General features: G+C 33.2%; 4 protein-coding genes and 6 long non-coding RNA genes across 14 annotated transcripts; 7 read left to right on the forward strand and 3 right to left on the reverse strand.

Moving 5' to 3' along the window:
* Positions 1-14,360: 14,360 nt before the first annotated feature.
* LOC114931345 (neurotactin-like) lies at positions 14,361-17,340 on the reverse strand. Its single transcript, XM_029303327.2, has one exon. It carries the CDS (start codon positions 15,663-15,665, stop codon positions 14,838-14,840), a length of 828 nt encoding a protein of 275 aa, XP_029159160.1. The 5' UTR covers positions 15,666-17,340; the 3' UTR covers positions 14,361-14,837.
* Positions 15,899-17,893, forward strand: LOC114931338 (uncharacterized). The gene is given in 3 exon segments (XM_085481379.1): positions 15,899-16,425; positions 16,427-17,698; positions 17,850-17,893. Coding segments are annotated over 2 exon segments (1,560 nt in total). The 3' UTR covers positions 17,460-17,698; positions 17,850-17,893.
* LOC146723652 (uncharacterized) lies at positions 17,893-18,377 on the forward strand. The gene is made up of 3 exons (XR_014924449.1): positions 17,893-18,104; positions 18,193-18,264; positions 18,333-18,377. It is a non-coding gene; the product is annotated as an uncharacterized LOC146723652 (long non-coding RNA).
* Positions 18,378-18,386: 9 nt separating this feature from the next.
* LOC146723653 (uncharacterized) lies at positions 18,387-34,990 on the forward strand. Its single transcript, XM_085481380.1, has 6 exons — positions 18,387-18,420; positions 18,829-18,963; positions 19,820-20,094; positions 20,605-20,764; positions 32,893-33,015; positions 34,809-34,990. The coding sequence occupies exons 1-6, from the start codon at positions 18,387-18,389 to the stop codon at positions 34,988-34,990; spliced, it is 909 nt and encodes a 302-aa protein (XP_085337506.1).
* A 36,177-nt stretch (positions 34,991-71,167) lies between these two features.
* Positions 71,168-82,224, forward strand: LOC146723654 (uncharacterized). The gene is made up of 7 exons (XR_014924452.1): positions 71,168-71,228; positions 71,650-71,791; positions 72,397-72,535; positions 76,714-76,867; positions 77,118-77,227; positions 77,325-81,758; positions 81,832-82,224. It is a non-coding gene; the product is annotated as an uncharacterized LOC146723654 (long non-coding RNA).
* A 12,752-nt stretch (positions 82,225-94,976) lies between these two features.
* On the reverse strand, positions 94,977-97,942 carry LOC114936022 (uncharacterized). 3 transcript variants are annotated; one of them, XR_014924451.1, is made up of 4 exons: positions 96,298-97,942; positions 95,906-96,128; positions 95,670-95,835; positions 94,977-95,574 (listed from the first exon to the last, which is right to left on the reverse strand). It is a non-coding gene; the product is annotated as an uncharacterized LOC114936022 (long non-coding RNA). The 3 variants fall into 3 exon arrangements; XR_014924450.1 differs by having other exon boundaries at positions 94,977-95,835; positions 96,402-97,941; XR_003820632.2 differs by having other exon boundaries at positions 94,977-95,835; positions 96,298-97,941.
* A 7,315-nt stretch (positions 97,943-105,257) lies between these two features.
* On the reverse strand, positions 105,258-114,815 carry LOC114936020 (uncharacterized). Of its 3 annotated transcripts, none has more exons than XR_014924454.1 (4): positions 114,145-114,815; positions 105,738-105,988; positions 105,483-105,671; positions 105,258-105,353 (listed from the first exon to the last, which is right to left on the reverse strand). It is a non-coding gene; the product is annotated as an uncharacterized LOC114936020 (long non-coding RNA). The 3 variants fall into 3 exon arrangements; XR_003820628.2 differs by having other exon boundaries at positions 105,483-105,668; positions 105,738-106,009; XR_003820627.2 differs by having other exon boundaries at positions 105,738-106,009.
* Positions 105,728-109,183, forward strand: LOC114936021 (uncharacterized). The gene is made up of 4 exons (XR_003820631.2): positions 105,728-106,066; positions 106,451-106,654; positions 106,744-106,906; positions 106,986-109,183. It is a non-coding gene; the product is annotated as an uncharacterized LOC114936021 (long non-coding RNA).
* On the forward strand, positions 109,565-111,184 carry LOC146723655 (uncharacterized). The gene is made up of 2 exons (XR_014924453.1): positions 109,565-109,872; positions 110,384-111,184. It is a non-coding gene; the product is annotated as an uncharacterized LOC146723655 (long non-coding RNA).
* An 11,450-nt stretch (positions 114,816-126,265) lies between the features above and the next one.
* LOC146723656 (uncharacterized) lies at positions 126,266-127,277 on the forward strand. The gene has a single exon (XM_085481381.1). It carries the CDS (start codon positions 126,266-126,268, stop codon positions 127,190-127,192), a length of 927 nt encoding a protein of 308 aa, XP_085337507.1. The 3' UTR covers positions 127,193-127,277.
* The last annotated feature ends 4,259 nt before the right edge of the window (positions 127,278-131,536 follow it).

Here is a 131,536-nt window from a genome sequence, read left to right on the forward strand (position 1 = left end):
CCGTGGAACCCGGTGACCATAACCTTCGGACCACGCTGCATGCCACCACTCAACATCCCAGAGAACGACTTTCGTCGCACGCGTTATCTTCAAATACGAGCCGACTCCATCAGGAAGATACTGCTAAAGGTAAGTGAAATTCATGTTGACTTGAAAAATCGCGCGTGTTAAATAAAATAAGAGACGCCATCGCCACGTGGAAAAATATTCGAGAAAAATCCACGACGCATTTTTCCTTTTTCCGAGCGTTCACCGCGGAAGCCATAAAAAAAAGGGTCGGGCAATAAAAGTAGGGTTGACCAGCACGTGCGCTGCAGCCTAAGAAATTCTAACTTAGAAAACGCGAAAGGTATAATATTTTAAATCTTTTTCCTCTTAAAGGAGACAACGTCGCGCATTTATGCAACATATAATTATTTAACAAACAATAATTGAGTCAAGAATACTCTCGTTCGTTACCAACGGTTACCGACAACTTACCGACGGTCTTTACCGACAACTTACCGACGGTCTTTACCGACGTCTTACCGACATTCGTTACCAACGGTTACCGACACTTTACCGACAACTTACCGACGGTCTTTACCGACGTCTTACCGACGTTCGTTACCAACGGTTACCGACATTTTACCGACGTTTGTTACCAACGGTTACCGACACTTTACCGACGGCTTACCAACGTTCGTTACCAACGATTACCGACAACTTACCGACGGACTCTACCGACGTTCGTTACCGACAGTTGCCGACGTTGTATCGACGCCACATCGACTCATTTTACCGACATTTACCGACTTTTCGACAACGCCCGGTCTCATCAACCATCTACGAGCGAACGACGCATGATCTTTTGAAATACAACTAACGTGGCAGGTATAGATGTGCCCAACTCTTTTTAGAGGTATAATCCCTCTTTCAGGGGTTAATCTCTTAAAACCTCTCGAACCTCCGTATTACTGTCAAGTCGGTATCGGGTACATTCATTTTGAAACTAAAGCCGCTCTTTGTCTTTCATGCTTTGCTGCGTTACCTCGAACTTCTAAATTGTTCTGGACACGGATCCGGAAACATAGCTTAACCATAGGTGGATTACTAGTTGGGATAGTTTGCGGAACTTGTAGCAACCGCCTCACCCTCTCACGAGCGGGTGACCTATGCGAACTTTGCGAGTCTATATACGAAGACTCCTCGCGTAACCCAGATAGCATCCCGGCGAGGATAGAAGACGGGACCACAATTATAACTGTAGAATTACAGATAGGCTCCATGTTGTAATTGCTATCTTAAGGGTAATACATTCTCCCCCTCCCTCCGCATCGTGCAACCTTTGTCGGAAAACCCTTCGTCGTGGGTATCCCCGGAAAAATTTCCGTAATACGACGTTGTCTCGTGCAATAGTTCGAGTACGTGCAACGCGAACCATACACTCGCGAATAACACGCCGCGACTGCGAACGGGACGTAACAACACTAAATTTCAAGGCATTTCGCAGCAATTAATAGCTGTCGTTTCTGAAGAAGAATATGATCTGAGAGACGCAACGGAAAAAACAGAATTTGAAGAGAGATACGTCGCATTGAAAACATCATTGTTGCGCGTTCTAGAGAAAACGAGACCATTACAAGCCGCATGTACCAGCGGAAATCAGGGTGACAACAACGTGCTAGCGCAAATCTTGGAGCAGCAAACGATTCTCATTCAGCGGCTGTCGGAGCGATTAAGTGAGAATAGTGGCAGTAATATCATCGCAAGAATATTAGAACAACAAGGTCAGATGTTGGAGCGTATGAGTACATATTCGGGCGCGCCGCGAGAATCACAGGTGAAGCTGCCGACGATCAAGCTGCCGACGTTCGGTGGAAACATCGAGGATTGAAAAAGGTATGCTGACACATTTAAAACATTAATACATGATAGCGATTTATCCGGTGTGCAGAAGCATCTCGTGGGATCTTTGAGCGGTCCGGCGGCAAGGATAATCGAATCGATAGAAATTTCGGAGCAAAATTATATTATCGCTTGGGAGCTGTTGAGAAAGCGATACGAGGACGACAGAGCCACCCGTAAGCGACACATTCAATGTCTTTTCGAGCTGCCGCGGGTGCATCGGGAATCCGTCGAAACAATTCGAGAACTCTTAGATCACGTGCAGAAACATCTACGAGTTTTGCATTCCATGGAGCTGCCTACGGAATCGTGGGGAGAGCTGATTGTGTATCTGATCGAGAAGAATTTGGACAGCACCACAAAAAAGCGTTGGGAGGAACACGCCGAGACATTGGAGACAATAACGACCAATGCTGCGGTGGATTTTTTGCAACGCCGATGTCAAGTATTGGAGCGAGCAGCTCTGAGCGAAAAATCGGCGGACGTTACCAGCAAATCAAATTCCAGTAATTATGAAAAGAACAACGGTAATAAAAAGCATTCTTTTCATTCGAAATCTCGTGGTCAAACATTAGTAACGACAACCGTTCAAGGACAATATTATTTGTGTCACGGACTTCATCTTATTTAGAATTGTAATCAATTTTTGAATCTTTCTGTTGAAAATAGAATCCAAGCAGTAAAAAGATTGAAGCTTTGCATCAATTGTTTTCGCAATAATCATTTCGTTGCGAAATGCAAGTCGGGTTTGTGTCGAGAATGCGGAGAGCGGCACAACACATTGTGCCACAAAAAGGAAAACGAAATGAGTTCCACTGGCAATGTAAAGGAGCAGTCATACGGCGCAGGATTGCCGGCGACTTCCGAGCGGGAGGCAACAGTCACCTCTGGAAGAGCGGCAACCGGTCCGTCGGTGCATCATGCACGAGGAAGCGCGGAGCGTAAGCGTGTACTGATGTCAACGGCAATTGTAAACGCAAAGAGAGGTAATAATTACAATTGTCAATTGCGAGTCTTATTGGATAGCGCGAGCGAAACTAATTTTATAACCTTAGCAGCGAGTAGAAAACTAGGTTTGAAATTGGACAAAGTCTGCGAGTCGATCAATGGCTTAAGCAATATGAATTGCATGATAAAACACGGTTGTCAAGTGCAATTAAAATTGCGAACATCAGATTTCAATTTAAATTTGTATTGTTTAGTTGTTCCAACAATAACAAAGAAATTACCATCCTTCTCAATTCGCGTTTCTCAATTGTCGATTCCGGAAAATCTCAAATTAGCGGATCCATTATTTCACAGTCCGAGCAATATCGATGCGCTTATAGGCGGAGAATTTTTCTTTCAATTGTTGGAGAATGAAAGAGTCGAACTTCGCGGTGATCTGCCGATATTACAAAACAGCAAATTCAACTGGATATTGGCAGGCTCGATACCGGAAGATTTAGTTGCTATTCAATCGATCGACAGTTTGTCGTCAAGTGTTTACACATGCTTGTCAATACAGCAAGAATCGATAGACGACGCGATATCAAAATTTTGGGAATTGGAAGATTATTCAACCGATAAACATGTAACAATGTCAATCGAGGAACAAGAGTGCGAGAAATGTTTTGTAAACACAATGACTAGAGATTCGGCGGGTCGGTTTATTGTTAGACTGCCTTTTAGAGAAAATAAGGTGAAACTCGGAGAATCAAAACAAATAGCAATCAGGCGATTAAAACAGCTAAAGCGCAAGTTTCGTTGTAATCAAGAATTTTATAATCAATATTCGAGATTTATGCAGAAATATATTCAATTAAATCATATATCTAAAATAGTCGGAGAAATGAATGCAATCTCACCGATATATCTGCCGCATCACGGCGTTATACGCGAATCAAGTACTACGACGAAGCTGCGCGTCGTATTTGACGGCTCTGCGAAAATGACATCAGGCGTTTCATTGAACGACACATTGATGACCGGAGCAATTTTACAGGATAACATAATTGATATTATTCTGCGGTTTAGAATTCATGCGATTGCGGTTACCGGCGATTTGAGAAAAATGTATCGGCAAATTCTAATACACGAGCAGGATCGAGATTATCAAAGAATTTTGTGGCGATTTTCTATTGACCAGCCGATTCAAGAATTCAGATTGAATACGGTTACGTACGGATTGGCGTGCGCTCCATTTTTGGCGATACGTTGCGTTAAACAATTAGCGAGCAATGCAGATAAAAAATTTAATCTAGCATCAAAGGCTTTATTAAATGATTTGTACGTCGACGACATTTTAACTGGAGTTGGTTGTGAGAGCGATGCAGTGGAATTAATCTCTCAATTAAAGGCGTTATTAAAGAGTGGTGGCTTCGAGCTGCACAAGTGGCGTTCGAATTGCAGGGGGATCTTGGGTTCGGTTGAGCGAATCCAAGAACCTTCGGCTGTCGCCATCGATGAAGGCGATACAAACAATGTAAAAACGTTAGGTTTAAATTGGCTGTCGGAGCAAGATTTACTCAAATTCTCAATTCAATTAATAACAAGTTCAAGTAAGACAAAACGAGAAGTTTTATCAGTTATCTCACGGCTGTTTGATCCATTGAGTTTAATAAGTCCTATCTTAATTCGAGCTAAATTAATTATGCAGGGGACATGGATAGCCAATTTAGACTGGGACGAAGTATTGACAGCGGAGCTTCAACAAGCATGGAGCGCGTACGCAGAAGATTTGCAAAATATAACTGAAATTCAAATTCCACGCAGAGTCATTTCGAGTAGGAACATCAATCGAATAGAACTACATGCATTTTGCGATGCATCCTTGAGAGCGTATGGAGCATGCATTTATTTGCGGACGATAGATCAGAATGATAATAGTCATTCAGCGTTGCTTTGTTCAAAATCGCGCGTTGCTCCAACTAAGAGTAAAACAATTACGTTACCGAGGCTAGAATTATGCGGCGCACTGACTTTAATTAGATTAGTAAAAAATGTTGTCGAAGCGCTAAAAATCGAGTTTGACGAAATAACGGCGTGGAGCGATTCCGCGATTGTGTTAGCGTGGATATCCGGCGATCCGTCGCGTCAAAAAACATTTGTATCAAATCGAACAGCAGAAATACAGACGAGCTTTCTTTCAAAACATTGGCGTCACGTTAGGAGCAAAGACAATCCTGCGGATTTGATTTTGCGAGGCACGAGTCTCAAGAATTTGCAGGCCTGTAGACTTTGGTGGGAAGGCCCTGAGTGGCTGTCAGAGATTGATTATCGCACGCAAAATGAAACGAGAACATTGAGTTTGTCGCAACCGGAATTAGAGATTATTGAATCTGAACAAAGGTTAGAATCGCAAGTATTTTTAAATATTAATAAACACACGATATTATCTTATTTAGACAACCATTCTTCATTAACCAAATTCGAGCGCATTTTTGCATGGATCTTTCGATTTCTATCAAACTGCAAAACAGAGCAAGTCAAACGTAAACGCGACAATATTTCAATCGAAGAGATTCACAATGTAAGACGACTAATAATTATAGAAACTCAAAAATTTCATTTTGCAAACGAATGATCAGAATTAAAAGCAGGAAGGCAAATTGCGTCGAACAGTAAATTATTACCGCTTAGTCCATTTATAGACGAAGAAGAACTCGTCAGGGTGGGCGGCAGAATTAAAAATTCATTAGCATCATTTGACACAAGGCATCCAATATTACTGCCGTCCAGCAACAGATTTACAAAACTATTATTCGAGCGAGAGCACCGTAGATTGTTACACGCGGGTCCACAGGCATTGTTATACGCAATTCGAGAGAAATACTGGCCTATTAACGGAAAAAAGTATAGCACGAAAAACTATACACGAATGCGTAAACTGCTTCCGAAATAATCCGAGAACAATGTCTCAGATAATGGGACAGCTGCCGACAGACAGAGTTGTATTAAAGCGTCTATTTTTTGTAACGGGTATAGACTTCGCGAGGCCCATTGTGACATTAGTTAATCGAGGTCGCGGTAGGAAAACGAACAAATCGTATATATCATTATTTGTTTGTTTTGCAACAAAAGCAATACATCTCGAGGCGGTCAGCGATCTCAGCGCAAGCGCATTTATAGCTGCGCTTAAACGTTTCGTAGGGCGTAGAGATTGTCCACAGCCTGTATATTTTGCGATAATGCGACTAATTTCGTAGGAGCACGAAATGAGCTTCATGATATACAACAAATGATCAAAGAAAATAGTAAGGATACAATCGACGAATTTTGTACTCCGAATAATATCGAGTGGAAATTTATTCCACCGTCGGCGCCTCACATGGGCGGCCTGTGGGAGGCAGGAGTAAAATCTTGCAAGTTTCATTTAAAACGAGTTATCGGTCAAAATCTGTTAACTTTTGAAGAGTTAACGACGGTTCTAATACAGATTGAAGCATGTTTAAATTCACGGCCAATCTGCCAATTATCATCTACTCCCACAGACTTGCTACCATTGACACCAGGTCATTTCATTGTTGGCGAAACACTAACGAGCACTCCAGAATTAGATGTAACCGACGTACCGATTAACAGACTCGATCGTTGGTAATTAACTCAAAGAATCGCGCAGGAGTTTTGGCATTGTTGGCATAGGGAATACCTTACGTCCTTGCAAGAAAAGGCTAAGTGGAAATCCGAAAAAACAAATTTAACTATCGACGACATCGTTTTGATACAAGATAATAACACGCCGCCGTTAAAATGAAAGGTAGGCCGAGTAATTGAGACTCACGCAGGCACCGACGGAAAGATACGCGTTGTTACGTTTAAAACGGCAAGCGGAAATTGTAAAAGAGCGATAAATAAACTTCGTAAACTTCCGTCGACTGACTCACAATAACAGATTGTATAATATAAAAATTAATTGACATTAATTGGTGGGCGAGATGTACAGTATTAAAACGATAAAGGATCGATTATTGATATTTTGAAAATCAATGTAAAGCGGGAGCGTTGACGCGCGTCTGTTGTAATAAGTGGAAGAAACCCTTAGCGGGAAGAGAGGAATAAAAGCGAAGGACCGACGTGGTAATGCTCTCTCTACTCTGTTCCGTTTATCAGTATTAGTAATTCGTTCGAACCACATTATATATTTAACTCGATTAGTTTTGACAAAGGGAACCAAAAGGGTTTCCAATATTGTAAATCCGCATCCGGCTCCGACAAATTGTATTTCAAATATATTTAGTTAATAGTTAATACAGTGCTTTATTCACATTTGATAATCCAGCTGCATTATCCCATACACAACAGATTCCTATGATGAATCAGAAGCTTATTTAGCATCCGACAATGTTAATATAAAAAATGAAAATTTAAAAACTGATCTTGCTATTTGGGCTGTACAACAGGGCTGCCAGATTGGGCTATTTACCGCAAATTGGGATATCTAGAGGGATCTGCGTGCGGTAAAAAATTTTCAAATGCGGAAATCCGCATTTGGGCTATTCCGTTAACGAAAGTCCTCAATTTCGTTTTACGAGTCTGAAACTATGAAAACTCTTTATGCCGAATGCCGATTCTGACAATAAGTCATACATCACAAATTATAAGCGAATTGACCAATTACAAGACAATTATGAATTTTAGGCCACGTTTTCACTGAGTTTGTCATACGTCGCGTCATGCCACGCGCTATAAGTTAAACCAATAAAAACATCTCATTTTTTAATTGTATTATGATGCAATATAATAGAACATTTTGATTGGTTAACTTGTGACGCATCGGTCGTGTTGCGCAGACGCAGACCGCAGAGCGCTTTATATCCTTGAGGCTTTGTGCTTATATATATTGTGTCTTGTCCGACCGTTGTAACTCGTCGCAAATTCGTTTCTGAGCGAACAGTTTTGAATTTTTTTGTGGTGTGCAATAAAAATATGGGTAAATGGGGCAAATACAAAAAACGTTTTCAAAGCAAGTGGTTAATGGAGCCAGAACTAATGAGTAAGTATCAAATCTATGGTGTCTTAACCTTACTTTTTTCTGTTTTTCTATTGTACTTTTCGAGATTAACTTTATATATGCATAGATTGGCTTAAAGAAACCAGTGAGGATGATATATTGAATGGCAAATCGGAAGCATATTGTAAGTTATGCAAATGCCATTTGTGTGCACATCATAACGATCTTATCGTTCATAAAAAATCTGACAAACATCGCGGTAAAGAACAAGCCTTAGACAGAAGAGCACAGTCTTCGATGCAGCAGCATGGTGCGTATAATCTATTGTATAGGTATAATTCGTCACTTATTTACTCTGCTTAGTTTAACGTTCTCGCCGGCTATTTCTATTGCATACAGGATATACAGATGCAAAAATAACCAACGATAATAAAATTATAGATTTGCGGCTTGCTATATACATAGCTATGCATACGCCAATTAAAGCTGTGGATTATCTCGGAGAACTTTTAAAGATGGGGAAAGGGAGTAAATTAGAACAAATCCGTCTACATAGAACAAAGTGCTTCAAGCTCATTTTAACTGTAGTATCTCCAGCATTATTGAATGAACTAGTTCAGCACGTTGGGGATTCTCCGTTCTCCCTATAGTGGATGAATCGACGGATGTATCTGTTTCGAAGTTTGTGGGTCTTTGCATCCGTTTTTACAATCAGAAAAAAGAATCAATAGTAACGGATTTTTTGGGAATAATTGAAGTCACAAAATGCACTGGTGAATTTTAGCAGAGACACTTTTGGAATATCTTCATAATATTGGCCTTCTCTCAAAAAATATCTTTGCAATTGGCACAGACGGCGCTTCAAACATGTGCGGATTAAAAAATTCCTTTTATACTCATGTGAAGAAGAAAGTGCCAGGCTTGCAATTGATAAAATGTATATGCCATTCTTTGGACAAATGTGCCTAATATGCTTTTTGCAACATGCCTGATCACCTGGACTATTTATTGAGAGAGGCATATAATTGGTTTGCTCATAGTGCTCTCAGACAAAGTGAATACAAGCATTATTACAAGACTATGCTTTCATCAACTTCATCCTGTCCACCGAATCAAACGCTGCTCTCAGGTCCACAAAGAATAGCACTATTTGTCTTCCTTTCCTGCTTATTTGCCTGTTTATCAAGTAATTCAGAATATAGATTCATAAATCTATATTCTGAATTACTTGATAAACAGGCAAATAAGCAGGAAAGGAAGACAAATAGTGCTATTCTTTGTGGACCTGAGAGCAGCGTTTGATTCGGTGGACAGGATGAAGTTGATGAAAGCGTTAAGAGGGAGGGGAGTGAAGGAAAAGACGGTGAGGAGATGTGAGGAAGTGTTAGGAGAAATAGGATTCAGAGTTAGAATAGGGGAAGAGGTGGAGGAGAAGTTTTGGACGGGGAGGGGGGTGAGACAAGGGTGTCCTCTGAGTCCTCTTCTCTTTAATATGTTAATGGCGGACATGGAGGAGGAGATGAGGAAAGGGAGATGGGGAGGAGTGAGGCTAGGAGAGGGCAAGGAATGGGAGGCAAGAAGGACAGGTAAAGGACAGGATAAAGAGAGTAGCTATGGGACAAGTATGGGGGATAGGTAAAAGGAGATTTGGTAGTAATTGGGGGAGGAGGATATGGCTATTTGATGCATTAGTATGGACGGTTTTAGGATATGGGGTGGAGATATGGGGATGGGAAGAGAGAGAGGGGATGGAGAGGTTACAAGAAAGGTATTTGAGATGGATATTAGGAGTAGATTGGGGAACGCCTGGTTATATGGTAAGGGAGGAGATGCAGAGGGAAAAGATAAGAACAAGGATGGGAAGAAGGGCGTGGGGATATGAGAAGAGACTAGAGGAGGGTAAGGGAGGGTGGCTGGCGAAAGTATGTTTGGGGGAGATCAAAGAAAGGGCAAAAAAAGGAGGGGTATTGTCAGATTGGGAGAGGGGAAGGAGGGATTTCTTTGAGGGTAAGGGGATGGAGATAAGGGAGATAGAGGAAAGAAGAGAAAAAGGGGAGTTCAGATGGGCAGAAGTTGAGGACTGGGAAAGGAAGGAGCAGAGGGAAGAGAGGATAGAAAAAATAGAAAAGTCGGAATACAATAAATGGTACAAGCAGGTCAAAGGGGAGGGAATACCGGGCTATCTAAAGAAAGGGTGGACGGAAGACAGGTGGAGGAGAATAGCAAGGTATAGATTGGGGAATGGGATGAGGGGAAATAGATACTGGGAAAAAGAGGAGGAGAGGAAGTGCAGAATGTGTGGGAGAGGGTTGGAAACATGGGAGCATGTGTGGGAGGATTGCATGGAATGGGGAAGGGAAGAGAGTTGGCAGGAAATGGTGAAGGAGGTGTTAGGAGAGGAGGGAGAAGGGGAAACGTGGCTAAAAATGTTAGAGAAAGCAAGAGGGGAGGGGAAAGGGGAGGATGGGAAGGATGGAAAAGGAGGAGAGGGGATGAGAGAGGGTAAGAGATGAGGGAAGAGAGAGAGGGAGAGGGTGTGTGTGAGAGAAGGGAGAGAAAGGGAGAGGGAGAGAGGGAGAGAGAGAGAGAGATGGAGAGAGAGAGAGAGAGGGAGAGAGAGGGAAGAGGGAAAGAAGTGAAGGGTAACAGCAACCGGAAGCGGAGGTCCCACTTAGGTTAAGGAGTATATAAGATGGCGAAAATAGGATATAAGAAAACGTAGAATAAGAAAGACTAGGATAAAAGAGTCGGGTGTGTGTAAGAGCAGGCAGGAAGTAGGTAGGGTGGAAAGGCACGGTAGACGGCGAAGCGAGCGGCGTAGCGATTTTTTCTTTTTCTTTTTTTTGTTATGACGATATATATGAATGTATATATGATTGTATAGATTAAGTTAATTAGATTTAAGTTATAGGATTAAGATATAGGTTAAGGTGGAATTTAAATGGATGTATAAAGGTTTGGGACCGCTCCTTTAAACAAGAAAAAAGCGCCTTGTAATCTCTAGTTGGAGAAACAATAAACATATCTATCTATCTATCTACAAGACTATGAACGAAGGGAAAGCTCCTGGAAAACTGCAAAAACTCTGCGACACTCGCTGGATGTCGTGGCTCCCAGTTGCATCTGGAATTCTCGATCAGTGAACAGAATTGCAAAAGTTCTTTAGGATGAAAGCTTCTGAAAACGATTATAAGGCTTTAACTTTTGCGGAGATTCTTGAAGATCCAAGCAACCTATTGTATGTGAGCTTTTTGAAATCAATTCTACGCGAAGTGCATTGGGTTAACCTCGCATTTGAGCAAACAAATGCTGACGTTACGAAAGTGTACTCAGATTTTCGTGTTCTTTTCTTCTCCCTCTGTGCTCGAGTTTTGAAATCTGAAACAATTGCCGAAACTAGTAGGCCTGAAGTGTTACGTTCGGTTGAAATTCAGATGCTGCAAAAGACTCTATTATACGCGCATAATCTTCGACCTCTAGAACGAGTAAATTTTGGAGATGCATTTCAGAAAGTGCTACTTAGTTTGCATATTTCCCCTGAGAAATTAAAAATTGTTCGTGAGAGATGTGCCGATTACATTTTGTGTTTATGCAACCAGCTATCAAATAAACTCCCTTCCAACATAGAAGTAATTGAGAAAATAAAAACTTTGACGCCACGCATTGTTCTTGAAAGAGTTGCCAGACCTTTATTTGAGCAGCTTCCGCTCTATTTACTCGGTAAATAATCAATCTAGAATGTTATAAACAATTCTTCTTATTCCTGGTTTTATGTAAATGTTTAATGTTAAATCTTTGAAAATCTCTCCTCCAATTTTAAAGTCGACCAGACTGGCAATAATTTATTTAAAAAATTATTAGTTAAATTACAACGTTTCGGCTGTCATTGCAGCCCTTTTCAAGTAATCTATGAACAATTATATACATATAAATATACTCTTAATGCGCTTAATCATACAAATAATTATAAATTTACAAAAATATATATGTTTACATACCAGATTAATACAATAAATCAAATTTACAGCAAACCCCCGACAAAATTAACCATTGTTTTGATGAACAATGTATAACTGACAGAAGTGAGCACGAAGAAAAATAGATGTTGACTGTTAGCAGGAAACTTAGTCACTAACGCGTTGAGAAAATAGAAAACCAGAGTACTGTGTCTTTCGCAATTTTTAAAACGTCAATACAAAGTCAAATAAATAAATAAATAAATAAATAAATATGTAACATATGACAATATAATATAATAATATAATATAATAAACGAATTCTTCGTAACAACAGTTACCCGTCAACAGTCATAAACAAAATTATTAACAGGAGACTTAGGGCGATTAAATTTGGCGGTAATTTTGGTGCGTCTAATCGAGATAAATTTGATACACGAAATGCTATAGTGTTGCCGTATATTAGAGATTTGAGCGAAAATATTACTCGTTGCATAAACAAAAATGGAATCGGTGTATTATATACCGTTCCTAAAAAATTAGACACATTGATAAAAAGAGGAAAAGATAGTATTGACAACTTAAAAAGAACCGATGTCGTTTATAAGATCGAATGTGCGAATTGTGACTCTACATATATTGGACAAACAAAGCGACATTTAGAAACACGTATTAAGGAACATAAAAATAACATCAAAAAAGACACGACATCACACTCAGTTGTTAGTTTGCATCGGACTTGCAACGATCATGAGTTCCGCTGGGATTCTCCTGTGATTCTGCATCAAGAAAAACAAACAAGAAAAAGAGAAATAGCAGAAATGTTCTATATAAAAAACCAAAGAAAGAGCATTAATTTACAAAAAGATACGGAGAATTTCAGTGGGATTTATGATCGCGTTCTTGAAGCTATTTAATATATTATATTGTCATATGTTACATATTTATTTATTTATTTATTTATTTATTTGACTTTGTATTGACGTTTTAAAAATTGCGAAAGACACAGTACTCTGGTTTTCTATTTTCTCAACGCGTTAGTGACTAAGTTTCCTGCTAACAGTCAACATCTATTTTTCTTCGTGCTCACTTCTGTCAGTTATACATTGTTCATCAAAACAATGGTTAATTTTGTCGGGGGTTTGCTGTAAATTTGATTTATTGTATTAATCTGGTATGTAAACATATATATTTTTGTAAATTTATAATTATTTGTATGATTAAGCGCATTAAGAGTATATTTATATGTATATAATTGTTCATAGATTACTTGAAAAGGGCTGCAATGACAGCCGAAACGTTGTAATTTAACTAATAATTTTTTAAATAAATTATTGCCAGTCTGGTCGACTTTAAAATTGGAGGAGAGATTTTCATTATTTATTACTGGCGACTCTTAAGGATTATTATTTATTAAATCTTTGATACAAATTCTGGCGCAGACCTAGATTTTTTGGAAAGTCAATGGCGTTCTCTCAACTCTTTGACATTGTCTGATATATGTCCTCATCCTGATCATAATAGTGAATTACGAGAGATAGACATAGTGCACTTCTGGAGTTGCGTGCTATTATTGAAAAACGCGGGAGGAATCTATCCTTTCAAAGATCTTGCCCTTTTTGCCCTGAAATGTTTGACACTGCCTATAAGCAACGCGGTTGTTGAGCGAATCTTCAATTTTATGGCAGCAATTAAGACTAAGCAGCGCAATGGGATGCAGTTGCAGATGTTGGATGCGCTTTTGCGTTTGCGCGTCTATCTGAAGGTAAAATTCGATTATTCTTTTCTAAATTAAATTGTAATTAGTTAACTTTTCAGATTTCCGACAGTCTATTATGAAGCCAGCCTAATATTTAAATATTTATTTTTATGTCTAATATTGTCTTTATTGTGCGCAAGGTAATTTTATATCTTATTCGCAGGTTACTAAAATGTGTTGCCAAATTTTTACTCCTAGTGAAGATATGTTATCTCGGTTCAACTTCTCCATGTATACTTCATATCACAGCAATGCTGAAATTGTAAGTGATTCTACACTATCCACTGAAAACGATCTCGAAGATGAAGATTATCAGACATTAACTAATTTTGATATTAGAAATGCAGCAGAATGCGTATTATTTCCTGATCTACCCACATAATCATAATTAATGATATTAAATAAATAAAATTTATTATAAAAGTATCTATATACTGTTTTTAATTGTCTTTCATGTAGTTTTAGAAATCCTACCTCAATAAGTTATATCTCGTTCGAGTTTTAATATACATAGGTTTGATTAAAGTAAGTCAGTTTTTGTATCAAACCCAAAAGGTCTTTTAATATGAGATACTAGCTGATCTTAATATGAGATACCGCCTTTTATTAGATAAACTTAATTTTATTTTTATTAACACCAAAAATAAAAGACATGTAGATAAAAGTAAATGGTTTTATTATTACTTGTCTTAATTTGAAACCTTTTACAGTATTATATCTTCAGAATCAACAATACAATTTAAAAATATAGCTTTAATTATATTATTTATTAGATTTATTTCTTAAACTCTTATATCAAAATGTCAAAAATATGAAGGTAGGCACTTATACATTAAATCAAACGAAAAACTATCCTAATATACCATAATCGGTACCTTTACCTATTATATTAAGATAAAGATTAAGTTTTTAACTTCATTCCCTCATCATGCACACTTTTTGTGATATAATTCTATACCAACAAGTGAGATGCGGAAAAACGCGACATTTTGGACTATATTATTAGAGAGCGCGAGGTTTTTGGGCTTTAATTTTTCGCGCGGATTTTGGGCTATCTCAACGCGCTCTAGTAGCGGATTTTACTGAGCACATTCTGGCAGCCCTGCTGTACAACACCAAATTTCACATACAGCTCTAAGAACACTGCTTCATAGACTGAAAAATCATTCGTTTTCATCTTTATCTTTGGATCCACGTTCACTTTTACAAACTCCAAGAAAAAACGAAACGCGTGTAGTACTGCCAGGAACGTACTATCATTTTGGATTGCAAAAATCTGTATTAAATTAATAAATTAATAAATTTAAATTAATAAATTTAATACCGCGTAAGGGATTCCACGGAATGCGTAGGCACCATCCTCCAGAACGCCCTGTACCAATCCGCATGACGTCACCGCTTCGATGTATTTGCCGTCCTTCAACGGCTGAGTAAGGATTCTTCTGGGTCCGGCGCAGGCGATGCAAATAATGATTATGACGTTGAGCAAAATCAGGAGAACCAGCGCTGAGAGAATCATGTGTCTTCTAAGCAACGATATCCAGAAGATTAGAGGATGCTTCGGCGTTTTGATACCGTCAGCACCGTCATCTCCATCGAGACGGACGGTTTCCATACCGTATTCGTTGGCAATAGGGTTTTTATCTGTAGTACCGTCATCGAGTGTCTCGACGCTCGCTAATCCTGCGGTGCCAGTCGGTCCTAACTCAGCGTCAGTTTCCTTCTTCTTTCTCGGGAAAACGGACGATACTAAAGGTATCCGAATGGCATTCAAAATTCCCTTCCGTACTTCTTTTTCTTTAGAATCTTTGCCAGGTGTTGTAGGTTCTTCCACAGTATTCTGCTCGCTTTCCTTTGTCACCACAGGGGCTGATTCCGCATCTGTGGACTCTGCTGATTTCGTCTCCTCGTCCTTGCACGGTTCTTTGCTCTTGGTACGGCAGAATCCGGGCATCTTGATGCCGCCGATCGGAATCTTCTTCTTCGGTTTCTGCTCCTCGGACTCGAGGTCGGATGCAGGTGCAGCCCCGGTGTGCTTCGTATTCTCGGCGTTCAGCATCTTCTCCCTCTCCTTATCGGCGATCTCTTTCTTGTCCATGCTTTTGTCCTGATCCTGATTCGCTTGACTCATTCTCTTACTCCCCCTCGGCAGATGCGTCGACGGACGCCGCTATTGTTTCTTCTCGCTCACGTTCGCGTAGTACGTAGTGTACGTACGATCAGTTACGAGATCATAAAATAAGCAGCAGAGCAGCAGCTGACGGCCGATCGACCTGTCCGTATATCGTCCTGCGAGGAGACGTGCTTCGCTCTTTTTCCATTGTGAGAACCGGAACCGCGACGACGCGGAACTTTCTTCGTACAATGAAATACGAAACCTTCGCAAGGACGCTAGGCGTGCGACTCCTATTAACTTCTATAAAGAGTAATATTGACAGTGTAAAAATTGCTATTAATATCGATGGATTACCACTTTCACGATCATTGCAACAACAATTTTGGCCCATACTTGGTTCAATTCTTCCATATAATAATGTATTCACAATCGGAATTTATCATGGAACGGAAAAACCAGCAGATGTTAATGACTTTTTAAAAAATTTTTTGGATGAGGCTATAGAAATGGGCGAAAATGGAATTTATTATGTCAATGGACGTAATTTACAATGCAGAATAGAAGCTTTGATATGTGATACACCTGCAAAAGCATTTGTATTGTGCGTAAAAGGACATACCAGGTATTCTAGTTGTACTAAGTATACAACGGAAGGTGAATACATAGGAAATCGTATGTGCTTCCCACAGATTGATGCACCATGTAGATCAGATGATGATTTCACTAAAAAAATCGATGACAGCTATCATAAGCCAAATATAACATGTGGTTTACTAAAAACCTGTTACAAACGTTCCGTTAGATTATATGCATCTAGTGTGTTTGGGAATAATGCGGAAGTTAATATATTTATGGCTGGGTAAAGAACTCCAATATCGACTACCACATAGAGCCGTTGAAGAAATATCTACATGTCAAATTCAACTAAAGTCATCGATACCTAGAGAATTTACAAGAAAGTCGCGAAAACTGGACTGTGTAAAATTATGGAAAGCTACGGAATTTAGATTAATACTGCTGTATACGGGTCCGTTAGTCTTTAAATCTGTATTACGAAAAAGTGTGTACATTCATTATATGACACTACATGTAATTATTAGAATCTTGTGTTCAAAGGATTATGTAAATGATGAATATTATTTATCTTATACACAAGACATGATTCGTTTTTTTATTAAACTTTATGGAGCGCAACACGTGTCGCATAATATACACAGTTTTATACATCTTGTAGACGATGTAAAAAAATTTGGACCACTCGATAATTTTAGTGCATTCAAGTTTGAAAACCACATGCAAGTGTATAAAAAATATCTCAGAAAAGCGGAAAAACCTTTGGAACAAGTTGTACGAAGATGTACAGAACAAGAAATTAATTTAACTACATCACATGATTCGTTTGTTCTGACACATCCAAATGTAATGTCATTACACTCATTACATGAAGATGGTCCACTTATACCTAACTGCAGTAATTCACAATATAAAATACTCAAGTACAACGGACTTACATTTAAAGTTGGGACACTTGCAGACAGCTGTTGTGGTTTAAACTGTGATGCTATTGTATGTATTGAAAACATAGCACATTGCACAAGACGAAATATCCCTGTTATTATCGGATACAAACTTTTGGAAAAAGAAAATCTATTTGATACTCCTTGTTCATCTTCGTTACTTCAGATTTATTCTGTAAAATTGTGTTCAAATTTAAAGTCATGGCCATTGAAAAACATAATAAAAAAATATGTTAAATTGCCATGTGAAAATAATAGATATGCAATCTTCTTATTTTTACATGAAATATAAATATATTCAATGATATTTATTGTCACACAGAATGAATAATAAATTTTATGCGATCGTCGAATTCGAAGACGGTCTTCAAATTGTACCAAATAATTGGTTAAGAATTGACGAAGAATCAACATCATTTTAGCCAAACTTCACCAGCAACAAGCGGTATGAGAAGGCAGTTAAACATATGGAGGATCCGGATCATGAAACTTGGAGGCAACATCCTGTTAAAAAAATATATGGAACATTTAGTAAGCAATTTTATATTCTTTTGTGGAAAATGCAGCATGTACATATATGTTGATATCGTTTAATAATACAAGGAAATATTATTTAATAAAATATATATATGTTAAATTATTATTTATTAAATATTTATTACAATAATACATATTTTTTCAGACGACTATGCAGTGGCAAGAATAAAATTAAAAGAAGCCGAAGAGATATCTGATATTAATAGCTCTAGCGCTGATATAGAAGAAAAACTTAAAAAATCGAGAAAACATAGAGCTGCAAAAGTATACTATTCAACGAGTAACGACAATTTAGATGAATCAGACAACACAATATCAGATATTCCTACGTTTTCACAAAAAACTTGTACGACACAAGAAAAACCTATCAAAAGAATAAAAGTGACGGATGTACAAAAGGGTAAGCACGGAAAAATGAAAATAAAAATAAAAATAACAGATAAAAAACAAGATAGGACATGAATAATAAGACAATTTATGGATTTTAGATTTTAACTATTCCAAAACAAAAACCCCTAATATTAAGAAATCATGCATAACCAAAAAAATAGAACATTCTGGTAAATAAAGTTTTTCTAAATTTATTCCATTATATTGAAATAGCATAATAAAACACTATTATTTGTAGATCCGCATTGTGATAAGTCTGATGCTTCCATTAATAGTGATAATAAATAACGTGATGAGAACTCAGAGTGATTCGTTTAATACGCAAGGTGCATAATTCTAACTATTTAACATTGCATATTTTTTTACATATTTTAGGATTATAACATTTATTCTTAAACAATTTTGCCTAACATGTTTTAATATTACAGTAGTTATTATCTGGGAAAAATATAATGACAAAATCATTTTATAATTTTTAGATCTTTTGCATTGCGATAAGAATTTGTCTGATGCAAATTAAAAAAAAAATCATTCATAGATAGCAAAGATATAAATCCGAACGTAGTAAACAAATATATTAATAAGCAAGGTACGTATAATTATATTTATTTTACATAATTATATAATTTTTTATATATTTTACAATTATAACATTCTTCAAAATTGTACCTAACATATTTTAAATATTGAAGTTATTTTAAAATAATATAGTAAAAACATTTTATTATTTTTAGTCGTGCAGTATGATAAAAATGTATCCCATGCAAATTCCGAACAACAATCGTACGTTGATGGTGAAGATGACAATAATAATGATATGAATGTAGACGTGATAGGACGCAAGACAAATTTATTCATTAATAAGCAAGGTATTCTACTTATAACAATTATATAATTTTTTTTATATATTCTAGAATGTTTATACTATTTCTTCAAAATTTTGTAAATAGTTTGCAATATTAATATTTTTATTTAAAGAAGTACTATACAAGGTGCCCGGTAACTCGTAAAAAATCTCTCGTGAGCGTATTCTCTGGCTAATTTGGAGATGATTTTTCCTTAGTGCAAATGTTGAGAAATTAATAATTTTTGAGTTATGTGATTGAAAAAAATTATTTTCGTAAACTAAACTTTGTGGAGTTAAAAGACTAAGGCCCAGTTGCACCAACGTTCTTTTGGATTTAAGTAAAACTTAAATAAGTGTCTATCTTTATCCTTCTTTTAAATTAAATAAAGACAGATACATATGTAAGTCTCGCTTAAAATGAAAATAACGTCGGTGTAATCGGGCCTTACATAATTACATTCTTCAGTTAATTTTAAGTGGAGTTTACTTTGATAAAATTTTAATTTGAGACTTAGTTACGAAGATATATAATAATAAATATTGCAAGTTTGCAAAAAAATGATGACGTTTCTTGACATTTTCGCTGAGGAACAATCGTCTCAAAATGATCTCAAGAATCTGCCATTAGCAGATTTTTACCAATTACAGGACACCTTGTATATAATCCTCTATACTAAACAATATTTTAAAAATATATAGTTTTATTAAAAGATATTTGATTAATTTTAATTTTATATTAAGCTGCTTTTATATTATTGTGTTTAAAATATATTTTAAAGTGATATATGTTAGTAGTTTTACATAAATATTTTGCTTAACATTTTGTTATATTAACGATATATTGAAATAACATGATAAAATTATTTCATTATTTTTAGATATGCATTATTGCAATAAAAATTTGTGTGATGCTAATTACGAAGAAAAAAATTTTAAACGATTTGTCATTGGAAAACTAATTCATTTTGAACTAAAAATGAACAGTATTGAAAAAAATCAAAAATTAATACTTCGGAAACTTTCAACGGAAAATTTTGAAACTAAGCAGAAAGAATTAAATGACATATATAAAGACCTACCATTGAAAGATGAAAATAGTTTAAATGTATTGGAAATTAAAATAAGTACTGATGTACTTTATCGAAATGAAATGGTAAGTTAAATATCTATTTTAATGGTAACACGACTTCTTTAGAAAAAACAAAAACAATTTAGAGATCTAGCAAAAAATATGACGAATAAAAAAATTTTGAATATAAAACCTTGTAAGAATATTTAATACTTTTATTTAAAGAAATACTCTATATATATAATACTCTGGGGGTCTATTATGTATCTCTAAAGGAGTGAAAATGCGAAAAGTTAACATTTCCTCGATCACTAATTGGTGTACACTTTTAGATCTACCAATCAGTGATCACAAGAGCTGCTCACTTTTCGCATTTTCACTTTTTTAGAAATACATAATAGGCCCCTTATACTAATAAACAAGTTTTTAAAAATATATAAATTTATTTAAAGATATTTGAATAATTTAATTTTATATTGAGCTTCCAAATAATTTTTTTAGAATATATTTTAAAGCCATATATGTCAGTATTTTTATATAAATATAATTTTATTATATAAAGTTATAACTTTTATTTTTTGTAATAATATTCAGATTAAACACTTAGCCTACGTAATTAGTACAGATTTGAGAAGTTCATGTATTCGTTTAATGCGAAAAATTTTTACTAATGAATTAGCTGTTAATTACAGCTGGTATGGAGCAAAGAAGAAAGAAAAGTTTCCTAAATTACATATATGTCAAGTTATTATGTGTAAGTAAAATAAATTCAACAATTTATATTTTTTATTATACATGCTATAATTTATTAAATTAAAAAACATGTTTAGAAATATATATTTTTTTATTAAATTATTTATAAATGTTTTGTATGTGTTTTTATATTTCTAACCGATTATTTCAACATATATATATGTATTTTCAAAATCAAAGATATATATTTTTTAATATATCTTGTATCGCCAGTGATGAATAAAATTAAAAATAACTGTGAGACGACCCAACTGGCTTAAATTAATTCTTATTATTATTAGTTTGATGCCATATACAAGAAAAGACAACGTTTCGACCTTAGGTTTAGGTCCTTATCAAGTCTAAAATTAACATTAAAAAATACAATAAATGTACATACAAGAATTTCGATTTTTAAGAAAGCAAAGCGCAAACCAAGATTGAAATAACAAATTAAAACGTACCTTACAAATTCTTTAGTGCAATATATACTTAATTTTTTTATTTTACATATTTCAATATAAATACTGTGTCACATAAACGTTCAGTATGGATGGTAAAGACGAACTAAGTTAAACAGCTTTGATTATTCTATCATAGATCGGATTCAAATTCTCTGTGTCTTTCTGTAGGTTGATCGTGTTATTGAATTTTTTTATAAAAAACATTTCAGCAATCTCTCTTTTCCTAGTGTTTGTTTCTCGATGTAAGATATTTAAGTTTGTCCATTTAAAGTCATGCGAAAAATCATTTCTATGTTTGCTTATAACATTTTGGTTGCTGACATGCATTTTTATATTATTCATATGTTCTTTAATCCGAGTATTAAGGTGTCTTTTAGTTTGTCCAATGTATGTGGCGTCACAGTCGTTGCAGTCAACTTTATAAACTATCTCGGTCATATCGGCTTTAGGTAATTTGTCTTTTCGGGGTTTAATAAACGTATCTAGTTTTTTTGGAATCGTATAAATAACGCTTAAGCCTGTTTTCTTAATAGATCTCTCAATAGTCTCACTTAGGTTCTTAACATACGGCATTAAAATACAAGACGAAATATCGAATACATTATTTTTGTCAACTACGTTATGTGAATTTTCTAAAAAACATGTTCTTTTATACATATATCGCTCAATGATCGTCCTAGGGAAACAATTATTCAACAAGATTTTTTTAACTATCTGTAAGTTCTCATTATGAAATCGTTTATCCGATAACAAAATAGCGTGGTCGACTAAATTATTAACTAAAAAAATCATAAAAATGAAAAGGTCAGGCCATGTTCAAAAGAAGGTACTCAAAAATTTAAACGATCTAATAATAAATTATCACGAAAAGTAACTGATATGTTATTCAAGGTGCCAGTTCAAAGTGAACATACGTAAAGTGTATATTATCTAAATTTAGTAATAATATATTATCATGAAAAGTAACTGTATTATTTTATTCAAGGTGCAAGTTCACATTGAATATACATACATATAAGTAAAACTGATTACAATTTGATTCTAGAAAATAAGTGCGATATGTTATTCTTAGTGCACAAAATATAATAGTCGTTTATAGAGATTTGATTTGAAATTCATACTAGCCCGTACAATGAAAAATAATTGCTCGTAATTCCAAAGTACTAATTTGTTAATGACTCAGAAAAATAACATGGCGGCCTGCTCTCAAAAAACTTTCGATGGGTAGAATAAATAATTAAAATAAGAGTTGTGAAAATTGTATAAATTAAAAACCTCCAATCTTTCTTTAGTAAAATTTCGAATTTTCGTATCAACTTCCGATTTGTGTTATACCGTATTTTCAGGGAGTAAGTTATTGATCAGAAAACTTTGCCTTGTTGCTCGAAACGGGTGTATATTAAGTAAAATTTATAAATGTACAGTTCTCAGGTCAACTACAATAAAGCTATACGCTTAAAAAGTTTACTGATTATTTGTCGTAATATACAATAAAAAATTACATATTAATTATTCAAGATACAAGTGAGAAATAAATATCATTAAAATATACAAAAAAAATTTATCAATTTGACTCTGAAAAGTAAGTGACATGGTTCTCAAAGTGCAAGGTTTCATTTGACTTACAATTTTCTTCAGAAACACAGAAGAAAAAGGTATTTGTATATAGTTTTGTATATTCACTTCGTTGTGTGTGTAGAGCTTTTAAAAATACTTAAATCCTTATTCTAATCTAATCTTCTTCTAATGTAATACTTTTCGTATTTCAAATGTTGTAGTAATTATTCTGTAAGAGCTTCGACATTATTTCTAAATGGACATCGAGAAACATCATAGTTTTTTGAGAGCAGGCCGCCATGTTATTTTTCTGAGTCATTAACAAATTGGTACTCTGGAATTACGAGCAATTATTTTTCATTGTACGGGCTAGTATGAATTTCAAATCAAATCTCTATAAACGACTATTATATTTTGTGCACTAAGAATAACATATCGCACTAATTTTCTAGAATCAAATTGTAATCAGTTTTACTTATATGTATGTATATTCAATGTGAACTTGCACCTTGAATAAAATAATACAGTTACTTTTCATGATAATATATTATTACTAAATTTAGATAATATACACTTTACGTATGTTCACTTTGAACTGGCACCTTGAATAACATATCAGTTACTTTTCGTGATAATTTATTATTAGATCGTTTAAATTTTTGAGTACCTTCTTTTGAACATGGCCTGACCTTTTCATTTTTATGATTTTTTTAGGATATCACTTACTTTTTAAAGTACAGATATATAGAGCAGCTTTTTAGTAATTCAAGTATTACAAATATATGTATTTTCGATTCTTATCACATAACTTTGTATAAGTAACAATTTATGCAATACAGTTCAAAATAATTGAAATATATGGTATATATGTACATATATAAAATATATAATTATATTATAGTATACATATATATTTTATTTAATCATATATGTAAATGTTTGTATAATTGTAATAACTTTTAACGATACATTGCACATTTATTTCAATTGCAACAGAATGAATTTATATTCTTGTATGAATATTGAAAATAAAGAATGGGCCCCTCCATCGCCCATTCTCGTGAGAACGCAACCATATATTTTTCTTCGTCTCTCCGATTTTAACACGACATACATATTTCTGTCTGATAATTTTTTTCTTGATGATACTTTTTGAAATGTCATGAAGCCTAGGTCAAATTAGAAACTTATTGCACTCGTTTTAATGCAGCGCTTACAGCAGCTTTTATAAAGCGCCAGAGCAGCCGATATTTTATTTTGGCGCTTACGGCAACTTTTATACAGCGCTAGAACAGTTGATGTTTTAATGTAGCGTTTACGGCAGCCTATATACAGCGCCATTATTTAATCTGTTCTAAGAACAATATGTATGCCCCTTGTGCTCCTTTGGGCCATTTTTTCTTGAACACTTCCATATCATTAGAGTAATACCATTCCGATTTTGTGTCAGCTCTCAACATACACGTGTAGTGACCACGATTTATTTCTTCACCTTCGTGAAATATAGCGCTTATTAGCTTGTACTTTTTTTTATTAATCGTGATATTACTCGTCGGCACGGCGTTAATCCAATTGTTGATAATTTTTTTAGAAGCACCGTTTATAAAAGTATATAAATTGAGCTGTATTACTACGACGGATAAAGTTGATTCGATTACGGTTTTCTTTTTTAACACGGTGCCCTTACATTCGTTACAATTGCCGTCTATCGTTTCCCATTTATAGAAAATTCTACATTAATCAAACTTTGTAGAGTGACACCTTTTTTCCTTTTTAATGTCGAATGTATAGGTAATATTAACAAACTACTGCTTTCCAGCTTAGTTACATTGTAATTACATTTGACATTCGAGCAACATGTTACGTGCTTTAATTCGAGTTTTAATACATCATTGATGTCGGAATACGTCGACATTAGAGCCGTAAAAAATTCCGAAACATCTTGTTGTGTTCGTTCTTCGAAGCGTTTTCCGACAGATCTTCTAACCGCTTGAATGTTGCAATATTTACGTTCACCATACGCGCAGATAGCATCAGTCAATGCATTCGATGCTTTATTTTTCAGTATTTGTTGCCTAATACGTACGCAATGATACGCACATTGTAATATTACATTAGCGTAACACGAAACAGCATCGTTATTGCAAAGGCCATATATTTTCCACGTAACTATACTTTCTGGTTCCTCACAATCATAATTCTGCACATCATCAATGATATTAGGGATAGCCCATCGACGATCGTACATTTTCACAACCTTTTTCTCGGACGGATTGATTTGTGGCAGTTCAGATTTGAATATAGATCTCAGTCGATTATATTCTACAATGGCTCTCGAGTTTGCTTTAACTGATGCTGGATTGAAATTTATCAAATGTAGGCCTTCCAATTTACTTACTCGTGACAAACCTACATAGGCTTGACCATCACTGAATACAGTCGTTCCTAAATCCATCATTGCATTGTTACATGTAATTCCTTCGATTATAAATAATTCGACATTCTTTAATTTGTCTCTCAAAGTTTTCAAGACCATGTCTGACAATTGCGTATATTTTGGTGTAGATTCATGACTAACCGGTAGTTGAAACATTCTATGGATTGTCAAGCCATTGATATTGAATGCTGCGATACCCGTGGGAGCAGATATGGCAGTCGTTTTTTCCAAATTTATTCTGATTCAATGTTTAATCGTTTCAATTAGAAAACTTTTCCCTGTACCACCCTCGCCACTTACGTACAGTCGCAGAATCTGATTCTTATCTTGTAAAACTTGGCATACTCCATCAAAGACTCTTTTCTGGTCTTTGTTCAATTGCGACATCATTTGCGATAAATCAATCGGGTCGTCAATCTTACCAAAATCTTCCAGATCTTTCATCGCGTCGTCAGCTTCTATCGGATTACAATCCAGTTCATCGTCATCGGATTTGTCTCTGTCTGCTGTTTTCAGATCATTTTCGCGCTTCTCGATTAATTCAGCAACGTTCTCAAAAGCTTTCTGTATTTCTTCGAGCCTTTCGATGATATTTCATTACTTTCGTTAAAACAGACTCTGAATTCTTAAAGGCATCCGTGTAAGTCTCGAATGTACCTTTGAGTTTACTCAAATCTCTCCATGGTTTGAACAGAAGAAGCAGCGAGTAAAAGTATTTTTCGGGCTCAGTTTTTATATTAAATCGATAATGGTTAATTAAATAACCCTTTTTTCGTTTTTTTAAAAATAAACCCGATGCCAGTTTGTAACACTTGACTTCGTCATTATTTGACATCTGTTTCGTAATTTCCCAGAATCTGGCAAAATCGTACAAATTCAATGATTCTAATTCCTGAGGTCTATTTGGATAGTAATCATCGATGAGTGACGAACAGTAAATATTTGTAGAATTTTCATCAAGAGCTTAAATTTCATTAAATGTTTTAACTTTTCTATTTCTCACCTCATTAACATCGATCCATTTGACCATGGTATCATTATCCGTACCGTACAAGGGATTCCCTAATAGTGTATCCGCAGCTTCTAAAGCACCGCATTCTCTGTTATTTAATGAACGCATTGCAAAATTCCACAGTTTCGATGCCAAGGACTTATTCGAATCTATCACTTCAAAGTCTGTATTGCATTTTTCCGACTTTGTCGTGTATTTTGTTAAATATGAGTTTAAAAACTCTGATTTTTCTCTAATAAATTGTATGTCCATATTTCCCTTCCAGGCTAATTTGATAGACGGATTATAATCATTTATAAACCTTTCCGACTCCTTGCGAGGAAGATCGTACAATCTGCTCTTACTGCGTAAATTTTTTCTACCGACTATCGAAGTGATAACGTCTCTTAAAACGAAATTCTCAGTAACTGGCCGAGGAAAATCGAACCGACACTTTCTGTATATATTAGTTTCCGTTTTTTTCGTACGCATGCAATACGAGTTATGTTTATGATTCTGATCACTTATTACCGTATCGTACAACGTTGGCGAAACATTTTCATCTGGAATTTCACACGTTACGTACTTTTGAATAAACGTAGCAACTTCTTCATCCGGCGATTTTCCTAATACTGGAGCATCTTTTATCCAAATTATACAATGCATGTGCTGGATACTTCTACGTTGATATTCCAGTCGCCAGAAGTAATGAATAACCTTTCCTATAGGATTATCGGACGAACAAATAAAATCAATCATGGCTTTGAATTTTATGCACATGAATCTAGAAGTACTTACAGGATCGTATGCGATTAGTTCGTTGATGCCTAACTTCTCTTTATCGGGATTCATATCTCGTAAATATTCACCCAAATCGGACCATTTCCATTCACTAGGACTCAAAGTCAAAAACCACGTCGCTGGACCGTAATGCAAAGTCATGCATTTTACATTATTGGACGGTTGTCGCCAAAATTGATCCGTATTTCTCAATTTTGCGAAAATACTCATTAAATTCGATTCTAATTCGTAACCTTTCAATTCGTTCAAGTATCTACCAGCAGTGTATCTCTCTCGTGGGTTAGTAACCATCATCGTATAATAGATACCACTTTTCAACTGTCGGTAGTTAGCATCATTGAGAAGGAAGAACAGATACTGCAGATTCAACCTGAATCTACTATGTTTCGACATCAATCGTGTTCTAATAAATAAATATTCCGGCAATGCAAAGTTTCTATCTTCTCGTTGTCCATTGACACCATCAGGATATAAATCAGGGAAACACATGACATCCAGATATTTATAACGATTATCCATTGGAAAATCTTCAATTTTCACCATTTGATAAAGCTTCAATGCAGATTCGTTATCGATTCTTTTCGCGTGTATTGGGTATATTGTATACTGATCGTTAATATCCGAATGTTCAGTGATTTGTGTGAGAAAAGCCGTACGTTTTAAAACGGTTTGATCATCATTATTTTTGTTTTGCTGTACATTGTACAAATTCAATGCTGGTAATTCCTCAACCACCTCATTTATTTCGTCATTGTCACTTTCCTCATCGACAATCCTATATTCTGTTTCCTGCAACTTATCCTTTAATAGATCATCAGATGACGCTGGAAGACGAATTTTTGAGTAATGAGGATTATTTTCTTTCAACCATTGTAACCCACGAGAGACCCACTGCTGGTAGATACTTGAACGAATTGAAAGGTTACGAATTAGAATCGAATTTAATGAGTATTTTCGCAAAATTGAGAAATACGGATCAATTTTGGCGACAACCGTCCAATAATGTAAAATGCATGACTTTGCATTACGGTCCAGCGACGTGGTTGTTGACTTTGAGTCCTAGTGAATGGAAATGGTCCGATTTGGGTGAATATTTACGAGATATGAATCCCGATAAAGAGAAGCCTTATACATTTTATTAATATCTACTAAATTTTCCCAAACCACTTTAGATTTCTTGGGTATACCTCGAACGAGAATGTGCAACTCGTGATTCAAATTTATAGGATCTTCCGGAGGACATACCTTATCCAATGTTTCTTGTAAAGGCAGAGGCAAATGAAATGTTCTACCTTTTCCTAAACAGAGTTCGATTATATAAGTTTCTTGATTTAAAATGTGCTATATTTAAATCATTTAATTATTTTTTTCGTTCAAGTACAATTAACAGCAAAAACTGCATATACGTAGGTATGTATTTGACTCTACTGCCATTACTTGAAACAAATACATTATTCGATATTAACAAATTGGAACTCTGGAATTACGAGTAATTATTTTTCATTGTACAGACTAGGTTTAAATTTTTGAGGACCTTCTTTTGAACATGGCTTGACCTTTTCATTTTTATGATTTTTTGAAGATAGGGTGAGAGAGGACGAATGAGGGTAAGAGAAGACGAGATAGGCGAAAGAGGGTGAAAGAGAACGAAAGAGGTTGAGAAAGGACGTACGAGGGTGAAAGAGGTGAGAGAGGGTGAGAGAGGACAAAAGAGGGTGAAAGAGGACGAAAGAGGTCGAAAGAGGGTGAGAGAGAACGAAAGAGGGTGAAAGAGGACGAAAGAGGGTGAGAGAGGACAAAAGAGTGTGAAAGAGGTCGAAAGAGGATGAGAGAGGGCAAAAGAGGGTGAGAAAGAATGAAAGAGGGTGAGAGAGGACGAAAGAGAGTGAAAAAAGGTGAAAGAGGACGAAAGAGGGTAAAAGAGGGTGAGAAAGAATGAAAGAGGGTGAGAGAGGACGAAAGAGAGTGAAAGAGGACGAAAGAGGATGAGAGAGGGCAAAAGAGGGTGAGAAAGAATGAAAGAGGGTGAGAGAGGACGAAAGAGAGTGAAAAAAAGGTGAATTGAAGAGACGAAAGAGGGTAAAAGAGGGTGAGAAAGAATGTAAGAGGGTGAGAGAGAGGACGAAAGAGAGTGAAAGAGGACGAAAGAGGGTGAAAGGGACGGACCGCAAAGAGGGTGAGAGGGAATTGAAAGAGGGTGAGAGGGAATGAAAGAGGGTGAAAGAGGGTGAGAGAGAATGAAAGCAGGGTGAGGAGAGACGGAAGAGGGTGTGAGAGAGAATGAAGAGGGTAAAAGAGGACGAAAAGAGGGTGGAAAGGAAGAACGAAAGAGGGTGAGAGGGAATGAAAGAGGGTGAAAGAGGACGAAAAAGGGTGAAGAAGGTGAGAGAGGACGAAAGAGGGTGAAGTAGGACGAAAGAGGGTGAAAGAGGACAAAAGAGGGTGAGAGGACGAAAGAGGGTGAAAGAGGACGAAAGAGGGTGAAAGAAGACGAAAGGGTGTGAGAGGGAATGAAGAGGGTGAAAGAGGGTGAGAGAGAATGAAAGAGGGTGAGAGAGGACGAAAGAGGGTGAAAGAGGCGAAAGATGGTGAAAAAAGACAAAAAAGGGTGGAAAGAGGGCGAAAGAGAAGGGACGAAAGAGGGGCGAAAGATGGTGAAAGAGGACGAAAGAGGGTGAGGGTAGGACGAAAGAGGGTTGAAAGAGGACGAGAGATGGGTGAAAGAGGACGAAAGAGGGTGAAAGAGGACGAAAGAGAGTGAAAGAGGACGAAAGGGATTGAGAGGGAATGAAAGAGGGTGTGAAAGAGGGTTGAGAGGGAATGAAAGAGGGTGAGAGAGGACGAAAGAGGGTGAAAGAGGACGAAGAGGGTGAGAGGGAATGAAAGAGGGTGAAAAAGGCGAAAGAGGGGTGGGGGTTGGGGGTGGGGGTGGGGCGGGATGTGGGAGGGAAAGGGGTGGGTGGAAGTTGAGGGAGGTGTGAGTGAAAGGTGAGAAGATATTTATATATATATATAATCCTGATGACGTCAGCGGACGCGGACAGAGAAGAAGAAGAAGACGACGTTTCTTAATTTTTCATGAAAAACGTCACTTTTTGACCGTTTGTATCTCCGGAACGGCTTGACCGATTTTATTTTTTCTTGGCTCAAATTACTCGTGGCGATGCCGCCTTTCAGGTTATGTTACGTGCAATTCAAAATTTTTTATATTTTAGTAGTTCTACACCCCCAAAGAATGGACTTTGATGGTGCAGGATAAGGAGACTTGTAGTGTCTTTTAAGGTCTTTTAGGGTTTGAACATTCGTTCTTAAAGGCATCCGTGTAAGTCTCGAATGTACCTTTGAGTTCACTCAAATCTCTCCATGGTTTGAACAGAAGAAGCAGCGAGTAAAAGTATTTTTCGGGCTCAGTTTTTATATTAAATCGATAATGGTTAATTAAATTAAGTTTCTTGATTTAAAATGTACTATATTTAAATCATTTAATTATTTTTTTCATTCAAGTACATTTAACAGGAAAAACTGCATATACGTAGGTATGTATTTAACTCTACTGCCATTACTTGAAACAAATACATTATTCGACATTAACAAATTGGAACTCTGGAATTACGAGTAATTATTTTTTATTGTACAGACTAGGTTTAAATTTTTGAGGACCTTCTTTTGAACATGGCTTGACCTTTTCATTTTTATGATTTTTTGGAGATAGGGTGAGAGAGGACGAATGAGGGTAAGAGAAGACGAGATAGGCGAAAGAGGGTGAAAGAGGACGAAATTGGGTGAAAGAGGGCGAAAGAAGACGAAAGAGGACGAAAGAGAGTGAAAGAGGACGAAAGAGGGTGAGAGAGAATGAAAGAGAGTGAGAGAGGACAAAGGAGAGTGAAAGAGGACGAAAGAGGGTGAGAGAGATCGAAAGAGGGTGAGAGAGAATGAAAGAGAGTGAGAGAGGACAAAGGAGAGTGAAAGAGGACGAAAGAGGGTGAAAGAAGGTGAAAGAGGCGAAAGAGGGTGAAAGAGGACGAAAGAGGGTTGAAAGAGAACGAAAGAGGGTGAGGAGGACAAAGAGGGGTGTGAAAGAGGACGAAAGGGGGTGTGAGAGGAAATGAAAAAGGGGGGGGAAAAGGGTAAGGGATGGGGGCCCCTGGTGAAAAAGGGGGAAAGTGGTGGGGCAAAATTGGAAAAAGGGAAAAAGGGGGAAAAGGGGTGATTGGGGAGAAAAAAGGGGGAAAAAACGAAAAAGGGGGAAAGAGGGGCGAAAAAGGGGTTTAAAGGCCCAAAGGGGTTTAGAAAGGGCCCCAAAAAAGGGCGAGGGGAAAAGGGGGGAAAAGGACGAAAGGGTGAAAAAGGGGGCGAAAGGGGGGGGAAAGGGGACGAAAGGGGGAAAAAGGGGGAAAAAAAAGGGGGGGTGAAAGAGGGTGAAGAAAATGAAAAAAGGGTGGGAGGGCAAGAGGGTGAAGATGAAAACGAAAAGGGGGGAAACTGGTGAGGGAAAGGGACGAAAAAAAGGGAAAACAAAAGGGGGGAAAAAGGGAAAGGGGGGGGGAAAAGGGTGAAAGAGGGGGGAAAAGAGGGGGGAGAGAGGACAAAAAGGGGGGAAAGGGAGGCGAAGATGGTGAAAGAGGACGAAAGAGGACGAAAGGGGTGAAAGAGGACGAAGAGGGTGAAGAGGGTTGAAGCGGGTGAAAGAGGGTGAAAGAGGGTGAAAGAGGGTGAGAGAGGACAAAGAGGGTGAAAGAGGCGAAAGATGGTTTGAAGAGGACGAAGAGGACGAAAGGGGGTGAAAGAGGACGAAAGAGGGTGGAAAGAGGGTGAAAGAGGGTGAAAGAGGGTGAAAGAGGGGTGAGAGAGGGTGAAAGAGGGTGAGAGAGGACGAAAGAGGGTGAATTAGGGCGAAAGAGGGGTGGGAGTGGGGGTGGGGGTGGGGCGTGGGGACGGGATGTGGGAGGGAAAGAGGTGGGTGGAAGTTGAGGGAGGTGTGAGTGAAAGGTGAGAAGAGATTTATGTATATATATATATATATAATCCTGATGACGTCAGCGGACAGAGAAGAAGAAGAAGACGACGTTTCTTAATTTTTCATGAAAAACGTCACTTTTTGACCGCTTGTATCTCCGGAACGGCTTGACCGATTTTATTTTTTCTTGGCTCAAATTACTCGTGGCGATGCCGCCTTTCAGGTTATATTACGTGCATTTCAAAATTTTTTATATTTTAGTAGTTCTACACCCCCAAAAAATGGACTTTGATGGTGCAGGATAAGGAGACTTGTAGTGTCTTTTAAGGTCTTTTAGAGTTTGAATTAAGGTCTTTTAGGGTTTGAACATGGCCGGAGACACTACCGCGTCTCCTAATAGTGTTAACTTTGTATTTAAACGGATGGTTAGAATAGTAGTTTAAATATCTACCAGAGAAGGTGGGTTTCTGGTACCAACTAGTCAATAGTTTACCATTGTTTCTAAAAACCAATGTATCCAGAAAGTTAATCTTGTTATTTATCTCTGTTTCGTGCGTAAATTGCAAACGGTGATGGTATTTGTTAAACGTAGTCAAAATGTTATCAATTTTATTGCGTGGTACTATTGCAAAAATGTCATCAACGTACCTATAATAAACTGAAATGTCAAATTGTAAAGAGCTTAAACATTCTGTCTCAAGATCAGCCATAACTAAGTCTGCTAAAATAGGTGAAAGGGGTCCTAAGGTCGAAACGTTGTCTTTTCTTGTATATGGCATCAAACTAATAATAATAAGAATTAATTTAAGCCAGTTGGGTCGTCTCACAGTTATTTTTAAATATATTTTTTAATTTAAATTAAATTACAATTAAAGAACTTGTTTTATTTCTTAATAACTAAAAACTAATAAATTAATAACTAATAATTTAACAAATTTTTTAGCTACAGTAAGAAGATTGCATACAAATGCAACGGACCAGGAAATTTCGGCGCCAATAAAAATATGGCTAGCTCATGCAAGAGAGCGAATGCAAAAGCGATCAGCTCAGATGAGCAGACAGGAAAGTGAACAGACTTAATTTTTAGATACAGCGTCTGTGGGAAGACAATAAAGGCTATTGATGCTGTCCGATCCAAGCAGATGGGGTATTTTAAAGCGTCGAAAAATTTTAAAAATTAAGAAATTAAAAAAATTTTTTTAAATTTTAAAATTAATTATAATTAATTATTAATTAATTAAAATTTTTAAATTAATTTTAAAAATTTAAAATTTTTTTAAAATTAAAATATTTTTGGTTTTGTTTTTTATTTTATTTTTCTATTCTAAGGATAGTTTTTTGTTTGATTTAAAGTATAAGTGCCTACCTTCATATTTTTGACATTTTGATATAAGAGTTTAGGAAATAAGTCTAATAAATAATATAATTAAAGCTATATTTTTTTAAATTTTATTGTTGGTTCTGAAGATATAATACTGTAAAAGATTTCAAATTAAGACAAGTAATAATAAAACCATTTACTTTTATCTATATGTCTTTTATTTTTGGTGTTAATAAAAATGAAATTAAGTTTATCTAATAAAAGGCGGTATCTCATATTAAGATCAGCTAGTATCTCATATTAGGAGACCTTTTGGTTTTGATACAAAAACTGACTTACTTTAATCAAACCTATGTATATTAAAACTCGAACGAGATATAACTTATTGAGGTAGGATTTCTAAAACTACATGAAATGACGATTAAAAACAGTATATAGATACTTTCCTAATTGCATATATTTTGGAAATAATTAAGAAAATGTAAATGGTATCTCATAATCGGCACCTTGACCCTATACATATAAGAAGAGATAATATTATACTTATATATAAATATTTAATTGAAATATAGTTTTTATAATATAAATAAAAATGTGTTAAAAATATATAATGTACCTAATATTAATATACATGTTACTATAAACACTCAAAATTCGTTTTTTCGTATGTTTGAAGGCGCGGTCGAGTAACATATGCTTTGGATGCTCTGAACATCATTCTTTGTTCTATATTCAACTACATACCTGTATAATAAAAAGGATAGAATGATGTTCACAGCATTTAAAGCGTGCTACTCGACCACAGGCTATATTAGCAAAAATTCAAATTTGAATTTTTACTCATAAATAATGCGAAAAAATAGAAATAGAGTGTTTACGGTAACATCGATATAATTCATAGTATATAATTTCGAGAATATAAGTATATCCATAGAATGTTTTGAGTATGTTATCAATATCTTATATATATAAACTACTCAACTAACATACTCAAGATATTTTATAAATATACTGAGTATATACGAAAAGATATTGTCAGTATGTACTGAGAAGCAGAAAACTCGGACATAGACATATTCTTAGTACGTACTCAGGATATCGCAGTACGTATATCGAACGTTCTCAGAATATACGTAATATACTTTTCTGAAATTCTCAGAACATTCTCAGAATATACTTATGCTGTGTGGGATAACTTTTCACAGGAAACTAAATTTTCAACAGTCGGCTGTTCGACCCGAATCCTCAGCTGTTTGATCTCACAATCAGTTACCTGCTGTTCAAGGTGGGCAATAATCCCTTGTTTTTAGCTTGTATAAAATATTGGTTGTATTATCTGCAAATCAGCTAAATTCTCCTCTTTGAATTTTCTTTGGTCCTTAAATAAACAATCTCCACTTTTACCTATGGAACTCAGACCTCAATTACTTGTGCTCATCTCCTCCATCTAGTAAGTCTTTCAAAATTTGTTTTCAACTAAATATTACTTTTAATTCAACAATGAAATTTCATTAAAGGTAATTATTTTTGTTGTATAGGTTTGGACTCAGAGATAACTACAAGTGGGAACAACATATCCTACAAAACAGATGGAAAGGAATGCGCAATTCAGAAAACGTCAAAAAATACCATCTCAGTAGCAATTCGAAAAACCATGGCAGCCTCTATTTATCCAGGCAAAACAGTGCCTCCAAAGGATCCTATCAAGAGCAGCCCTTAAAAAATTTACACCATTACAGCCAGTGCAGCCAGCATCCCATCCTGATTGCCCTAATATGTCATCAGATATAAAAGCAATATTAGGTTCTTTAGCCGTAGCTCTTAACAGAGTACCTGAAGAAGAGCAGGTGTCATGTGTCATGAATATGATGGCAGTTGTAGAAGGATACACTAAAAAACATTCAGGGGACTATGAATCTGAAACACCTCGTGTTGATAACTAAATATATGAGTATTGATTCAATGCAGCAGAATTCTAAGAAGACAAATGATGTATGCTTTCTCAGTCATCAAAAGATGTTTCATTTTTGGCTGTATCTTCGAGTGTAGCCCTTGAAAGGTTTACACCAGTGCAGCTAGCATCCCATTCTGGTAGAACCAGAGATAAAAGCAATATTAGGTTCTCTAGCCGTTGCACTTAACAGAGTACCTGAGAAAGAACGGGTGTCATGTAGATATGATGGCAGTTCCCGCGAAAAACAGTTAAATATGATTTAAATATGGTTCATATTGCTCATTTATATGAACTAAATTAAACTCAAATAAAAACCAAATGTTAAATTTAAAAGTAATTAAATTCATATATGTTTTAAATATGCATCAAAATTAAATTTAAATATGTTCTTGCTATTGGATTTAACTTGTCCAGGCGCATATATGCATCATATTAATATTTAATAAGCATCTAACCAATCTGAGTTTCTAATTTGATTTATATTTGGAACAAATAAGATTTTAATTAACACACAAATTGAAATGTCAAGATATTGTTATTTGCGTAAAAGTAAATTAAAATTAAAATTATTTTATTTAAGCAGTAATAACATAAAAAAAAGAATTCTTTCCTGGATCTATAGATAAAGAGGTGTCAAAATAACATTAATATAATACATAATAAAAGTACAAAGATTCGCAGAAACGAAAAATGATGACTCGTCTTATTGTTTTATGAGATAAGGCTCTTTAAATAATTGTCTGTTATTGTAGTAGTATTATATTCATTATTTAGTAGAATAATTATTATATAAAAGTAATAGTAATATAAAATAATAGTAATATAAAATACAAACAAAAAAGTTTATATATTTTAGAACTCGTATCAGATTGTATTAGCACAATAAACATCCATATTTACATATTCTTTTCATAATGATTCGGATGGTGGCAGACATAATCTGTCACCCTAATTACTTTACACAGTATATTGTTCATTTTAATGAGTAGTAATTCTTCTGAATTGTTGATTGGAATAATGTGCGAAACCTTAGTCCTGCTTGGGCGATGACAAATAATATTTCTCTGATTAACATTTAGCATTTTAATAATAACATATGTATCATTGTCACGCATTGATACTGAAAGAAAAAATTTTATTTCTCCATAGCCGCAAAAAAATGATGGTTCGTTGGTGAAAAATTGCACAGTGTAATTATTTCGCTTCTTTTCAGCTGTGTACAGAAGCGATGTAAGAATTTCTCTATTTATTTTAGCACGAGAAAATACACAAATGTTCTGATGGAGTAAGCCATTTTTATGCAGGATATGACGTTCAGCTTCAGATAATTTTATTAAACACTTGTTCATTAATTGAACATGATTATCAGTACTTAAATTTTCTGAAACATTGGATTGAAGTGCAATTTTGTTCCTTAAAATTTGAATACCATAAACTAATTTAATGTTTTTCACAAGCTCTTTCCCAGGATTTTTACTTCCATGAATGCAATGAGCTAGAACACCATAATAACTCTCAAAACCAAAAGCAGATGTTGCCCACAGTGACCCCCACCTTCTTACATATAAAGGAAGATGAATTAATATATGAACATTGTACAAATAATCCTTTTCACGGTACAATTGTCCAATATCTCTTACAAATAGCTTGAGCATGGTCTCTGCCATATCAATATCTGTAGGACTTATCTCTTCTTTTAATAACAAATAGATAGACATTACAAAGAGGGACCAATGTTGAGAGTACACAAATGCCATATATTTGGAAATAATTGGTAATGAATAAAATAAAAGCCAGGAACGGAATTCACTTGCTTTTCACCTACACGCATCTGATGTTCCTCGTGGCAGCCTTCCAATAGAAGTAGGAGGTCTAATATTTATTATTATGTTATCAATTTCATCAATATATTCACGAATACACCATGGTCCTGGCACACATATCCATAACATTAGAAAATGACGAACAACTCCCAAACAAACAGTGTGCATATATTCTGCAACTAAGAAGGTAGCTAGATCAAGTCTAGGTACTATTTGTAACAGTGATGGCCCTTTTACTCCTTTCACAGCTTTTCCTTGTTGATAGGCTTCTTGTCCTTGCCTCTTCAAACGTTGTTCTTCTCGAAGTCGTGCAGGCTCTTCTTTGAAAAGAAATCCTCGTCGACGCGCTGTATGCGTTTCCCTTTTGCTCTTTTAGCTAATTCTTCTGCAGTAAATGTTATCTTCTCAGTCTTCTGCTCACATGTATTGCATGCATATTTTGAATTGTGACTTTTCATATTCAAAAGATCAGCACGAACTGGAGCATCAGCATTCGCTAAAGGAGCCACAACTGAAGATAATTGCTGAACTTTACTGGTTGGATGACACCATGAAACACCTCCCTTAGCATAAATGGTACGCAAGGAGTCAAGAAATGGTTTCATTAAAGTGCTCATTGGTGGTTTACGAAAGTCACACCATGTACTACAAACAATTAAGAATGAGAAGCGAAGGTGTGGAGGCACTTCACATATTACAAATTGTACAGGATATAAACTTTTTGTAGAACTGTTACTAATAGAAATACCGTCGGTTGCCCACATTAAAGTTAAGTGATAGCTACCATTAACTTTAACTCGAGCATATTCACCATCACAAATGTCTCTCAATTTGTCATCAGCAGGAGGCCTTTCATTCTGGTATCTATCAATTACATCTGCCAAGTTACAACACTCTAAATAATGTTTAATCTGTTCTGCAATGCTAAAACCATAAAAATATTTACGTTCTCTGCTTCCACATACCTCACACGGTGATGGATCACCATTATTTTCTAAAAATAACAAACATTCACTGCAGTAAGGATATTTTGTCTCTTTAAAAGGAATCTGCTTTTCAACAAATTTTAACAGCTGATGTAAAGATTTTGGCATCTTATTTGGTTGAGGTAAATACTTAACAAAAGTTAAAAGATTATCATGAAGACTCTGTTTACTTTCCCTATTAGTGTGATAATTTTCCATCAAATCCAACACAGCTTCGTTAAGAGTTTTACTACAACCTTCATACAATTTATAGTTTGCTTCACTTTCTTCTTCATCTGGTAACATCAAATTACTTTCATCGGAGCTAAGATAATCTAAATCTTCTAAGTATTGAATATTTTGAATATTTAGAACACTTTCATTGTCACTGCTGCTCCTTCTGTAATTTCCCTCAGAATGTGCAAAACTGCTCTCACTATCAATCATTAAAGATGATTCATCCGATGAATGGTGAGCACAATCTAATGAAATGTGAGATGGTTCTTCAAAATCTAAAGATAATGTTCCTTGATTATGAAGAACAGGCGAAGTGACAACATCACAATATGTAGGTGTAGAATGCTGAAACATTGTTGATGGCATTTATCAACTACTTTGGTTTGGAGATTTTCTAGAGTTAAGAACAGTATACTATTGTTCTAAAAAGTCTTTTATTCAAATACAGACAGAATAGCCTGAGAAAATGAATATTATTTACCGAAATTTCACTTGTTTTACTGCGATAGGATAAAACTCTCCAATTTCGTTTTTTCTGCGGACTGCCATCTGCTTCCAGGGGCGATGAGAATGATGATTCTGGTATGGAACTTGATGGAGGAGAAGATACTACATTCTTTGTTGAATTTATTGATGAAATTGATGATGTAAAGGATGATTCTTCCACAGATGTCATTCTGTTTTCATCTTATAAAATTATGAAATTATATGTGTGCATATAGCAGTATAATAATTTAACAAGTTTGTTAAATAATTAAATTGATAATTAATCTGTGGTGCCGGTTTTAAGACGCTGCTCGCACGTTTTTATAGCCGCAGCTCGGCAGGCGAGCAGCAGCTTAAACCTGTGGGCACCAGTGGGCGTTAAATGCTTTGATAGCGACGGTTTTCTCTCGTTCGCGTGTTATAACAAAGAATTTGTGCAAGTGCAGAATTTGTTATTTGTCTTTTCTATATTTCATTCCGTTTATAATTTGTGAATAATGTCTGACGAGCTGTGGTTTGTTATTGAAGAACAATCGAAAAAGTCATTTTCAACAATATCCTATATTGATGTTATATACGATAATCTCTAAAAACTCACCTTTAAAAAAAGGTAAAAAAAGGCGACCAGTTAAGGGCACGCCATTAACAAAAATTATCCATTGCAAACCCATGTAGAATCCTATCCTATTGCAAACCCATGTAGAATCCTAGGCAAAATTAACCATTGCAAACCCATGTAGAATCCTAGGCAAAATTAACCATTGCAAACCCATGTAGAATCGTACCCATTGCAAACCTATGTAGAATCCTATGAAAAATTAACCATTGCAAACTCATGTAGAATCCTATGAAAAATTAACCATTGCAAACCCATGTAGAATTGTATTAAAAATTATGCATTGCAAACTTATGTAGAATCCTACATTGCAAACCCATGTACAATAGAATTGTATGAAAAATTATCGATTATAAACCCATGTACAATCGTAACAAAAGTAATGAAATAAAAAAAATAAAAAAATGTAGAATCGTACCATAAAAAAACTTATCTTTTAAAAAAAAAGATAAACAAGATGCCAAGTCCATGCGCCATGTAAAAAAGAAATAAAAAAATTTTAGTTAAAAAAACTGGGCGCGCTGCTAAGTTTCAAAATTACAATGCACCTTAAAGTAACATTAATTAATTTAAACACAAAACATATTTTAACTGTAATGAGTTTAAAAGTAACAATTTAATTTTAATATTGTTAGAATATTATTTAGCAGCGCTCCCAGTTTTTTTAACTAAAATTTTTTTATTTCTTTTTTACATGGCGCATGGACTTGGCATCTTGTTTATCTTTTTTTTTAAAAGATAAGTTTTTTTATGGTACGATTCTACATTTTTTTATTTCATTACTTTTGTTACGATTGTACATGGGTTTATAATCGATAATTTTTCATACAATTCTATTGTACATGGGTTTGCAATGTAGGATTCTACATAAGTTTGCAATGGATAATTTTTAATACAATTCTACATGGGTTTGCAATGGTTAATTTTTCATAGGATTCTACATGAGTTTGCAATGGTTAATTTTTCATAGGATTCTACATAGGTTTGCAATGGGTACGATTCTACATGGGTTTGCAATGGTTAATTTTGCCTAGGATTCTACATGGGTTTGCAATAGGATAGGATTCTACATGGGTTTGCAATGGATAATTTTTGTTAATGGCGTGCCCTTAACTGGTCGCCTTTTTTTACCTTTTTTTAAAGGTGAGTTTTTAGAGATTATATCATTCATTTTTGTATATTTTTATGACCGGAATAGAACAATTATTAAACATGTTTATCTAAACTTCTTTGCTTAAAATGATGTGTACAATCATATCCTAGAATCCTGATCATTCCTCTTAAAGCACCCTATTTATATAAATTTACCCATATGTGTGTGTGTGTGTGTATATATGTGTGTGTGTGTGTGTATATGTGTGTGTGTGTGTGTACTAATGTCGAGCATTTTTTATACATTTTCTATTAAATTTAGATAAAAGTTGCAGGATTTCGAAAAAGAAAAAGTTGACACAGACTTTTTCCTAAACGGCGATTTTCAAGGTTATTTAAAGGTCACTTATATTTTCAAAATAGAATTACCTTAATTTTTCTCATATAAATCGATTTAACTCGCAATATTTACTATAAAAAGTTGTAAAGGTATAATTTTTACATAATCTTACATAAACTTCGAAATATTACAAATATTTTATTTTATGAAATATTTCAGTTTATGTAAAATTATGTTAACTATCTTTTAAATTATTCACTTTTAGCCATCTTACCCTTACAACCTTTTATAGTGAATATTGCAACAAATTGGTTTATATATATAATATATATATAACATCAGTTATTATTAATTGATGTTTACATTTATTTTTAGACTTACTAGAGCTCAAATGCTCCACATTTTTTGCAAAAACTGTTTATTCTACAGATTTCAAATATGCTTTTAAATGATGATTGAATATTTCCTTTTTTTAATTATTTTTATTATTATTTTTCAATCTCAATCCTCTTTTATAACTTTATGCCAGCACGATACAAATACATGTGTCTTTATTTTTTTTATTATTTTCATTATTATTTTTCAATCTCAATCAACTTCTATAACCTTATGCCAGCAGGATACAAATACATGTATGTCTTTATTATTGTATCAACTCTTGTCTTTTCCATGTAACCATGTCTTCATAGTTTGAATTATCCCTTCATCTTCTCAATCTTTCGCAGAGATTTAATTAATTAAATACACTTCACACGAAATAAAGTTTGCTGGAAGATATACAGCAAACGATAACTGTAAAAACATGATTACGTGGAAAGAACAAGAGTTGGTACAGTAAAGGCAAGTAAGTAAGTACATGTAATGTATCGTATTGGCATAACGCTATATCCGCGGAGCAGATAATGTGGCTGTAGAGGTAGTCTGCAGTGCAGCTAATGTGGACGTAGATGTTGATTGAGATAATTGTCTAATATAAAATAGAATTTAAAAATTTAGTTTAAAAAGCTGTTGCATATATAAATAAAGTTTATTTTTTCTAAATTTGGAATATGTTTAATTAATTAATTTTTTAAGTCTATGTTTAATAAATTTTTTAAGTCTGTATTCAATAATTTTATTCATTTGATAAATACATGTATGTCTTTATTTTGATATGTTTAATATAATTAGAAATTCATTATTAATTAGATATGTAAACTATAAATTCATATATAATATTTGAAAATATATGTGAATATTTAAATTTTTATCTTCTCCTTCCTCTCCTTCAATCTCTTTAATATCAATATGTGTATGTGTGTACACGCGCGCACATTTGTACGTATTTATTTAATTATTGGATAGTTGAGAGTACTTAATTGATAAAAAATTATGACAATAATAATCCTTGTTTTTTTTTCTTATTATTTACTCAGATTTTTTTGTCTATCTTATAAGATAAACACTTTAGAGATTGAATATTTCAAGTAAACTAATTGTAAGTAAATTTCACATTAATGCATATAGATGTTTAATCATGAATGTACTAAATAAGTACACAAGACGAACAGTGAGTGAGTGAGTGAGAATGAGAGAGTGTGTGTGTGTGTGCGTGTGTGTGTGAGAAAGAGAGAGAGAGAGAGAGAGAGAGAGAGAGAGAGAGAGAGAGAGAGTTAGCCAACATAACCCCGCACGCTGCCGATCATGAATGTACTAAATAAGTACACAAGACGAACAGTGAGTGAGTGAGTGAGAATGAGAGAGTGTGTGTGTGTGTGCGTGTGTGTGTGAGAAAGAGAGAGAGAGAGAGAGAGAGAGAGAGAGAGTTAGCCAACATAACCCCGCACGCTGCCGATATGGCGGAGCGCCACTATCGCCATCTGTTGTAAAACGTGCGAGATGGACAAAATTACCACTACATGCATCTTGCATGTGTTGTGTACGTGTGATATATGTGTGCGCATGTGTTGTATACGTGTGAATACGTGTAGCACGATACTACTATGTATGCGTGGTCGATGATGATAATGATGATGATAATGATGATAATGATGATAATGATGACGGGGACGTTTCTTAATAGAAATTTTTCATATTTCGACTTTGCATTTATATATCTCTGCTTACAAATCACGTAGAGCAGAAATAAAGACACTTTTATTATATAATTCGAACTCAATCTATCGATTAAGTCTAGTATATACTCGATTGCTTCAGCCATTATTGAGGATTCGAAATATTATAAAGACTCAAATGTCCGACTCGCGTTAAGATACACGGTGTCTCCGCTACGCCCTTAACTGGTCGCGAGACACTACCGTGTCTCTTGATGAGAAGACAGTTAAAATAGACGACGAAGTAATTTTCTTTTGGAATAAGAAACAATGTGTGGGAATAATTCGTTACATGGATGGTGAGTATAATAATAATAATAATAATAATAATAATAATAATAATAATAATAATAATAATAATAATAATAACAATAATAACAATAATAATAATAATAATAATAATAATAATAATAACAATAATAACAATAATAACAATAATAACAATAACAATAACAATAACAATAACAATAATAATAATAATAATAATAATAATAATAAATATATATCACTCTCATGAAAGAAGTTATGTAAAAGAAAGTTTTATGAACCAAAAAATCTTTCAATGCGTTTAAGAATTAATATAATGTTTCTCTCTCTGGAATGCAATTTACTGAATTTTTACTGTAGCTTGTCTTTTGCAGAAGACTATGATAAATGTATCATTGAAGCACAGCGATTAAATAAGACAAGGCGTAAAGAAATAAAAGATGACAGTTTATTTGATAGAGTAATCAACCAAGAAAAGCAGCTATGAAATTCAAAGCCACGATTGGTCAGAGAGTGAAATGCAAGAAAAGTGCTGATATTACAAATACTGTCGAAAATAATAACAAAAAAGTATGTATAATATTTCCTGAGTTTGTGGTCCACTTGATGCTACTACTGCTTTGCAGTGTACTTGAGAGCACAGTCCATACTATATATTGATGTACTTATCTACCTATTGGTCTTGCTATTAATTAATTCTGTATCAATATCCTAGCGTTCTCTAAATGCACAATTCTGAAAAACATTTATCATATATATGCTTAAAATAACTTTATGACATTAAGTTTAAAGCTATATCTCGACATTTTTCAATTTTAGATCAATTCTTTAACATATAGTGTTTATTATTTTGTTTTCTTTATTATCTTAATTTTTTTCTTTTATTTTCTATTAAGATTTTGCAAGAAGGAAAGAAGAAAATGGAGAATATCTCTTCCCAGAGAATCTTACGAGTTAACCAATCATCTGCATATGTAAGGCCATCTGAATGTTACAAAAATTTAACTTAAAAATTGTGAAGGTGTTGATATAGACTCTTTTCTTGTATAGCAATGATAGTTCATATAAGTAATATTGACTTTGGCTAGCTGTGTAAATATTTTTTAACTTACCAATTAAATTTAAAGCAACAATGTCCCATTCAGTGATAAATATCATAGCTATAATTTTTTTTAGTTTGCTTTGTGGTATTCTCAAAATGTCAGCTCAATGATAGAAACTCAAATCAGAATTTTATTTTAATGAACGTATATGTTTACTGAGCATCTTTTTCATGGAAGATTACTGTTTTTTCTTTTTGTTTATGTATTCCTGCTGGATGTAAAGGAACACAAGAAACAGACTTTAATTAATAAATCTTTAAAAAATTACAAGAGAGAGAACATACTTTCTGAATGTGAGAGTAATGAGACTGTTGTTGAAGAAGAAAATATGTACAGTCAGGAGAAAGAAAATTTAGCCTCCTGTAAAGTAAGTTCTATATAGTTTCTAATGTGATAATTGGGATGTAGTAATGTATAAATTATATACATTATTTTATTTTTAGTAGCATGAAAGTAGGGACCATGCTTATTAAACTTTCAAAAATAGTGTCTTCAAAATCTCCTTGCATGATTTTTTTCCTTTCATTTAAAGGCATATTCCTCTCTCCCAGATTTGAGGTTGCCAGTAAAAATAGCCTAGTTAAATAATGTCAATATGACGTCAAAATTATCGTTTATTATTACTTTCTCTGTTCTACCTGGTTGGGGATCAATTGTGAACTTAAAAACTTAGTGAAAATTATAAAAGTGAGCAAATTTACTAGAATATTTATAATTTCATTGGTTATACAATTGGTGAATTCGCTCATTTTTGTTATTTTTACAAAATTTTGAACTACACAATCGACCCCTTGGAATACAAGCAAAATTCGGTATTATTTATGTGTAAACATATTTAAATTCATTTATTAATTGTAATTTCGTAGCCAAAAAGTCCATCAATATTGTTTATATCGATAAAGAAATATGGATTTACATTTTATCCATTCAATGAAAATCAGCTTAACATGCGATGTAAAGCAGACAGAGCTAAGTTAAATAGTTGGGATTGCTGGGAATGCAGAAAAGTAATTATTAACAGTATATATATATATATATATATGTAGGCGTATCCTTTATACTTAACTGTAGCCGTATCTTTTATACTATATCGAATATCGAATCGATCAATTAGTTATTGATTATTAAAATGTAGGAATGCAGGAGAAGGCCGGATGAATTTAGTTGAATCAGGAAAAGAAGTCAGGTTCGGAAGATATATATATATGTTTATTGCGAGTCGAAAACGTCTTCGCTGTCCAAGTCCCGTTTCTATTCTATCTTCCTTCCTGTCGCCTCGATATTAAAGATCTTCTGCCGGTTCGTGAGAGAATGCGTGCTTGTGTCTCGATAAAACGCTCCGAAGATGATGTTCTCAACAATGATCTGTGTGTCGATTCCCAAAAAGTCGGCATATTTATACCCGGTGTTAAAACCTTCCCTACCCGAAACATCGGACCAATCAGAATTACCTTCGTTCATCGCGCAGAACTGTGTTTTCTGTTTTCTCGACAAACAAAGGATCGCTCAGAACGCTTTCAATAATAAATATTACAAATAAATAAGTACCCGGCACGAGGTCGACAAACAAAACACGTAAATCAGCTAATCTCATCGTCGGTTAACGTCTTTATAAAAAATGCCTACATATATATATATATATATTGTGACGTGACAAATTGAAATTGTCCGTCACAAGGGCCGAATGGCCCGATCGGGGGGAGGGCACGGGACCTCTGCTCTCCCGAGACAGTGAGAGAGAGAGAGAGAGAGAGAGAGAGAGAGAGCGTGCGTGCGAAAAGCGCGGGACCGGACGCGATCCCGCTGCTACGCGTTTTCGTATATTTTTTTTGTTGTTGAGAGTTAGGATTATTTCGGCGGCAGACAGGATGTGCGACGAGTCTCAGCCGAGAGAGAAACCCTGGAGGAGAAATAGGAAAGCATAGGAAGCAGGACGACGGGGACCCCCTTCGTCAGGGACACGCCCGGTAAGCCCAAGATTCAAAATTTCTTCACCGAACATCCGACAACGGAGTAGGTGCCACTGCCTAAAAATTTGTACCTTCCAGGAGCGAGCAGGGGATGGCCACTCGGGTGCAACAAGCACCCGAGTCCCCGCATACGGAGCGCCGGCAGGAGAGCTGCCGCCCCCGGGACATCCGGAATCCCGAAGGAGAGCAAGGAGCGGCCCTGCCGTGCGCTGCCGCGACGACCGCCTACGAAGGGCAACCCGCGGATCAGGACTCCGCGGGTAAGGATAATTAAGCGCGCGGCCGCAAGGATCACCTGATAGCGCCGCGAGTGGCCTATCTAGGTAATTGGGTCACCGACGTGTCTCCTGAGGGCCCCCGGTTCGGCACTGTCTAGCGAGCGCCCGAAGAGAGTGGAGGTCCCGAGACGGAAGCGCGACGTAGAGAGAGCGAGAGAGGAGAGGACGATAAGGATCGTTACAGGACTGGTGAGACGACGTGGTCATCCTGCTGTCGCCGAATTAAGGTAGCAGGGTGGATGGGTCCCGAAATACCTATCGTTAAGAGATTATGCCGGACTTAGTTGCCGGCCCGTTATAAAATTGCGAAAGATTAGTTTTATTATCGAGTCGCGGTATTAACGTAACGAATCTCTATTGGGAGAAACTACGACCCATCCACTCTCTTGCGTTTCCGCATATTCTCTCTCCCGCGTGGACAGTCTTCGCGCGTAACATTGTCGCGCGAAAATTACCGCGATTTACGCGTTGCCGAATATTGTTCGAGGCGCAAAATCGGGGAGCTCATAAACGCTTTCGGGCTCATTAAAGTATTGAGGTTGTCTTAAAAGAAAAGGCGTGATTACGTTTAATTTTGTGTATGGAATTTATGTACGGCGCACGCGGTGCGCCCTTACGCCGGCCCCTTTGTTGTCGCGCATACCGCGCGGATCACGCGCCCGCGGCATGGAGTAATATACCCGGTGGCGCATCGCTGATTTAATTAATCATTTTTTTTTGTTATTGGAGACACTACCTCGTTGCCGCGAATTAGTTAAATATTATTCATAACTCGGCACGGCGAACCACCGGTCGTATTGCCTCACCAAACTCTCAATCGTGCGTCTGTGCACGCCGCTTATTTCTGTATATTATATACTCATGTATCTTATGAACAAAATTTAAATATATGTTTTATTAACTTTAATTCCTCGGGTGATTTCTCGCCGCCACGCACCCGAACTCTTACCCGTACGGAGGCTAGCCGAGCGGGAAAGCTGCCGTCGCGATCTCTCTCTCTCCCGTGATTGACGCCCGCGAGAGAGCTTGGACAATAAGTCCGAGTAAATCAAGACTTAACGTCCCGCGAATTTATTAATTGAGAGACGGTGCGGCTGCCGCACCTGGCGCCCAACTAAATCGAGATTTTAGTTTTCTTTTTTTTTTATTTTTTTGTTTTGTTATAATTTTTTTTGTGATCGGACGGAGAGATCGCACCGAAGGGAACCGATATTCCGCAGGAGACTTTTCTCCTTACGCGACGAATTGATATTCGCTGCGAATTCCGCGCGATACGGTTATAATATATATATATATATAAGATATGAATAAATAAAAAATATAAACAAATATAAATATAAATAAAAAAATTAATATAAATAAAAAAATTAATATAAATAAATATAAATATTTTTTTAAATAACTAATTTATGATATTTCATTTTTAGTATTATAAGAATTTGTCATTGTCAAAAGAAGAATTACAAAAACGAATGAATCAATGCTCGCGACACCGACACAAATATGAGCGACCAAATACACCAGAAGGTTTAATATTTTATTATCATTTTTTTATGTTATATGTAATAAATATAATCTTTTAAAGGTTTTTGGGATCCGGAGTTTCCCGAGACATTCTCATCTTCATCGCAACTCGTGGTACAGTAACATTATCATTGCCATCTTTTTCATCACTTATTTTGACATAATACTCCTCATCAATTTGATGTCACTTTGATATCATTTTGACTAGGTTTTCACTGGTGCATCTTTCTCTGACTTTATGTAACTTAAATGTTATATGTGGATTTAGTGTTCACTCAAAAAACCAGACTCCATTACAACAAATATAATTATGAATATAATATAAGAATATAATCATAAATGCCTTTGTATTGAGAGCTTACTGTGGCTATATATTCCTGCAGAACACACTGAAAAGGAAGAAAGTGACTGTACAAGTTGCTCTGCAACAAAATCGAAGAGAGAAAAAATATACAGCAGTAACAGTACAGTGATTCTGCAGAAAATAATGGAGAGCAAAAGATTCACGAGGTAGCTTTAATAATTCTATGTAGAAATTTTTATCCTCTGTTATTTTTACTGAAAGTTATTATTCACCCATTTAGCAGGATGAAGAAGCTGGACAAATATCTTTATCCAGTGGATCTGAGAAAGAGATTGATAATATTAAAGATAAACAAGTGAAGAAAGTAAATATTTTTTTTGCAAAACTTAACACAGTCATTACTATTACTATTATCTCTACTGAATTTGAATTTTTTTACAGGTAGCGACTCGCTTAGCTGCCATGCTTGATATAAAGGTCCTTACAAAGCTAGCCTCTTTGAATTCAGCCATCTCTTTATCTGAAGAAAACCTTCAGTCATTCTTATTTCCTCAGAATAAAGGTATATATTTTTTTTTTTGCAATGTCCTTTAATGGACACTTATTACAAAGTTTATATGCCCCAGATAAGAAGACTTCTGAAGAAGCTATTAACAATAGTGGAGCTAACAATACAATTGGCATTGAATCCTGTCACGAAAGAAATTGTATCACCTGAGTGTGATGAATCTGGAGCAGGAGCTAGCTGTTCAGGCCTTATTGTTAGTGACAATTCCAATAAAATTAAACCATCATCTGAATCATATTATGTCAATAATAATATTTTGCAGGCTACAAAATCAACTGTAATAGAAGAAAAGACAATCCCAGAAACTGTGAATGTAATTTCACCTGGAACTGGATTTAAAGAACAGGCTGAAAATAGTACAGTTGTAAAGCAGGAAGGCCAGATCAAGAACTCAAACTCTATGTTTTGCACAGATAAAAGCAAGGTGAGATTAAAAAAATCTAATTTGAAAATTTCTTATAACTGCAACTATACATTTTATATATTTTTTGTTCTCAAAGGGAATCCTAATCGGTGATAACGTATACTGCACATCAAAATTATACAAGATTGCAAATGAATCAAACTCTGCTACTAAAGCAGTCAGACGTCTATTGGAGGGTGTGTTTACATTGGAGTCACTTCTTCAGTGTACTGTGTCTGGTCTTTCACCAAGAGGTAAGGGTTGCCAAGCCTATGCAGACCCAAATTCTATTAAAAAATTTCTAGAACCTGCTGGAGTAGATGCGATTATTGGTAAGTTTAGAATATATAAAGTTTTATTTACTTGCGTTGATGAAAAATATGGTTTTCAGAATTGCTCATAAATACCCTCAATTTTCTAGATAAGGCTCTAGAATGGCAGAAAATCAAACATTGGCGCCCTAAAAAAGATTCTACTCAATTACGAAGTGCCATGGCAGTGCGTCTCTGCGAAATCAGGGAGAAAGAGCAAAAGCGCCAGTCTAATAAATCCAAAGTATAATATCTCTTGCAAATATCATGCAAAGAGTTTTAGCAATTCTTCCATGCAGTATCGATCTTTAGTTTGATAAAATATATAAAGAACTTCTCCATTTTTATTTTTTTGAGCTAGCAAATTGTATTTTTATTTTTATTCTTATTTTTATGATTGCAATTAATATTTTGTGCCACTACATCAGTCTTTTTAGTCAGATCTTTTTGTCGCTAGCAATTAATATTTGTTTATATGTATTTGTGTTGATTACTGCCTATAAAGTGTTGCGTTTCATAAATTTTATCAGAAGTTTACTTATCTTTTTTTTAAGTCAAGTTTCTTACTGAGCATATTTTTATATTTTTCCATATATTCTATTTTTTTATATTTAAGATTAACTTATAATGTGATTCTCTTATAATTATTCAGAAAAAAATGTCTTGTAGCAAAAACTATTAAATAATTTATGAAAAATTATGTAAAAAATTAGTTTATTATCACTGCTTTAGTTATTGCTATGATGCATCAAAGTTTTTTTATCACGAAAGCATTCCGACTTGTGATTTAAGTTAGTATTGGCGTTACAAATAATGAATTTAGTTTTGTACCACTGGATTTAAGCAAACCAATATAGACAAATAATCGTAATTTATAAACACTATTTTTTTTCAACTGTATCTTATAATCAACTCATTCTCTGTTGATACTATTCTCCAAACCCATTATTAACCTAATCAGCAGACAATATTTTTTAAACGTTTGAAAAACATTGCCTGTTGATTGGAACTGCAACATTTTGGCAATTGCTATTACAGGACACCGATAATGTAACTTTTTCCCTAGGGTCGAAACATGAAAAGTTTCATGTAACTATCTCTTTTTATTGGTGTTGAATAGAAAGAAATAAACTTTTTACTTTTTACGTTTCCGCCTAAGAGAAAGTTACATGATCGGTGACCAAGTGCGCGTGCACGCGCCGCGCCTTAATAGCCTTATAAAGAACATATTAAGGCCTTATTAAATTTAAATTAAGATTCAGAACTTATTAATTACATATATAATTTTGTGCGTGAACCTTCGAAATTATTTTCGTGCACAGAAGGAAAATATTTATTTTGCGCCGAGAACGTAAATCTGCAGTAGGATTCTGCGAGGAGAGAGTGAACGGTTTCGTAAGATGAATTTTGAAATGATTTATTTTACAAAACTGAACAAAACAGTCGTCCAATAACGCGGTCGCTTCTTAACTATACGCGATTTCCGTCACTCTAATCTCCTTTTAAGCTTTCAAGACGGACTCTCAGGGCAGACTGCTCCGAATTCGTACATCGGTAACGACAACGGCCGATAGATCATATGATCGACGCGTGACCCGTGCGTGCCCTATCGTGATTCGCTTGCGATCGACCTATTAAAGACCGAGATTCAAACAAAACGCTTGTTTGTCTATCTGGAACGCGCGGTCGCGAAAATAAATCGAACGTGATGACCTTGCCGAAAACATCGAGAAACGGCTTCTCTAATATGCCTTACAATTTTATACAAATTTCAATTAGATTGTAATTTAATTTAAATATATTAGCTAATTAAATCCTTATTAAGTTAATTAAATATGAATATCTTGATGATGAAATAATACTAAAAAGTACGTATATATACTTTGCATACTACGAAATATATGTATGAGTATGCATGTCGATTAAGAATATACGATATGTATACATATGTTTTGTAGTATACAAAGTATGTATACATTCTGGACATTTTGAATTGACATTCTTATATTCTTAATTAGTTTTATATATAAAACAAATATGAGCTATATTAATGCTGTTAATGAGTTTTAATTTAAATCAAATAAAATTTAAATTAAGGTCTTAATTAAGTTTATATTTAATTGTTTTTCGCGGGTTATGAAAGGTTACACTAAAAAATATTTAGGGGACTATGAATCTGAAACTCCTCGTGTTGATAACTAAATTTATGAACATTGATTCAATGCAGCTGTGATAGCCAAGTACTAAATTAATTGGAAATCGTTGAGTTAACGTTAAAATGTAATTTTAAGTTTTTTGTTTAGTCTTTCCGTAATATTTGATTTAATACAAGTACTAAAATATTTATTTTTATAAATTATGGAAATAATCGACCAAACTAGCGGATAAAATTGTTTATTCAATTTTACGACGTTTCGACGATATGGTTGTGGTCCTTTTCTCAAGTGAGACTACAATAATTATTAAACATATTATTATAAACCGAAAACACTAAATACAATTCGCAATTTGAAACGCACGTAATACTTACAAGTAAAATAATAACTAATCGACTCCTCTTATCTCTTTATTAAGGTCGTTTAAATAATTTGACGTAAAATATAAACATATCAGAATCTGACGTTCCTTGGTTGAGATATGTTGTGGCAGTCTCTTATTTTCATTTTAAATTTGATTTTAATAAATTTTTATTTGTGACTTATATAATATTACTATAATTTGACACTGCATGGAGAGATAAGAGGAGTCGATTAGTTATTATTTTACTTGTAAGTATTATGTGATACCATACATATGTATGTATGTATGTATATATATATATATATTGCGCCTGATGTATAAATGGCGTGGCATTCATAAAGTTAAACGGGCGCAAGTCTGGATTTGACCAGATTTCTAATGCGGCCCATATTTGCGCCACGTCAAATGCTGTCGAGATTTTTATTGATTTTCACATTTAATGTATATCTTTTGTCATACATATATCTCTTGTTTTTTGGATCCTTTCCTTTGCCTAGATTTTTTGCATGCATCATCAGCTCATTCGGGGTAAAATTGCACGGTAAGTATTATATTAATTATATGAATTAACGCATTTACACCCCCCCCCCACACACACAACACACAATATATATATATATATATATATATATATATATATATATAATTATATGCATAATTATGTTCTTTACATATAAAAAATTATCATTATTTATTTAACCTTAAAATTGAACACAATAATATGAAGGAAATCTTTAACAGAAAAGAGTTTTGCGACACATGTACCAGCTGCAAAGACATTTGATAATAGTGAGAACCATCTGATAATGAGTGCTTTTTTTTTTAATTCAGAATAATAAGTATAAAGAACTTATAATATGCTTACAAAATTTTTTGTTGATAATATAAATACATTTTAAAATGTACAATATTAATATTTATTTAAAAATTTAAGCTTTAATATTATATTATGTTGTAGACCAACGTAAACCTGTCAGGTCATCGGAGAAGGAAAATTTAACAAAAAAGGGTTTAATGACACACATACCAATTCCAAAGACATTTGATAATAATAAGCCAGAATCATCTTATTGTGAGTCAGAACCATCTGATTGTGAGCTAGAACCATCTGATTATAAGCCAGAACCATCTAATTGTGAGTCAAAACCATTGAATAGTGAGTTATTTTATTTTTAATTTTGAATAATAAGTATAAAAAACTCATAATATGTTTAAAAAATTTCTCACTGATAATATGATTGCATCTTAAAAAATGTACAGTATTAATATTTATTTTTGTTTAAAAATTTAAGCTTTAATATTATATTGTATTGTAAACCAACGTAAACTTGTCAAGTCATCCAAGTTATCGGAGAAGGAAAATTTAACAAAAAAGAGTTTTGCGACACACATACCAGCTGCAAATACACTTGATGATAGTGAGCCAGAACCATCTGATTATGAGCCAAAACCATTGAATAGTGAGTTATTTTATATTTAATTTTGAATAATAAATATTCTTGAAGAAGAAAAAAAGCTTTCTCTGCTGAATATATTATAATTTACATTTTTATTGTACTCAATTTGCACATTCATATTGTATTAGCTTTACTTACACATAGTAAATATATCAATGTAAGTACGACAAAGCTGCTGCTAATACAATACGTATGTGCAAATTGAATACAATAACAAAATGAATTATAACACATTTATCATAGAAAATTTTTAGAAGTTTTTTCAGATTTGTTGCTACAAAAGGAATTTAAAGGAGAAATTACCTCCAGAAATCATCTTATAAAAGCGATGAGTGCAGCGCTTTCAAATTCGAAAGATTGGGAAGGTCACAGAAAAGACCGAATTAAATATAGTGGCGTAAAAAATAAACTAATACCAAAGATAAAGTACAAATATCTTCGTAGTAATACTATTATAAGCGAGTTAAGTAAGGCCATGTTTTTTATTTCATCGATGGATCAAGCACATGATGCGCAAATGCTACACGTGCAGATTTGCGAATAATGCGCTTGATCCATTGATGAATTAAAAAACATGGCCTAAAGCTCACGGGCTACGAGTCATTTTACTGTACAATTATAGTTTAGTTAAAGTTCAACATGTAAAATTAATAAGACGAGTTCTATAATATTTATATTTTCTGCAATATAAATTTTAAAATTATAAAAAAATATTATTTATACTTTATTTTATTATACCTTTTAGAATTAATATTAGATATATAGATAAGATAATAATGATTAATAAAAAATATATCTGATGTATTAAATAAATTTAGTTTCAGGATTTTATGCTGTTATTTTTTCAAAAAAATACTGTTAAACATTTCGATTATTGACGAAAAATCTATTACAAATTATTGAAAATCAATAACTTTTTCTTCAAAAATCGAATATAGTTCAATAGTATTTTTTTGAAAGGGTGACAGCTTAAAATCCTGCAACTAAATTTATTTAATTCATCATATATTTTTCATGCATATGGCACATCAATAACTCGCTAGTTCCATGTCTGTACTATGTAGTACCTTACTGGCACCATGTTAGTGCCATGCCAGGACCATACCAAATCTTTCCAAAGTTGTGGCACTAGCGGGCAAAATGTGACGATTCGAGGCATGGCGAGGCAGTTCGCAACTGAGCAAAAACAAATGTAAAAATACATCTGCGATCGGCTGTTGCCATCTTCCACGTACAAGTTGACGTGTTTGTCTTTCTTATGCTCCGAAAGACGTATTGGGATAATGCCGCTCTTGTTACTATACACATTGATGGAGATGTTATTTACTAGTTTGAATAATATATATATATATATATATATATATATATATATATATCGGATCTAGCCCGGTCTTCCTTGAGAATGTATATATATATATATATATATATATTATTCAAACTAGTAAATAACATCTCCATCAATGTGTATAGTAACAAGAGCGGCATTATCCCAATACGTCTTTCGGAGCATAAGAAAGACAAACACGTCAACTTGTACGTGGAAGATGGCAACAGCCGATCGCAGATGTATTTTTACATTTGTTTTTGCTCAGTTGCGAACTGATAAGTCGAGAGAGATTCTTGATCCAGGTGAAGTGTCCAACGCTGTTGCCATCTTCCACGTACAAGTTGACGTGTTTGTCTTTCTTATGCTCCGAAAAACGTATTGGGATAATGCCACTCTTGTTACTGTACACATTGATAGAGATGTTATTTACTAGTTTAAATTTTTTTATTTGATTTATAATCACTGGTAGCTCAATGTTCTGGAGATTCAACACCGTCATATAATGTGGATATGACGATTTTCGATCCACATGTTTTTCAGCAGGGTACAGAGCAGCGAGCACCGCCCACGCAAAACACGCATTGTATTTAGATTGCACGTTCACCACTGCTCTTTTGTTCATTATTTCTCGCGGTAATTCAATATGACATCCCGCGCGCAATGCATTATGTTTATTTATATTTATAGTCAAATTAATTATTTGCGACAATGCCCAACCACTATTGCATTCCTGGAATTCTTCTAGCGATGCTAGCATAGGCTCGATAACGCGGCGCTCGTACCACTTGTGTAAATTGGACGTGCGAAAGAGTTTATAGTTTTTTGTATTGACACTTTTATTGGCGCGTTTATCACCGGACAAACTCACCATTAAACACAGTGTTCACTTTTGCATTAATATGTCTTTGCATCACTTTCTCCACGTGTTCGATCACAATGTCTTTGGCATCCTCGAGAAATCGACGAGGTTCGATATAAGTACTATTTATTACCGTACCGGTCAAGATGCGGCTCTTGAACGCCGTATTAATCTCTCGCCATACGAGTCTTTCCGCATTATTGTCACCACTATAATCACTACCACTGGGTATAAATTGTCTCTGCAATCGAATTTTTGCACCCTCGAGTCGCGCGATTCTAGTCACTAAAGATTGTCTATTTCCAATCGAGAGTCGCGGATGCATGACACGGCTGCGTTGTTCAAGCTCTTTGATAAACTCCTCGCAACGCTGCGCCCATCCATAATATTCGCTCGAGGTGGTGATTTGGCGGGACCACTTCAACAGGTCGCGTTCATTCTGATCAATATTTTCTATTTTTCTTGCACACTTTTACTTACTGCTAACACTTGTGACACAAGACAGTAACCAACTAAACTTTTCTCACCGCTGCATCTATGCGCTTTGAAATCGTAATATGGTTTGACGCACTCACATCTTCCTTATATCGGATCTAGCCCGGTCTTCCTTGAGAATGTATTTTCACAAAGGAATAATAAAATTAGATAATAAAGAATAATAAAACTAGGAAAATTTCGAACGGCCGGACATCGGCGCTCATTTTCACAAAGGAATAATAAAATTAGGTAATAAAGAGTAATAAAACTAGGAAAATTTCGAGCGGCCGAACATTGGCGCTCATTGTTCGTAGCGCAAATATTATAAAATTTTATTTTCAAAAAGAAATAATAAAATTAGGTAATAAAGAATAATAAAACTAGGAAGATTTTGAGCGGCCGGACATCGGCGCTCTTATAAAAATTGTTATAAACATATTTCCCTATTATTTATAAAAAGATATATTTTCACAAAGGAATAATAAAATTAGGTAATAAGGAATAATTAAACTAGGAAGATTTCGAGCGGCCGGACATCGGCGCTTTTATAAAAATTGTTATAAACATATTTTCCTATTATTATTTACAAAAAGATATATATTTTTACAAAGGAATAATAAAATTAGGTAATAACAAAATATTTTTAATTTCGGAAGTAGAGTTTCCCTGTAGGAGAGGCGAAACCTAAGATTAATTTTTGTCTTGCAAAGCATTAGTGGGCACAGTGGGTATCGTTTCCCCTTCAGGGATAGCTCCGGAAGATATATCCTAATCAAATCTATCTCCAAGGGGTGAATTATTATTAATAAAAATTTATTCCTCGGATATTAATTGAGTTAAATTATGGAGGAGGAGAAAGTACGAAGCCTCTTCTCTACCTATGTATAAAGATCATAAAAAGACTTTTTTCGCCAAAAAATAAACATTATTACATCGTATACAAATTTTGGTATCAAACTTTCATTTATTATATCTCCTAAACCAATGCCTACCGCCACTTGATTCTTGTGGGGAATTAGAATACACCTATAACATATTTAAATAGCTATTAAATTGGTAAGATGTGAACTTTTATACAGATTTATCAATGTAGTGGCAATGAGATATGCGAATCGTGCACGATTTATACGTATACGAACCCGATCATAATAAACAAAGCGTTATTATGTATACATCCGAATTCTCCGTCATGCGGGCGGTCAACGGCATTATACAAATGCGTCACGAGAGTATCACGTACTTGGCCGAAGACAAACCAATAGTTTTAAAATGCGCTCAGGCCGTCGTTCGTATACTGAAAGGTCAAAAAAGGGTTGCCGACCTCCGTCGATCGCTGGTCGGTCCTGTCTTTCGAAAAACAAATAAATCGATCACCCGCTTCATATTACTTGGGGCCGATGAGGCGTCATTAGAATAAGCAAGAGAAGGGATAGCGGACCCTAGAAGAAAAAGAACGATTGTCTGTGCGTTCAGTTCTGTTCTGATTTTAGCGTACTAAGCTACAAGTAGCTAACGATTAGAGTTATATCGAAATATAAAGGCGCAGTATACACGGACTTATAGTTCGTGAATTAAGTAATAATAAAGACAATATAAAACATATACGAAATCACGGTGTAATTGAATCGGCTTACATCAACCCACATAACAATCAACAAAACTTATAAATTATAACATTTTATACTTTAAAACAATAAAATAAAAAAATAAACAGAAGTAATCAAGCGCCGGTAAATAATAAAACAAATTAAATAAAGTTTCTTAACGTGGACCAATCAGCCAACAAATTATTCGTAATACACTACATTTCGACCAACAATTTCTAGTCCTTATCAAGTGTCTAAATAAATTTGAAATCGACACAAGTTACAATAAAGCATTAGTTACTGAAGTAAAATTACATTAAAATTAACAATAAATCAAATAATATCGATTAATATAAAAGGACAAAGAAAAATGCGCATCATATAAAACTATACTCATAATATAAAATTCTTACTTGTGAACAAATAAAATGGGAAAATATACCATCCTCATAAGTACATAGGTAATTTCTAAAAAAAATAATATATTCAAAGACACAAAAAGTATTTGTACAGCTTTATCTTTTTAATAACAAAAACAAAATTAATATTTGGTCGGATATCTTTTGAAATCGATTATTATCTATAGTCTTCGTGGCATCAAATAAACAAGATTTTTTGAAACAATAGATGTTTGCTACTGCTTATTACGATTTATTGCATATTAAATTTTAATATCTCAACCCAAACACATCAAGTTTTTTGTCACTTAAATCTTTTTAATGCCGAGTCTAAATCGTTTGACTACAAATGATCTCATTCTTAAAAGAAAGATAATTTTATGATAAATTTTATATCAATCAGATAATAATCCGCAAATTTAACATACCGTTTATATTCGATTGAGTAACTTTGATCTTATATTTATTTTTAAACTGAGTATTTATATATATATTTTTTTAATTTTATTTTTAAATTTTAAAAACATTTACAAAGATATATTTGCATGTAATATCGAATTTTTTTATATACTTGGCAGCACGTCGTTACCGCGTCGTTTGATATTAGAATATTAAAAAAATATTAAAACGAATAATAATTCAGACTAGGATATTAAAAGCAATGAATAAAAATAAATTCACAAAATATCAGAAAAGTCGGAGGTTATGAAGTAATAGATATATATCAATTTTGATTTTAATAGTATTTTGACAGATTATGTGTAATCATGATGTATGTAATGAGGGTTAAAATATTTGCCCATCACAAAATGTATTTTATGTATATATTTTAAATATTAAATATATAAAATTTATTGATAAATGTTGCTTGGATAAATATAAATATAACGTCATAACCTTTGACTTTTCTGATATTTTGTGAATTTATTTTTATTTATATTGCTATATTATATTTGCTTGTAGTATTTTTATTAATATTTAAAATAAATTAATTTTGATATTTTAGGTAAATAATAATTTTTTTGTTTATTTTGCTACATGTTTAAAGTTAATTATTGTTTCATAAATGCATTTCGAATGTATTATTTCTAATATGTAATATTTATAAATTTTTCAATATATCTTTTTATATTTCTAATAAATATCTTTCCTTCATAGATATTTCATCTTATATTATTTAAACTTGTTTTATCTTGCTGCTGACCCTTTCCTTGTTCCTGATTACCTTCCATTCCTCTTGTGATTTAAAGGTAAATTATTTATTTATAAGGTAAATATCAGGTAAATACAAATAATTTTATTTGAAATTTTTTTAATTTTAATTACTTTTTTATATATGTATTTTGAATGCTTTTATATATGTATTTTGAATGATCGGATGCAGTATCAATTTTGCATAAAGCTTATATAGACAAATTTATTTAATTAACATAATTTATTTAATTATAATGTTACGTCCTGTGAACTCCACGATTCTTTTCTTTCTCACGACCGGAGCGGAAGTTTGTTCTTAAATAAAAAAAAATAGCAAGAAATAATAATCCGAGCGGCACGTACGATGAAATCGCAGACGTGCCGCCACAGCCGGATGTATCAGAAGATCTAGCAAATATTATAAATTATTAAGACATGAAGACGGGGCGAAAAGTGCCGAAAGCAAAAGAAAATAAATATATATTTTGATATCTACAAAACTTGTAAATAAGACGTGCCGAATATCCTCGCCAAACAAATCATAAATCGGCGGCCGCGTCAATAAAAGAGCATAACTAATAACCGCCGAACATTCCAATACACACCCGGAAAATCTAAGAACAAACACCGCCAACGATATCTAATCTCGAGATATCCCCGAAACAAACTCCGATTCGAAGATCCTTGTAATAAACTTCTAATTCGTCGATCTTTGGAACCTACCCCATGGAAGGGGAAATTAAAAATATCCAAAACTGCGTCTACGGATTTCCATTCGCAGGATCTTATTAGAAGGACGAAACGGAGGGCGTGAACAAAAAACGGAATATAAGCGCGAAGTTTGCACCACGGAGCTTACTTACTACCTTTTTACTCCGGCAAACGGTTGATTAGTATTCTCGTACTTGTGCACGATAAGTGTCCTACGAAGCCTTCAACGAGTCACCTGCACCCAACCAAAGTTCCATCGAGCTACAGTTCAACACCCAGCGCTCGCTATAAGTAGTAAATCTAGTCTTGCATTCAAAATCATTCTAGGAGTCTAATTAAATCATCGAGTTTTGTTTTATTGTTTCTTGTTTCGTTCGCTAATTAATCAAGCACCTCATTTTTCCTTTTTTTTTCTCTCTCTATCTCTCTCTCCTCATCTTTCTTGAGGAATCGCTTAGGCTCTTCCGTGTCAACGGCGAGATCCGTGATTTCCTCCTTCTTTCTTCCTCTTGAGGAATCGCTTAAGCTCTCCCGTGTCAACGGCGAGATCCGTGATTTCCTCCTTCTTCCCTCTTGAGGAATTGCTTAGACTCTCCCGTGTCAACGGCGAGATCCGTGATTTCTTCTATCTCTCCCCCCGTTCTGTTCTGATTTTAGCGTACTAAGCTACAAGTAGCTAACGATTAGAGTTATATCGAATTATAAAGGCGCAGTATACACGGACTTATAGTTCGTGAATTAAGTAATAATAAAGACAATACAAAACATATACGAAATCACGGTGTAATTGAATCGGATTACATCAACCCATATAACACGCACCGTTCGGCGTCGTTCGACAAAATCAGTAGTTACGTCCTTCCTCTGACTCTTCCTTTCTTGAGTCTGGACGTAACAGTAAGACTCCAAAACAAAAAAATTATAATATTTAAAAATAAATCAATATTTGAAATTATATTTTGTTGTACTCTAAGGATGCAATCCCATGATACGGAAATCGACGTGCGGAACAGAGAATGAGTGAATTGAACAGCCAATTAGCGCTCTTCCGCATTTGTATATTCCGCATGTTTTTTCTGTGCCCTGTGCACACGGTGCGTGAAAAATATGAAAATGACGCGTTCCGGGAAATAAATACATAATAAAAAAGATATGTATTTTATCGAAACAGTAATATTTGTTAATTTTATTCAAGAATAATATTTAAAATATTGAAATAAATATTGCGACAGTAATTAATAAATTTAATTAAAAATTATATTATTACAAAAATTGTTTTTGAATCCTATGACGCAGTTTTTGGTCATTTTTCCGTATCATGTGCACAGAGCACACCAAATTATGCATCATTATTATTGATGTGTCTAGAGTTTTGAAGCAAATATTAAAAATGAATAACATTATTAATGTTGCAAGAAACTATTAAAACTTTAATGAAATTTTATATAAAAACTGCAATGTTACCTTATCGAAAGGAAAAAGTGAGGTTAACATTAACTTAACTATTTATATTATACTATATACTATATACTATAGAAAATAAAAGTTTTGTATTTTGCATTTCATCGAGTTAAAAATAATTTTAATACATTATTGAGACTTTTGCGATTAAAATGACACCAAATACGGCATAAATCGGATAATTTTTAATTAATTTGTAATCTAAATTTTAATTACCTGTCTAAAATCGTCTCCAAATAATCTCAGGAATCTCCCATTAACGGCTTGTCCGCTAATTCAGAGACACCCTGTATATACATATACAAAAAAAAATATATATATATATATATGTGTGTATAAATGAATAGAAATCGACATCAATAATAATTATTGTTTTCGGGACAATTACGTTTTCTTAATTTCTCAATATTGCATTGTAAATTTAGTTTACCCCTTTATTTATCGTTTATTATAAATGAATCACTATTCCACTAAATAGTTTGATAGTTTAAGATTAATTTATTTTATAACATTAAATATTTTATCAATTGTGACAAAAATCTTATTGTAAGTCGGGACAAAATAACAATCTGTTCTGTCGAGTCTCGATCTGACGCGATCATATTGTGTCGATTTTCGCGCGCATTATGATCGCATTTAAGAATCTCGCGTCGACGGTTTCCCGGAAGCGATGTCAGTAGCTCTTTTAACTCGTGTAGCTTTAATGAATTATTACACGCACGTTGTGAAGCGGCGAACGTGATACATACGTGTAGACACGTGGAAATTAATATAATCCTGGATTTAAATGTAAATTTGTTTCATTTCTATGCTCAATACACATATATAGAGTACGTTTACACGGCACTCTTAATCGGATTTAATAACACCCGTAGTTGTAAAACTGGCCAATCACAGCCGTTCCCCTGAAGAATGGAATGGCTGTGATTGACTAGTCTTACAACTACGGATGTTATTAAACGCGATTAAGGGTGCCGTGTAAACGTACTCATAGGCAACCATAGTATTTTCTCCAGGAGGGGGTATAATTAAATTTTTCTGTTTTTTACTTTTTGTTTTGATCTTTTTAAACACAATTTTGTTATCTTATTATTTTTATATATAGCAGGTAATCTTGTATCGCCAGTGATGAATAAAATTAAAAAATAATAACTGAGACGACCCAACTGGCTTAAATTGATTATTATTATTAATTCGATGTCATATACTTATTATTTTTATTTTTTTATATTAAATATGCATATATATTTCAGTGTTTATACTAAACGGAAGCAAATTTTTAATTTTTTTTATTTATTCCAAAAGTAGGAAACTCAAATCGGTTATTACAGATTATAGACTCCTAAATCATGAGACTGACTGAAATAATGTCTCGATCGCGGATAAGAAGTAATCTTAGGAAAACGATTAATATTTAAAATAATATTTATGAAAAGAAAAATAGCTTAAATCAGCAAACCGACACTGATAGTTTGAACTACTTCTGTGTACCGATATTGAACAATCTATCCGAATTATAATTTGTTGACATTTTTCGGGTGTATTTGTTTGTATATGGTTCGCGTTTTGACTTTGTCTCTATGTAAATTAAATTAAATTACATGTGTCTACGTTCCTGTGCTAATTGAATCGCGTTATCAGTTAGATCATGTCTGTGCTCTCGTGTGTTGCGATCTCATGTGGTCGTTACCAAATTGATTCCATCTCGTGGTGAGTTACCTACTTATAATTTTATATTCAGTTTAATTTATGGCTAATTATATATTATATATTAGAGATGTTGAATTACGATTCTACATTAGTCCTTCTGACGTCTAGAACCGTTCAGAGGGATTATGCGAGAAATGGAGTTAGTTAAAACGATTAAGTATTTCTAATATACAGTATCATTGTGAGTATAATAATTGCGAAATTTCTGTTTTGATGACTTGATTTTATTATCGTTATAAACGAATTCTTATTTATAGTTGCATGAAATAAATTATTGAAGGTGACTTGAAGTGAGTCGAACGTTTAATTATTATATTAAAGAATGGACAATTAACTGAATTAACATCATTGTTTTACTTTATCTAACCGTTCACCTTTACGTGGTTCTTATTTGTCGTTTTTAATTTTAGTCTGGAATGAATAGCGCTAATACTCAACAGTTACTATTGTCGATATCGCATTATAATCAAGAAGATCGATCACTTTGAGAATAATCTCGACATCTATCACTAGACTTAGACAAAGTCGCCGATGTTATGAACGTGCCAGCGTCGTTCTGACGGCGCGGTATTCCAGCAGAAACATCGTTGTGTACTAATGATAAATTATCTGCAAGAGAACGCCATCAAAAGCTACTATTTAGTAAATCAGTTTAATATTGTACAAATCAAAACATTGACCACCTATGTCAACTCCTATATCTTTACCTATACATCTACATCAACATACACCTGAATCTACTTTCCACAAGAATAATATAATATCAAAAGGATCGGTGGACTTGAGAATTTTTTAAAGACCTCAGCAATCTAAATTTATATCATCATCTATTTTTAGCAATATCCATAAAATTAATTATACATGTAGTTGTGTTGATTTATAATAATTATTATATATTTATCTACATATTAAATTGTATACTGCATAAATTTTCATTATTGCTTTACTATCTTACAGTATTGAATTATGTGCAATTATAGCAGTAACATAATTTTCTCTTAATATGATGCAATCGGTATAAGCAATTAATGTAGCAATAAGGTAGAAAGTTCAATTAAATATATAGTGTATCGAAAAAACATGGTAAGTACATGATCGCTGAAAAGGCTAGATAATTCTAAATCAGGATTTTTAAATTAAAAGGTGAAGATAGTTCTAGATAGTTATATCACAGATAAAAAGAACAGCTTTCAAGTAATAATCCATAGTGTATATTTAACGCGCGTAATGTCATGATTAAATATCGAGTCTTCTAAGTCTATAATTTTATAATTATTTATGTTAAACTCTTAATCTATATATAATTTTATAATTATTTTACGGCAATTTCATTGAAATTTTGAGAACAGCTTTTACATTTAAATTTATATTTTTCATATATCAGTTACATTATCAATTATATTGCATACATATTGCAATTATTTATTTTTCACTGTTAAAGTATGTAAAACAATAAAATATAAATATTCACAAACAATTTATTAAAACTTTATTAACTGATTTAGAATTCAACGCTATACATAGAATTATCGAGGAAATTAATGATAAGATTTATTTAAATAATTTCATCTTTTCGTAGAGAGACTAAATGTTATCGCTTAAATTTTAAATCGTCAAGCATATTCTTCTCTTTTTACTTATATATTTATTACTTCACTGTTTTTTTTAGCAAATATACAATTTTTATATATTATATTCAAGTTTTTTATAAATATTTTTTTAAAGTAACGTTCGCTATTAATGTTGAAAAAATAAATATCAACATTTTTTTTTAAATCGTTCTATTACACTTTAGTATTCGTTTTGCAGGCGATGCCATGGGTGGAATTTTTTCACAACAACAGAGTATGCAGAAAATTCTTTGGATAGATAAACCACATATCAATAAAGTCGACAATGTGGTTTTACATAATAACAGCATTTATGTTCACATTCGGTAGTCGAACAAAATTTTTTTAGGCATAAAACGTATCAGGTCGATCATGGATATTCCGAAGAAATCTGCTTCAAGTTGCACAACGACAATAATAAGGTGATAAAGTGCAAATTCCTACTTTTTTTAAAGGAGAGGAAGCGGAAAAAGGAGAAAAAATGCCGTTATCGAAATAATAATGTAATAACGGCGTGAGATCGAATTCGAATTTGATTATAAATTTTTTATTTTACATAAAAATATTTAACTTGACAATTATGTTGATAATTTGTACGAGAGATACTTATGCATATATATGTATATGATATTATCTTATCTGCTATCTGCGACATTATAATCACAGCAGTGCGACTATAATGTAAAAAATAAATGTTTATTGATAGGGAATAAGCGGCAGATAAGAAATTGTTATCAAGATAATTATTAAGTTAAATATTTAGGTGTTTCAGTAAATATAATAAATAGATTCTCTTGTACCATACATCATTCTTTCGCATTTATATTCTTTATTGTTTCACCAAAACTTATTTATTAGAAACAATAAATTAAATAAAGCACAAAAAATTAATAACAAAGCGAATTAATATCTCAAATTTCTTACTGAACTGAATGAGCAATATTTCTCTTTACTCGCATTTTTAGAAATTTCTCCTTTCGCTAAGATTGTGTTGATTCTTTCATACTCAGAATAGCATTTTCAATAGCCAATAGATTATTTGTCATTCCTCCATTATGGTCCAAACGAAAACATCTTGCAGATAATAGTTGGATTTTTATAGATAGAACAACATTGCTGAACATGTGATGTTTTATTTTTTTATCATCTTGGCGCGAACGTAAATTGCTGTTCGTCCTCGACATGATAGATAAATTTATCTATTCCTTCATAATCTTGATCAATTGAATGATGGAGATTTGGAAATTTGCTTCGTGTACATATCAGATAAATTTTCCATGCAACATAGAATCCTGAAGATAATGATTCTGGATGTCATTTATCTCAACACGAAACCATCCGATGAATGAGATCCACAATTAGCTCTTGACAAAATTGTCCGCTCGAAGAAAGTATGATTATGTGCACTTCCTTCAAAAAAATTTGCAAACGCAAATTTTTAAGATTTTCTGGATTCTTGCGTTATTTAATTAAGAAAAGATGAGCTGCATATTTATTATGAAATTTGTTTGCTTCATCTTGATTGCAAATGTTGACAAAATATATTATTTAAAATATATTCTTTTTATGCAATTTAATAATTACATTTGATGAGTAACATTTCTTCTTTTTTGCAGGAGTCACGCTTGATTTTATATTTTCAGTTACTCGTCTTATACGATTATTTTTGTCGTAAACACCATGTTGCTTGAGCTAGCGATTTTGTACTCGTATGATTTAAGTAGTAAATATCACCATGACAGCAACAGATGTTCTCCGGTACCAATTCTTCTTCTTTTTTTGTTGACAAGGAACAAATAAATAGTTAAGAGTTATACACACTGCCAGAGTATCTTCAAGTGATATTACATAAGAAGATTTGATGTAAACTTTTAGAGGTGAAACTGTAAGCTTCTTCTCGTATATCGAATAAGAAGAGTATCGTCAGTCTTCTTCTTCTTCTTCTTCTTCTGCTTCTTCTTTTGTTGACAAGGAACAGATTCAGGAAAAGGGAAAATCCAATTCAGATGTAGACTTCACTGATCTTGGGATGGGATGGGACATACACTTCAGTAACTTCCAATCGACTTTCTTCGTATTAGATTAGTTTGGCGAATAATCTGTTGAATTATGTTCTCGATCATGCATTTCACTCATTCTCATCGCAATTTGTAGTTCAACTTGTATTCTGAGGGATACGTGTGAGTGAAAAGAGAAATTTTTTTTTTCAAAATTGATAACATTTACTCTCAATTAATTTATCTTATTGTCATTGTGTCAATTAAAATTATAAAATTACATGCTTTTTTTAAAACGCTTTGCTCAGATGTTTTATATATATATATATAAATAACATCCATATAGTATATATATATATGTATATATATATTCTATAGATGTGTATGTGTGTTTGTGTATGTGTGTGAGTATATATGTGTATATGTACATATGCGCATATATATATATATATATATATATATATGCACACGCGCACACACACAGACACACACACACACATATATATATATATATATATATATATATATATGTTATAATGTGTTAGGTGTATTTATATCTGTTACTTTTTATAATAAAAAATATTTATAGAAATACAAAAGAATGAGATGTAATGGAATTGGAAACTTTGTTCCAACAGTAATGTACATCGGAGTGACTATAATGAGTAAATTGATAAGAATGAGGAAATATTTATCGTAGCAATTGAAGTAATATTTACGGATCGACCAGAACAGTTTTACGTAGATAAGTGATATAGTTTTATGTATCTTTTTTAATAAATAAAAAATCTTCATGTTCTCAAATATATTATATGACCACCGTATGCGAAAAGAGATATTTATATCGTATGCATGACAAATAATTAATTTATTATCATTCTGCAGGTGTTGCTGTTTAGAATCCGTGGTATCTCCTGTATTCATTGTCAGATCCATGACGTCCAAACTTGCATTCATAAAAAAACGAAGTAAACTTCAAAATATTTGTCACGTTTAATTTTACAGCAATAATTTAAAACTGATTTCATAACTTGATAAATTAATATACAGATATAATTTCTATCTTTGATACAAATGTGCAAAAAAAATATGCTTGACAATTTTTTCCTCGAAATTCGAATACATCATAGTCGATTTAAAGACACAAATTACCGTGCTTTTATCATATAAGTAAATTCTAATTTTTCTAATATGTTTGAAACATTTTTTTCTAACATTATTTCTCAATTAAATTAAATTAATTTAAATAACATATTAAGTATAACAATTAAATGTAACAATAAGCTAATCTCAAGCTGCTCAGAGAAAAGCAGCCGAAGAAAATATATTAGAAACGACCATATATTTGTAACGCATTAAAGATCATATCTTGTCAGTACAGAAATTTCATTTAATTATCTAATGAAATGTGTATAAAATGTATTTTACAAGATTACTCAGCATATAAGTAGTTTTTACAAAATTTTTTCTCAAATATGCTTATTAGCATATTCTTACGCATCGTTATATTTCAAAGAAAATAATATCAAATTACAGGCCTTGTAATAAAGCTTCTAAGTTTTTTTGTAAATCTTGCAGGCATATATAAAAATAGCTAGATCAATTATATATTAATGCGCTCGTACGTGATAAAATATTATAAACATATATTTTAAACTTATGCAATATTATAAAATATTTAAGCACATTTATGAAATGATATTTTTCTAAACTAAATTATATACATATATCTAGAAAATAATAATGCACATAATGAAAATATTTATATTGTTTTCTTTTCAAGAGGAAGATATAGAAATATAAGAATATAAATGAACGAAAACATTCGAATGAGAATATACTACAGCAAATCGGGACCAAAATAGGCGAGAGCAATTGTGGTAAAAAAACTGGACCATTATCGTACGAGATGCGAGAAGAGAAGAACCGGAATCACTCATCGGCGACACATCAACCAAATTGAAAACAAATAGAGACTGAGACAACATATACAAGAATTATGCAAAACTACATTTTCTTTATATAATGTAAACAAGCTCTCAAAATTATATTTTTTTTAAATTAGGGGGAGGGATGCTATGTACGTACACACGACACACATACACTCACTTCCAGACACACACATTGGTACACACCACACAAAAGACGTTTATATGCTTACAGAGCTCAAGGCTCCTTGTCGATTAGTCCTGAGTCGGATACCGATCGACAACGTAACGTCTCTGTTCACGAATAAAGAGCCTGCGTTCTATACTTCAGTGTTTGTCTCATACATATCGATTTGATAAGAAATAGTTCTGTGACTGATTTTACCAAAAAAGAAACATATATATTTCAGTAGAACAGTAGACATGTTATCGAGATTTAAACTCAAGGAAATGGTATTAGAAAGCGAAGAAATCTCGAACGTCCTCATGTTAGAAGGAACCTCGAATGGTCCGATCTCATCTGAAGACATCAAGGATAAGACAAAGGAGGACGAGGTTCTTAAAAAGATTATAATCCGTCTTTTTTGCTTAATTTTGCCCATTTTAGCGAAAATAGCGTCACCATGGTCGCCAGTTTGAATTTATCAAAATTCGACCGGATGGCATTCGATTCTACGTAAAAAAAAGCTAAAATTTAAACCCTAATACGACCCTCTACTTTTAAGTGAGAAATGGGCAACCTGGTGTGCCTTTTGACGCGAAACGTCCGTTATATACATGTATATTTAATTTAAAATAGCAACCATGGTGACGCTATCTTTTTCTGCTTAATTTTGGCGATTTTAGCGAAAATAGCGTCATTATGATCGCCATTTTCAATTTATCCAAATTCACCAGACAGCATTCGATTCCACGTGAAAAAAACTAAAATTTAAGTCCTAATAATATATATATATATATATATATATATATATATATATATCGGACGTTTCGCGTCAAAAGGCACACCGGGCTGCCCATTTTTCACTTAAGAGTAGAGGGTCGTATTAGGACTTTAATTTTAGTTTTTTTCACGTGGAATCGAATGCTGTCTGGTAAATTTAAATAAATTCAAAATGGCGATTATGGTGACGCTATTTTCGCTAAAATCGCCAAAATTAAGCAGAAAAAGACGGATAGCGTCACCATGGTTGCTATTTTAAATTTATCAAAATTCACCAGACGGTATTCGATTCTACGTGTAAAAAGCTAAAATTTAATTTGATCCAAGAGCAATCTTGCCAACTGCTCTCCAACCCGCCATAAACAACCAGGCGGGACAACAACAACCACAACCACAACTACCAGCGAAGCCAGCAATGATTCAAGCGGCTGCTTCGAAAGCAAAAGTCTCAAAGGGACGGCGATTTCCGAAAGGAATCAACCCTCCGACTCAACTGCAAATACCAGCAGATATCAAGAATGTAGTTCTTGATAATGAGGATCCATCGAAGAACAGCGTATTCGCTGTAGGCATGACGTCGAAAGAAATGAATCTCGACACACGGATGACATCATCCGCCCCAGCTTTAATAGAAATTTCGCGCTTTATGTATGCCGAATTTCAAGTTGATGACGCCAACATCCAGAAAACAATGCTCTCTGAGTATCTGGATTATTACGCGACAGCAATGCTGTGGTTTAGAATAATAAGTTTGAAGGTAAAACTTCAACAACCAATCACACCTGCTGAACGCGACATCCTATTGATGTTGGATCAAGCCGTTTTTTCCATTCCAGAGCCGCTAATGTTCCAACTTAAAACCCAAGAGCTCACACAAACCATGACGAAGGAACACTTACGTCCAAATGTTCCCATCATTACCTGAAGAAGTAATAAATAACGGCTCCGTGAACTTAACCGGTCGACTTCGACTTTTTTAATTTTTTTATCGTTTGTTGGTCGTTTGTTGGTGTTTGTTGGCCTAATTTCAACGTTTGTTGGTTCTTAGTTTTTTTTTAAATTAAAAAAGAAAAATTAGCGGGAAGTTAGCCGGAAAAATCTCATTTTTAATTAAAAAGCGATCTAATCGATGCGTAATCGCCTGCTGACGTTTGTTGGTCTAATTTTAGCGTTTGTTGGTTCATATTTTCTTCTTAAATTGGAAAAAAACGAAAAATTATCTCTCATTGAGACCGCATCTGCAGTAATCGAATATGATTGGTTTATTGCGATTTAAGGCTTATTTCTATTAATGTAAGGCTAACATCTATAAAACTGGCTATGAATACGAGCCTTAACATTGGCAGGAAATTGCGAAAATAACATTCATCAAGAAACATGGTGGTATTTCCTGTCTTTTTGCGCCAAGCCACGTTACGTGTGAACGAGAGACCGAGTGAGATTAAGGTAATTAATGCAGATTTATATATATATATATATATATATAATTATTTATTTTAAATATAAAAAGTATTTTAATTCGCTAAAATACATAAAGATATGAAAGGCATAAATGATCCCTCGATCGTATCGGCAAATACATAAAGATATCCCTAACAACAAAAGACGTAAGTTGTCTGAACCATTTTTTCTACAATTTTCTAGAGTGGAACAAAATTCTTTGTCTTGGACGAGACCGGACATATTAAACACGTTTTTTTGAAACTCTAGAAAATTCTAGAAAATAATTGAATAAAAAAATTAAAAATAAAATTATCTAATGAGTTGAAAAACGCAAAAAATAATCAATGTAATTAATGTTACGTATTCGACTTTACCGAAATTGTTCTCTATTTATCATCTATATGTATATTAATGTTTGTTACAGGTATTGAAAGTTTGCAACGCTCATTTTCTACAGTAAATGTGACATATACTATAGAAAATGAGCGTTGCAAAAGTTTAGTGGAACGTGCCTTAAGTGCATTGCACTTGTACATTTGGATTTTCATGTTCTTCAGTCATAAAAAGTATGTATAAAAAATAATATACAGAGCATAGACAAAATAATGTGAACACCTGTAAAAGAAGTGTATTTATATCTGTTCATTAATCAAATGTTGGGCCATCACTTGTCCCCTTTTTAGTGCAATGCTGTCTTATTCTATTTCAATCCGTTAATTACCCTAGAGATGTTGAAGAAGGAAATCCGCTTCTCACTCTTCCTCAAAACTGCCCACAGTCCGATAATATTAAGCCATTAAGATGCCCAAACATTCTCTCTGGCCAGCATAATTACCAAATTGGAATATCATCGAGCCACTAGTAAAAAGTTTGTTGATGGTGGTTCGATGATATTTGGGTTTGGTAATTGTGCTGGCCAGAGAGAATGTTTGGGTATCTTAATAGCTTAATATCATCGGACTGTAGACAATTTTGAAAAAAATAGAGAATTGACAAATAGAGGAATGAGACATTTCACTGAAAAAAAGGCAAATGGCGGCCCAACATCTTATTAACAAACAAATATAAATATCCCATTTTCACAGGTGTTCACATTATTTTGTCTACCCCCTGTATATAGTTTACATTTTTTAATTAATAAAGCTAAAATTAATTGTTTCATAATTTTCAGTGGATCTCGCCGATACGATCGAGGGATTATTTATGCCTTTTATATTAATATTGACTGGCATCTTTATATTTTTGGATTTCCACGTTCATCCTTCAGCAGCAGAAAGTATTTGGATTTTCATGTTCTTCAGTCATAAAAAGTATGTATAAAAAATAATATATATAGTTTACGTTTTTTAATTAATAAAGCTAATATGTGTAATTTAAACGTAATCTCAAATTTTTTTAAAAATTCAAATATTTTCTCTTCATAAAAAATATTTAATTTGAATGCTACATTTATTCAAAACTCTTGCATTATTCATATCTGGGCATTGGATCAATATTTTTTTTAATTCACAATTGAAATAAGCAAAATATTAGTTGTTTGTATCATTTTTAACACTTTATTTCAATTCTTGTGCCTACTGAATAAAAGAAACTGTTCAACAATTACAACTCGCTACAGAATCAACATGATCCGACACTGATTGGTGAAATCTGCAATTTTATTGAATTTTAGATTGTCCAATTACATCGCCCATTTTAATCTGGATCATTTTGATTCTGTCGCGTAAACAGTTCTCTGTATAACATAATATATTTACAGAGGCGTAGCGATGGGGAGGCAGATGGGGGCACGTGTCCCCGGGCGCCGATGATGAGGGGGCGCCAAATGGTCCTTTAGAATTGATGACAAATTTTGGGACACGCGGGGAGTCGACGCCAGTGTGCCGACTGAACGGGGCGCCGGGCCCGGGGCTACGGGTGAAAGTAGAATGGGGATAACTTGTAGAGGCGCACGGCGCGGCCTGCGCCTCTGCGAATTACCCCCACTCTACTCTACTCCCACCCATAGCCCCGACGCTTCAACCTGCAGTCGCGTGGGAGTTAAGGAACATAAGAACGTCAGTCTGGACAATCAGCGCATCTCCACTCCCCACTTCTGCGAGATCGCGTTCTTTTGCTACCTACGCGAGATAGAAAAAATATAGAGGCGCGCCAAAAGGGTAGATACCTCTGATGAGGATACGAGATTTAAAAGTTTATGTACTTATGTATGATTAAAATATACGATATATGGTACATAATTTAACTTAAAAAAGTATTATTTTTTAATAATTATATAATAATGTCGGGAAAGAAACTTAGTAGCTTTCAGCGTCGGAAAAGAAAGGTAGAATATGAAAAAGAAGATATGAAATCCAGAAAATTAATGGCTGGATTTTTAAAAACAAATCAGTCGATAGCATATGAGGAAGTAGATTCGGATGCAGAGGCAAGAGATGACTGTATTAATAATTATCAGAATGAGCCTAATATTTCAGGTGTGCAGAACGCCCAATTAAATAAAAATAATGAGGACCAAGATGATGATGCCAATCAATCAAATATTTCAGAGGAAATAAATACTGATGAAACCAAAAACGTAAAAGAAAACAATGACGAAGATCAGTTTGAAAAATCTAGTTATTCCGATGAATTAGAACAATCAGATCTATCAAAAGTAATTCTTGATATATTTAAATACCACGATATTGCATATTTAGAATTTGACGAAACATCGCACTTGCCAAAAATATCGCAGCAGCTTCGTACTGAGATGATTATTCGAGGCTCAGAATATTTCCAGAACAAATCTGGTCCATTTGTACCGTCAGGTGGACGGTCAATGACTGTGTCATGGTTTAAACGGCGACTTGCTAATCAAAAAGGAAATGAAGTAAATAGATCGTGGCTACTTTATTCACCATCGAAAAAGGCGGCTTATTGTTTTTCTTGCTTATTATTTCCTTCGTCCAAGCCCAATACGAGATCATCTTTTGAATTGGCTACTGGATTTAGTAACTGGAAGAAGCCAGAAAAATTGTCAGCGCATGAAAATAGTCCTAGTCACCGTAAATCGTTTACTAGTTGGAAAGAAACGGAACGAAGATTAATTAAAGGAAAAATACTTGATGCTGAACTAGAAGCTCAGATTGCATCTGAGAAACAACGATGACGAGATGTGTTAGATAGATTACTTGCTTGCATAAAGTATTTTGCTACTCAAAATTTGCCATTGCGTGGCCATTCAGAAAGCTTAAGTCATGACGATGGTAAAAATTTGGGAAACTTCCTATCTCTTCTAAAACTAATAGCTCGGTACGACCCACTTTTAAAAAACCATCTCAACTATGCTATCGAGAATCCACACTCTACATCCTACTTATCTCCGCAAATTCAGAATGAATTTATTCATCTTCTTTCCTCTGCTGTCAGGAACAAATTGGTAAACGACACAAAAAAAATAAATATTATGGCATTTTGCTTGACTCGACTCCAGATCTCGCACATCGAGAGCAACTGTCTGAAGTTATCAGATACGTAGATATCGATTTTGTTAATAAAACAGTTGTCATTAAAGAATCCTTTTTAGGATTTATAGAGTTGCACGCTAAAAATGCAGCTTCTATAGAAAAAGTGATTGTGGAGAAATTGAATTCTGACAACATATCTTTAGATAATTGCAGGTCACAATGCTATGATAACGCGGCTGTGATGGCTGGATATATATCTGGAGTTCAACAAAGGATCTGTGAGAGAAATCATCGAGCTTTGTTTGTTAATTGTAATAACCACAGTTTAAATTTAGTAGGTATACATTCAGCTAAGCAAGATCCACTTGTCGTTACATTTTTTGGTAAATTGGAGAATATTTATTTGTTTTTTTCGCGATCGACTCTGCGATGGGAAGAATTAAAGAAAGCCGTGAAGAAAACAGTAAAGCGTGAATCCGAAACCCGATGGAGTGCGAGGTATGAAGCTGTTAATGCTCTTTTTGATGGGCTCGATGCACTAATGAACCTATTGGAGAAAATGTCAGGTGACTCGAATAATACAAATGAGACAAGAAGTGAGGCAGAATGTTTACTAGAAAATATTTTAAATTTCAACTTCTTAGTTCTGTTGCATTTCTGGAATAACATCCTAAGACGATTTGATCGCGTACAGAAACGTCTTCAAGATCACACGATGAACTTCTGGGATGCAACTTGTGATTTGAAATCCCTAAAAATTGACATCAACAATTTGAGAGATGAATTTTGTCAAGATGCTGTTGAATATGGGAAGATGAAATGTGAAAGTTGGGATATAGATATTGAACGACGCATAAGAAGACGGTGAAAGATGCCTGGGGAAGTAACAACAGATGTAGGATTATCAGCAAGTGAAGAGATAATGCGCGTTATGAAAAGCGTTTTAGATCGGCTTCAACAAGAAATAATCACGAGATTTACTCGCCTGGAAGATTTAAATTCAAAATTTGGGTTTTTACTTAATGTTACAGAGTTACTTCATGAAAAAAACACGGATAATCTTCGTCAACATTGTTCTAATTTCGGTGAATTTTATAACATAGATGTTGACGGAAATGAACTCTATAGTGAGATCTGTGACGCCAAGATGTTACTTCATACTCGCGGCGATACATTACCAGATACTCCGATGAAGCTTCTTTCATTTATAATATCATACGGTGATGACGTGTTTCCCAACTTGTGCGTTGCCTTGCAAATTTTTCTCACAATTGCTGTTTCAATTGCCAGTTGTGAACGCTCTTTCAGCAAATTAAAATTAATTCTTTCGTATCTACGTACATCAATGGAACAAAATCGCCTAAGTGATCTTGCTCTACTCAGCATAGAGAAAGAAACATTAGATCTGGTGGATTTCAATGAAGTAATTGATAAATTTGCGATTACGAAGGCCAGAAAAATTAATATTTAATATTTCGAGAAAGCTCGCTTCTATAAAAATAAAAAAAATGCAAAAAAAACTTAAAAAAGAAAAACACAAAAAAATTAAAAAAAGAAAAATGCAAAAAAAACTTAAAAAAAGAAAAATACAAAAAACGAAAAATGGAGTCGATAACCGCCACGTCCTCGATTCGTGACTCTGGGTTTAGCTGAGAGCGGTTATATTGTATATTGTTCAATAATTGAAAGTAATATTATGTATTAACTGTAAAACATACTAAGATGAAAAAGTTTAGCACGAGAGTACGCAGCTTTTTTTAATTTATTGGATGTACCAATTGATTTTGATAGATTTTTTCATTTCATCTTTCTGGACACATTTAAGTTAGAATATCTCGGGAACCTGATAATGGTAATGGAGCGATTTAGGTCACGGTTGGACTTGAATTCAGCGAATCAGCATGCCAAAAATCTTTGGAATTAGCTATAGAGGTCTAACGGATAGAGGGCGCAAATACATTGAAATGTCCCCGGGCGCCACACTCTCTCGCTACGCCTCTGTATATTTAACAATATTTTAATTGTTTCATAATTTTCAGTGGATCTTGCCGATACGATCGAGAGATCATTTATGCCTTTTATATTAATATTGACTGGCATCTTTATATTTTTGGATTTTCGAAAGTTGAATACGTTCATTCTTCAGCAGCAGAAAGTATTTGGATTTTCATGTTCTTGCTTCAGTCGTAAAAAGTATGTATAAAAAATAATATATATAGTTTCACATTTTTTAATTAATAAAACTAAAATGTATGCACACATTTAAACGCATATTTTCATTTTTGACCAATATTGAAAAATCTTTTAATTATTTATGATATTTGAATTGTTTTAATATGTTGTGTGTGCGTACCTCTTTTCTATTATTTGGATCTAATATAAACATGTTAATTGCACCTAGGAATATTTTTTGATATATATTCTTTTATAATTTATGTTACAGGTTGTACCTGTTTTACATATTCTTACTAATATCATACGTGTAGATATTGTAAATATTGCTATGAAATAAGTTTATATTGCTGTTCTCAATCTACAAGGTTTAAATAAAAGGTAATTCTGTATTTCTTTATAATGCATATTTTGTGTTACTTTGTTTCTACAAGTAGTATATGTGTTTACATAAGTACAATAAAATAATGCTTTATAGATTCGACAAAATGCCACGCAAGATTACTGTGTCACCAGAAGAGAGCATTCCAGTTGTAAAAAGGTTTATGAAACAGTTTGAAATTGAACCCTTACCAGCATGGTCAGCGAAAGTATGGAAGGAAATATCTGTTGCATTAGATGGAAAATGGAGTGCCGCAGCGTGTTACACAAATGTGCGCCACGATCGAAACTCCATCCTCAGTATAGCCAGACGGGAAATGGGTGTGTTCGTATCGTCAAAATCAGACTACAATAATAATTTGAGCATAGATAGCTCTATGAGTACTGTACAGTTCGACAGCGATGAATCATACACCGACTTGAGTACTGAAAAGAATCGTTTTTTGGATACATTTGATTTGGTCTTAACAGACCAACAATGGAATGCTATCAAGCCTGATATCGAGTGCAGTTTGAGAGCAAAATTGAAGCCAGGAATATGGACAAATGAAATTGCCATTTCGTTTTTTAAACAATACCGACTTCCGTGCGCATTCGTGTTTAAACGAGCTAAAGTTATTTTATCTCAAAACGATATATATACGATTAAAATAACAGGATCGTGCAAGTCCAAAAAGTGCCGTAACATTTTTCGAGGATATGCAGAAAAACAAATTGGAGTCAAAGGTTTAAAAGTTCAAATTACAACACGAGATACTCGTACTGAAAATCATGAAGTAGTCAAACGGCCTTTAAACGGTAAACGAAGAAAAGAAGTACAGAAAGAACTCAAAGCAGAAGGATCTTCTGAGTGGTGAAAAAGACACGCAAGGGAGATTTAATGTGGCCTAATGAAACCGAACCACCCATTTTGCCCAGTAACGATGTACTTCGGCAAGCACGTAAAGGAGTTTACGCAGAGCTCGGAATAAAAGAAAATGACGGTCGAGATCTCGTCCGGACAATAGAAGAAATGTCTTTGAAACCTGAGTACATGGGATTAATACACGATGTCGGATCTTTACCGTTCTATGTTTGTTACAGTACACAGGCTCAATTGCATGCGTATAAAGAATACTGTCGCTTGAACAAGAATAAGTCAGTTATAAGCCTCGATGCAACAGGAAGTGTCGTACGGAAATTAAATCGAAAGAGTAAGAAGTCTGGTCACATCTACTTATACGCAATAGTAATTAACTTCGACAATACCTCAATATCTGTGTACCAAATGTTATCAGAGAAACATACCACTGAGTCCACTGAGCTTTAGCTGAGACAATGGTTGCGAATGGGTGCCCCAAAGCCCAAGCAGGTTGTTTGTGATTATTCACGTGCACTTCTATGTGGCATTAGTCTTGCCTTCAATAATCAAACTATTAAATCGTACGTTGATAATGCATTCGACGCAATATTAAGACCTTCTGTAGTCAGAAAAGGACCAGACACAATAATTCGAGTTGATGTAGCTCATTTGATCTCTGCTGTGTGTCGTTGGAGTTGCTGGAAATCTATTCGTCACAAATCTATTAAAGATTTTTATGTTTGCTGCATCGCATTAATGATAGAGTGTGTATCGTTCTCCGATTTTGAGAAAATATTTTATTTTACCTGTGTTGTAGGTTTAAAAACTTATCAAGATGTAGAAATTAATTATTTTGAAATACTGACAGCAAAGGGTGTAAGAAAGAAACTAGAAGGAGAGATTGCTGTTCGTAATATAATAGTGAACTTAGACGAAATTACTGGTGATAAACCTAAACATCCAAAAGCTCAAGCCATGACCGAATGTGACGAATTGGACCAAGGCAGCAGTATAATCGGTGACTGGGTCGATGAACAAGTTGGAAGAGCTAAGCTAAATCAACGCGATGGTGAGGAGTTAAACCTATTTTTTTTACCAGAATTCGTCGATATACTTTTGCAGCGTGTTAAGGAATTTCCTCTATGGACCAGCGTTGGAATGGATTACAGTGCACATGCAACTTCATGTTACGTAGAGAATTACTTCAACGACATAAAAACCCGAATTATGAAAACTGGGCCGATGCGAGTCGATAAATTTTTAATAATGCATGCCAATGACATTCAAGGTGCAACTTTGCTTTTCTCATCGAGTATGATAAATTTCAACGCTAAACAATGTGTACACAATACTGACCTAATGAAGAAAGAAGAAAGTAAAATCAATAAGTCTAAGCCTAAACTATCTTATGAAGTGCATTCTACACCGAAAAACACCGAACAGAATCGCTCAGAATCAACAAGTGAGAGTCAACGAACATTCAACGACTTGTTCGAACGAAGTACTGAATTGAAGACAGAGGTGAACAAAGAAAATATGTACTTAGATAATTCAATGTCTGAATTGATTAAAAAAAGGAGGAAGATGTTCGATGATTTATTTAGCAAATTTATCAAATCAAATTGTGAGGAGAAAACGCACGTTAAAATGTCACCAAACAACATCGAAGATCGATTTTTCGATTCGGATTTGCTTACTAATAAGAATTGGCAAGAAAATATTGAAAAAAATAAACTTGATTGTTTAAACTTGGACTTCAACATTGACGTTTCAAATTTTATAGAGATGCCATCGAACGATGTCGAATCTTATCTTGATTCAGACTTGTTGGCTATGGAAAATTAGCGCGGAAAAGTTAATATAAATAATGACTATTTCGATTATAACGATTGCAACGAAGAAAGTGTAAATAATCACATTGTTTCTGACATTGCACCCAGTTTGACGGGTTCTAGAGAACTCGAGATCATAAATATCAAGTCATCAAATGAAGCTTTGCTAGATCATTTATATTCATCGATGAGTACTTTGATAACTGATTTGGTCAGCTCGATAATTGATCGAATTACATTTCTTCTACACATCTCGTCTCAGGATCGGAAAAACAATCCCAAGCTTGTCATCATAAATCAAAAAAGATTAGTAAATATTTTAAAGCATATCCTGAAATTTCGCAAATAAATGCTCTTGTTGAACAAAGGAAAAAATCATCTTTGTTACCTCATGATTCGCTTTTTCCATCTGTCAAGATAAAGGAAAATAAAGGAATAATAAATTCATATTTTATGACAAATACGTGCCCCTTTGATTCTCTAATTCACGTGCTCATGACAGGAGCAATCGACGACATCAATTACCAGACTTTTTTGAAAGCATCAAACAACCCTACACTGCAACTCGTGTTTAATTTGGTTCAGAAAGGAGTGACGCAATATGTGCTCCGGCAAAGGGTTTTAATACTAAAAAATTATTACAATTGTACACCCCACGTGCAAACAAATCTTAGAATTGTATCGCACATGATTGATTCTTTTGACAATTATCGCAAATGTCACAAAAAATATCCTGACCACAGAGCCTAGCATACAGAACACGAAGAAATGCACGGGCTGCAATGTTACGACGTTTCCAACTGTAATATTAGGACCGAATCATAAAATAATTGCAAAGGAAAGCTTTAGTTCTCTGGAGAAAGCTTTAGACTTCAGATCGCCGATTTATAAGATACGTTGTTGCGATCCATGCTTGGGAAAATACACATGGTTTAGAGAACCACAAATTCACATATTCATTGAACTGGATATACGCCCGAGTATTCAATGTAAAAGTGGATTAGATTGCAGATTGGAACAATTACCGACAACACTCAAGTTTCAATGTTATGAAGATGAAAGTTTCGAATACAGATAGGCACAATGACTTTTAATTTCCAAATATTTTATATTTTTGAATTGTATAAAAAATTAATTGTTTTCAGGTTGGCTGGAGTAATAGCTCACATATCGGGGCATTATATTGCATACTGCTTGCGTTCTAATGGAGTTTGGCAAATTTACGACGATTTACGAGCAGATATCTCCACATGTAGCTCAAAAACTATTATATTATAAATCCGCATCTTGCTATGTATTTACAAAAATCTGAATGATCGGAGACAATTTCAAGATTCTAACTCTACTAAAAGACTCAGTGCGATTCACTATACAATAGAAGAGTTTGTTTTATATAAAACTAAACATATTAGTATTCAATTAATGCTATTCCTTTAAAGATCTAAATAGACCAACTGTACAATATATCATAGAGCTTGATAATCTATATGAATTGATGTTCTTTTAAGTCTCCAGTCTTCAGTGATATAAATCTAAATTTTATTCTTGCTGTTCTTTTTTTAATAGTTGCTTTATTTTAATTTGAACAATTGTTTTATATGAATTTATTCGTTGAAAGTAGTTGTAAATTTTTTTTCTCTATAATTTATACAACAGAAGAAATAACAAGTTTGTCTCTGCTTAGCTATATTTACAGAAAATTCAGAATAGATTCAGTGGAAAATTTTGATAATAATTACACTCCAAACAATATTTTGGACTTCTCACAATTAGGAACGTCCATTCCATCAAAAAAATTTTGAATTAAATAATTTATTTATAAAATATGATCGGTTATTTCTGGCAAAGTTTCACATCAGTAAGTTAATCTTTTTAATTATTATATTGCAATTAATTTTATATAGATACAATTTTCACTATTTTTATTTTAGCCAACAGTCGTTAATTGGATAAACAAGATTGATCAGAGAGAGTCAACATGATTTGTCAGTATTAATAGAAGAAGAATATTAGAACATATTTATTTTCTTCTCTAATAGTACGTTGAAATGATAACTCAAAAGTATCTCCACAACGTATGACATCAAGTTCCCTGTTCGCCAAATAACTGTTTGCGATTCATGTTGATACAGTTAATTAAAAATATCTTTTTCATATATAAGTATATAAAATATCTTTTTCATATATATATATATATCGCTGTCAGACTCAGAATTGACAATGAATATTATTCTGTATTTATATATGCAGGAAACACTTATTTTCTATCTCTATATAAAACTGTTTTAAACAATGTGTACAAATAATAATGCATTACTTAATATTCTTATATTTTATTCTGAATAATTCTAGATGCAATTTGGTCAAAAGTTATGAAACATTACATTTTAACTGATTATAGTTGAATTTATTTTAATTTTCTTGAATATATCTGATATGTGTGTAATGCATCATCAATTTGCATTTTAATTATACATATTTAATTTCATTATCTGCAATATTGAATGTTAGTACTTAAAATGTATGTTTAATTATTTTTTTCCATTATACACAAATATTAATTGAAAATATATCAAAAGTCAGCTAATTATAAGTGTACTAAGTTTGCTACAAAAATTTGATGTTAAAAGAATGTGCAATCGGCGCGCGAAAAGCCGCCCTTTTCGCACATGATGGGATTTTAGAAAGGGCTCCTTTTCCACGCACCGATCACAGAAAATATCGTAGCCAACATGTGCGGGTCATAAATCGGCCGATCGTGCGGATTGTCACACTTGGTTTCGCCTCGTGCGCCAAACTTCCGCACTCTCGGCCGATTTACGATCCCCGCACTTGTTAGCTAATATACTATTAAATTTCTTTTTATGCGAACTGTCAATTTGCAAATTAACATAAGTGACAGCTGCTCAAGACATGAACTGAGCGCATTGAAAGAACCAATTGGCATCGCGGAAAACCGGCAACAATTAAATCGTCACATCCCTTTTTTCAAATAGGACTAGCACGCAGCGCGCGCTAACACGCGCGCTTTCCTCGATAATTTTCGAATATTCATATTCGAATATTCATATAAAAAAAAGTGGTTTAATTAAAAAAATAAGCTATTTTTTGTTTTAATTTAAACATTAAAGTTTCATATTTATATTATTAAAGCAGAGAATATTTAATAAAGCAGATTATACAGTTGTAAGTTAACAGTTTTCTACTTATCGACATTAAAAAACTTTATTTATTAAAAAAATAATAAGCGACAAATTTCCTTTTCAGCGAAATTTCTAGGCATAAAAATAGACAAATTCTGAAAATTTGAACAAAATCGGAAATAAGGGCGCTATACTACATATTTACCACATATTTAATTATAATATTAAAATTTATTTACACATTTATACAAATCTTTTTTATTTGATTTTACTCCTTTATCTGCTTTATTATTTTCTGTCGTTTTTTATTTTTTCTTTTTCTTCCTTTCTTTTTTTATACTTTACATCTATTATTTCCTAAATTGTTTAAATAAATTTGTGATACACTCTATTAAAATTTGTTCAACAGTGTGACAATAAGGACGACACGATATGAATTTGCACAGACAATTATTAGCATCGCAAAAAAAATTTAACTTCAAGATATTCGAGTTTCGAGTATCGATATCGACTAAACATAACTTTTTTAAAGATCATTGTTCATGATGTTAGAACTTTCTTGATCTGAAAAATGTTTCATCAATCAACTTGTAATTTTTATGAAAAATCAGTAATCTTATTAGTTACTTATTTCTTGGACAAAGAACTCGGACTAACAATAAGTTTTGTATCGTGGACATAGGACATTGTTAGGGCAATTGCACATAAAAAAGTTTCAATCATAATCTTTAACTATACAAGACTAATCACAGTGCGTAGTAAGACAAACGAAATTATTACTACGCACTGTAATTGGTCGATTTCTTTGCCTTTCCTTTGAAAGCTCACGCGTTGAAAGCATCATTTCATTTATCTTTGTTGCTCATTAGGCCGGGTCTACAATAGGTGTAGTAAGCTTTAAGCCTTGAGAAATTAACAAATCATAATTAAATTTAAAGAGTAATGAATATAATTGGTTAATTTTTTAAGGTTTAAAGCTTATTACACATATTGTAAATCCGGGTTTACATTGTAAGAGACTATATATCGAGAAAGATACATTTTAAAATTCGCGCATCTCCGAGGGCAGAGGTAAGCGCTATATCGATTGACCGAGTGCGCAGGTCAATCAATAGATCCGAAGATAGGAAGATCCTCTCGTTCTCTCGACCTCTTTCGTTCCGGGGACTTGGATGTAAACACTGGTGAAAAGGACTTCAGCTCATAACACGTCCATCCCAGTACATCGACACAGCATAGGATTTGCAACAGTTTAAACTTCTGTCGTGGAGACATTTCAACCTCGGAGTATTTCTGACTCTCGAGTCCATTGATTTATCAAAAAAAGAAAAATAACCCCGGAACAGGCGAGCTTATGGATAGATTTACACAATAATGTTCAAAATTATAATCAATTTAAAGAACAATTTCTTGAAAAATTTTATTCGGTGCCGACTCGAGTTTGATTTAAAAAGTTATGGATGGAAAGACGTTATGACTCAAATAAAAATTCGTTACAAACTTATTATTATCGTCAGTTAAAAGAATCTCGATATTTTATACCCAAATTATCTGAATATGAGATCAATTATAAAATTTGTTGGATAAGGATGGCGAATCAAATAGCGCGCTTCTTCATGAATATTCGAGGACGCGGCTTATCGATATTAAATCCAAATTCCGCCGAGAGACGAATCGCGATAGAGCGGGCTCGAAGATCGGTGCACGTTTGTAAAACTAAAGCATGAAGAAAATATAGCCAAAATGAAGGAAAACTATTTAAAACAGTTAATACCGGAATGTCATAAATACATGTGAAAAAACAAACAAACCGAATATTAAAGAGATGCTTATACAAGTAGGATTAAAACATGGAAAAGGAAATGATAATAAGGAAACTGAGGACTTCCGTTTCCGGTTGCGTGTGAGAAGGTTGAGGTGCTGTCAGTGTGTGTATTTGAGTGGAATATTAGAGGTGTGTGGAAGAGAAAGGGGGAGAGAGAGTGAGAGAGTGAGAAGCTGAAGGTGGCGAATGCAAGGGGAGTGCAGGCAAGTGGGGTGAGAAGGGAATAGAGCGGTGAGAAAGAAGAGAAGTAATGCAGGTAGAGTGAGTTGGCAGTTTGGAAGATAGATCAGGGGCACGAGGGGAAAGGAAGGTACTAAGAAAGAGGAGTGCAGGTGTAAAAGGAGAAGAGAGATAGGGGATAGGTGTAGGTGCGGGGAAAGTCTCTAGTGACAGAGGAACCAGTCGAGGATATAGGGAAAGTCACTAGCAGAGGAGAAAGTAACTGAAATAGGGTATAGGGAAAGTCACTAGGCATAGAGTAAAGGAGATTATAGATGGAAAGAAAAGAAATAGAGGAGATAGAAAGATTAAAGAAGACGGAGAAATGGGAGAGAAGAGGGAGCACAGGGACGGCAGAGGAGGTTTTGAAAAGGAAAAGGGAGGAATTAGAGGAAGTAGGGTTGAGAAAGGAGAGAGAAGAAAAAGGGGATTTGGAGTGGGCGTTCAGGAGAAGTAAAAAGGTAATAAGGTCGCCAGAGGTTGAAAGGAGGGAGGAGGCAGGAGGGATAGGGGAGATATTGAAAGAGATGGGGAGGGAGTGGAAGGAGGAGATAATTCAGGAGATGAGAGAGGGAGGAGGCAGGAGGGATAGGGGAGATATTGAAAGAGATGGGGAGGGAGTGGAAGGAGGAGATAATTCAGGAGATAAGAAGAGAAATTAGAGAAGAGATCAAGGAGGGAGTAAGAGGGCAGGAGGAGTTAAGGGAGGAGGTAAGGGGGCTGAAAAAGGAAATGGAGGAGAGGGAGAAAAAGTGGGAGAGAGAAAGGGAGGAATTTATGGAAAGGATTAAAGAGATGGGGAAGAAAATGGAAGAATTAGAGATAGGAAAAAAGGGGGAGAGAGAGAAAGGGGAGAAGGGAAAGGAGAGTGAGGAGATGGAAGATAGGATTAAGAGGATGGAATGGAAATGGGAGAGAAAGGAAAGAGAAGAAAAGAGAAAGAATGTGATAATAAAAGGAATTAAGGGAGGAGAAGGGGGGGTGAAAGGGGAGGTGGAGAAATTATTGAAAGAGATAGGGGTAGGGGGGCAGGTAGAGGAAGTGAGGAGAATAGGGGAGGGGAGAAGGGACGGGACAAGTATAGCTTTAGTAAGGGTGGGAGAGATGGAGGTTAAAAGGGAGATAATGGAAAAGAAAAGGAGGTTGAGAGGAAGGGAGGAGAGGATTGAAGAGGATCTAACGTGGAAAGAAAGAAGGATGATGTGGAGATTAGGAGAGTTGGCAAGAGGGGAAGAAAGAGAGGGAAGGAGGGCATGGGTAAGGTATGGGAGAATTTGGATGAGAGGTAAATGGTGGAGATGGGACGAGGTGAAAGAGGAACTAAAGGAGGAAGGAGCAGGGGATGAGAGGAGGGAAGAGAGGAGAGAGGAGGGAATAGAAGAAAAGGGGATGGAAGCAATACAGGGGACGGGAAAAGAGGGGAGGGAAAGAGTGGGGAAGGAAGGGTGAAAAAGAGAAAGAGAGAGAGGAGGGAAGTGGGAGGTAAAGGGCAAGGGAAGAGGAGGGGAAGAAGGAAAGGAGGAAGGAGAAGGGGAGGAAGGATGGAAGGTGGCATTCTGGAATGTGGCGGGATTAAGAAATAAGGACGCGGACTTCTGGGAAGCGGTGGGAGAATGGGACGTAATGTTTTTTCTGGAGACATGGGTAGATGAAAAAGGGTGGGAAAGGATAAAAGGGAGGATGCCGGGAGGATATAAATGAGAGGTGCAATATGCGAGGAGAAAGAGTAAAAAAGGAAGGGCTATGGGGAAATTATAGTGGGGGTGAGAAAAGGGGTAGGAATAGAAGGAAAGTGTAAGGCGGATAAAGAGGGAATGGTGGAGGTGGGGATAGGAAAAGGAGGGGAGAGATGGAGGTTGGTGGGAGTGTACATAAATGGGGAGATGGAGAAGAAGCTAGGAGAGATGAATGAATGAATGGAGGAGGAGGGAGACAGAGTAAGAACGATAATAGGGGGGGACTTTAATGCAAGAACGGGAAATTTAGGAGGAAGAGTGGAGATAGGAGAGGAGGAGGGAGAGGAAGGGAAGGGGAGAAAATCAAGAGATACAAAAGTAAATGGGGAAGGGAGAAGGTTGGTGAAGAAGCTGGAGGAAAAGGGGTGGGCGATAATGAATGGAGGAATAGCAGGGGATGAGGAAGGGGGGTGGGCATATATGGGGCCGAATGGGAAATCGGTAATAGATTACATAATAGGTAATGAGGAGGTAAGAGAGGAAATCAGGAAGTTAGAGATAGGTGAAAGGATGGACTCGGATCACATGCCGTTAATAGTGTGGTTAGAAGGGAAAGGAGGAGGAGGAGAAAGAAAAGGAAAAAAGAGGAGGAGATGGAACTGGACGGAAGAGGGGAAGGAGGAATTTAGGGAGAAGATAGGGGAAATTTGGGGGAAGCAGAGGGATGAACAAGAAGAGGAGGGTGTAGAGGGAGAGTGGGAGGAGAAGAAAAAGAAGATACAGGAAGTGTTAGATAAGGGGAATGAGAGAGAAGGAAAGGAGAAGAAAGGAAAAAAGAGAGGGTGGTTTGATAGGGAGTGTAGAAGAGAGAAGGGGGAGGTGGTAAAGGAGTTAAAAAGGTGGAGGAGGATAGGGGGGAAAGGAGAAGAATACAGAAAAAGAAAAAAGAAGTATGAGAGATTATGTAGAAAGAAGAAGGAGGAGGAGAATGAGGAGTGGACGAAGAAAGCAATGGAAGCGAGGACGGAAGGGCAGGTTTGGGAGGTGGTTAGGAGGGAAAGGGGAAAAGGAAAAGGAGGAATGGGAGAGGGGATTGAGATGGAAGAATGGAACAGATATTTTAGAGATCTATTAGGAGGGGTAGAGTCGAGAGTGATAATGGGAGGAAGAAGGACGGAGAAGGAGAGAGGGGAAGATCAGATAGAAAAGGAAGAAATTAGGAGGGCGATAGGTAGGATAAAGGAAAGAAAGGCGGTGGGGGTGGACGGGATTCCGGGAGAAGTGTGGAAATTTGGAGGAGAGGGAATAGAGAAGTGAGTATGGGAGTTGTGCAATAAGATATGGAAGGGGGAGGGGTAGATAAGGGAGTGGAGTGAGGGGCTGGTGGTGCCAATCTTGAAGAGGGGTGAGGGAAAGGAGGTTTCGGAGTACAGGGGGGTAACTCTGACACCGTCTTTATACAAAGTATATGCGACGGTGTTGGCAGAGAGATTGAGGGGAGAGATAGAGGAAAAAGGGATGTTGCCACCGAATCAAACGGGGTTCAGGAAAGGGATAAGAACAGTGGACAATATTTATGTATTAAATTATTTAATAAACAGACAAATAAGTAGGAAAGGAAAGCAAATGGTACTACTGTTTGTGGACCTGAGAGCAGCGTTTGATTCGGTGGACAGAGTGAAGTTGATGGCGGCGTTAAGAGGGAGGGGGGTGAAGGAAGAGACGGTGAGGAGGTGCGAGGAAGTGCTAGGAGAGATAGGGTTCAGGGTTAGAATAGGGGAGGAGGTGGGGGAGAAGTTTTGGACGGGAAGGGGGGTGAGACAGGGATGCCCACTGAGCCCGCTTCTGTTTAACAGGTTGATGGCGGACTTGGAGGAGGAAATGGAGAAAGGGAGATGGGGGGGTGTGAGATTAGGAGAGGGCAAGGTCTATACATTAGCGTACGCGGATGACGTGGTGCTGTTGGCAGAAGATGAGGGGGGGATGAGGTGTATGATGGAGAGGTTAGGGAGATATCTGGAGAGGAAGGGACTGGAACTGAATGAGAAGAAGTCGAAGGTGATGAGATGCAGAAGGGGGGGAGGGAGGTTAAAAAAGGCTAGTTGGTTTTGGAAGGGAAAAAAATTAGAGGAGGTAAAGGAGTACAAATATTTAGGATATGTGATTCAAAGGAATGGGGGGCAAGAGGGACAGGTAAGGGACAGAATAAAGAGAGGGGCAGCAATTATGGGACAGGTATGGGGAATAGGTAAGAGGAGATTTGGGAATAACTGGGGGAGGAGGTTGTGGCTCTTCGATGCGTTAATATGGACGGTTTTAGGATACGGGGTGGAGATATGAGGATGGGAAGAGAGAGAAGGATTGGAAAGGATACAAGAAAGGTATCTGAGATGGATGTTAGGAGTGGACTGGGGAACGCCTGGATATATGGTAAGGGAGGAATTGCAAAGGGAAAAGATAAGGACAAGGATGGGTAGAAGAGCATGGGGATATGAGAGAAGGTTAGAGGAGGGTAAGGGAGGATGGTTGGCGAGAATATGTTTGGGGGAGATTAAAGAAAGGGCAAAAAAAGGAGGGGAATTGTCAGGGTGGGAGAGAGAAAGAAGAGAATTTTTTGAGGGTAAGGGGATGGGATTAAGGGAGATAGAGGAAAGAAGGGAAAAGGGGGAGTTCAGATGGGAAGGAAAGGAACAGAGGGAGGAGAGGGTAGGAAAAATGATAAAATCGGAATATAATAAGTGGTACAAACAGATTAAAGGGGAGGGGATTCCGGGCTATTTGAAGAAAGGGTGGGCGGAAGGTAGATGGAGGAGGATGGCAAGGTACAGACTGGGGAATGAAATGAAGGGAAATAGGTATTGGGAAAAGGAGGAGGATAGGAAGTGCAGGATATGTGGGAGAGGGTTAGAGACGTGGGAGCATGTGTGGGAGGAATGTATGGATTGGGGAAGGGAAGAGAGCTGGCAGGAAATGGTAAAGGAGATATTAGGAGAGGAGGGGGAAGAGGAAATATGGTTAAAAAGGTTAGAGGAAGCAAGAGGGAAAGGGGGGGAGAAGGAGAAGGAGGAAAAAGGAGGACAGGGGGATGAGAGAGGGTAGGAGATAAGGGGAGAGAGAGAGGGGGGGGAGTGTGTGAGTGAGTGTGAGAGAGAGAGAGAGGGAGGGAGAGGAAAGGAGTGGAAGAATAACGGTAACCGGAAGCGGAGGTCCAACATAGGCTAAGTAGAATGTAAGATTGCGTAGGTTAAGATAATTTAGAATAAGAAAGGTTAGGGAAAGGCGGACGTGTGTGTGTGTGTAGGTAGGGCAGAAATGCGAGAAAAGATGAGAAAGGCGGCGAAGAGGAGAGGCGTGGCGAAAAATGTAATTAGATTAAGTTTTAGGTATAAGTTTAGGCTAAGGAAAAAGAGTAGAGTAGGAAGGAATAAAGGTTTGGGAACGCTCCTTTAAAAAAAAAAGCGCCTTGTAATCCCCAATTGGGGCAGCAATAAATATATCTAATCTAATAAGAAAACTGATAATACTCTTTTAAACATAAATTGGAGTACTGAGAACATGCAGAATAATTCGGGAGATCCGTAGCTTATTACTGAAACATTAATGGTACTTGATAATGAAAAGAGACACCTTTTTGGTAAATTGTTAGAAAATTTTCACGTACTTTTTTCGGATAAACCAGGTTGTGCTAGGGTATATGAACATCAAATCAAGTTAACGACTGAGCGTCCTAGAGTTTGCCATAATTATCCGATTCCATTTCTTTTACGGGATCCGACGAGAAAAGCAATAAAAACTATGATAAAGGATGGCGTTATAGAGAGGAGAGTGAATCAATATTGTAATCCATTAAGAATTGTAAAAAAAGAAGATAATAGCGTTAGGGTTTGTTTGGATGCCAGATTTTTTAATAAAGTCATAGAAGACAATCAAGAATCACCACCATTAATAAACGAATTAATACAAAAGTATTATAGGGTACAATGGTTTTCTAAAATTGATTTAACACATGGATATTGGCAGGTGTCATTAGAAAAATCCTCCCGACCATTAACTGCATTCGAGTCAAAGACATATTAATTTTGTAGAATTCCGTTCGGGTTAAAGATAGCGGGCAGTGACTTTATGCGTGCTCTTAGTTACGCGTTAAAGAGTGATTTTGATGAGAATATTTCTTGTTATATTGATCATATACTAATTGGGACAAAAACATTTGAGGATTATCTTGTAGTTTTGAATAGATTGTTTCAAAGACTCGTGGATTATAATTTTATGATAAGGTTGTCGAAATGTGTTTTTTTTTTTCAAAAGAAAGTATTATTTCTCGGTTTCGAGGTATTTATAGAAAGTATTTCGCCAGAAAAAAAACTCGAGAATATTATAAATTTTAAGGAATCAAAAAATAAAAAACAACTTCAACAATTTTTAGGGGTTTGTAACTACTATAGACAATTCAATATGAGACACAGTAATTCGGAAAACTCGCTTCGCGAATTATTGAAAAAAGACATAATATGGAAATGGTCTCCAGTCCATTCGATAGCATTTCAAAGATTAAGAGAAGATCTTAATAAAGGAATAACATTGAAGCATATTATCCCGGGTGTGACTTTTAGATTACAAACAGATGCGAGCGACCGGATCGCAGGAATTTTATATCAAATAAGTGAAGAAGGTAATCATAATGTGATAGGTTTAGTTAGCCGATGCTTGTCTCCGGCAGAAATCAAATACACTACGACAGAGAAAGAGCTTTTGGCGATTGTATATTTAGTAGAAAAATTTCGAGTCTACCTGATAGGAATCCACTTTGAAATAGTAACGGATCATCAATGTTTGACATTTGCGCAATCTGCAAGTTTTCAAAGCGGACGAATTACGCGATGGATATTATTATTACCGCAATATTTTTTTTTGGTAGTTTATTGCCGCGGGGTGGACAATATAGTGGCTGATTTTTTCAGTAGAAATCCAAGGGGAGAGTTTACGGAAGAAAGGACAGAACAAATTGTAATCTCGTTGTTGATCAATGTCTCTTGCCCGCACACGATAGAAAAGAGACTTCATTCACAGCGATCTCAATGATTCATTACGACGCGGATTTTGTTCGAAGTTTTAAAATATTGGGCGAATGGCAACGTGATGATTCGAGATTAAAAGGCAGTTTTGATGCATACAATGAGAAGGGAGAGGATAGTAGGTTCGTAGTATATAAGGATGATCTATTTCAACGAGAAGGAAAAAATAGAAATTGGAGAATCGTGATACCCGCAAAAATACAACCATTAATAATAGATGATATACACAATAAATTAGGTCATCCGGGTGTATACAAAATTAGCACGTATTTAAAACAATTTTACTATTAGAGAGACATGTTGGCACAAGTAAAAAAAATACGTTTTATGTTGTGATCTATGTCAAAAAGTAAAGTATTTAACAATTTCAATGGAAGGAGAATATAACTTGAATGAATCAAGTAAACCGAATGATCTTATTACAGTTGATTTTTATGGCCCCCTTCCGACGACAAGAGGAGGAATGCAATATATATTCGTCATGTTAGATGCCTTTACAAAATATGTAAGTTTGTATCCAATGAAAAAGGCGACGGTTTGCATGTGCATAAAAAAATAATGGACGTTTTTATTCCGAAATTTGGAAAACCGAAGCGTATATTATTTGATCATGGTAGTCAATTTACGTCAGCATTATGGAAAAAACAACTGGAAACCGAGGGTATAAAAGTTATAAATGTATTCGCTTTGTGCATGAATGTGGAGGGGATTCGCGAAACGATTCAAGCGTTCATAGTGGCTATTTTGGAAAGTTAGCCTGAATAAGCTGTCAAAACACACTAATCTTTTAATAAATTAGAAAAATGGAAAATAAACAATGAAAAAAAAAGCAAAATTATATTGTTGTGTATTAAATTGCAAAAATAATTCTTGTGATACTCCAGATAAATCATTTTATTGTTTTCCAACATCTAATGTACATTATCCACATAAAGTACAAAGACGTGAAATATGGTTAAGAGCTATAAAAAAATTAAGGTAAATATAATTAATTAGTGACTAAAAATACAAAAATATGCACAAATAAAGCTTATTTATTTATTTTAATAATTTCATTTCCTAGACCCAATGGATCAGATTGGAAGCCACATAATAGGTCGCGCATATGCAGTGACCATTTTATTGGAAATAAAAAGTCAGAAGACCCTCGTAGTCCCAGCTACAATCCCACTATTTTCCCAAGTATTTATAAAAAAAAATATACTTCAGACAATGTTGCTCTTGGGCGATATACGTTTTTTAAAAAGATCATCTAAAGAGTTTGATAAAGAAGATTTGATTAAAAAGAAGAAAAATATTGAATTTAAAAAGGAAGAAGATTGTAATCTTTTAATTCAGCAAGATTCTTTAGAAGAAAATGAAAATAATATTCTTGGATCTCGGACACTTGATCAAGAATGTCAAGTACAAATTATGTGTGAAAAATTAGACTCTGAAAGATCAAGCATGCATGTATTTATATGCAATCGATATATTTATAATGATAGTACAAAGTGTTCTGTAGAAACACAAACATGTTGCCCAGAAGAGCCAAAAATAATATACAATAGAAAAAAAATGGCTGAAAAAAGTTGTGGAAATCAAGTTTCATATGTAGATAAATGTGTTGGAACATCTGGTTTATTAAAATGTGAAAATGGTTTTCATGGTCTAAAAAGTATAAAAACTGATAGAGAAATGCTTGATTTGGCTGGAGTGACGTTAGCAAATTTTTCATTATTGTTAAAAATTATTATTGCAAATGAACAATATAATTATAAAAAAATTAATGAAGAAAATAGATTGCTTATATTTTTGTTTAAAATGAAATGTGGATTAAGTTTTTCAGCCTTAAGTGTGCTATTTAATATAAATAGAACAACAGTAACAAGAATATTTTATTCTGTGCTTCAGCATTTGAGCAGTGCTTGTCAAAATTTTATTACATGGCCTAGTCGACACATCGTAGATGAAACTATGCCCAAATGTTTCAAAGAAAATTATTTTAAATGTAGAGTTATTATTGACTGCACAGAGTTTTTGGTTGAGACACCTTCTTCTATTGAACATCGAGTGTTCTTTTACTCTCAATATAAAAAAGGATACAGATTAAAAATTTTAGTTGGTTGTACTCCATCAGGATTTATTTCTTTTAGATCAAAATGTTTTGGTGGACGTGCAACAGATTCACAAATAACAATAGAATCCGGAATATTAAATTTACTTGAAGAAAATGATCAGATTCTTGCTGACAAAGGATTTCCTCAAGTTAAAAACAAATTGGATGACGAAGGAAAAAATGTTTTACTAGTTATGCCTCCTTTTTTGAAGAATGGAACTTTCTCAGAAGAGGAAGTAGAAGAAACTTATAGAGTAGCTAGTATACGTATTCACATAGAGCGTATAATGCAACGTCTTCGAACCTATCATATTTTAAATAAATTCACCCTAAATATGCTACCATATTGTGACGACATCATTACCATGTGTTGTGTGTTGGTGAATCTGCAACCGCCAATCATAGCAGATCAGGATAACAATTAAATCTCATTAATAAATAATAATAGTAAATTCTTATTAAATTTCATTATTTATATTTTGTTTTATGTGTTAGATTATAATTTATGCATTATATAAATATTAAAATATGAACAAAATTATAACTTAATAATAATTTTTCTCTTACAATTTTAAAAAATTTAATATATAAAATTATTTAGTATTAATATTTTTACTTTAGATTAAAAAATGTAACAATATCAACGCTATTTAAAATTTATAACTTTTAAAAAACAATATTGCTTTAAATAATTTAAACAACAAAAACTTATTATAAATTATTAGTTATGTAAGAATTATATAATGCATTTAAATAATATTGAAAATAAAAATTTTGTATTTTAGGAACCACTTGTTGCAAGAATATTTCATCTCTTAAAACTGTTGCTAAACAGCTATCCTTTCTAGACCATACATATAAATGACACATATGCAGTCCTGTTACATACATTTGAATCTGACATTGAGTATAATACGAATGAGAAGCTTTCAGTTTTATCTCATTATTTTCATTAAAGTATAAATAAGATACATTAAATGTATTTTTTGTTGCATCAAAAATTGGTTTATAACTACAAGATGAAGGACATTTTATTTCTAAAATTTTTAAATCATTCGTATCAATTACAATGCCATCAACACTCGCACAAAGCCATGGTTGAAGTGGATTTACAAATAAACCTAATATTTGAACATTTTTATTGTATTTATTAATATAATCACATATAGCTTTTTTTTCATTTTTCTTTCCATATTCTAAAGACGCTATTTTGAAATTTTTAGGTTTCAAAAGCTCAATTGCTAGTTCATTTTTATCTTTTTTTTTATTACATTTTATACTATGTGCTTTAGTCGCACTTATTCTTGCACATCTTGCATCAAACCATTCTTTGCATTCACTTTGATCTTTGGTTCTTATGCACAAATGTAATAATTGATCATTTGTAAGTCTCACATTTATATTATAAAAGTCGTCTAACTTAACATCCATCACAATGTTTGTTGTACCATAAATTATATTATGTTTAGTTAAATATATTAATTTTAAAATTGTTTCTTTCATTTGATTAACATTAAAACTTTTTATAACATTGTCTAAAATAACTATTATAATTTGTTTTACAATACTTTCAGTTTCTGTTATATTACTTGCCTGTAAAATTCTTAATAACGCACAATCGCTTTTCACATCTGATATCTGAAGATTAAAAGGAATTATTACTTTATTCTTGTAATATAGCTTTTTCTTGAATTCTCTGGAAACTATTAGTGGCTTGGAGTACATTTCTTTACCAAGTTGATAATCTGAAGGCTTTCCCCATTCTTGATGTATAGATGTTTTTGTTGCACTCCTATCAGAGTTTACATACCATATTAAAGCATAAATATGTTTGCATTTCTTTCCTGTATTTGACACACAATTACAAGAAACAAGAAGCACATGACGATTGTTATCCAACTAAAAAACATTTAATCAGTTATAAAAAATATAAATTAAATTATTAAATATCAATCATGTCAATATTTACCTCTAAACTAACTTTGTAGGGGTGTAAAGTGACACAAGTTTGACGTATGACACTACCTGTTATCAAAATACCAGTGTCATTTGTATTTTTCTTCTACTCTTTGAACATGAGATATAGCTAATTTTTTCCCTTTTACGATAGTTTGAGGATGAAAATCAATTGAATGAGTAATTCCTTTAAATCCTGTTCTCAAAATTATATTCATTTTGAACAATTTATCAGTCTAAGAAGAAAAATAAAAAAATTGTTATTGGTTAAGATAATATTTTTCTCAGTTTACAGAGGTTAATATTTAATATATTTTATGAAATAAAAATCATATAGTATTAATAATTAGATTATTATAGTAGTTAAAAGAATTAAAGTAATTAGTAAAATTATATAGTACTTACAATATTTGGATTGTATATGTAATTATTATAGTATATTGAAAACTTTTATTTTAATTCTCCTTATATATTTCATAAATTGTTTCAGTCTAAGTATTATATTTTACCGTTAATCGGCGCCACATGTAATCATGCACAAAGCGAATAGTTCTATAAGACATCCTCAGTCGAATCCTACCGAACGGATGATGCGAGAGTTAGGTCGATTATTTAGGACGTCATGTGCGGAAAAGCACACAAAATGGGTTAACTTTGTCCCAAAAATTGAAAAAATATTAAACATAACAGTTCATCAGAGTACGGAAATATTGCCGTATGAACTACAATATGGTCAGTCAAGATGAAATCCAGAAGCTCGTCCAATTCCCAAGAAATAAAAAACCTTCTCACAAATACCTGATAACGCTGGCAAGAGATAATTTAAAGAAACATTTTCAATATCGCAAGAAACAAGAAAAAGGAGGGCCAAAGATCGAATTATTGGTGAGAGATCAAGTCCTAGTAAGAGTAAAACATCTATCAAATGCCCTAGATAAAGTCGTAGGAAAATTTTTTACTTTATTTGAGGGTCTACACAAAATAATTCGATCGGTGGGAAAAAACGCATTTGCAGTAGCAGATCCGAAAACAGAACAAAAAGAAAAGGGAATATATAATTGTTGCAATCTCCGAAAGTATTATAGCAAAAAAGAAAAATTGTCAATTGCAAATAGATAATTCTCTGTTCAAATTCTCTCTATACGTATAGTAGTTTTTATTTAGTAGATATAATTTCGAATAACTAATCAATGAACGAAAGGTAAATACCTGAATGTTAAGAATAATACGAATATCTATTATCCTGTAAATAAAATCGTGCATAATAATTAAATAGGAAACGTCATAAGAATACCCGGATATTATTAAAGGCGTAGATAATATCAATTTATAAGTAAATGAAAGCGTATATACAGAAAGCGAATACGTTAATACTACAAAAAATTATAAAAATATATTATTAACCTTATAAAACGTGATAAACAAAGAAAACTGTGATGGAACATGCGGATACAGAATGTAAATAATCTCTCGACGAACCATTCATCCAAATAGTATCAAGGTATTCGTTTAGTAGTTAGTATCATTTATGAAAATATCCATTAATATACACGATACACACGATATATACGAAAAAGTAAGGGAAAAAAGCAGTAAAATGTAAGTCGACTCGAAGTACTGGATAGAGACGAGCACAAAATAATTAGCGACGGTTGACCGATTAGAAAACCTTTCGGTAAAATAGATATGCATTGTATCGAACATAATTTTTATGTCACCCACGGTAGGAGTGTGTAACGTAAAAGGGGGGGGGATGTAAGAGACTATAGGTTTGTTCGTTTTACTTACACTTTTACACTCACTAGTGTCACAGATTAATAGACAGATCGCCAAAGGTCTGGATGAAGGAGAGACCAGCATTTCTCACTGATTTCAGCGCCATATCGTAGTAGTGGTCAATGCAGTAACTATTAATACGTTCCCAAGATAAGAGCGTCTAATGCTCATGAACTCGTCCGGCGGCATGTACGAGATTTATCTTTTCGTAGCGTTCGCGTATTTCGGAAAGGACAGAATTTTATGATGTTATAAATAAATAAATAAATAAATAAATAAAATACTAACCTGACCTATTATAATTATTTTTTAATAAATGTTTCATTATTATTATCATCTAAGTCTAAGTCGTTTAATTAATTTTTAGTTTTTTAATAATTAATTTAATTTATTCTAATCATTTTAATATGTGAAAAATACTAATACGTATACGTTTTATAATGAATTAATATATTTCGAGAGTCGAATTATATATTTTTAATAATATAAAAGTGTTCAAAAATTATATTTGACTTTTAATTTTAATTATTTTAGCAAAGAGTTCCGAAATCTCTTACACACATAATAAGGATTTTGTTCATCCATATAATTCGCAATTAAGTATATATGTTAATTATTAATTTTAATAAAATACAAAATTAAAATTAAAGGTCAAATATAATTTTTGAACATAAATATATTTAATTCGTTATAAAACGTATACCCGTGATAGTATTTTTCTCGTACAAAAATAACTAGAACAAATTAAATTACTCATAAAAAAATTAAAAAATAATTTAATAATTTATATTATATATGATAATAATAAAACATTTTATAAAAAAAACAGATTCAATAAATATAAGTATATATATAACATGTACTTATATTTATTGAATCTGTTTTTTAATAAAATGTTTTATAAGCTTAGAAAACTTGACTTTGACGTAACTAGCAAATTTTATTTAATTATTTCACGACGGTTTGACGTAATAAAATGTTTTATTATTATTATATAAAATATAAGTTTAAATTCTTTAATTAATTTTTAATCTTTTATGATTAATTTAATTTACTCTAATTATTTTTGTACGAGAAAAATACTATCATGGGTATACGTTTTATAATTAATTTAATATATTTGTGTTTAAAAATTATATTTGACCTTTAATTTTAATTTTTATTTTATTAAAATTAATAATTAACATATATACTTAATTGCGAATTATATGGATGAAAAAAATCCCCATTATGTGTGTAAGAGATTTCGGAACTCTTTGCTATAAAATAATTAAAATTAAAAGTCAAATATAATTTTTGAACACTTTTATATTATTAAGAATATATAATTCGGTTCCCGAAATATATTAATTCATTATAAAACGTATACGTGATATTATTTTTCTCATATAAAAATGACTAGAATAAATTAAATTAATTATTAAAAAACTAAAAAGTAATTAAACGACTTAGACTTAGATGATAATAATAATGAAACATTTTATTAAAAAAAGATTCAATAACTAGTAGGTCAGGTTATAATTTTTTATTTATTTATTTATAACATTATGAGCTATTAAGCTCATCATCTCGTTCGCTCTCTGTCTTGCTTTCATTCGGCAAGTCACAAACGATATATGATACTCGTATGTTCCTACTTCAACTCTCGAGAATCTGAAACAAACGAAACTCGTGTCCAATATACAGGGTGTCCGGTAACTAACAGACCAATGATTACAAATGGATTCTTTGGTCAATTTGGGAACGATTTTTCCTCAGCGAAAATGTCGAAAAAGGTCATCATTTTTTACAACTTTCCAATCTTTGTCATTATGTATCTTTATAACTAAGCCTTAAATTAAAATTTTATTATAGTAAACTCTACCTGAAATTAACTGAAGAATGTAATTATGTTAGACTTTTAACTCCAAAACGTTTAGTTTTCAAAAAACCTATTTTTTTCAATCGCTTATAACTCGAAAATTATTGACTTCTCAACATTTTTGCTAAGGAAAAATCGTCTCCAAATTGGCCAGAGAATCCGCCCTTAATCATTGGTCCGTTAGTTGCCGGACACCTTGTATATATTATATAAAAGTGTATAGCACGTCAGAAGCTTGTGAGCTTACAGCGATAAGTAAAAACAATTGCGTATTTATTTCATTGCGTTTATCTGTTTAAACGCGCGCTTTAATTTTTCCAACGTTTTTGCCTGTTTATATTTTAAAGGTCCTCTCTTCTAAAAATCTTGTTTTAAAGATCCTCTCCGCGAGCAAAATTCGAAAACATAAATTATTTAATATTTTTACTTTATTATTTGTAAATCCTCGGTAATTTCAAAATTTTTCTATTTGAAAATTATTAATTTTCTATTGCCAATTAATTTTATCACAGACTTTACTCTTACTCCCATTGCACTTTCGTTTGCGGTTTTCAGTATACGATTTTTTATCGTAGTTACTGAAAATTATTATTGTGAATTATACTTGTGCAGTGATTTGAAGAATTTACAATTTCGTTGAAATTGTTGATTTTTCAAAAAAATTACGAGATTCGCGGAAATTGCGTGCTTTCTTGGCATTTTCCGTTCGCGGCAGGCGGTTTATTTTTGATTGTTGCAAGTGTTTTTGTTTTTTTTTTTATTAAAATAGATAATAATAATGTGAAATAAATCACGATATTTGACAGATGTGCATATATATAGAAATTGTAATAATAATAATATTATATCATAAAATTGTAAATTGTTTCAATTTTTTATAGACTGCGATAAAAGATTTTACATTTGGATAAGAAACTGCGGTAAGTAAAAATATAAAATTCTTGAAAACGTAAAAATATTTGATAACGTAAAAAGGTGAACTTTGAAAAATAAGGAACTTAAAAATTACACTAATAAATGGGCTATATATATGTGAGCCGTGCGCGGATGTAAGGTGTGTTATATCGAAATTTAATTAATAGAATTGAGAATTAATCCCAATTTTAAGTCTTACAAATGTCCAAGCTAATTTTTTGTACCTCGTGTACATTTTTGAAAGTTATATCGAAAAATTAAATTTCAATATGCGTCTTACATCTCACATTTCGCATACAGCTCACATATAGCCTATTTATCTCTTATACTTTATTTCAACCCTTATAGAAATTTATTACTAGTAACGCCAATTTATCACTTATTTCGAGTAATTAATCACTTTTATTTCGAATACTTAAATTACTGTATATTATAGTATTTTAAATACTCAAAATAAGTGATTAATTGGCGTAGTGATAAATTTCTACAAGAGAATAAGGAGCCTTTAAATTCTTAATGTAAAAAATTTCAAGTAATTTTCTTTAATAAAATTTAATTAAAAAATTTAATTAAAAAATTTTTGAACACTGTGTTATATCACATTTAAAATCGTGATTATTTCAATAAAAAAACATTTTATGTGTAAAAAATATATTTTTTATATTTAATAAATTTTATATATATATATGCATATATGTAAAATATTCTCTCTCTCTCTCTCTCTCTCTCTCTCTCTCTCTCTCTCTCTCTCTCTCACACACACACACACACACACACACAACGGGGGCCAAATCTCTCAAATTGGTCTCATGATCAATTAGCCTGGATTCGCACCAGGGGCAAAGTCTGTTGGTAATGTCAAACGAATTTAGCCTGGACTTGCACCAGGGGCAAAGTCTTTTGGTCGAGTCTACGAAATTTAGCACGGACTCGAACCAGGGGCAAAGTCTTTTGGTTCAAGTCTACGAAATTTAGCACGGACTCGAACCAGGGGCAAAGTGTGTCGGTAAGGGGCAAAGTCTATCGCACGAAGATGGCGGTCTCTTCTTTAGGCAGGCCTTTGGCGATCTGTCTATTAATCTGTGTTTAGGGTAGTGTACACTAAGTACAGAATAAATTTTCAAGTGTAGTGATGATAGCACAAACGCGAAAGTGTGAAATAAAAATGGTGGTTTGCATACACAGCGAAACATAGCCTACAAAAAACAAAGTTATAACCTACGAAAAACAAAGTTAAATAACACGTTCTCTCTACAATGGCAATGGAAGGAATTCGTGAAATTTGTTACATACTAATGGATTTGTTGTATATGGATCGCGAATCGAATAGCGCGCGTCTTCATGAGTATTCGAGGACGCGGCTTATCGATAGTAGATTCAAAATTCCGCCGAGAGAGGAATCGCGATAGAGCCGGGCTCGAGGATCGGTGCGTGGGAGAGCAGATGGCAGAGAGTACCCGAGAACCGAGTGAAGCATATCTCGATTTCCCGGAGGAATAAACTTTTCACGACTCGTAATGAATTGTATCCACATACTAAGACTTTCTATTAAATAAACATATCGTTCTATATTTACAAAAGACATAACAGGATTCTTCCGACGACGATGACGAAAATGAAAACATTCCTGATCCACATTTCATGATCGAGGATGATGGTGAGAGTAAAATTATTAAGCTGCAATAGGATGCCTATTATGGTTCTTTAGGTGAGTTTGCTCACGAGGTGAAAATTATAAAAATGTAAGATTTACTAGATTTCGACAATGAAAGCGTAGACAACCTAGTGAATCTCTCACTTTTGTGATTTTCACCTCGTGAGCAAACTCACCTAAAAAACCGTAATAGGTACCCAGTTCACATAACAAGAGTTTTGCTTATTTACATCATTATGTAATATTAGCTCTTTCAATATAAGTTTACATTAACTACACATGAATAAAAAAATTTTTAATTATGTAAAAAAATCCTTTTTGTGTATATGTTTAAAGTGAGTGAAACTCTTCCTTATATTTTACATTGTTACAATATAACACTTGGGACAAGATACACAATTATTATAGATGCGTACAATGTTTATTACAGATTTCGACATAATTAAAAATTTGATGCAAGTAGTCATACAAGGAATTGTAAGAAGACAACGCATAAAGGTAATGAATTATGTAGAAAATCAGGCAAGAAATTACAACGAAAATGATTTCATCATGCACTTTCGATTGTCACGAGAAGTTGCATACACATTGATTAATCACTTTGAAAGATCTCCAGTATTCATATCTTTAAGAGGTATTTAAAAAAATATTATGTGTAGTCTACAATTGCAGCAGGCAGTACAGAGTACAAAGTAAGCAGTGAGCAATACGAAATGGGATTCACCCATTTCAGCGGAAGTAACAAAATGGATAAATCTCAATTCATACTGCTTATTCTGTACTCTGTACTGCCTGCTGCCATTGTAGACAACGCATTATTTATAAGATATTTTTTAACTGTAGTAACACGTTTTCTTCTATTTCATGTTATTATTAAGGTCCTGCTGTTTTTGAGCCTACGTCACCAGAGAAACACATTTTGTGTTATTTGTGGTTTGTAGGGCACCAAACTGCATCCTACAGAGATGTGGCAGATAGATTTGGTGTTACTTTGAGCACTTTGTACAAAATAATATCCAGAGTAACGACATTCTTAATATCAATTGCACCTAATATTATAAAATTTCCTTCACTGGAAGAAAGAAATCTCACAAAGGAACATTATTTACAAAAAAACGGATTTCCTGGAATCATAGGTAAAACTAGAAAGTCTCTCTCTCCTAGAGGTTCTTTAGATAAAACCAATTATGTAATTGGAAATATATCTTTTGTAATTCTTTAAGTGTTACTTTCAATAATGTTATTCAATTTATCATTCATCTAGGTTCTATTGATGGTTTGCATATTAGAATTGATAAACCTTTATATGACAAAGATTCATATGTAAATAGAAAGCAATACTTCTCAATTCAAATACAAGGTGTGGCAGATCACCGAAAAAAGTTCATTGACGTTTTTATAGGATACCCAGGTTCGGTGCATGACGCCAGTGTTACGAGAATCCTCTTTATTTAACAGCTTAGATGATATATGCGGAGGTAAGTAATTTTTTAAAGTCAAGGACAAAGAATTAGAAAAATATAAGACCCAAACAATGACTACCAGCCAATATGTACATACTTTATTTGTTTATAGAAAATGGTTTTTTACTTGGAGACAGCGCTTATCCCTGCATGAAACGTTTGATGGTACCTTACAAAGACAACGGTCATCTTACACGAGCACAAAGAAACTTCAATCAGAAGTTAAGTTCTTGTCGTGTCATCATCGAAAATGCATTTGGTTGCTTAAAACAACGATTCCGTCAACTGTACCATTTAAAATTGAGAAATATGATTCGAATTGTTCAAGTCATCCACGCATGCTGTGTGCTGCATAATATAGCAAACGAAAACGATTTGAGACTATTCGAAGATCCAATTGCAGATGATTATCCTGATGACGAAGCAAGACATTTTCCAATTAACGACAACATTGAAATAGAAGATAATTGTGAAAAACGATATCTTAGAAATGAAATATGCCGTCAACTAGCTATGCGATAAATATATACAAAAGACAACAATATACAATAAGAAAATGTGTATTAATCTTGTATATTCATGTATTTTATAATCATGTACTTTAATATAAAAATAAGATTTATTACAATAAAATATTATACTTTTAACATTTTTATCACATTTTTGTAACTAAAAATAAAAAGAAAATCATATATTTTAATGTGAATATAAAATTCATCACAACCACAATACTTATTACTAGACATGAGACTTAGAGTAAATTTTTGTCAAATTGCTTGTTACATTCTTTTAACTTCTGCTAAATAAAAAAAATCTTTTGCTAAATAAAAAAAATCTTTTGCTAAATAAAAAAAATCGTTTGCTAAATAAAAAAATCTTGCTAAATACAAAATATTTTGAATGTAACATTATTTTGAATGTAACATTATTTTATGTAACTTTATAACTTTTAATGTTTATGAACTTCATTGCGTTTGCAAGTTAAAATCACAGTCGTAATAAAATTAAAAAATCATATAACTACATGTTGCCCGTCCTCTTCCTGTTTTTTTATTGTTTGACACCATATTCTTATATGCTCGTTCCATCGTCTTAAATTTGTTTTCAACTTGTAGCGGAAATACATTATATCCAGACTTTGTCATTGTATTAGCGATATGAATCCACATTGCTTTTAATGTTTTCAACTTCCTGGACGAAACAAGTTTTCTATTTTCTTGATATAAAGATAAAAAATATCTGGTAGATTCATCATTCCATGAAAATGAAGAATCAGTATCATGATTCTTTTTAATTATGGCAGATTCATTTGTTGTTGCTGAAGTGGATGATTCATCAGTAGTGTCAATATTTGAGGCATTGTTTGCTTTATCATTTAAATTATCTAATTCAATCTGATACAACTCGTCCTCAACTGGGCAGATCATTGCATTAGCGTCCAATAATAATGAATTCTTAGAAATAAACTTCAATCCATCTAAACAATTTAAATATACCAAAAAATGTAAAGCAATTATTATAAATACTGAAACACACAATTATTTCATTTGTCACAATAAAAAAATAATAAAATTGAATAATAATAAAATAAAAATCTTGATTTGAAAAATAAAGTACCAGTTTTAATAATAATTAAAATTGCAATTAAATTAGCCATATTGAATAATTTGTATTGAATAATATATATTCTCACCTTTGGATGTGCAGAGAATATTATTGTCACCGTCGACAATAAAATTTCCTTTGGAATCTTGAGCAATGTTTGCAAATTTTCTTTTTGCATATTGAACAGCTAAAATATGAAACAGAAAATATTATTAAAAATGTTATTAATGATCTCATGTTATGAATATCTCTTAACATCATAAAAGCATTCATTTTAATAATGTAATACATTAGCTATTTTATAAAGGTTTATTACCGGTAAATATTTCTTCAGAATTATGTTCAGGTCTCGTTGGTGTTAATCATATGTAGGTTATATTTCGCGGGAATCGTAGGTATACACTTTTCACACCTCCTCAAGACCAAGTGTAAAAAGTATAGGGAAATCGCCACTATAGTGTAGCTACACTCGCAAAACGAACAGCGTACTCTGACGTCACTTCTTCTAAAAGAAACGTGATAGTGTACACTTTCTACAAAAGTGGAGAAAGTGTAGGTAAAACGAACAAACCTTATATATCGAGAAAGATACATTTTAAAATTCGCGCATCTCCGAGGACAGGGGTAAGCGCTATATCGATTGACCGAGTGCGCAGGTCAATCAATAGATCCGAAGATTATAAGAAGGGATTCCTCTCGTTCTCCTCTCGACCTCCTTCGTTCCGAGGACTTGGATGTGAACACTGGTGAAAAGGACTTCAGCTCATAACACGTCCATCCCAGTACATCGACACAGCATTGGATTTGCAACAGTTCAAACTCCTGTCGTGGAGACATTTCAACCTCGGAGGAAATAAATAGATAAATTCATCGGTGATTACGAGCCATACGCGGTTGATGGTGCGTTGATCTCGTAAAAATTTAAGATTTCTACGAGATTTAAAATATGTGCACATAGACACCGATATTACTTGGTAACTACCAAGATTTTTGACACGGTATATTAATCTATAGGGGGGTAGAGAAGGTTCCGCGTTTGTTTATTCGTGTTTATCTCAAAAGTAATGAGATCACAAACCGTGTCAAAAATCTTGGTAGCTACCAAGTAATATCGGTGGCTATGTGCACATATTTTAAATCTCGTAGAAATCTTAAATTTTTACGAGATCAACGCACCGTCAACCGCGTATGGCTCGTAATCGCCGATGAATTTATCTATTTATTTGTTAGTATCACGAGCCAATAATTTCTTTAAAGTTTATTTAATTTTTATTCTAATTATAGTGACTTTAGAAGCTTTTTTAAAACACGATTTTACCGAAGATACGTTTGGTGAAACTACTTATATTTCATCAGTAGGAACGGAAACGTTCTGAGGGCCCAAATTTTCAAGAACCAAATTTATCTGTACAACTACCATTGAAAAATTTTGAAGAAGTGACTCTTCTTCATGATCATATAAGTGACAACGAGAATTTTTCTGAATTGGTATGCTTTTCAAATGTTTTTAAAATATAATTGTCTAAAATATAATGTAAATGTCTTTATAAAGATTACATAAATAATTATATTTGTAGATATCATATTTTTCAACATTAGGAGGCCATGATGTAACTTCGAAAACAAACGCTATTTTAAGGAAGATTCTTACTAATGAAGTGGCATCTCACTATAGCTTTCTTGGTAGAACAAACAATAAGAAAGCATTTTCAACAATAAATTTAAATCGAGCAGTAATTAGTAAGTTTCTTTTATTTTCTTCTTATTTTGCTTTTTAATTTTTTTATTACAATTTTATTATATAAAATTTTAATTTAAGGAGCAGTTCAAATTGCAATACCACAAACATCAGAAGATGATGTAACTATTTGCATTAAAAACTGGTTAAAACATTCGCCTCAACGTCTTTCATTGCAATTAAAAAAACAAAATAATCAGTAAAGAAAAATTCTTTATTGGTGCAATTACGCTAATAATTTTCTTTTTTATTTGTTATTATTTTATTATATAATTTTTTTATATAATTATATTATTTTTATAATTATGTCTACATATAATAAGTGCAATCGTAAAAGCAAAAAATTCGTTACTAACAGACATTTATATCGAAGGGCAGAAAAAGAAGTTAATGAAATTGTTTCATATTTAAATTCAAACACTAAAAGTAAAATGCGGGAAGAAATAGTAGCAGAAACATCAAAAGAATTCGCGCAACTTGATAATCTCCCTACATGTAAATCTCCAATCATGGTTGACTATACTGATGCAGATTTATCGACATGTGATGTTTATAGTTATTGTTTTAATATATCTTCTGATTGTATTGAAGAAATAAATAATGATACTGCAGAATCTATACAAAATACACATACAAAACAAGAATCTGACAACTGCAGTTCAATTGTAGATGCTATAAGAATGTGGGCATTGACTCGAATGTTTCTCATGCATCGCGCGATTAGTTCATTACTTCGTATCTTACATTCATTTCACCCAGAACTGCCTCTTGATGTTAGAACGCTTTTGAAGACTTCGTCATTGAAATTTAATATCAAAGAATTGAAAAATGGACAATTTATTTATCTTGGCATTGAAAATGCATTAAAGACATATCTTTTTAAAAATTCTAATTTTTCGGAAGATATTATTAAACTTATTATCAATGTAGATGGACTATGCTTATTTAAAAGTTCTAGTATAAATTTGTGGCCAATTTTAGGAATGGTGCAAAATTCTGTTCGGAAACCATTTGTGATTGGAATTTTTTGTGGAATATCGAAACCACAACCATTATCTGATTTTTTGGATGATTTTATAACTGAATTATCGCATTTGCTTACCAATGGCTTTCAATTAGCAAAAAAACATTATAAAGTACAGATTTGAGAAAATGTATTGTGCATGGTGATTATTATGTAAAAAAAGTAAAAGGAAAATTCTCGAACAAGACAGCTATGAAAGGAAAGGTAATACTAAAAAATGTGGACAAAGAGTTAAGAACAGACGAATCATTTCGATGTAAACGTGATGAGAGCATCATTTAAGCGATACACCTTTATTAAAATTAAATATTGGACTTGTCACTTGCTTTCCAATCGATTATATGCACAATGTATGCTTAAGGGTAACTTGCAAACTTTTAACTTGTTGGAGATTTGAGTGGAGATTTAAATGTACGATTATCAAGTCGCGAAATAAATACCATTTCTGAAAAAATGGTTGCATTAAAAAAGTATTTTCCGCAAGAAATAAATAGAAAACCTAGGCCACTAAGTGAAATTGCGCGTTTTAAGGCAACTGAATTTCGTTCTTTTTTATTATATTTAGGGCCAGTTGTGCTTGCAGAAACTTTAAACGTTTCATTTTATGAACATTTTCTACTTTTTCATTTCTCTATAGTTATTTTGTGTTCTGACAAACACATATTAAATCACAGTTGTGAATTAGTTTCTAAAATGCTGAAGACTTTTGTAAAACATTGTGAACATTTATACAGTCCTGAATTTATGGTGTACAATGTTCACTCTCTCCATACATTTACCAACTGATGTAGAAAAGTGCGGACAACTTGATAACTTTTCTGCTTTTCCTTTCGAAAATTTTCTAGGACAGTTATCGCGACTTGTAAAATCTCCTAAAGAACCATTAGTACAACTTTGTAATAGAATTGCAGAATATGATTTATTGGAAGACAAAACAAATGATACACAGATATATCCCAAATTAGAAAGAGAGCATTGCGTTGGACCAATACCAAATATATTAACATCGTTTTCTGCCCAGTACCAAAAAGTTTATTTTAAAGATTTTATGTTAAAAATTTGTTTACATTCTGAAGCTGATTGTTATTGCCTTATTAAATCAAATGTTGTTCAAATACATAATTTTATTAAATTAAAAGATGAAGGAACTATCGTAGTAGGAAAAATGTTTACTAAATATGGTTCATTATATAATTATTTATTTTATTCACAAGAATTAGATATTTTTGTTGTTGAACAACTATCTGATTTAAAAATGTGGCAATTAAATTATATAGACATTAAATGTTTAGTTTTTCCTCATAAAGAAAAATATATTTCTTTTCCTTTATTACATACAAATCATTATTAGAAATCATTTATAATTTATCCCAGCAAACACAAAGTACCCAGTAAACATCGAAATCTTGTAGAAATCTAAAAGATATCTCATTAAAGAAATCTTTAAGATATTTCTAAAAGATATCCAGGAGATATCTAAAAGATGTCTAAAAATACTTTATTCAAGATTTCTTTGTAGAATTTCTAAAAGATACCTTTAAATATCTGAAAAGACATTTTAAATTATATCTTTAACATATTATGTAATATACATATTAAAGATATCTAAATAATTTCTTTTAAAAGATGTCTTTAATGTATTTTTAAAAGATATCTATTATACATCACATGTTAAAGACATCTTAAAACAAATTTTTAAAAGATTTTTAATAGACATATATTAAATTAAATTATAAAAATAATAATACTATATATATTATTTTATTATAATTAAAGAACTAGTGTTATATAATTTGAGTTATGCGGGATTACGCTTTCTAAATGTATTTGTATATTCCGCGGTTCCAAGCCGAACTTTCTCTATTATTTTTGCTGCCGACGGGCGACGGGCGACCGCATGGGCGACGGGTGAGGAGAACGAAAGCGTAATTTTGATTAAATAAGGTAATCTCTTTTATCTTGTATGTAAATTCTTTTTTTAAAGATATATAAAGTATTATGAAAAATATTTTTATAACATTTTATTATAATATAATATGTGTGACACAAAATATTCTGCAAGTTTGAGGTTAATTGTAAGACATGACAAATTAAGAATTTATTTAGGCATTTTATGCAAAAAAGATGTAATGATATATAATGACAAAATTAACTTAATGTGTATCTGTATATCGTCGTTGCATCTTAATGTAGACTACTGTAGACAGATCAAAAATTTGATATGCAATGGTGTGTTTTCTGTTTACATTAATATACAACGATGATATGCAAATATACATTAAGTTTAATCGGCTATTATATCATTACATTTTTTTGCATTAAATGCCTAAATTAATTATTATTTTGCCATCTGCTTACAAGTAACCTCGAACTTGTAGCAGAATACATTACTCCGTTACATTATTGAGTAATGTTATCAGTAATGCTATATAATTTAATCTTTGTATCTTTTCAGGAAGCAAAGTTTAAATATGAAGAACAAACAAGTTGCTGTACATATTGAGAATGTCACACATGCAAAGTCCTTGTGGTCCAGTCTTAGCGATTTTATTCAAGTTTTTCTTCATATCGAATAATTGAGTTCAGACAGCGAAGAGTTCAGGTATACAAATTCTTCTTATTATCATTGTGTTTCCAAGCAAACTTAATAATTAAAATATTTAAGATTTTATTCCAAATGTAATTCATTTAAGTACAAATTGATATTTAATTTTTTGCATAAAATTTTAATTACTGTAATTAAATTTTAAAGCAAAAATAAGATATTTTAAAGTACTATCTGTTACTTGATAACGATAATTATCACGAATCGTGATAAAAAGAAATTTAAGAAAATATGAAACATAAAATTATTAAAATTAATTTTATTAAAATATTGTTATTGAATTTAAAAAATATTGATTTGAATATTTTTTAGTTCAACACTAATTGTAAGTAGCATCGATCTCGAATTGTAGATCGTGTAAAGTAGGCTTAATATTCAGTATTGATTATATTGCATTTTAAAAAGATGTAACGCGGTTATTAATTGAATATTGTACGTATTGTATTTAATATACAGAGTTAGCACACACACACACACACGACGCACGCACGCGCGCGCGCGCGCGCGTGTGTTTGTGTGTGTGTGGTGTGTATCAGCGTTCTCTAGAAGTGTAAACATACATCAAATATCTTGAAAACAATCACTTATAACAAAATGTTTATAAAATAACAAAATTGTACGACTTGAATAAATATGTAACAAAAATTCTAATTGTGGTAAAAATTTCAAGTTTTTTATTTGTATTAAATTAAATTATTTTATTTATATATATTAAATTAAAAGTTGCTGTTTGTGTAAGTTGCTGTTGGAGATACCTTAAAAGATAAATCCGTGCTGGAAAATGAATAAAATAATGTAGCATACTACTAATGTTGATAATGTTAAATGTTTAACATACTACTAATTTAAATAATGTTAAATGTTTAACATACTACTAATTTAAATAATGTTAAATGTTATAATTAATATTTTTTAAATAAATTTAACATTAATTGCTACATTATTTTTTATTTGTCTAGTATAGATTTATTTTCTAAGATATTTTTAATTGCAACTTACGCAAGCAGTACCTTTTAATTCCTAAACGTTTTAAAGAGATTTAGGAGATATTTTTAAGATATCTAAAAGATATATTTAAGACATCTCAATCATAACGTGAAAATATTTTAAACGGTATCTGCATAATATCTTTAAAATATCTTGAAGATGTCTTAATATATACTTTCCGGATATCTTAAAGAAGTCTTGTGGACATCTTAAAATGACATATAATATGTCTTTTAGATTTCTACTAGATATCTTCAAGACATCTTTAGATATCTGAAAGATATCTCAAAATGTTGCGTAAGACATCTTTTAGATCCCTAAAAGATTTCTTTTCTGGATTTCTGGAAGATGTCGCAAGATATAGCGAGATATCTTTTAGAAATATAAAAGATATCTTTTTGTCTATCTGGGTAACAATTACATAACATCAATGTTACAATTTCCCACTCAATAATATAACTGTAACGTACAAGCCATGTTATATTGCAGTTATATTGTTGAGTGGAAAATTGTAACATTGATGTTATGTAATTATTACTTTGTGTTTGCTGGGATTATAGTTAGAAAACTATATGTTTTAATTTTGTTAAACAAATAATAGATATATATTAAATATTGTGTATTTCTTTTGTATGAATAATATAAAATATATTAAAACATAATACTCGTATATTGCGTTTTTTATTTAATTATTTCATACAACTGACGTAGTTATATAATAAAACGTTCAAAAAAAGTTCCTAAGACGTATAAAAAAACGTCATTTTTACGTAACTTATCGACGTCATATGACGTTGCAAAAATGACGTCAATAGACTGTGACATAATGACGTTATAAGTACATCGAAATGACGTCGAATTTATGTTACTAATAACGTTTGCGGACCGAAAAATGCGCGTCATTTTGACGTCACCTTGTTAGCTGGGCAATTTGCGATAGAGAGATGAAACTTTCGTTGAGGAAAGATATAGATTTTAAAATCAATGCATTCAAACAACTAGCACAGTTCTGAAACATTCTACATAACAAAGTTCAAGTGTCTTATTATCTTTTGTAGACTCAATAAGAATAGGAACATAAAGCAAGAACGAGAAGGAAACAAGGAAAAGATTATACAGGAATCAAGAAATATGTTAAATTCTTATCTAAATATTATACTAAACATCCTTATAAATTAAAATATTTTAATGTTCTCTTTTAAAAACAAACTTTTTTATATAAATAAATAAAATTAAAATTTAGCAATTTAAAATATGTACATAATCTTTTTTTTTAGTTAATATAAATATTATCACATTTTGCAGAATTAAAATTGAATTTCAATTATACATTTTATCATTATGCATCCTTCAATATTTATTAATATATCCTTGTTAAATTTGTCTTTTTTTTCAAGAAGAAGCAAAGTTACTTTTTTGTTTTCTAAAAAAAACAAATGTAGTAACCTACAAATAATACGAGATATCAGTTGTGCTCATAAAAAGTATAAATTAATACAAAAGCTAACATCAAAGTTTAATTATTATATATTGATCATATTGTTGCAGCAGTTGAGATAAAAAACAATTATTTGCATAATTCATAAAATAAATGCAAAAATAAAAATGATTTCACAAGAAAAAAAAGACATTGCAAAAAATGAGAATTTAAAAGAAATTACCAATACAGATTTATTTACACATAAAGAAATTTTAGAGGATGTTGTTGAAAACGATACAACTTTGTAAACAACTTTTTATTTTATTAATATTCGCATATTATTTTATAAAGAAGCATACTTTATATAGGATTGCTTAAAATTATAAAACACACACATATATTTGATACAAATTTTATAATTTATAATTTTATAATTTATTTATAAAAACACATTTTAGATATTACTTAAGAAAATTACGTTTCATAATCAGGATGTATTAATTTCGTACACATATGCACGTACATATATGCACATATACACAATTTTTAATTTAGATACATTAATTTGTATAATTTTGTTAATAACAAATTATCTATTTTTTTTATTTTCAAATAAGCTTTATATTGTAAATATTATTTTTTATTTTACAGTGGAATAACAGATTACGTGAGTTCAATCTTTACAATAAAATCATATGAAAAGAATGACAAAAAATGGGATGTTTTTAACTTCATTTTAAGTACCGGTGAAACTACTATACAAGTTACTGCTTGGAATAATTTGGCTTTTAAATATGCAAGTTTAATAACTGAGACAGAACGGGTAAGACATTTATTTGTATACACACTTTTTAATAATATTATCATATATCAATTTTTTAAAACACTTTGCAAACTTCAATCATTATTGTGTATTATAAATATACTTTTAATACTATATTTGACTAAGTACATTGAATTTATTGAAATTTCAATTTAATCTATCTATACAAAAGCAATAAATAATTTTTTTATATATTTGTACTCACTGCTGTTTATTTTAGCATTTAAATTTGTTTTATAATTTTTATTTGTTAAAATGCGACATCAAGATATTACGTGTGAGCAAATTTCTTCTATTGCTGCAGAATGGTTAAAACATGCGAAACAAAGAGAACAAAGAAAATTTGAGTAAGTTTAAAAGTCAATAAAAAGTTTCTCTTACCAAATATGTTGAGCAGGTAGATTGTTCGAACTGAAAATCTTCTTGAGCGTAAAACCTGATATCTTGCCACGCAGGTAAGCGATCGCTCTCGACGACCGATTGCTTCTTCTTCTTCTTCACGGTTTAATGGCCTATAAACCAGACTTGGCTTTTCCTTGCCGGCCACAAGTTCTGATTAGGTCCACAATGGACCAAAAAGGAAAAAAAATTTTTCAAACGAAACACGTCTGAACACGTCGACGAACGCCAACGGACTCGGACGATTGCTCAAACGGCTTTTTCCGAATATGCAGTGGATACGATTTTAATTCACGATATTCGCGCGACGTATAATAAGTAATAAATGAAAATCACGACAAACTTTTCCGAAAAATTACTTATTGAAGAGACACACGGTACGCGTCTTATTCGTATAAGACTCTGACCGGTTATTCGATTACGTACGTAATGTGCCACGAGGTTTTTCGTCAAAGAATATAGACGAGTATAGAAGCACGGTTCTCGGTACCCCGCGGGCTGGGGTACTTTGCTATAGTTTACGTCAGGTCATCGAATTTCGATTCGCTACCACCATTCGAGAGACGAAAGACTAGGTTTAGTTTAGGCCTAGTGTACACCAACCATAAGAGTATCAAATGTTATGTTCGTACTAAATGTATGAGCTCCATTAACTTAGCCGGTCAACTTCGACTTTTTAATTTTTTTTTTAAATCATTTGTTTATATATTTTTTTTTAATTAAAAAAAAATTAGCATTAAGTTTGTCGGAAAAATTTCATTTTTAATAAAAAAACGGTCTAATCGATGCATAATCGTTTGTTGATGATTGTTGGTTTAATTTTATTGTTTGTTGGTTTATTATTAGTCTTAAAAACGAAAAATTATCACATTGAGGTTGCATCTACAGGGGGTCGATTGTGTAATTTTTTCTAAAGTAAAAATGTGAAAAGTGAAAAATTTCTTCCAATCACACATCGATTTTATTTTAAAATCAATGCGTGATTGGTGGAAATTTTTCACTTTTCACGTTTTCACTTTAGAAAAAGTTACACAATCGACCCCCAGAAATCGAATATTATGATTTTGGTTTATTGCTTACGATTTAAGGCTTATTTCTATAAATGTAAGGCTAACGCTATGAATACGAGCCTTAAGGGGTAATAACATCTAGTCCGAAGGCAAAAATCATAGGCTGTTTTTGTGAATTTTTTGTGACGTTGCTACTGAATCGATCAATGTGAAATTTTCAGGGCTGAATATACTTGTCCTGGAGTGCAAAAATATATTTTTTATTTTCAGTTTTATTACAAAATGGCGGCTCAGCAGCGCGCGGAAAGAGAGTCGAATTTTTGTGAGGCGTCCCGCAGCTAACAGCAGAAGTCCCCAACGAATGTATCTGGAACAATGAAAAAAATGTTTTCATAATCTATACGAGTATAGCTAGTGAAGTACACACGATTTTTAGAATCGATAAACAATTACGATTTTTATAAACAAATACAGGCCGAGTTTTTAGTCTCGAAAAATCGTTTTTTTGTTCACAGTGCTGCCAAATTTGCAAAAATCAATATTTCGTAATATCCATGTGTACTTCACTAGCTATACTCCTTAGAACATATATTTCTAAGCTATACTCGTATAGATTATGAAAACATTTTTTTCATTGTTCCAGATACATTCGTTGGGGACTTCTGCTGCTAGCCGCCGAACACCTCACAAAAATTCGACTCTCTTTTGCGCGCTGCTAAGCCGCCATTTTGTAATAAAACTGAAAATAAAAAATATATTTTTGCACCCCAGGACAAGTATATTCAGCTTTGAAAATTTCACATTGATCGATTCAGTAGCAACGTCACAAAAAATTCACAAAAACAGCCTATGATTTTTGCCTTCGGACTAGATGTTACCCCTTAACATCGGCAGAAAATTGAAAATATTTATTTTCTTCTCTAATAGTAAGTTGAAATGATAAATTGCAAAATGTGAGATATTAATTATTAGACAAAGAATAAACTTGTATTTATATCTTTTTGTATAAGCGCAGCACTTTCGCATAAGCGCATAAACATATGCATAAAAAATTTGATTGGTTGAATTTCTTATGCATATATTTATAGACTTATGCGCTTATGCAAAAATATGTGCTCCCCGCTTAAGGTAGTTCTATCATTTTTCACATTCTTACGAATTTTTAGAAATATTAATATGTTGTAGACGGAGTTAATATCTATCGATTACGAAATTTTGAAGTCGATTCACCGTTTAGTTTAACAGTTATTTACAATTAAAAATAGCATTTTTTCTATACACCACGTGAAAGGATGACATTTTTATCACATTTTAATATATAACAATAGAACGGATCTTACGATTTTAATAAAAAACCAGTGGAGTATACAGTATGAGTGTGGGATTATTTAAAAAAAAATAAATTTTTTCCACCGTTTAGTTTCAAAGATATTACTTTTTAAAGAAATGAATTTTTTTCCAAACGGAACATGGAGAGAAATTGCGATAATGATGTGTATTCATACATGAGCTGTTTCTATGTGAAGAGGTTCAGACTGTACAGACTCAACTAAAATTGTTGCTACGGTAACATTGTATAAACGATGAATTTCCTTATCGATTAGAGGCGAAACTTTTAGTTGATATTGTAGCGATAGAACTACTTTAACACTAGATAGCGTATACTACGAAAAAAATGAGAAAAACGTGTTACGATTTGAAGGTCCGACGGCGATTTTCAGATACAGTAAAATATGCACTTTTTGGTGTATGAAATTAGCACATCAACATAAAAGTTTCGAACTTCAGGATGTTATTCATTTAAATTAAAATATAAACTATATATATTTAACTTTATTTTTTATTCAAATAGATAACATAAATAGTAAATTGAAAATGCGTATAAAATTTCATAAAATAATTAAACGTATTAATATATTTATATTTATAAATATAGAATAAATAAATAAAAATATATAAAATAATATTGTTTCGTATATGTTATTTTGCGTGTAAATCTCGGGTGAATCTTCCTCGAGCAACGCAAACGAGGTATCGACCTCTCGTTGATTTATCTTGCAGCAATGGATTCTTAGAATGTAATGGTACAGGTGTCAGACACCAAGTTAAGTCTACACTGCTTTATTGTCAGTATCTTATATATAACAACGTTTCGAATCGAAGTCGGCAAAGCAAGTCCTACCACTTGTGACCGCGGTCCGAACTCCTTATTTCCCCCAAAATTTCCAGATCAACCAGTGATCTCAGGTTATTGATTTAATGATAAGCTCTCACATACCGAGTTGAACAATTGAGAATAACATCGTATTGAATTATTAAGGAAAGTCGATGTGTACAGATAATATAAGCATGTAAAATACAATACGAAATAATAAATATGTACAGAGTGATATATATACCGCAGATGAAATAATACGAAGTACTTGAGATATGAAAAATATTGACATGAGAGAGCAATTGGAACGATACAATTGAAGAAATAAGCTAAGAAATAAATACATTCAGAATTTAATAATACGCAAATAAATGACATCGAAACAAATATATATATAGAAAAATGCATAAAATACATAATTTGTAAATAAAATAATTTTTTAATAAAAATAAAATTTTTTTAAAATTAATAGTAATAATCAAAAGCCAGGCTAAACGAGCAAAAAAATTTTTTCAGATGTAAGATTAATATTATTTATTACATTGACATTTAAGTAAACGTTTCAACCGTACTCGGTCCTTTTCAATACATGTTAATATAATTAAATAAACATTAAATTAAAACATAAAACCTTAGGTATAAGTCTAATAATATAAAAGTCAATTTTAAATATCAAACATATTCCGCCGATTAGAAATTGCTTACACATTATTCCGTTGCGTTTAAAGTTAATAACGATATTTGAAACAATAAATCTCTTAGATTACAAAGCTTATCTTTAATGGAACTCTCTTTTGGCAAAATGTCCAAATTACAAAATTCGTCGCTGGTCAGCGCGAACATACTAGTCTGGCATCTTTGCAAAATGAGACCATTTTCCAACCTTTTTTCTTTTAATTTGATCACCCCTTATATTGAAAAAGGAAAGATTTTTTATTTTTTATTTATTTATTCCCGAATAATAGAAATAATAAATTATTAAATTATTTACATATTCAATTTCAGTGTCGCTTGTTAGGTCTCAACAAAACAATAGTTCAATGTGTGTCTTTGTTATAAATTTGTCTGTTTATATAGTCAACTCTATTGTCTAAAATTCAAGGTTAATTTCTTTAAAAATGTTTATGATAATTCTTCGAGAATATCAAAATAACTGTTTTCCAATAATTCTGTGTCCTTATTCAGATTAATACAATTTTTATGTTCTTTTATATGTAACATTTCCGATATAAGTCTCTTACTATAATTAGGTTCTTGATCTAAAATTTCGGTTCTGTCCCAGTCGAATGTGTGACTATTTTTTTAAAATATGTTCAGAGACTACTGAGTGTTTATCCGAATTTAATTTGATGTTATTTCTATGTTCTTTAATTCTAGTTCTTAATTGTCTTTTTGTTTATCCTATATACATTGCGTCATACAGTCATTGCAATTTATTTTATAAACTACATTTGAATTGTTAAGACCTTCATTTTTATCTTTTTGCGTTTTGATCCATGTCTAATTTTTTTACGCAACGAAATCCTACTTTTATATTAGATTTTTTAATATTTGCTGATATTAATTCTGAGATAGATTCAATATATGGGATAACCACAAAATTATTTTTCTCTTTACTATCATTAGGACAGATTTCGGCCTGTTTGTCCATTACTTTCAATTTACCAAAAATCAGGTTCTTGATTCTACTGTTTATTACATTAAATATTAAATCAAGCGGATAGCTATTCAATAATAAATCATTTACAATCATTATTAAATTTTTTTTTGTGAAGTTGAGGATGCAACAACAATAATGATCTGTCCACCAAGCTATATATAGTGCCTATTTTATGGCATTTCGGGTGATTAGAGTGAAATGATAAAAATCTACCCGAAAATGTCTCCTTACGGAACCAGTCCATATGTATCACATCCTCAATCACAATAATAGATATGTCTAAAAAATTGATTCTTCAATTATTTTCATGTTCTATCGTAAATTTTAATCTTTTATGATACTTGTTAAATTTTTCTACTATATCTAGTACATTATCCGAGTTCGTCGTTAACAATATATCGTCAACATATCTAAAATAAAAAGTCAAATTCCACTGTGATGCGTTAATAATTGATGTTTCTAGATCTTGTAACACTAAATCCGCAATAATTGAAGAAAGAGGAGATCCCATCGGAGCTCCGTAAATTTCTTCATATTTCTTATTGTTAAAATTGAAATATGTGGAAGGTAGTATAAATTTGATAACTTTTAAAAATTCCTCTTTTGGAATTTCCGTCTGTGATTCAATATAATGCCATCTATTATTAACGCATTCCATTGCAAGGTCCACAGGGACATTAATAAATAAAGAAACCACGTCCAATGAAACTATTATGTTTCCGCTATTTAGAATTTTACCAGACAGCGCACTGCACAATTCAAAACTATTATTTACAAAGCTATTGGCTTTCGGGATACTTTTTATTAATATTTTATGAAAGAATAAAGCTAAGTAATGTAAGGCCGTGTTTATAGACGAAACTATAATTCTAAAAGGAATGTCTTTTTTATGGATTTTAGGCAGGCCATCACTTAGGGAGGAGGCAATCACTGGAATGTAAAAAATAGTACTCCGTTTTCGTGATACATTCTTTAGTATGCCATTTTTTTAAAAACGTGTTTAATTTTCTTTCTATTTTAAGTGCTGGATTACTATTTATTATTTTGTACGTGTCCGTGACGCTCAGCAAATTCTCTATTTTATTATAACATAATAATTTCTTTAACGTATAAGACGGGCAACAAGAGCCAAATCGCGGATGACAATGCGTTATCCTAACGAAACTAAATAATTTTCCGTTAGAATTAAATACCGGTGCACAAGGCACCAAATTTTTACTTGGACACGGCCAAGATTTTAAATATGAAATAATCTCATATTTGAGATTTAATTTCAAAACCCCTTTTAACCCCCCTACGGAAAATAAATAAATGAATGCACCGGTATTTAATTCTAACGGAAAATTATTTAGTTTCGTTAGGATAACGCATTGTCATCCGCGATTTGGCTCTTGTTGCCCGTCGTATACGTTAAATTTATATTTATATTACAGAGCCTTGTTAAAACTCTTATATTGATACACGCTGGCTTAAAAAATGCGTTTGTTTACCAACATTAATATATATAACAGAGAAAAGTATAGAATCGGAAGGATCTGAATAGCTCAGCTGGAAGAGCAGTTGCCCGGCAAGCGAAAGGTCTCGGGTTCGATTCCCGATTCAGCGATTTTCGGATCTATATTTTTCTCTTGCATTCATTTATTTATTTTCCGTAGGGGGGTTAAAAGGGGTTTTGAAATTAAATCTCAAATATGAGATTATTTTATATTTAAAATCTTGGCCGTGTCCAAGTAAAAATTTGGTGCCTTGTGCACCGGTATTTAATTCTAACGGAAAATTATTTAGTTTCGTTAGGATAACGCATTGTCATCCGCGATTTGGCTCTTGTTGCCCGTCTTATACGTTAAATTTATATTTATATTACAGAGCCTTGTTAAAACTCTTATAATAATAATTTCTCTCTATTGCTACAGTAGCATTTCCCTTATCCGCTCTTGTGAATAGAATGTCAGGATTCTGTTTAATAAATTTACTCATTGTCTTTATCATAGAATCTATTTTAATCTGTGTCTTTTAGACCCATTGTTTAAAAAATTCGAAAGTTGAGGAATTGCTATGTTGCAAATCGTAGTAAGATTCATGACTTTATTCCTCTTGGTATTGCATTCTAAATCTTTGATGAACTCATGAATAGCGGTTCTTTTGTCTATGTTTAATGGAAGGCTAAATTTGCTGCCCATTTGTAACAAATTGGTAACATTGAGTGGGATTTGTGTGTCCGTTAGATTAATGAACCATTTTTCGTTAGTGCGATTCAACGGATTGACTTCTTTTCCAGCAAATTCTTTTGGTGTAATCAAATTATTAATAATATTGACATCTCTATTCTCCGTTATTGTTGATAATGTGTATCTGTTAGACTGAGAGGATTCTTTTTTACCAATGACACAATTAAAATTAATCGGCTTGATACTGTTGATATATTCAGCTTTTTTTAACTTAGCCATGTGAATTTTTTCTTATGTATATGATATAATTTGAGCCGTAGTTATTAAATGAGATAGTATGATGGTTTATAATCCCATTCCATATGTAAGGAGGAAGAATGTTAATGAGAATCTGAGAATATTTGATGAGATTTTTTTGTGAGGAATCAGCCATTCTGTGTAGATCAAATATTTCTATGTTTAAAATTTCTGTTTTTAATCTGTGCAGTACTCTGTTTAGTTTACGTAAAGACTTATAGTAACACACATTAAATCTATCGTTACAAAAATGTTCCAAATGTTTTAGAAATAGCTTGTGATATTTACATTGTTTTAGAAATCGCAACTCTTGGAAAACGTTCTTATTAAAATATAATTAGCATCTAATCAACGTTTCACATAATGTGAAACCCTTATGTCTTCGGGATTCCGAATCCAATATTCATACAAATGATAGCTCTTTTAATATACAATCAATTTATTTTTCAAGTTAAACCCTAATGGTTTATTTAAACAATATTGAAATTATATTTAATACTATACATACCAAGTTTGACAATCAACGAATCTTATATTTAAATAAGAACTGGTATGCAACATGAGATTCTCACATTTGAATAAGAACCAAATGTTCAAAATTACATCAAGTTGAATATACAATAATATAAAATGATAATAGTAATAACAAGTGGACTGTATAAAATAGACGGAAAGAAAATCCTTTGATTTTCTTTATATATGTAATCAACCCTGTTCGTGAATTAAGCACATGAAAAGTTTATCAGTATTCAATTAATGAAATTCAATCAACATCTGAATAAAAAAGATAAATCTCTTTACATGACAACATAAGCTCTTTGAATAATAACACAAGCTAAATACTAAAAATACAACATGAGCATACAATGACAATTATAACATGAGCATATAAGAATAATTATAACATAAGCATATAACAATTAACATAAAACAAATACGTTTGTACATAAAGACATTACATGACTGAGCATAAGGAGATTCTTCAAAATGAAATCGTATAATATATGGTAACTTTAAAGTGGACTGTATGAAAGTAAGTTAAAAGATAATCCTTATCACTGATTGTAAGTAACAGAGACAGAATATATATCTGTACTGTTTGTGAGTTTTAGAAAGAAAATTTCTTTATCCATGTAAGATCAATTATGTGTTAGATCGTATGTTAATCACTTGTTAGAAAGTTTGATACAAATAAACAGAAAAAATCAGCAGTGAGAAACAAATAAATATATAATCTGCACATCTAATATAGTTTATGTAACGTGTCCAATTTTTCTAGCTCTTTTAAAATCTCGCGCATGCTCGACATGATCACGCCGCGTGTGCCGCGCGTGCAACACGTACACCGACCGGCAGGAATAGTGTCCGATGTCAGGGGATCGATTGTCTATTTGTGTCGATTTTTCTCACTTTTCGCACATTCATTTCACGTGAAGAAATACACGCGATTGGCTATGAGCAAGATGAAAATACGATATCCCTAGATTCACGGGAGCACAAACCATAGTGAACATTCCGTAAAGCGTATATGCATGCATATATGTTTCAGTGATACCTTTATCTTTATAACCTCTGCAGTTTGAACGGTGTGAATAAGAATGAATATTACAGAGAAACAAAAAGAAATTATGTTAAATTTTATGAATAAACATTCGGATTTCGGTCGGGGGCGGATAAATTTTTGAACATGCTTGAATAAAATTGACGCGACGTGTTATGAGAATTGATATAAAACAATACATTAATAAAAAAGTAGTGTTTAAAAATCTTTTATTATAAAGTTAAGAAATGTACTGTGATAATCTTAATTATTAATTTATTATAAGATTATGAAATGTACTAATTTTATGTGATACAATTTATGTGATAAATATATATATATAAATATATATATATATATCCTATTCAAAATATCATCGCACAATATTTCTTAATTCGTACTTCTTCTGCTTACATTATATTTATATCATTAAATGGTATCGGCACTTCTCCTTCTTCCTCCAAATATACTTCATTTAATGGAATTCTCCATTTATAAGCAATGTTATGTAAAACAACATGCATTTACAATTAGAGCTGTAAAGAATAGATTTAAAAAATACCTTTTCTTATCTCAATTATGCACTATAATTATTTACATACCAGCAAATTCTGGTGTATAATGTAATGTCCTCTCTTTTAATACGTATTTTAATACGTATTTTAATACGTATTTTAATACGTATTTTAATACGTATTTTAATACGTATTTTAATACGTATTTTAATACGTATTTTAATACGTATTTTAATCGCGCTCTACATAACATATAATGCAGTAGGATATACGACACATTTTGACATTATTCGACACAATAATTCTTGTCGAATAATCTCACGTGAAATATTTCGTGTTTTCACTATAATGAAAATTAGCCAATCAAGTGAATGCTCACTTTTGTCATTTTCACTAGGTTTTGAGATACACAATCGACCCCCAGAGGGTAGATTGTGTATCTTGGGTGAGTTGCTCACGAGGTGAAAATTACAAAAGTGAGGAAATTTACTAGAGTATCTACGGTTTCATTTGTCGATATCTAGTAAATCTTTTCACTTTTGTAATTTTCATCTCGTGAGCAAACTCACCCAAGAATTGAAGAAGTGCGAGTGAGACAGCTATACGGACATATGGACACCGCGGGTTGCGCTTGTCTATCGGTGTCTCGTTCCCTCCGTCGGACACCATTCCTGCCGGTCAGTGTACATACATGCTTGCCTACTGCGTAAAAGATTCGTTACAATGCCGAGTACCGAACCGAGCCCAGTGCTAGCACGTGTCGATTCCGGTTCAGTATAGAAAGAAACAGCGCATTAGACGAATCTTGCTTCAAGTGTATGTTTATTTTGTGGAAAGTTTAGAAAGTTTTGTGGAAGCTTTGTAGTGCCAATTTCTTGTAATTATGTCAGACAATGATAAAATTTTGATTGAATTGACGGCAAGGGACTTATTAAGATCATGGAAGCTCGAGCAATATGCATCGGTGTTTGAAAGTAAGAATATAACAATTAATTTGTTGATCAAATATTATAACTAGATGCCAATTGTATAATTTTTTTCATTTTTGTTAAAATAAATTACTTTTTTCACATGCTATTATTCATATATTGTAAAAGTCTACGTTACTATTTTTAAATGACTCGAGAGTTAAACGTTAGTCTCTTTCCTTTGGATCCTCGTCTGGAAACTTCTCGAATGTTCTCTGTACGTCAAGTAACCGATGTTTAAGACTAAATTTTAAAGGCGAATTGGATGCCACAGGAGCCCGTACGCACTGCAAAAGGTTCTCGCCAGGATTGGAGCGTTGTTAGGTGAAATTCAACGGACACTGATTTTAGTAATAAAGATTTAATAACGATCGGAATGCTTCTACAATTTGACACTTCTCGAAAGTACTCTCATGTGCACGATTTACTAACACGTCTGCTCGTTCGCACTTCTCAAAGGAGAATCGTTCTCCTCGACTTCAAATCTAACGGCCTCCGGCCCGCGGTCGCGCTCGCATGCGCGCGCATATCTTTTGGCCACCTTATATGCTACGGTGGCAGCACCGCACGGGTGTCGGAAACGACGCTAACGCCGGACATTGCGTATCGCGGTAATTATTTACGCGCCGCTTACAATATTTAGGAGGTTATGTTAATGAAAAAATCGTTGTTTTATTATATAAAATTTCTTTTCGAATATAAATTTAAAGAATATTTATATTTATTAGATTGCATAAAATATTCTAAAATATTCGCAAATATTTTAGAATATTCTACAAACATTTTCATTAGATGTATGTGTATGTGCTTTTTGATTATATGTATGTGTATTTTATATATATGTGTATATATTTTATATGTATGTGTATGTGCTTTTTGATTATGTATGTGTATTTTATTTATTTATTGCTAAAACATGTTACATAGTAATTTAATAAAATATGCATCTTATTCGTATTACATAGTTATGTGTGACGTCAAACAAATTTTTTATTATATATCTAATAAATATTTATAAATATTCATATATACATATATATATATATATTTTATAATTTAGGTAATTATATAGAAGCAGCAGAATTTCAAGCTCTCCTAGAACCGGAATGGAAAAAAACATTATAATCTTTGATCCCACTTCCTGGTCACAGAATGAGATTCATCACAAATGTAAAAGATTATTTAATGATAAATATTACAAAGGAAATAAAGGTATATATGCTATAATTGTCAATGTATAAATTGAATAAAAACTTGTAACATATTTTAGTAATGTGACACATCAAATGTTTAAGTATCAAAATGAATGTGGCATACAAAAAAAATTTATTTTGATGCAAAGAAAGATATTTTAAAATATTTCAAAAAAATAATTTTAATTACATTAGCGATCTCGGCCGGTAATTATCGACATGGACGATGAATATGCAGAGTATAGATGCTCGGCATGTAAAAAGGCAATAAAGAGTAAAGTTGTTAAATGTAATACTTGTTCAAAGCTTTTTTACCATCCAGGATGTGTAAGTAAGCATAAAATTCTAGATAAAAATCAAAAATACGTGCTGTGTAAAGGACCATTTGTGGAGTTTTTGACCGAAAGTGAGAAAGAAACAATCATGAAGAAAACACCGGCGGCGGGAGGAAAAGATAGAACATCATCTACAGGATCTACAGGACCGTCCACAAGCGGTGGTATTCAAGGGTTAGGCATTGATGTAAAAGTAGACTGGATCATTAAAGCTGTAAAAGAAATAAAAAATGAAACAACCTGTAAAAATGAAATTAAAAGTATGATTAAAGAAGCACTTCATGAAGAACTAGGAAGTATTAGACAAGAAATAGAAAATTTGAAGAAGATGATGCAAGAAGTAGCAGGTGGCTCAAAGGAAGGATTGCAGAGGAACTACAGTGAAGCGGTAAAAAATAAGAAGAAAGAAAACATTATAATTGTGCAACCGAAGAGGGAGCAGGAAAGTGAAACTACCAAAAAATTGGTGAAAGAGAAGATAGATATAAAGAAGCTGGAAGTGGGAATATCAAAGTTGAAGAAAGGAAATAAAGGATCGATTATTCTTGGATGTGAGAGCGAGGGAGAAATAGAAAAGCTGAGGGTTACAGTACTACGTGAGAAGCTAGGTGACGATTTCAAGGTCACAGAACCGAAAGGAGTAAAACCAAAAATAAAGGCTGTAAATGTTGGAGAAGAAGAAATGCAACTGGATGATGAAGTCTTAATTGACTCAATCAAAAAACAAAATAAAATTGACGAAGAACTCCACATAAAAATAGTAAAGAGAATGGCCAAAGGTAACGAAAATTCTCGTGCTGGAAGTGGAAAAAAAGAAGACGGTTCCTTAATAATGGAGGTAAATGAAATTGCCCATGAGCTGATGCTGAAAAAAGAAAAAATAAATATCGGATGGAGGAAATGTCCTGTGTTTGAACATTACAGTGTTAAGAGATGCTTTAAATGTTGGGGTTACTATCATATTGCTAAAAATTGTAAGCGAGAAGAATCATGTCATAAATGTGCTGGAAATCATAAAGCAAGTGACTGTAAGGTAACGAAGATGAGGTGTGTAAATTGTATGTACAAAATTAAAACGTACAACTTAAAGATAAATGACGAACATGATGCGTTAAGCAGAAAATGTCCGACTTTCACCAGAGCACTGGAGGAGGAGAAAAAAAGAGCGGGCTGGGAGTCCACTAAGTAGCAATCATGGATGGAATCAATTGTATACACGAACTCGCAGAGTGTGATGGCGCACAAAGATGAAATTCAAGACTATATGAAGAGGATGAATCTTGCAGTCGTGGCGTTGTCGGAGACCAGGCTCATTGCGGAAATAGAAGACAGTGAAGTGAATGCGCCGGGATATAGTTTAGTTAGATGCGATTGGGAAAATAGAAACACAGGAGGCGTAATGATTTACATAAGAAATGATATCAAATATGAGGTAATAGTTAAAGAAAAAATAGTATCTAACTGTTGGTGTGTAGCGATAGAAATGCGAGATAATATATATAAAGGAGTAATTACAGTAGTGTACCATTCACCGAGCGCGTCGGATGGTGATTTCTTAAGATTTATAGAAGATGTAGTGGACCGTTTAGTAGCAAAAGGGCAATGCGTCATGTTGGGTGATTTTAATATAAACTTAATGACGGAAGTGTTTTATGCTAACTAAAAAGCTAGTAAATGAGATGTTGTGTTTGGGCATGAAACAATACGTAGACAAACCAACTAGGATTACAGAAAATAGTCAATCTTTGATCGATTTAGTTTTTGCAAATACTAAGGTAAACTGTATCGTATATGATAAGCCGAGGATAACAGATCATTTATGGATAAGCGTTGAACTTAATAGAAGTAATATTGAAGAAAAATATAGAGAATTCATTAGTAGAGATTACAGCAAATTTCAAATAGATGATTTTTTATATGCAATAGAGGAAGGATTAGAAAGTAGAATTAATTTAGGGGTAAATGAAAGAGCAGAGAAATTTGTGCAGAATATGGTAGTGGCGTTAGATAGGGTAGCACCAAAGAAAAAATTTAAAATTCCAAAGATATGGGAAGGAAAAAAATGGTATACGGATGATATAAGATTAGCTACAAATGCAAGGGATGAGGCGTATGCAAGAGCGGTATATGCGGGTGAAGAACAAGATTGGTTACAGTTTAAAACTGAGAGAAATAGCAGTCAAAATAATTAGAAAGAAAAAGAAAGAATATTATGAGAACATGATAGATGATAATAAAAATGATCCTGTATTAATGTGGAAAACTCTAAAGAAAGTCATAAGAGGAGAGACTAGGGGTTCGAAAGAAATTAATAACATAGACTTTGAAATATTAAAGAATGTAGAAGAATGTACGTTAGTGAATAATTTTAATATATTTTATATACAGAGCATTAACGATATAATAGAATCTATAGAAAAAAGAGACAGTAAAAATACAAAAACCATTTATGTTATAAATAGTAGAGATAAAATGGAATATTTTAAGTTGATAAATTTAAAGAAACTTGAACAAATTGTTATGGCTTTGCCAAAGAAAAAAGGAACAGATGAGGGAATATCTAGTGATATATTAAAAATGAGCTTTCACGTAATAAAAAATGAACTATTGAAGATAATAAATGATTCATTATTAAAAGGAGTGTGTCCGGAGGGATGGAAAACATCTACTATTGTACCAATTCCTAAGGTAGAGAAACCAAAGAAAGCAAGTGAATTTAGACCAATTAATATATTACCAATTTATGAGAAAGTCTTAGAATTAGTCGTAAAGGAACAAATAGATGAATACTTACATAATAATGATATTATATCAGAGCATCAATCAGGATTTAGAAAATACCATTCGTGCGAAACAGCGATACAAAGCGTCATTGATGATTGGAAGTTAACAATTAGTGAAGGGGAAATAGTAGGAGTAATATTCATAGACTTAAAACGCGCATTTGAAACGGTGGATAGGACAAGATTGTTAGAAAAATTAGAGCAATATGGAATGAAAGGAATGGTGCTAGAATGGTTTAGAACATATCTAAACAACAGAACGCAACAAGTCAAATTTAACAATCAGTGGTCAGAACGTCTTAGAACGGAATACGGAGTGCCACAAGGTTCGGTACTAGGACCTCTACTATTTTTAATATATATAAATGATATAATCAAAGTATGTCCGGAGGGATGCAATATAAAAATGTTTGCAGACGATACGCTTATATATGTAAGTGGAGAAAGTAGCGCAGAGATAGAGATAAAAATGAATATGGTTTTTAATATAATTGAACGCTGGATGAATAGAAATAAATAAAAAATAAATGCGGATAAAACGAAATATATGGTAGTTAGAAGTATTCGAAAAGAATTGAGAGGCAATACTATTTTGAAATGTTTGGATGGAACTAAAATAGAACGTGTTGAAACTATAAAATATTTAGGTATAATTATTGATGACAGATTACGATTTCAAGATCATTGCGATTATATGCTTAAGAAAATAGGGAAAAAGACTAGTTTTTTAAACAGAATAGGTAACTTCGTGTCAGCCTACACTAGATGTATTGTATATAAGTCCATAATAGCGCCTCATTTCGAGTATTGTGCCACTCTATTAGTCGGGATGGGAGAAACGCAGTTGAATAAACTGTAGGTAGCTCAAAACCGTGCTATGAGAGTCATATTGCAATGTAATAGATATACCAAAGTTGAGGACATGCTGCAGGCGCTGCAGTTTATGTCCGTAAGGCAACGATTATATTATAATGTAGGTGTATTTATTTTTAAAATACTAAATAACATGGCATCAGTGGCGTTAAGTAATAAAATAGAAATAGTGGGAAAAGAATGTGATAGACAAACGAGGCAGGCCGGAAACATAGTACTAACATTGCGTAAAACGAGAAGTGCGCAAAAAAGCCTGTTTTACGAAGGAATAAAAATGTATAATGCGTCACCCACCGAGATAAAACAATGTGAAGAATTAATATTATATAAGAGACTGTTAAAAGAATATGTGTTAAATAATGTATAGTAATTATGTATATGTAATAGCTGTGAAAGCTAATAAAGATCAATCAATCTCTCTCTCCCTCTCTCTCTCTCTCTCTCTCTCTCTCTCTCTCTCTCTCTCTCTCTCTCCCCCTCCCTCTCTCTCTCTCTCTCTCTCTCCCTCTCTCTCACTCCCTCTCTCTCTCTTTCTCTCATCTTTCTCGGAAATCATTGATTTTCTCTCCTCTCTTGAAAATCTTTGAGGATTTCTTGGATCAGCGAGAGCTTTGTGATTTTCTCTCCACTCCTGGAAAATCATTGAGGATTTCTCGCATCAGTGAGAGATTCTTGATTTTCCCTCCTCTCACCTCTCTAGGAAAATCATTGAGGATTTCTCGCATCAGCGAGAGATTCGTGATTTTCGCTCCCCCCTCCCTTGAAACTACAGTGGATTTCTCGACGTAATTTCTCCCTATCTTTCCTTTCCTTTTTCCCTCTTTGGGATATATATATTATCCATTTTTTCTTTCGTCTTCAAAATTCAAGGATTATATTTTTGACGCAAATATCTCTGCCTCAATTATTTTAACTATTCACATCCATAGTAGACTGTTATAAAACACGGCAATCGCGCGGGTCGCAATACAACACGCGCGGCATCGTTGGAATCGGCAATTAAGACGGAAAGTGGCTTGGGCTACATCGGATTTGACTCGATTCGAATTTATAGGGCGAGTCGGGATAGATTAGGACCGTGGGTTAGAATCCACGAAGATACAATTAATATAGAGATAACACTTTTAAAAATTTATACCTAAATACCCAATACTATTCTTTCTATTATTCAGAGTCTTCGATAGTTTTATTAAAATTCTAATATTTATCTTACAGGTAGGATTTAGCATACTTTTCCGCGCGACAGCGTTGTCGTGTAACGCGGATAAAATTAAGCACAAGTGTTAAGAAAGAAGAAACGGGAGAGGAAAGAAGAAAATAGATGCAAAGAGGGAGAGAAACATGCCAAAATGCATTCACAATGTTTTCCGATGCTTTAATTGTCGCGATGTATGACCAATGACGAGTTATTACGCACTTGAACGACGCCAAGCTGGTTCTCCACCAATTCGGAAAGACGTATCTAATATTAAGCCTCATGCAAATTAATTAAGGATTAAAGATGTAAAAAACTGTGAAGTCATCAGATGATAATTAAAAAATGGTAGTAATTTAATCAACCAACTTTGGCAAATAAGTGATCTTTATTCAATATTCACATTTCGGCCATGGGTTTCGGCCCTTATCAAGTGCTATAATATAGTTATAATAATGGCAATTATTAGAAAATTAAAAAGTTAATTAAAAATGTAACTATAATAAAACGATAAATATTTCCACACATTAATATGTAAACCTACCTAAAACACAACTTATTTTAAAAAACCTTAATTTTTGATCTTAGAATGTGACAAGATATAATACAATGATAATGTGAAGCAATTAACTATATTATTGTGTCGGTTTCAAGCTCTTTATATACTCATTACTTTGATCAA

The sequence above is a fragment of the Nylanderia fulva genome, unplaced genomic scaffold (genome assembly GCF_048542155.1).
Source record: "Nylanderia fulva isolate GAGA-0341 unplaced genomic scaffold, ASM4854215v1 Scaffold179, whole genome shotgun sequence".
Taxonomy (NCBI): domain Eukaryota; kingdom Metazoa; phylum Arthropoda; class Insecta; order Hymenoptera; family Formicidae; genus Nylanderia; species Nylanderia fulva.

What these genes read in the sequence shown, in the direction of transcription:
- LOC114931345 (XM_029303327.2), bottom strand. Translation starts at nt 15,665, where the DNA reads ATGAGTCAAGCGAATCAGGATCAGGACAAAAGCATGGACAAGAAAGAG.
- LOC146723656 (XM_085481381.1), top strand. Translation starts at nt 126,266, where the DNA reads ATGATTAAAGAAGCACTTCATGAAGAACTAGGAAGTATTAGACAAGAA.
- LOC146723653 (XM_085481380.1), top strand. Translation starts at nt 18,387, where the DNA reads ATGAGAACTCAGAGTGATTCGTTTAATACGCAAG. An exon ending in TGATTCGTTTAATACGCAAG is followed by an intron (nt 18,421 to 18,828) that starts GTGCATAATTCT and finishes TATTATTTTTAG; the next exon opens with TCGTGCAGTATGATAAAAAT. An exon ending in TATATGTCAAGTTATTATGT is followed by an intron (nt 20,765 to 32,892) that starts GTAAGTAAAATA and finishes CAAATTTTTTAG; the next exon opens with CTACAGTAAGAAGATTGCAT.